The 144,179-nt window shown below is 36.8% G+C and overlaps 1 protein-coding gene across 4 annotated transcripts; it reads right to left on the bottom strand.

The window, feature by feature from the left end:
• Nucleotides 1-68,803: 68,803 nt before the first annotated feature.
• LOC146000112 (uncharacterized) lies at nt 68,804-130,084 on the bottom strand. 4 transcript variants are annotated; one of them, XM_083137456.1, is made up of 6 exons: nt 129,849-130,084; nt 115,418-115,642; nt 105,132-105,308; nt 82,436-83,624; nt 75,658-75,844; nt 68,804-68,993 (listed from the first exon to the last, which is right to left on the bottom strand). In XM_083137456.1, the coding sequence occupies exons 2-6, from the start codon at nt 115,631-115,633 to the stop codon at nt 68,927-68,929; spliced, it is 1,836 nt and encodes a 611-aa protein (XP_082993582.1). In that variant the 5' UTR covers nt 115,634-115,642; nt 129,849-130,084; the 3' UTR covers nt 68,804-68,926. The 4 variants fall into 4 exon arrangements, with proteins under 4 accessions (XP_082993582.1, XP_082993584.1, XP_082993583.1 ...); XM_083137458.1 differs by lacking the exon at nt 75,658-75,844 and adding an exon at nt 75,200-75,374; XM_083137457.1 differs by having other exon boundaries at nt 129,942-130,069.
• Nucleotides 130,085-144,179: the final 14,095 nt, after the last annotated feature.

Genomic DNA, 144,179 nt, shown 5'->3' with positions numbered 1-144,179 from the left:
GTTTAATTTTACATTTTGAATAAGCTGATTTATTGGGGGGTTTTGGGTTTGATAAACCAGCTCCAAGAATTCCTTCATTTAATTCAATAGCCCAAATATTACGAGCAATATCTAGAAATGCTTTTAAAGAGGTAGGTTTCTGTTGTCCTAGAAGGCGTGAGCGAGTATCTGCAGACAAATTATTTAATATTTCCTCAAGAAGGCGTTTTTCGCTCCAAGCCAATTCCAAAACTCTAGTAGCTTCAATAATCTCAAGAATATAAGAATATAAGCTTTCCGCTTGTTGTTGATTTCTCGAGACATAAGTTGTAATTAAGTCTTGCAAGGCATTGCGTGTGACCAGGCGCTGCCAAAGAGCGCATTTAAAAATTGGCCAAGGATACTTGTTTTGAAGGAATTCCAACCAACAGGATCGCAATATGCCCGAAGTATGAGGTAGACATTCTAAAAGGATGGATTCCGTATCAAAAATATTTAATTTAATTACTTTTTCAACAGTCAAAAGGAAATGAAACAATTGACGAAAATCCATACCATCAATGTACAGGGTGGGCCAAAAGTCAGGTGACAGCATTGTCATAGGAAAGGCTGGTGTGTTGGAGGTCCACTTTGGCTACATATGATGTTTGGGGGGAGGGGCAAACCCAAGGACACATGTGACCACCTCGGGCGCCATCTTGGAATCCGCCATTTTGAACGCAACTTAGGTTTCTTAAATGGAACCATAGGCATGTGGCATATCATTTCCAATTGTTTTTTCTTCAGGAGTTCAATGCCGCAAACCGTTTTGCCCTATTGTGAACCTTTTACTAATTATGGTCTGTTTTATCTTTGCTGGTATCACCGACTGAATGATGGTGCTGACGACCGAAGAACGTGTGGAGATCATCCTCATGTGTGGAAATCGGAGCTCGCGTGTGGTAGCTGCAGAGTTTAATGCATTACACCGTGACAGGGAGCCCATTTCCCACAATGGTGTGGCCAAACTCATCAGCAGATTCCGAGAGACCGGATCTGTGGCCGATAAAGCACGCAGTGGTCGCCCGAAAACGTCAACAGATGAGGCAACCACTGTCGCTGTCCTCGCATCCTTCTCCAAAAGCCCCCAACGTAGCACCAGACGTATCGCCCTTGAATCTGGAGTTAGCCGAACGTCCATACGGAGGATACTTGCCGTTAACAAGTGGCACCCATACAAAATTCAGATGCACCAGCATCTGACAGAGGACGATCCTGACCGTCGGGTACAGTTTGCCGAATGGGCGACGGAGGAACTGGAGACCAACCTGGATCTCCCCTTGCAGGTGTTGTTCTCCGATGACGCACTTTTTTACGTAAACGGAGAAGTGAACAAACAAAACCACCGTTACTGGAGTGACAACAACCCACACTGGATTGATGCATCGTGGATGGTTGGTTCCGAGACGGTTATGATGTGGTGTGGTATTTTTGGCACGAGGATTATTGGCCCATTTTTTATCTTACGCACGCTGAATGCCGACCATTACCAACGACTGTTGGATGAGGAGATTTTTCCGTCTGTTTTGTCGGAGGACGGTTCGTACCCAACGTTCTTCCAGCAGGATGGAGCCCCTCCCCACTACGGACGTTGTGTACGGGACTACCTGGACCAGCAGTACCCTGGAAAGTGGATCGGGCGTCGGGGACCGGTAGAATGGCCACCACGGTCACCGGACCTCACGCCTCTCGACTTCTACCTGTGGGGCCACCTCAAGGCCATGGTTTACGCCGTGAAAATCACGAATTTACAGCATCTGGTGCAACGGATTGTGAATGCCTGTGCTGCTGTGCGTCCGGAGACATTGCTGGCTGTGCATGAGGACTGGAAGAGGCGTGTGGCACAAACCATTGTGCACGAGGGTGGTCATTTCGAGCATGTGTTGTGAGGAGACACAAAGGGGGAAAGACAGGCCATAATTAGGAAAAGGTTCACGATAGGACAAAACTGTTTGCGGCATTTAACTCCTGACGAAAAAACAATTGGAAATGATATGCCACATGCCTATGGTTCCATTTAAGAAACCTAAGTTGCGTTCAAAATGGCGGATTCCAAGATGGCGCCCGAGGTGGTCACATGTGTCCTTGGGTTTGCCCCTCCCCCCAAACATCATATGTAGCCAAAGTGGACCTCCAACACACCAGCCTTTCCTATGACAATGCTGTCACCTGACTTTTGGCCCACCCTGTACTTTATATCCTGCAGTAAATACAAAACTGTATTGTAACGTAGTTGGTGTTGCACTTCCGAAAGGTCACCATACACAGGGAACAAAATACAATCAATTTATTTTATGTATCAGAAACGCATTCCCGTGGCGCATTGGCTAGCACATCGCTCCACGACACCAGGGGTCCCGGGATCGAATCCTGGCCTGGGCATGGATGTTTGTGAGTGTCCATTCGTTAATTTCATCACTCATCCCCATCTTCGCAAATTAGCCAAAAGTGGCACAGAAAGCGAAGTAAAGCCAATCAATCAGAAACGCATTCATTGATGCACTGAAGTTTTTCTTTTTGGCCCCAGCAAAGAATCACTGCTTACAGTTTGATTAATTTCTCTATATTGTTTGTAAAGGTAACGCCAAAGTGCATGATATGATGCAGGTGAGTTCGGCTTTCTATGTCGAGCTGTACATTGAAGTATCAATTGATGCATTATTTTATGCACCGTCCTGCATTTTTCTCCATGATGCACTAAACATATTGTCTGAGGTACATACTGCATGCATTTCGTGTTTCAACTGATGCATTTACTTTTATGTGTGTAGCTAACCAAAAGTGCACAGAATAAGATCACCAGATTTTTACAACAACAAAACAGGATATTTTTCAAACGGTACAAAACAGGACGAAAAAATGTATACATTTTAATTTAAAAATTTAATGTTTCGAAACTAATTAAATAAATAAATGCTGTGTATATATGTGTATATAACATATTTAATGTTTTATTATAATTATAATTATTAATAATATGGTGATATGTACTGCACTCCAACCAAGTAGTCCTTTAGAATTAGAAGTCATTCATGGATATTTTGCCCATGAATGGATTTTCTTCAGTACATCCTTATTTTAAAGTTCACACACGTGTGATTAAAGTTCACCTTATAAATCAACATAGCTTCGTCTGAAACAGGTTGAAACGTTACCTGTTAAGTATTTTTTATCTTAATAAACTGCCTTGGTCAGCAACATCCCTTTTATATATTAGATAAGAATGCTTTTCTCATTGATTACCTACAGTCATAATAAATATTCAAATTCATGGCTTTTAAGCCGACCTTCGTGGCGGAATGATTAGCACAGCATGCTATGATGCCAGAGGTCTCGGGTTCGAATTCTGGTCTGGGCATGGGTGTTCTTTGTGAGTGTCCCTTCATCAATGTCATCATATCATCACGCATCTTCATCTTCGCGATTAGCCAAAACCGGTACAAAAGCGAAGTAAAATGAACCAAATCAATCAATCAGTAAGTAAGTACATTGTGTGTGTGAAATTTAAAATGTAACCTGATTTGGTTGAAGTAAAAACGATTAAATAATAATAAAAAGCTAAAGAAGGAGTTTCCGGTACATCCATCATAAACACCTCAAGTCCCTCCATCCTTTCCCTTCTCGATACCTCCTAGAAGCTCTTTTTTTATTTCCTCTTCTTTCCAACTTCTTACCCTTCTTCCGACGCGAGGGGGCGTCTGATCAATGCAGGCTGGCAAAACGACTTCGGTCCGTCAATTTTCAATAGCCATTCGAGTCTGGGAAGGGAATCCCGAGGAGCAAGATACGACCGACCTTGACTCACTTCTGAGGTCAATTCCTTCAAACTTTGGCGTCTTTGAACTAGTTTTCGACCGTGGACAGGTTTTCTCGCCGTCTTCTCAGAGAAGCTTCCTTGATCTTCGCTCGCTCGTTTGCGAGGTTCTTAGCAAACCTTTGCCGCCTCAGTTTACGGGGGCAAAAGCCAGGCGGGAAGCTCTGCTTCAACTCAGTCATCCAGAGGTAACGAGTGTCTGCAATTACAACCGCAGAGGAGGGAAGGCTAAAGGTATATGCCACGATGAAGTGTTAAATGCGGTGGCGACGCCTTGCGGAATAATTTAACACTGAAAACAAAGCGTTCTCGCGCAAATAGAGACGAAATTAGTTTTGACTAGTTCTTAAGCGGCACCAAATGTGTCAAAAACTTGTTTTCTTTACTTTGTTTAACGCGGCACTTGTCGGATTCTCAGACTAAATTTACACTAACGAATTTCAATCTGAATTAAGTGTAAAAATTTCAAAAAACCTTAAAATAGTGTGGAGTTTCCCAGTATATGATCTTCATGCAATAAATTTATAAATATATTTCACAAAAATGAAATCTTTCAAATTCAATAGTGACGACTTTTCCATTTTATGGCCTTCATGCAATAAGTTTATTAATATATTATAAAATTATAAGCCAACAGTAACATATAATTAAAAGATTGTTAAGTTTATCATGATAATAATCTTGGTCCTTATAGTCTGTATCATAATGAGCAAAGTAAAAGTAAAGTGCTCCCCTGTGGTTAGCACCACGCCATGAAGGCGTATAGGGGGTGTGGGGGTAACGCCTCACACTCTCTTGATCCGGTCGTGAGTGGGGGTGATGTGATCAGCATCACGCCCCTGACCGCCTTTACTTGGTTTGCCCCAGGTACACATGTCATTCGACGCTGGGTGGGAACCGGCCGGGGATCGAACCTTTAGCGTGGTAGTCAGACGCGTTACCGACTTTTTTTTTTTAAAGGAATGCCTCTATGCGGAAGTATTTCCCATCATTCACACGACTTTCACTCATATCAATTAGACTATTTACTCGATTTTTCTCATGACAGACAAACACAAATACCAATGCCTTACCCGGTACTCGAAACCGGAACCCCCGAAGTTGTAGCGCGCTGTGCTAACCACTCTGCCACGGAGGTCGACTGACTAAGCCACCGTGGCCACTTGTATCATAATAAGAAGATAGAGAAATTCGGGTTAGTGCCTTCTTCTTTCTTCCACCATCATACTTAGGATAGGTGTAGTAGGGGACAAATCTCTAGCATTCTGTTCTCGCACCTTGTTTTAAAGGACCTATAATTTCAAAGAATTCTCGTAGAATTGTCCAGAATCGACATGTGGGCATATGCCTGATAATATAAATATCCGAACAAACAGATAAATATCTGCTTCATTTGCAGGAAATATATAAAAAAAAATATAAGGACATTTAGTTAATAACATTAACGTTTCAAGTTATATGTCAAAATTCAAATTATTTGTACAGTTGTGAATTCTACGGGAGTTTGACACGCTCTTACAGTCAAGAGAACAAAATTTAAACCAAACACAATAAAAATGATCACATGAAGACTCGTGGCATTTACGTGATGCCTCTCAGGGTTAAAACACATAGCGCGACAGCCCTTGAAGGGTCTTGGCTTACCTACCGACTGCTGGTCTCCCTCCCACACTGTTCCTCCGTCACCTGTTATAGCGTGGAGATCTTAGACCAGTATTGGGGTGACGGGTGATCAGCCCGACGAGCCCCCAGCCGTTGTTGTAGGTCTTCTCGACCGGATTACGCTCACTCACTCGGAGCTTCCCAATTTCCTCACGATGGTGGGTTGCCACCGGCCCTATACGTAGGCCGAATAAATTCCGACCAGAGCCGGATTCGAACCTACGCCGTCCCGCAGCGAACGATCTCAAGACGAGTGAACGCCTTAACCCGCTCGACTACGGAGGAGGACCTCTCAGGGTATTGGGTAATAATATCCTGTACGTTCGTTGGCCAAATGAAAATCAAAGTCAAGGTTAAAATAGGAGAAAAGAAGTATATTTTACTTCTTAGCAAAATAAATACTCTTGTGCATAAAATCCATTTCACTCAAAGAAATAACAGATTCTTACAATTGCCGGTCCCGTGGCGGAGTGGTTAACACATCACGCTACAACGCTAGGAGTCCCGTGTTCGAATCCCGGCCTGGGCGTGGATGTTTGTGAGTGTCAATTCATCATTTCATCTCCATCTTCGCAAATTAGCCAAAAGTGACACAAAAAGCGAAGTAACATAAAGCAAATCAGAAAAAAAACTTCTTACAATTTATCTTGACCACTCTTTAAAACTAAAAGCCCGAACTAAAAGTAAAGACAGAAAACAATCGTAATTTCCATGGCAACAGCTCTTAACATATACAGGTCGGTCACTATCCTGATATTATCGGTGATAGGTCTAAATATTAAAACACCACAAGAATCACAAAATAAATAATAGATATTAAGATTAATAACAATAAACATTTGTAGAGTAATAAAGGAAGTTAACAACAATAAATATCGGTCCAAGTGGAAAGGACGTGTCAAATTGTGAATGTATCCTCTAACAGAGCAAGATTCTCGTAATGGTGGCTGTAGAAAAATGTCCAAGGGGATAAATATCGGAAAGGGTTATCCTTATGTTAGGATACAATGACATCATAAGCAAGGATAAGGAAGATATAAAAGAAGATGAAAGAAGGGAGAGAAAGAGTGAGCAGTGAGAGACGGGTAAAGAAAGAGAAAAGAAGAAGCGACACACACACACACACACACACTACACAGCCAGAGAGAGATGGGGAGAAATAAATTAAATAGGATAAACAATGTGTAATCACGTACACAGAGATAGATGGAAGAATTCAGATACAGAGATTGGCGAGAGGGAGAAAGAAAGAAATAGAGAAGTGAGACAGAGAGAGAGAGAGAATGAGAGAAGAGAAATATAGAATGAGAGACAGAGAGAGAGAAAGGATACGAAAAATAGACAAACGAGAGAGAAGAGATAAAGAAAGGAAGAAATAGAGATGCTAGGTAGATACATAGATAGAGTAAGAAAGAAATGGAGAAACCAGAGAGAAAAGGTAAATAAATAGAGAAGAAGGAAAAGAAAATACAAAAGAAATAGAGAAAAAAGAGAAGAGATGCGACAGAGACAGAGAATAATAATGAAATAAAGAAGCAAAAGAGAGAGAGAGAGAAAGAAAAATAGAAAAGCTTAAGAAAGATATAGAGGTGCGAAAGATAGAGAGAAAGACAGAATACGAAATAAATAGAGAAGTGAGAGAATGAGAAAGAAATAGCCAAGTGAGAGACAAGAGAGAAAGAAAGAAAAATAGCAAGTTATACTAGAGAAGAAGGAAAGAAAGAAGGAAAGAGATAAGCGAGAGAGAGAGAGAGAAAGAAATAGAGATGTGTGAGAGAGAAGGGGAAGAAATAGGGAAGCGAGAGAGAGAGAAGCAAGGCAGGTGGAAAGAAGCAGAGAAGAAAGAAGAACATCAGATAAGAGAGAGAAAGAAGAAAGGGACCGAAAATAGTAGGGAAAACATAAAAAAAGAATGCTCAAGAAGACAGTAAGTAAACAAGAACGAAGAAGTACTAAAATAGAAAAGGTCGAGATTAGAAAGATTGATTGATTTGGTGTATTTTACTTTTGTCACTTTTGGCTAATCGCGAAGATGAGGATGAGTGATGATACGATGAAATTGATGAAAGGACACATTTCAAGTTTTCTGATGACAGCGTTACTCAATGTCTTTCGTATACTGATTTCATTGTGTCTTTAATGTTATTTTTTCAATGTACAAGATTGAATCCTGTTCTGAGGTAGTCATACCCGCCAAAGGAAAGAGATCTCTATAAATAAGTTGTGTTTGATGTAACGGAATGATAAATTGGATTACAAAATAAGAGGGTAGGAATGAGATGCCCAGAGGCTCGAATCGAAACGATGACACGGATGCCTCTGAATCTTTACAAGGCGAAGAACGGGACCATCCTTGATCAACATTTATAATATTTAAAGCAGTCTTGTTGATGCATCAGGCATCACTTCTAACAATGCGAGGTGCAAGTAACAATGTTTTCCACTGTTGTAACGTTGCGTGAAAGCGCAGAAAGCTTTCGATTGAGATCCAGAACAGTTAGATTTTTAACGATCGCAGTTTTCTAAATGGAAAAACACCAGTCAACGATGCAGTGCCCAGTGACAGCACGCAAGCAGACCCCAGGTCTCTTGCGAGCTATGATGAGAGGACGACTGCTAAGCCCTGTGATGCAGGAAGCTATGAGAACAACCCCTCGATCCCTCGTACGAAGATCAGTGCGTAGGATGATATTCATCGAGGAGTATGAATCTTCGTGCAGCCTTCAGTTGTACAGGATTAAGTTTTTAGATATAGTAGAATTAGCAGCAGAGTATTATCTCTCGCATGGTGGTGATATTACTCGTATCACCGAGAGCTAGGATCTTACTATGTGGACAGAGCAAGAAGCATGCAATAGACTTCTTCAAATTTCAAGTGATGAGTTTCACCAGCCAATACAAATTGTAGAGAAGCAGTTGATAGTTACACAGAGAACATTTGGACGAAACAAACTAGTGGTGAAACGTCTAAATCTTAGGGAGTTGGATAAAAGATTTCACAGTCCTAGTTTCTGCAAGTTGACACACTGGTACATGACAGAGATTTTCCCAGGATACGGTACTTATAAGTTAAAGTATGTTGGAGTACTGGTTATGTACTTTTTCAAGTGTCCCGAGCAAGGTATTAGTAAGCAAAGAGTACATTGCGTGCAGGATGAAACAACAGGAAAGATTCGTTATTTTCCTGCTAGGCAGACAGCTCAAAAGAACAAACGTCATTCGTATTCCCAGAAAGCCGACAAAATGCAATATGCGCGAGAGCAGAACTTGAGAGTTTCAACACAAAAACTCAGAGAAACGAGTTGCAATGTAGAACTGTATGCAATGTCGTTGAGCCCAATCGACCATTTCATTGGACAATTTACCTCTGCCTTGAAATATTTTGGAACGAATGCTATTGAGACTGTCCTATTCTCAAATTGTCATGTTCAAAGTTTATGTTATTGATGTTGTTTTAACTTATGCATGTTTGTTTTATATATATATATATTGTTATAATCATCTTATCACGCTGTATAAAATACAAGAAATCAAATTGCTTTAACCATAGTAACGAGAAATATTAAGTACTAAAAATGGTGATGGAAATAGTGAGATTTTCTGCGCCTGTATTGTATTTATTTTAATTATAACGGTTATCGTTAATTACGCAATTTTATTTGCATTGACAATCGTTCTGCAAGTTTAAGCGCAGCAACGGTTATCAAGAGTGGCGACCCAGAAGCCAGGATTGTTCAAAAAGTGTGCAATCTTCTGCCAGTGGTAAGAATGTCTGTTGTAATGGAACAGAATGTTTGTCATATGCTGAAGTAAGACTTACGTCACAATCTTCAGTGTGCTTGTATAACGTAACTTCTTAAGTGAATCGTCATATGTGTGAAGATCACAATGGCTGATAAGTTAAAGCAAAGTAAATCTAAATCGTCGCGTAAAGAAACAAACATTCAGGCTAATACAATGACTACTTACTTTGATGCTTGTAATCCCGTAGTCGCTTCCAGTAATGCGAATACTACAGAACATGATGTTTGTTCTACAAAACCTGATAAATTATCTTGTTGTAATGATCCTGACAATGATTTGAGGTATGTTCAGTGTACACAGTGCTCGTCATGGCATCATATATATCTTGTCTCAAACTTACAGTCACTCACTGGACAATTTATTCGACTACACTAGAAAATTATTATTGTAAAGGTTGCAAACCAGATTATGATCCTTTTAGTTTGCCAGCTTATCTAGAAACTCTTAACCCGAATTTTGGTGATTTGTTAAATACTGTTAAGAGTATTCAATTGCTAATGGTCGCTTCTAATGAAGACCTCAAGACGAAACTAGAACAGTCTAATGCTGAAATGAAATTGCAGTTAGAACAGTCTAATGAACTAAAAACCCGAATGGATCTTGCTAACCAAGATATGAAATTACAGTTACAGCAATCTTTTGGTTTGAGTTGGTGTTTTAAGTCCACTTTATGCACAGTAAGGCTAATCGAGACTGGACCTACAGTTTAAAGTGGGATCCGAACCACTTGTGCCTCCACCGGGTATCGAACCCGGGACCCCTTGATTACAAGGCAATGACGCTACCACTGCGCCATGGGGGAGGCCCAGTTACAGCAATCTAATCAAGAATTTGCAGAGTTTAATGAGAATATTAAGTCTCAGTTTGAACAATTGGAATTGGATATTTATAGTAACCTAACTTCAAAATTTGAATTGGTTCATCAAGAAATTAATACTGTTAATCAAAGATTAGACAACTTGACTTCCGATGTTAAAACACAACTTGATTCAATAGCTTCTGAATGTGTCAAGAAAAATGAACATTTGGGAAGTATTTTAAATAGCAATATTTCTCAAATCCGAACAGAACAAGACGTTCAAGGACAACAAATTTTAATAAATAAACATTTGATTAGTGAATACGATAAATCTATTACAGTATGTTCATCCAAAATAACTGATATTAATAATAGATTATCATCTTTGGAAGTTGCTGGTAAGGAAAATGTACATTTTGGAACGTATCTTATTGATTGTAATAACAGGTTTCAACATATAGAATCTGGTATTGATGATTTGCAAACTAATTATGCAAATTTTCAACGCAACACAAAGGGAAATTTGAAACCTCCCCTTGCACAAAATAGTTCTCAAACTAAGACATCAAGTGAAAGGGCTAGAAATGCAGTTGACTTGGGGGTGACTAGTTCATCTACTTATTCATCTGATGAATCTTTAACAACCCATGTGAAAACAACGTTCGATGAACCGCATGTTCGAAATCGTGTTCGCTGAAAGCGAAACAAAAGATTTATTCCAACTTGCAACGAGGAACATTATCGAAATAATATGTCACCTAATAGTGTACAGTTTAAGGATACAAGTAGTTATGCAATTAACAATATGCAGACAACTTCTAGATTGAATTCTACCGTTACAAATATTGATAAACATTCCAATGTTCAACAATGTTGTTCTGCTGATGGTGAAATTAGTTACATAAATCAAATGTTTACATACTCGCAAAAACCTAACCTCCCTGCCGTTCATCATAGTAATGTCCCTGGTGAAACATGTGGGTTTCGTCATATTTCTTCCTTGCAGAATGAAGCTTGCAGACCATGGTTTCAAGGTGAAAGGCGTAATGCAAATTTAATGACTGGCACAAGTTGTCCAAATGCTGAAATTGGTGTTAATGAGTCAAAAACAAATAACAATTACTGTGATAATCCACAAAGTCAGTTTGATCGTTGTATTTCTCCAACGTCTTTTCCTGTAATTACTGTTGGGGATAGAGGAAACAGATATGTTAAGATAAATGAACTGTCTCATTTACCCAAATTTTCTGGGAAAATAGAAGACCAATCGGCTCGAGAATATCTAGAACATCTTAATTCTATGCTTGATCTTATGGGCATCCCAATTAACAAAAGGCAACAGAGTATTCAGCAGTGTTTCACCAACAGAGCTGCGTACTGGTATAGAACTCACAAACGTATGTTTTCTTCATATGATCATTTTCAAAGGGAATTCATGAAACAATTTGCAAGTCCGGAAATAATACAGTCTCAGTTATCAGTATTAAGGAACAGGAAGTATGATCCTACAGTACATGGTGATTTAGAAAGCTTTGCGTTGAAAACATATTCAAATTATTGCAATTTAGTTGAGAACCCAAACGAATTGGATGTTATTCAATTAGTTATTAGCCAGTTACCAAATAATATAGATAATAACATAACTTGTCATGAGATACGTTCTATGGACCAGTTAACAACTATGTTAAGGAAATTAGATGTTGTCCGAACTAGTAGAAGAGGACTTATTTTCCTACCGGAAGAAACCGATAATAGTAGTAAGGTTAAACCCAACAAGAATGCTGACAGTATGAAATCAAAATTTAGTGTCAAGCAAATTAATGTTAAACACACCAAAAACACTTGCTCATCTTCTACTCAGACTTCGTCGATGGATGCTCAAGTACCTTTTACTAATGAAATTGGCAATGCTAATTTAAGATATGGACAGTTTAGAGGTAGCAATGGTAGTTTTAGAGGACGTAGAAATAATCGTGGCTATTCAGGATTTACATATTATAACAGAAATAATTTCAGATTCCAAAGAAATAATGCATACTCATGTATTTCCGGTGACATTACAAATAGGAATTATAATCAGGATGCTATAACTTCTCAGTTACCTAACAGTAGTCAGAATGGAAGGATTTTCTACAATAGGCAAGCGCAGTATTCAAGTGAGCCTGCTCTCGCTCCTACTTACAGTCAACCTGTTAATGTGACTTCATTACAACCACAAGATGCATCTACAACTTCTGGAACATCAAATTCTCCTTCTGGAAATGTATCAAGGACCTTTACACGACAATCTGGTATTGGAACATCTTACCAATCAACAACAAATTTAAATTAAAGGAGCGGATGGAAGTGCCTCGTTCACTCTGCTTTCTTTCAGAGAAGCCAAATTTGAACAAACGAAATTCATTTCAAACACAGGAAATTATGAATGTACGTGATGATAAAGACTTAATATCGGAACCACTACAAGTGATTTTTTTATTGGAATGGTTTGAAGAAGAACCTGAGTGGACTGTTAGTGATTATGATATTCCGGTTCCATTAACTGAAGTTCCAGTTATTCATGGAATTATTTGTCAAATACCTGTAGTTTGTATTATAGATTCTGGAAGTCAGGCAAATGTTCTAAATTTTGACGTTTGGTGTAAACTATCGTCTTTGATTGGCAACATTAAACTGGATAACGTGGAAGATGTAAAACTCACCGGTTTCGCTGGATCCAAGAAATGTAAAGTTGTTGGCAGTAAAATTATTAATCTGCAGATAAAGCACGAATACTTTTCTATGGAATTTTTTGTTCTTAAAGAGTTGAATGCCGATGTCATTTTAGGAGTTCCATTTTTGAGGAAATATAAAGCTGTAATTGATTTTAAAGAAGGGAATGTAAGTTTGCTAAATGATAAAGGAAAGGAAATTTCCTCTGTTTTAACTCGGCAATGTTCTTCTACAGAAGATTCGAAGTATTGTACAAAGTGTAACTGTTGTTCCGAAGATACATTAAATGATAATGAAAGTTATTCATGTAGATTGTTACGTGATGCGTCAACTTTGAATGATGATGTAGAATATATGCCAGCTAAGAAGTCCATTTATGAGTCTGTTTTTAGAAATGATAATTTAGACAATTTGCAGAAAGCTGATTTATTCAAACTTCTGTCGTATTATCACGTACAATTTTCAGATAAACCTAGAAAAGCAATTGTTGAACCTTACAAGATTCAATTAGATACTGTAACACCTATTACAAGCACACCTTATCCCATACCAATATCTAGGAGACTACCTTTAGAAGAAGAGCTTTCCAAGTGGGAGAAATGGGGAATTATTTACCAGGATTCTTCACCATATCTTAACCCTCTACATATAGTGCCAAAGCAAGGAGGTCTTTGGAGACCTGTGATCGATTTTAGGAAACTAAATCAACATGTTATCTCTCCACAAGTGAGAGTAGAAGCAATCAACGAACTGTTACAGAGGTTCCTAGGATGTGTTTATTTTTCTTCAATTGATTTATCATGCGGTTATTTTCAAATACCGTTGACTGAAGATTCATATCCTTACACAGCTTTTTCTTATAGAGGCAGACAATATCTTTTCCGCTATCTTCCGTTTGGGATTCGATCAGCAGTCTCAGTGTTCCAGGACAGGATCAATAAAATATTCTCCACCGATTGCAGAAATTTTGTTGTTTGTTATTTGGATGATATTCTAATTTTCAGCAAAAACTGGTCTCAACATATGCAACATGTAGAACTAGTTTTACAAAAGATAAAGGGTGTCAATATGTCTATTAAATTTTCCAAATGTAAGTTTGCTTACAAAGAAATCTGCTTCCTTGGACACATAGTGTCCGGTGATAAAATTATGGTTGATCCTGCAAAGAATTCAGCAATTATTAATTTTCCAATTTCAACAAACAAACGCTCCTTGAGAAGGTTCTTAGGATTAGCTAATTGGAGGCGAAAGTTTATTGAAGGATTTGCTGAAATGGCACAGCCTTTGTATGAACTGTTGAAAAAGGAATCAAAATGGCAATGGAATGATGTTCATGCTTCAGTTTTTGAAAACCTCCGCAAGTCACTGATATCTCCAAAGGCTTTGTATCAACCAGATTTCACGAAGCCTTTCAATGTCAACACAGACGGTTCGAAGAAAGGAATAGGAGCTGTTCTATGGCAAGACTCAACTGAAAATTCTGAAGAAGGACCACGTATAATTCAGTACGTTAGAAGATCTCTTAAAGGCAATGAGTTATCATACAATACTCACGAGATTGAATGCTTAGCGATATTATTTGCTTTTGAAAAATTCTACATTTACATAGCTGGAACTAAGGTGAAATTGTTTACCGATCACCAATCTTTATCTTGGCTAGAATCTACTAAAACTTTGAATCCACGATTAAATCGTTGGAGTTTGAAATTACAAATGTTTGATTATAATGTATATCACGTGCCGGGAAAATCTAATGAAGCTGCAGATGCTTTAAGCAGATATCCTGATTTAAGTACAGGTTTTCCAACTCTATCGGAACTATATGTAAATAACATAAGTCTTGATTTTCTTGACGAAGATAGTGTAACATTTTGGCAAGAAAGTCAAAATTCGGATTCTTATTGCAGTGCCATTGTACAAAAGTTACAAAATGGGAATTTGTCACAGAATATAAAAAGGCAATATTCGATTCAAGATAATATATTATTCCTGCAACATTTGAAAGAAGACAAGTGGAAACTTGTAGTACCTATTATTGTTGTACCCAAAATTCTTCATAAATTACATGACTTACAAGGTCATTTTGGATACTATAAACTATTTAATAAGTGCAGAAGTTTATATTATTGGCCTAAAATGAAAGTTAGTATCAAGCAGTATTTGAACGACTGTCTAACATGCGCAAAAACTAAACAAGCTCACACAAAAATTAGTAAGGATGAATTGCATGTATATTCTACTACTCCACATGATATGTTATCAATAGATCTTGTTGGACCGTTACCCAAATCACAAGGATATAGTTACATCTTAACAATAGTTGACACGATGTCCAAATTTTTAATGGCTTATCCGTTAAGGAAGGCAACGTCTCGTGAAATAATTAACAAATTCAAGCTCCAGTATTTTTACTACTATCCAGCATGTAAGGTAATATTATCAGATAACGGTTCCCAATTTAAATCACAAGAGTGGAAGTTATATATGGATGACTGTAACATAAAACATATCACCACGTCAGTTTATTCGCCTTTCGCAAATCCTGTGGAAAGGTACAACAAAGAGTTAATACAATTGTTACGATTATATACTTCGCAAAATCATCAGGACTGGGCAAAATATTTGAATCATGTAACAGGACTTCTGAATAATTCAGTTTCGGAAATAACAGGTTTCACACCTAGTGAACTTTTCCTTCATCACGAATTAAAAGATTCAATTCTCAATCAAATTAACTGACCAGATGATTTAAAGTTTGTGCCCTGGAAACACAAGTGTTTTATCGCCAAATCACGTATTAAGGAAAGATATAAGTCCAAACCTATTGAGTGTGATGCAAATATATTGAAGATAGTCCCAGGTGATATTGTTTTAGTGAAAAATCATGAACATAGTAGTGCAATTAACAAGAAAATTCATAAGTTTATGAAATTTTGGCTTGGACCCTATATAGTTGATGCTGTGAAAAACAATTATACAATTTTGATGTCTATGGACGGAAAGAAGATAACAACAAGGCAGAACTTGTCAAATATCAAGAAATTTAATTGTTCTGATGAGAAAAAGGAAGAATTGCTTAAACTAATGTAATTGTCATGAAGTGATGCATAAGTAGCTGTAAAATCGAACACTAAGATGACATTTTCAGAACTTTAGTGAAAAGAGTATTGTAAATTTGTGAATTGGTTCATTATGTCAAGTGAACTTTCTCATTATCCTGACGAGTGTATATTAAAAGCAGGACTCAAATCTTATATATTATGTAAAAAAAAAATGTTATGTTCATTTTTTTCCCCAGGAGAAGGGGAGAGATTGAGACTGTCCTATTCTCAAATTGTCATGTTCAAAGTTTATGTTATTGATGTTGTTTTAACTTATGCATGTTTGTTTTATATATATATTGTTATAATCATCTTATCACGCTGTATAAAATACAAGAAATCAAATTGCTGTAACCATAGTAACGAGAAATAATAAGTACTAAAAATGGTGATGGAAGTAGTGAGACTTTCTGCGCCTATATTGTATTTATTTTAATTATAACGGTTATCGTTAATTACGCAATTTTATTTGCATTGATAATCGTTCTGCAAGTTTAAGCGCAGCGACGGTTATCACTATCCACTCCAGAGAACGACAGCAGAGGAAGTTGAGTATAAATTCGAGAAAATGCGAGGCAAGCATTAAGAACAAATATCGTAAAAGATGAGAATTTGAAATATTGGATACTTTCATGCTAAAAGGCCTTGATAGAGAATCCGAGGACAAATGTCAGGCAGACGATGGACTAGACCGTACAGGAATGTGGGATGCAATGACGAAAGAAAGAAAAGCTGATTGCAGAAGTGAAGAAGACATCCCCATTCCAAACTACATAACTACCCAAACGGATTTCACAAAACGAGAGAAATTTTTCTTGGAATGTGACTACCTGAGCACAAACTTTAAAAGCATGAAAAAGACGGCACGTAACTTAAATGTTACGGAGGAATTAGGATCGAAGGAAAGGTGGGATCTGGTGCAGAAGTTGGACAGTGAACACCAGAGTAAGGCGGCGGAACTGATCGGGGAGTCTGAAAGCATCAAAGACACGGTGACAATTTTTGGGAAGATAGTCGAAGATCAGTTTCACATGATTGGGGCAAAGATCGAACAAAGCACCGAAGATGTCAGGTGGTCAGATCTTCCAGGCGATGAAGGGCTCAAGTGGAATTTCTCTAGACTCGAACACCAGAGAGACATTTCTGAACGCTCGCGAAGATTTGTAGAGATACGCAAAGATCTGCCATTATGTTACCATAGGAACGCTCAGAAATATGGAGGACAGCGTAAATAAAGTTGAGGCCCATGAGATAACGCCCGGCAAAAAATTAAGAATAATGTACGACGCACGAGACCAGTACGGCAACGTTATGAAGACTGTTGTGTTGAAATTCAAGAAGGCCGTGTCGGACAAAGTGAAAGAAAAGGAACTTCTTTGTCGAAAAGTCAGTAAGCTTCTTGATGAGGCAGAAGAGGATTATAATGAAATAAGAAGGCAAATAAACATCAGATACAAACAAAAACGGCTAGCAAAGAAGAAGGCTGAGGCTCGGAAACGTTCAAAGGTTAAGAGAGACTCATTTGAGAGGCAACATGATGAAGCTCAGGTGGATGAGGCCTTTTCCGATGCGAAGAGGTACTCTTTTGATAGGCAGCAGGAAGTAAAGAATGAAAATAGCCCGAAAGATCACAAGACATGGAATATAAGGGGAAACCCATTATACCGGATTCATGATGACGCTCAGGAAGAAGCGACATTTTCCAATGTGAAGAGAGACTCATTTGAGAGGCAACAAGAAGTTAAGGATGGAAATCGCCCGAAATATAACAAGTCTTGCAAAATAAGGGGAAAGCTATTAGACCGGAAGCATGATGAAACTCAGGTGGATGAGGACTTTTCCGATGCGAAGAGGTACTCTTTTGATAGGCAGCAGGAAGTAAAGGATGGAAAATGCCCGAAAGATCACAAGACATGGAATATAAGGAGAAACCCATTAGACCGGATGCATGATGACTCTCAGGTCGATGAGACATTTTTCATTGAATACAGTTATCTGAGCAAATACTTCCAAAGCATGACGGAAAATGCGCCCAACTTATATGGTACGGAGGAATTACAATTGGATATGTTGCGGAAGTTCCACATTGACCACCGTAGTAATGAGCCAAGAATGAAGAAGATGAAGGAAGCGGCCGCGAAACTGATCAAGGAGTCTGCCACCATCACAGACACGGTTTCGGACAAATTGAAAGAAAAGGAACTTCTTTGCCGAGAAGTCAAAAAGCTTCTTCACGAGGCAGAATTGGTTTATAATTTATTAAGAAGGCAAATAAACAAGGATACAAACAAAAACTGCTAGCAAAGAAAAAGCTTGAGGCTCGAAAACGTTCAAAGGTGAAGACAGACTTATTGGAAACACATCAGGACACTTGCCTAAACGCAAAACCTTGCCAAGAAGAAGAATCTTTCAAGGAGGACCAAGATCCAGTGAAAGACGACCAACCAAACATTATTAGCAGATTTCTAAGACTGTTTTACATAAGTTAATAAAAACTAGAAGCGTGTATCAATGTAGTTGATATAAAATAAATTACAGTACAAATGCAGTATTAAAATGTTAATTCTATCAGTAATGAGCAGAACTTTTAAATTCAGAAATACCTTTGTTAGCTGATGTGATGTAAATAGTTAAAAGTGTGTGGGTGGGTTTTTGTTCTTCAGGCAATTTCAGTTACCTTATGGTGATTTTATGCCCCTTGAGTTAATCGCCATAATGATGATGATTGATGAACTGATGTAATAAAGAGTGCAAGTGAGTGGTGCTTTTGCATACTACGAGGGCACAACATTGGCCAGTCACTTGTCATTTATACAAAAGCAAAACGCATTTTCAGAAGAGGTTATATTTCCTTACAACTTCGATTCATTTGCGCCACTAATGAGAACATTTAAAAAAGAAAAACAACTTAGTCTCCCAATTGTACCTCAAAAAGGAAAAAAACCTGTGTGAGAAAGACATAAACATTACTTTTAAATTTGGTTGGGTTAAATATTCTGCAACAATTATATTAAATTCCGTAGCAGTTTGCAAAACACTTCATTTTTAACAAAAGTCGTCTTAAATTCTCCTCTTTTGATTTTTAAATAAGATGGACAATGCCATGTCGAAGAATTGAAGAATATACTGTATAATATTTTAATGTCTAATTAATTTTGTATAAAAATTAATGGAAAATGAGTTGGAATTTCTAACAAATACTACTCCTTCTGTTTCTGTAAGATCCATAATTGAGCCATTTCACATGTCTTACCACACTTCCCTATCTTACCAATTTCAACCGGTGGGGATACATGGTGCTTTTCATTCCACTTTAAACTGTGCATAAAAGTGTACTTAAAACTCAATTCAAACTCAAAGTCTGTCTCTAAAAGGGGAGACTTAAAAAATTTACATAGCGGCAAAAACCAAAAATTCTAGTCATATCTCGCGACTTGCAAAATTGCTACTTTCAATAGTTGGTCCCCCTCTTTCTCCTAAGACGTTCATACTAGATTTGCACAGCACAGTTAAAGCAACAAATAAATACAAATTACAATTTTACACACATAATTAATAAATCCAACAGGTGCCTGGAATTAACAGCACTATTGTACTAATTTACACAACATTAATATGCAATACACATGTGTTGACAAACACAAAAAACGACAGTTGATAAAATCACATGAAATGGATACTGCGCCGGCGCGAGAGAGGAGACCATTTCATACAGTCAGTCGCAATGGAGGATTGGAGATTTCAACAACGTGCTACTTGTGTTTGCAGTTATTACGAAACGAAGTCTGTGACAGGAGAGCAGCAGAAGACCGTCAATTGGTCGACAGGGACACGGGATTCGAACCCTGGACCTCTGGCGTAGTAGTGTAGTGTGCTAGCCACTCCGCAACAGAGGCCGGTGAAAACTAGAAAGAAGATACAAGGAAAAGAAGTAGAGAAAAGGGGTTACAGGAAAAATAGAGAGAGAGAGAGAGAGAAGAGTAAAGTAGGTAATCTCTTGTTATTCTAGGGCGGCAAGTGTCCCCCCCACACTTGATTCTCCCTGTGGGCAGCATTTTCATCTTTGAATCTCAGAGATCCATGCAATCCCAGGGTAATTGGTAGATGATTTATTTAATTAATAGATGATTTACATGAAGTTCATTAGAAAATAAATAGAACAGAATAGACTATACCAGAACGTTCATTGCCTTCAGTAAACTACCACATTTAAGATTAAACACGCCGATATCTCTGTTCTATTACTCCTTGATTAAATGTTTGAATTAGAGATTACTGCAGCTAAAATCCACGTATTAAGAGCTGCGAGAGTTTATGAAAATTGAACTCGAATATCCTCAAAATGCATATTAAAGTTTGCATTCTAAAGTGCAAAAGGAAGCCAGTCAATATGAAAATTTCATGAATTATTGATGATGGTTATTTACGAGGAGGCATCGTAAAGTTTTAATTATCACCATGAACTAAATGAAACAGAAATTTTATTTTAAGTTGTAGTCCTACATGTGTGTCATATATTTAGAATGTGATGTAGTGTTTTTCAAAGTAGTAGTAACAGTACGTTTCAAAATATGTTCTTCAGAGCTTAGAAAAATTGTTTTAAATATGGTATAATTCTATTTTAAATCAGAAATGCAAACTATGAATCTTTAAATATAACCTATATTATTTTCTAATGAGTTTTTCTTGGTTTCCTCATTTCAAAATTTATAGGATATTAATAATACCAACCATGGAATAAGAAGAAAATATTGAAGAAAGCACACAAAAGGGTGTTTGGTATTGAGGAGGGAGTAAGGGAATTATATTATCTAGCCACGGGGCTTACACACACACACACACACACACACACACACACACACACACACACACACACACACAAATATTGCCTTTTATGGTCGGCAGCTAGAGCGGCGGGAAATATGATCGCGTCCACAGGCAAACTGTGAGAAGTAACTGGATCCGCTAGCTACGTAATGAAATAATCTTATACAATTACATTAACAGTTACAATTAAAATAAGCATGTACACCCAATGGAGAAAGAAACAGTAGGCGAATTGTCCACCACCATTTTCATTCGGTTTGAATTACACAATGTGATGACAATGAATTGAAATAAAGACGTCAAAAAGCATTCCTTAAAACAACACAGGATGTAGAATAATAAAGTAGTGAAAACAGCGGTGGACAATTTGCCTACCATTATCTTTGCCGTTGACTGTACCCTGTTAAAAGAGGTGTTGGAAATGATGCCCTCCTGCATCCACACATTTACGGCATTTTGAAAGGAAATTTTCACTATCACGTATCAGTTCCTCTTACGAAATCGCTTCAACTACTCTCCTGATATTTTCGTTCAATTATTTGTACTCTAATATCTGGCTTCAGGTTTAAAAGCTTGGTAACTTGCCACGCAGACATCATAAAAATGTATGTTTCTAATGCAAGGCGACGGAGGGATTTTTGATCATACTTCAACGTCGTCTAGATTCTCCTCATTAAGCACACGCCCGTTTTACCCTTCGCTTCTTATCAAGAACATACCCCGGTTACTTAAGTTTGATCACAAGTATCCGAGCACTGTCTCTGTGAGAAACAGGAACATTTTTGAATTCTAACTTCCCTACAATAATTCGTAATCACGTAAGAGTCCTACATAAAAATAGATTGTTTCAAATTGTACGCATAGCGTGGCATTATTAGACTGTAGAAAAGACCCAGTACGAGGGTGGTTCAGCATGCTCCGCCCCTGACATAGAAGGAACCCTCGTATTAAAACCAAATCACTGTCACTTTTCAACATAGTCCCCTGCAACATTAACACACTTTTCCAATCGGCCTTCCAGTGCTTCAATCCCAGTAGAAAAAAATTATTGTGGTTGGTCCTGCAACCAAGCATTCACAACATCCATAACGTCGGAAACACTGGCAAAATGTTTTCCACGAAGATGTTTCTTCATGTTCGGGAACAGGTGGAAGTCACTGGGGGCCAGATCTGGAGAATAAGGGGCATGAGGGACAATTTCGAACCCTGCTGCATGAATTGCAGCCACCGCAACTTGGGAGGTGTGGGCGGGAGCATTTTCACAATGGAACAACACACCACGGGCCATCATTCCGCGGCGTTTCTCCTTGATGGCAGTATGTAATTCTTCAATTAGGGTTGCAAAATAAACACCTGTGATTGTCTTTCGCTGTTGGAGATAATCTATCAAAAGGATTCCTTCTGCATCCCAGAACACAGATGCCATCATTTTGCCCTTTGATGGTTGAACCTTGAATTTCTTTGGGGGTGGAGAATGGGGGTGTTTCCATTGCATGCTTTGGCGTTTACTTTCGGGATCGAAGTGGTGAACCCACGTTTCATCCATTGTAACAAATCTCTTCAGAAACTTTGGCTTGTCAGCCTTTATTGTCCGCAACAGGTTCTGACTTGTCACACGACGTGTCCTCTTTTGGTTGACCGTCAGCATTCTTGGGACCCAATGTGCAGAGATTTTTTTCATTAACAAATGATGATGAATAATTGAATGCACACTGCCAGTTGAGATGCCACATGTGTCTGCTATATGGCGGACAGTCACTCGCCGGTCTGCCAAAATCATGTCATGCACTTTTGTAATCATTTCTGGTGTGGTCACCGTTGCAGATGAGCCACCACCATGCTCATCTTCACAGGTCTGCCGACCACATTTAAATTCACGGCACCATCTCTTCACTAGATCATATGAAAGGCTAGAGTCTCCAAGAGTTCCCACCATATCTGCATGGATGTCTTTCCGTGTTAGATTTTTCTTGACTAAATATTTTATCACTGCTCGGACCTCAGATTTTTCCATTGCTTCATATGTGGCTACTTCTTACTGATCATCAACGTGTAACAAAAAGAGAAATTGTTGTAAATTCTTGAAACTTTGTGGATATTAGTCTAAAGAATGAACAATGTTACATATAAAATTACAGGTCTCTACTATCACTGGAAATGGGTCAGGGGCGGAGCATGCTGAACCACCCTCGTAATACGCAAACTAACACAAAACAATCTAAAACACTTGTAAACACCTTAACACTTCACAAACACGTGCAAACTGGACATCAGTTATCTGGATACTGATGCACTGACGCGTACAGTGCCAAGGTCAGCGTACAGCTGTGGGTCTAAATGCCGGCAGATGTGATCTTACTACCCGCCACGCTAGCAACCGCTCCACGGACCCCTCGACCATAAAAGGCACTACTTATATAACACACATACACAAACACACACACACACACAATGCCATTGCATTTTCATGAACGTTAATTCCAGAGTAGGCGAGAAAGTCGATAAGAGATACAAACTTGTCTTACCCCAAACACACACGCCACTGTAGAACAGTTTGAAATATTTCACTTGCTGTTAGATAAAATTGAATTTGCGATCTCGTCATTATTTTTCTTCTTCACGTTCAGGAAGAGTAATTTATTCTTATTTTATCTCAGTTCATTTAACAAATTCGGCTATTTGTATTACTATCGCATTTGTGGGTTGACTATTCTGTGTCAGTTCTCTACTCTCTCTAGATCAATCGCGGCGATGTGGATAAATGAATGAAACAGATGAAGAAACAACACACGAAAATGTCCATGTGTTGTCCAGAATTTGAACCTTAAAACCCCTGATGCCACTCCGCCATGGTGGATGAAGCAAATTCTGTAGGTGGTAGGCAAAGTTCTCTGTGCACATTGCACCATGCCCTAATGGCGAATACAGGGGAAGTGGAGGTAGGGCCCCACACATTCTCGATCTTGTCCATTTGTGGAAGTGATGTGATCAGCACCACGCTTCCCTTTAAGTGCCCATTTATTTGAGGCTGACTGAACCCCAGAGCCGCTGTATGCATGAAAAAATCCGACATTAGATCAGCTACCTCGGGAATCGAACCCGCCAAATGTCTCTTCTTCCCTGATAGCGTAGTGGTATCGCTATTACCTTGTAGTCAGTAGGTCTGTTGTTCGATCCCGGTGGAGGCACATTGCACAATGGTTCTGATACTGCTGTAAGCTGTAGGCCCAGTCATGATTTGCTTATTTGAGCACAAAGTGGGAATTTTCCCTCTGGGAAGACGCAAGATCAGTTTTAGGAGCGTGTAAAGGGAAATTCCGGACAAAACGACCGCCAGAGGTTTGGAATATGTTGGAGAATATTTCTGGGGTTTCGCAGGGGTGTTCGGTGCGTGTGGATAAATCACTGGGTAGATGAGCTTAACGCGCTGCGAAGCCAGAGGTCTCAGGTTCGAAATCTTTTCAATGAGGCTAAAACACCTTGTCCAACAACACAGGGAAATTGTGAGTAATCAGAATGGAATAGGAACGACACTGGAAAGAGAACGGCTAGTAGTGCAAGTGGAGGGATCGTGCGTGAGCTGTGGTTCGAAGAATAAAACCAGTCTCATATACGATACTTATGTCAGTCTTCACTTCCGGATATGCCACGAGCTACCTTACTTCCGGATCATGTGAGATCTTTCTTGTCCTTAGTTCGCCACAGAATTAGAATTAGAAACAGTCTTTCGAAACATCCTCAAGTTAATTAATTCAACTACCAATCAGAATTCAAGAGCGCACTGCTGAAGAGAGAAGAAGAAGCGCAGTAGGTGTTCAACTGTTTATTTAAAGGTAGATTTTTTTTGTTTCTTTACATACGAATATATATATGACTAAGAAGAACATATTACTTATTGAATGAAGAATCTGCTAATTATTACTGTCCTGTGTTAATAAACCACGTGTCTAATGTTTCTAATATTGATATTTTATTTTACAGTATCAGTAATATTTCGAATTGAACAGTCACACATGTTTTCTGAAATTTATAAACTGTGACGACGTGGTTTAACACACAGAAAATAAACTTTGTGTATTTATGACATATGAGGATTGTTTTTAAACTATGAATTATAAATACTGCTTCATGGATTTCAAAGTAAATCTCACAATAAGTATTTTATGGTCAAAGAAATGTCAGTGTAGTGTAAATACTATGATAAGCTTAATGTGAGCACAAGAGTTTTGGTACTTTCAATATTGTGAAGTTTATGTACTTTTGTTGGTTAGTTTGTATGGGGAAATAAATTAGATGCGACCTCTATCGTAATATATGAGTAATACAACTTTATACTAGTGTGTTCTTAAAGTGCTTTATCAGTCTGAAATAAAATTTCATTCACTGTTACCCGCTACACATTCTGCATTTTTCAATAGTGCCGAAGTTATTATTATATTCTTTGCTGGGTACAACATTATTTGCCCTTCTTCTCAACAGTTCTTAGCATACTAAACGTGTGAAGTGGTATATGCTGTTCGTGTCGTCGCCATTTTTAAGACTGAGTGTGAAACCTCTGTCGCTGCCTTCCCGAACTGAGGACATCAAAACATCTTGGGTAGTTTGATGATGGAGGTCGATCCGGAAGTAAGGACGTGCATAGGAACGTGTGAAACTGGCTTAAACCTGCTTTGGACAACTTTTTAGGAATTCCAAAAAGTTTGAAAAATCAGGTTGGATTATGTCAAGGATTGGCTCTCTCAACATTGTCTACTCGCATAATTCTTGAATCTTTCCTGGTGGCGAATGATGAGCTTTTCTCTGGATTTCAAGCAGATGATTTCCGGATAGGCTTCCGAGCTTTCGAGGGCTAACGTCACTCCCATCTTCAGGGTTGAAGTTACTTCAATTCCTGACGATGAGAGTGACTTTAGCTCTCGAAAGCTCACTCGAAAGCCTATCCGGAAATCACCTGTTTGATATCCCGAGAAAAACTCTTCATTTGAATGCATATTCGTGTGTGAGTGTCCGGTTTTGGATTCTGAACTGTCGTTAATCCTACATGCCAGAAGTTTCGGCGGAAGGGGCTCGAACTCTACCCCCCCTTCCCCCGTTTAAATAGTACTATTAGTCTTTCATACATATGGTTTTCGCTACATTGTGCCGAATGAGAAAACTGCTAAGGTGCAAAATAACAATATCCAACAACTTCCTGGGCCTCCCCCATGGCGCAGTGGTAGCGTCATTGCCTTGTAATCAAGGGGTCCCGGGTTCGATTCCCGGTGGAGGCACAAGTGGTTCGGATCCCACTTTAAACTGTAGGTCCAGTCCCGATTAGCCTTACTGTGCATAAAGTGGACTTAAAACAATAAATCAATCAATCAATCAATCATTATCAATCCACACTGGCAAATTAGGTCGTCAGCTACGAGTCCACCTTCAACAATCCCGTTATATCAATTAATTTATAATAACTGTCAAATCGCGGCAAGCATCACGATTTTCTCCGCTTTGCAAAAATGGGAGCTTTGGGAAGTCACAGGTGACAAGAAAACAGAACGGAACCTTGTCCTTCGGATGACTTTCAAGTGGAGGAAATATTGTTGAGGACGTAGTTTTAACGCATTGAGGCACCATTAAGGCACTAAAAAATTCAGACACACCCAGACACATTACGATAATGCTAGTTACAGAAATTTATAAAATTACTATTAAATATAATTTTTCGATTTTGTTTATTTTGTTTGAGTGTTATCTTAAGTCCGATTTATGCACAAAAAGGCTAATCTGGACTGGACTTACTGTTTAAAGTGAGATCCGAGCCACTATGTGCCTCCAACGGTATCAAACCCGGAGAAGACACTATGATTGATACTACAAAATGCGAAACCAGAAAACACCATACAACCCCTCCCCATAATGAAAAAAAAACTAACACAGCAGGTGAAGTAAATTAGGGGTCGGATCGGAGGATGAGATTGTCTCCCCCCCTACCTTGCCCCCCGAGACATTCTTGCTTTTTCCTAAGCCGACCAATTGCGCTCGGTCACCAAGCGTATGTGTATGTATACGTGTGTGTCTATCTATCTACCGACCTCCGAGGTAGAATCGTTAGCACTGCGCACTACGACGTCAGGGATTCCGGGTTCGAATCCCGGCCTGAGCATGGGTGTTCTTCGTGAGTTTGAATTGAATTGAAATGATGTTGTTTTAAGTCCACTTATGCATATAGGCAAATCGGGACTGGACGTACAATTTAAAGTGGGATGAAAACCACCGAACAATACGTTGATATGATCCTCCGGAATCCTATCAAAGATTCGGCCATATTTGATGTTATTCTAAATTATTTTGCTTCTTATATTCACGATAAACGTTATGAAAGTTATGATATTTAATGATTGACATAATGTTGTCTTTGAAAAGTTTCGTGTTTGATATTTGTAAGCTTCATGAAAGCAAAATCTTTCATTGTTGACAATTAGTTAAAAATATGTTGTTCTCAGTTTTAGAATTAAACTATTATGAAAGCCATAAGAGCTAGATTTCAGTTGAAGTTATTAGTAACATAATCCTTATGGACATTGAAAAGCAGTTCTTTACAAATGTAACAAGTTTGTAATAGAGAATATTATAGAAACTTCAAGGGTCATTATTGTTATTTTAGACAGAAAAATGAACCTTACGGAACATATTGTTTAATCTTTAAAATATATCACAGCTGTATGTTTACCTTCTGTGTCACAAGAGGCGCTCTGCTTGACATGTGGGGGTGTATATACAGCCTCGAAACCTAATTCTGGGGCATTTTTATCACCGACTCTGATGGCTTAACATCTTAAATACTCAGCTCCCTTTATGGGAGGCTTCAAGAACTCAGTCCTCGTTCTCAAATTGACTTAGAGACATTGTTATTCCGTCGTATGGGTAGGTTCGCCCTGTGGATGTGCTAACATTCCACCATATGAAAGAATAAGTTTATTTAAACTTTATTTTGAAACTTTCTGAAATGTTAATTAAATCTTTGCATAATAATGTTAAATTTCGATACAAATCTCAGAACTTATTGTTATTCTGACGCATGGTTGGTTAGGTTCGCCCTGTGGAGACGCTAACATGTCACCATGCGTGAAAATACGTTAATTTAAGATGTCTTTCAACTTCGTGGTAATTTAGTTTGATTTCTTCGAAACTTATACGTAATATATTTTCAATTTGAGTAGGTTCACCCTGTAGGCATGCTAACAAGCCATCATACGGAAGAATAAGTTCAGATTATTTCGTCTCCATGATTATTATTTATTTATCAGGTTATTCATTATTGATATCTGGCATGGTTAGGTTTCGCCCTGTGAACATGCTAACATGTTGCCATACCCGATATCAAGTCGATGTCTCTAATATTTTACGAATTATCGCAGTTTTGTATCCCTTCACATATCTGGAAGCCAGACCCATAATGTCCAATTCATATTAAATCGGAGTCAATACCAAACGTTTTGCCAAACATATCAAAGTTATACTTCATTATGTCCGGGGAGTGTTCCAAGCAAGCGCCTGGCCGTCTTTATAACGAATTTGTCAACCTAATCCATGTTCAGTAAACGTAATGTGAACTGCAAGAATTGCATAGATGTAATAAGAAATAATTTGGCAAATTTGCGAAGAGGAGGATGAGTGATGATATGATGAAATTGATGAATGGACACTCACAAAAATCCATGCCCAGGCCGGGAATCGATCCCGGGACCCCTGGCGTCGGAGCGCGATGTGCTAATGCTAACCACTCCGCCACGGGGGCCGGCTAAAAGGAAATAAATAGGAACGAATATGTACTAAAACTGAGAAAAGCTCAAAATATAGAAAAAAGATACAAGGAAAGAAAGATAGTAAGAAAACCGGAGGGAGTCAGAAGTAGGCCATCTTTCTTTATTCCAAGGAAATGACCCCCTCCTGCGGACGTCAATGAGTTCTTATGACGAACACCATAACAAAAGTTGAAGGGTACTGCCGGAACCTTTCTTTCCAGAAAAAAAAAATGCTATAGTAATAACCTTGGTATCAGTTCGTTATAGCGGAGACACTTTAAAATCGGAGATATTTTGTGTTTCGTATGGTTCGTACTTACCAATTGTGTATTGCGGAACATTTTTACACTAAAATAAGCGGTTTGGTAACGGTAGTATAAGCCGGAGACGGCTTCCGTTAAACTAGCAACTAGTTAACAACACACGTGATTCAACACGTTTAAAAGACACTTTCACGGAGATAGTTAGTTTACACAAACCTTACAGAGGCCAATCTTTTAATTAAATTCTAGCTCTGCTATTTCCAACAGATTATAAGCAGTAAAATAATCACAATATTATCACAAAAAGGACTTGCAATAACACAAATTTAGACATACATTCATGTCATCTTTTCTATGTTTTTATAACCAAAACCAAAAGAAAAATCTCTATCTTTTCCCATCGTTACCAACTCGCTTTTTTTTGCGGAGTTGCCAACCTGGCACAGAAAATTATCATATACCTAAATGTGTGACAACACTAGATATCTTCAATGACCATACAGGCCCTCCTATACGAGTAATAACACTGATTCAAACGAACATGAACATAAATTAAACAAAATAGTAATATTTTGCTACGATGTAACTTGAGTCGTTCCACGTAAGTTCATATGAATCAACAACACAATGTAGTTTTACGTTTTCAGCGCTTCTCTCTGCCGATTGAAAGAAGATCCATAAGTATTGCTCACCAAAATGTGCATGACTATTTTCGTTTGTATTTATCCTCATCCTGCGTATTTTTAAGGGCTGTATTTCTACGCATTATCGTTCAGAGGTTGTAAGCAGATTGTTTGATGTTTTGTGTCAATTTGAAGCTCTGTATAAAACAAAGGGACAGTTAACTAGCTTGGTAATACTTATGGATCGCACTAAACATATGAAGAAGTAGTAGTGCTGCTTCCAGACGGCACAACATTGTTTCTGAATGCACTCAGTGTTCCTAACATCGTTCACATGCACGTACCCAAGGGGGGGCTTAGGGGGCTCGATCCCCCCGAAATTTTCCGTTTTAGACTAGATAAAATGAGGTTTTTTGTTTCTTTTGGCGTGAAATAAAATAATGTGACGATAATTTAAGGAGAGAAATAATTATGGAGGCAAGACGGAGAATGTTCTGCAACCCTCTTATTGATAATAGCACGTATCCAAGGTGGGGTACGAGGGGCTGGAGCCCCACCTCCTCCAAGAACATCTTCAGTTTACACTAGATAAAATTAGTTTTTTTGCTTCTTGAATAATGTGACAATACCTTATGGAGAGAAATAATTATCGAGCCAAGATGTAGAATCTGCTATAACCCTGTTATTGTTAATAGCACGTATCCAAGGTGAGGACCGTGGCGCTCGAACCCCCCTTTCAGGAAATTTGTCTGTTTACACTAGATACATAAAATTAGATTTTTGGCTTCTTAAATAATGTGACGATGATTTAAAGAGATAAACAATTATCGAGACAAAACGGAGAATGTTCTATAACCCTATTATTGTTAATAGCACGTATCCAAGGTGAGGATCAGGCCGCTCGAGCCCCTCCTTCAGTATTTTTTGTTTTGTTCACACTATATAAAATTAGGTTTTTGGCTTCTTGAATAATGTGACGATAATTTAAGGAGAAAATACTTATCAAGGCAAGACAGAATGTTATATGACCCTGCTATTGATAATATTGCGCTTAAACTTTTCTTGCGCTTTCGGTGTTATCGCAGCAAACTTGAGTACTATGTAGGGACTTGTCAGCATTTGGAAGCTGCACAACAAAAGTAGCACCAGACGTAGGGCGATTCGTTGTATTTTTTTAATCTCAGGAAAACGCGAGAGGGAACGTTCTTGAATAAGAGAAGGAGTGGAACTACTGGCAATATTTACGATTCATTTTATCTGCGGAACGTTCTAGAATATAATGAGCAAATAAATACACGGCTTCAATTTCCCGATTCATCTGTAAAACAGAATCGGTTCAGAGTCGATTAGTGATCACTGAACAGTCAACGTCCATGAGCCACCGAGCCACCCTTCACTTCGACTGATTTTTCGTTAAAATGTCTACATGGTACATGTCAAATCATAAAATGTTGCCTGTATAGTGAACAAGCACAGAAAATAAAGGAGCAAAAAGAAATCTGAGGGGCATTCCCACCGGTTGAGGAGAATTTTTTCTTCTGTGGTCAACAAGAGCTACCACTTCTAGGTGACGATGACAGTGGCCTACGAAGGGAAATTTCACACCGTGTCGCCTGAGGATTTCACAAGTCGAAAGTAGATTTGTGCGGCCATTTGTGTTGCTACGGTGTGGAACGATTCTGTTGATTGGTTCATTCCAAACGACATGTATCGCGTGTCCCTTCAGTCTAAAATCTTCCTAAGTCTTGAAGATTAGGGCTTTGTTAAGGTTAGGTGCGAAGGCAGGCGACAGCACCCTAAAGGATAATATCCAAACCTGCGGAAAGAACGCATTTTACTTCAGTCTCCAATACGAAATGATAAAAACTTCTGGTGAGTTGGTTTTAAAAAATGTGTCCGAAATAAAGAGAGGCGTGCCCAGGATTTTCGGAGGGGAGAGGGGTTACGCATACTATTTTTGGTGGTCAGTCTCCTCATTTTGCCATCTTTCCCTGTCTTTGACGTTCCCTTTTTAGGAATACTGGATCACGTGGGGTTATGACCCAACCAACCCTCCTTGGGCACATAATTGGATATAAATGAGTAAGCATGTGATCATATCGGGAGACAAGACATTAGATGTGTTGGGAATGGAAGGGTTTTCACTCTACATTAGTTTTGCAATCCAGCTGTATTCTATTAGAAGACTTCCTTTGTTTCATGCCGATATATGACAAGACTGCGGAAGCTATGACAGACAATTTTGAACACTTGGGAGTGCTTAGGCCTGAATATGAACAATTTGGTTGGTTTGGGCTTTTATAAGAGCTGCAAACATGGGAGGACAAGACACATTAGTGGTGTTCAGGCTCAAACCAGTGAGAAATATTCGAGAACTGTCTGCGTCCAGTTCGCAGCCCACAGTTTGAATCTCGCGTTGTCGTGTGGATTGTCCATCCCGTGCATATGTAACAGCTTCGTAATAACACTTCTAGTATATAGATGTTTTGATGCCTGATGAAAATAAATGGACATATACACGTACTGAGATGGTTCCGATACACAATGTTAGTGCATGGAAACAGGGGGGTCAATTGGTGCAAAATGTTCCGATTTCATCTTCCGATTAAAATGACAGCCTTAAGCCTCGGCTGGATGTTTCTCTCAATAGCTGAAAACTGCTTCTCCTTCTATTGACAAAATCTCCTAACATATGCTTCCAATTTCGATGATACTCTGCAAGGCTTTTCTAGAAGGATACACGGAGTGATGTAATGAATAAAAAATCAATTTGGGATTCTAGTTTGGCGTACAAAAAATTGGAAATTCAGCATTAATTGGATCTGAAAGCAGCATTAAATGGGGCGTTTGAGAGTTTTAAACCATTTTAGCATTTCAGTTCAATATTGTGCATGTTAGTGTCGTGAATTTATATAGATAATTCCAAGCGTTTGCACAATATCTTCAACAGATATTACATAATTTTATTAAAAGAGACAAATATTTAGTTCCCACGCCTTCTGCAAGTTCGAGGATTTTCCGCTTATGGCGCTGCTGTCGCTTCTGGGCAAGCAACCCTCTGAATGTGTATCCTCCAATCTGCGGCACCGGTCATGTGCCGCTCGGAGCGGAGGAGGGGGAGTGTTTCGCACCGCAATTTGTAATGCATTCATTCCTTCAGTAGGTGGCTACTTCCAAATACAAGACAGACAGTCTTGCAAGTCGAGGAAGTGAATCGCCATCACTTAGTTTACACAAATTACGTCGGTTTGTACAAGTCTGATCCGAAACAAGAAAGCCAGTTACTTCGATGAGTTACTCTGTGATGCTCTCTGATCTTTTTTTTACATATCTAGGTTATATGCATCATAATGGGAATTGAAGAAAATGTAGGATGGAAGAGGGTGGTTCAGAGATTCCCATTTTCGCATTTTGACTTTTGTTTTTACCTAATACAATAATTATACTTACACTAAATCTTTTGCGCCGCGGTGAGACCCAAGAACTGACTTATTTTAATTTATTGAGGCTCAAAGTAAATAATGAAATAAAAATTTAAATTAACGTTCATCATCATATTACTATTATAAAACGTAAAGCGCAAAAATTTAATAGGACGACAATGCTCTGTGTGAGTTTGGTGTGGAGTAACAAAATTTTAATAAATTTATTTCCAAACCATGAATTTCATCTGAAATTAATGATCTCCCCGATCGCATAGTGGTAACGTCATCACCTTGTAATCTAGGGTTCCCGGGTTAGGGTCCCACTTTAAACTGTAGATCCAATCCCAATTAGCCTATCTGTGCATAACATAGGACTTAATACAAAAATTAATGTAAGATTATGTATAAATTGACAATTTTGACTGACGTGTCGGCGTTAAATGAACCTAAAAATTAAAAGATAAATTATACAAAAATAACAGAAAATTTACGAAGGGGAAAATTTATGTTACTGGTTGGAAGATGTAGAGGCTGGGGAAAATGAGACAGGAGACACTTTCCTGGAATCCCCTTCAATTTGAACAGTGTCTTGACATTGGTAACATAACTAAGGAAGCATTCATTTATTAACTGACATTCGAGCCTATAGGACTTATGACCTTGCGGTGCATCACAGTCAGAAATCTGGTGAAATCTTAATATTTAGTTTCAAGTGGGATCCAAACCACTCCTTCGGGAGCGGCGTGCCTTCACCGGCTATTGAACCCGGGGCCCTCTGATTACAAGGTGTTACCATTGAGCCACCTGGTAGGCCCTCCTTAGTAATGCATTAGTAGTTTAGCGAGTAAAATTTTAAAATTTCGCTTACACTCGAAACTAGGGCGGCTTTTTTTTCGCCTCATTTGAGCTGGAATGAGACTTCGGAGAGTCTAGAACTTGTAATACAGAAAACTAACTTTTATTTATAACTCTTTTATCTCTGTGTGTGTGTAAAACCATAGTATCTTTTTCACGATTAGGTCTTGTTCCATTTTCCCTTCTGCGTTCTTTGCTCTCTCTCCCTGGCTCTTCAGATACAGAGCTTCCTTCATTTCTTGCCCTTCTCTTTCTCCCTCCACTTGCTCGTTCTCTATTTCGCTTTCTTCCTTTTGCTTCTGATTCTCATTCTCTCTTTCTATAGATTTCTCTGTATCCCTCTCTTTTTGTTTCTCTTCCTTCCTTTATCTCTTTATCGTTCTGTACTGTTTCTTTTCTTTGTTCCTTTTCTCACTCCATCGTGAGAAATGTTTATCTTCATTTCTCTCAATCCACCCCTCCCTCTGTTATTATAGTCTGTTTTGGTTGGTTTTCCTCTTCCTTTTCCTCTCTTTCAGTCTGTGATGCCTCTTTATTCCCACTGGAGGCACATGGCACAGTGGTTCGGATCCCACTTTAAACTGTAGGTCCACTCCCGATTAGCCTTTCTGTGCATAAAGTGGACTTAAAACTACAAATCAATCAATTAATCTTTATTTTCACTTTCATTCTCTATCCTTTGGTTTTTAAGCATAACGCGCCAGCCTCCTTTAGCCTCCCCCGCCCCTAGGGGTGTCGTCTTCCACTGGTACCTATTTATTTGAGAATGGGTGAACCCCAGAGCCGCTTTATGAAGAGAGAAGGCCGCAAAAATCCGACCTCACAAAACATGCCCAGGAACCTAATCTTAGTTTCCAGCAGGCCAGTGAGACGCCCAGCCGACTTTACAAAGGGAAAACTTCCCTGTTATTGTCCTTCAATACTTTTTTTTTTTTTTTAAATCAACTTTAATCTCTATTTTTTCATTCCAAAAACAATAGTTTCGGAGAATTAGAGATTATAAAAAGGAATTCACCTTGGCTTTTCTGTCACTTTTGAGCCGAGGACTATTTAGGGGAGGGAGATCCAGAGGGCACTGGCATACGCAGAGGGGGTGCTAAAGGAGCTACAGCCCCCCGAAATTTTTAGAAAATAAAAAATTCAAATGAAGGTAGTAATAAAGTCGAAAAAACTCAAAATTACCCCCAATAACCATTTTTGTGTTTGAATTACTTTTAAAACGAAGGTTTAAAATGGTAATTTGAGCTCATACCAAATGAAAATAAAACACCAACTGAAATTGATTTACGGCAATGTATTCTATGATTCAACCAAATATTTAATCTCCCTCTGTTCAGTAAAGGTTAAATTCATGACACGGAACCCGCATTCACATTCAGTTGTAGATATTGGTACAATTTCAATTGAATTCACATAATCCTTGAGTGAGGTGAAAATGTGTCTTGGCTGACATGATTCCATAAAACACACGTTCTTAACCCTTAAACGGGCAAACATTTATGACATGCTGAAAAAAAATAATTAATAGGATACATGCTATGTTTTCAGTATAATTATGACAAAAATATTTTATTTTTACATATTTATGTATTACATAATGAGATACATAATGTGTCCTGTGAGATACATTGCCCATTAGAGACATACATGTAATTATACATATGTAAACAGTGCTCCTACAATGATTAGAATCGTACCATATAAAATATAATCGTTCCACATTTGCTTGTTAGTATAATGAATATTCAAAAATATATTTACTAAGAAAATGAAGAAAAACGTAAAATTAAGTATTTTTGTGTTATAATAATGTGCTACAATCACCAATTACATAACGTTTTACAGACATATGCTTGTTATTTATCTTCTACCTACTTTTGATGAAATGCTGAAAAGCAGTTCCTTGTTTTTGAACCTGTCAACCATTCACACATAATATGCAAAGGCCTTTCTCTGTAATTTTTGACCAATGCCCAACACTGTCATATCTTATATCTTGAAGTGGACGTGGTGCTATTCGATGCTTTACTTATTTCTGTGGTAAGTCTGTTTGAGATGGTCTTCCCCGTTTTGGTGTATGTGAGTGAATGAGACCATTAGCTATGTCCATCCTGAAAGTTTTCAATGTTTTCAAACTTTTTTCTTCCTTTTGCTTCGACATCACGACGATCCTTGGATATACAAGAGCTAGCCAGAGTCACAGTTTATTCTGTCCACATGGGTGGCGTGGATCTGACAGATATGCTCATAGCATTGTACAGAAAACCTCTGAAAACGGCTTGAATCTGGAAACAAATTCTTGAGTCATCGTAGATAATGATTTTCTTCATTTCTAAGAAATGAAATTGAAATAAGAAATTATGTTATTGTTTGCATTTATGTTGGATAATTGTAATTTCTAATCCTTGAAAGAAATACAAGATGCACTAAAGTCATCCTGTGTCAAAATTATTGTATCTCTTCACATGATACATTTACTGGTTTTCAATTTTCAAATTTGAAAATAAAATGTGGCATTATCTGAAATTATCACAAATCTATGCTTTTACTTTGTTCTTCCCTCTTCCGATTTGGTCAGTTTTGTTGCTTTGTGGGGGTGATGTTAGTTCATCCTCACTGGAACTTTGTTCCTCACCAAGAGATGACAGTTCTGGTGGTGGAGCATGATCTGGATCAATGTCACTGCCATCGCAAGAAATATCACCCTCGTCGCTAGATGAGGATCCAATATCTGACACATTAGGATTTCCAGGAGGAACCAGTATTCCATGGTGACCATAAAACTTCCATGGTGGTATTGTAATATCCTGTGAAAGAAGAGGCAGTTGTATGAAAACAAATGTAAAATGCAGACAAAACATTTTCCATTTCATTCAAATGCACATAATCTATTGGAAATTATTATTTTAGAAATGATGTAACTATTCATGTTGTTCAAAGTGGAGTCAACGTAAGTGATGTCATAATATTCTAGTTCAAAAGAAAGAGAAAATATTGAGGAACTAAAGCGAGAAAAAAGAACGAGACACGATGCAATTTCTTTTACAATGATACTATATTTCTACATAACTTCATATGTAAAAAAAACATTTGTATATTAGAAAATAACCCTACAAATTACAACAACATAAAATACGACATTTATACTGAGCAAAAGCAATGGTAGAGTACACAGAATGTTCAAGAGAACATGCATTCTACATGTATTTCCTTCTGTATTTGCATAGAATGTGATAAGGTGAAATTGTCCTTTTTTGGGCAATGTATCCCTGTAGATACACACAAATAAAGAACTGGCTCACAACGTACTTGGTAACAATTTCAAGTATTATAAATATTAGAAGTTTTCTAATAACTTCGATACACATTTATTTCATGCTCACGTCTTACAAAACAAAATAAAAATAGGTCAACAAGAAATAAACTTACCACCCCATTGTTAGAGCTCCTACTGCAAGATGCCATGGTCCTCTCCATGCAACATTGCATGCAGTTCTACAAACATCCAACAGATGGCACACGAGTAGAATCGTCAAAACGCACGTATCTCACGATCCACACTGCCCGTTTGCTCAACTCAAGCGCAGAGATCGTTTAAGAACGCATCGAATGCAGTGTATCCCACAAGATACAACGGCCAATTAAGGGTTAATCGTCTAAATGCCATGTGTGTGCATTTAATAGGACCATAATAAAAAATAAACCTGTCTTCAAAGCGGCCATTCGTACTGTGCAATTAAGATTGAAAACAATGCTTTCAAACGTATGGTTTTCTTCGATCGGGGACCACCTCGACTTATTTTTATAAAACACAACAAAATACTACAGATCTCAACAAGCTCTCGAAGAAGATTAAATGACCAAGCGACTCAACATACGTCAGAAACGCCGCCCAGTTTTAGCGTTCGATACAAGAGTACTTGTGAATCACCAGAAGTCTGAAAAATACCAAACACATGGCATTTAAAAGAGACAGCCAATTTTTCAAAAACACTGGGTGGGCTCAAAAATTTGAATTCACAAATCACATTAATTATTGGGTGGGCTCGGGCCCCACAGACCCGTATAAATTGGTGTCACTGTACACAGTCACCATAAATTGCATAACGAGAATTTTTTGTATGTAGCTATGGTGTGGTAAACTTAATTGAATCCAAATGGAACACCATAAGTACGATATAGTTTACAAGTGGGTTGGAAATAATGATCCCCGGTTGAGATGTGTCACTCATAACGAGAGATTTGATGTTTCAAAACAAGATTGTCCTTTCAAATGACACCCTGCATTAAAATTAATAGATATTCGCTACTTTCAAATGACAAAATTCTGATTTTCAGTTTCATCCTCTTCCAAATGGGCACAAAACGAGCTTTATTTGTTTCGAAATTATCTGTTTTTAAAATAATCATAAATTCTAAAAAAAAAAAAAAAAGTATTTATTTAAAAAAAACAGGAAATCTGTGTGTGCTCTTCTAAGATGGAATTTTCAATGCCCCAACTTTATGTGCATGTGTGTATAACATATACACACACACACACACACACACACATATATATATATATATATAATATGGAGGACGAGTTTTGTACCTTACAGATGAAAGATGTTCCTGCGCTACTGTTTATGCACCATCCAAGTTCACAAGTTCAGCCCCCAAAATAAAATATATAGGAAAATATAATTATAATCTCTAATTCTTCGTACGCCAGTGCCAGAGGGTATCAAGTAGCCTACTGAAATTAAATAATAAAAATATACGTTTTTAGTATTTGTTGTATAATCGAAGGTTATTTATTTCTGCCGAACATATTGGAAGGCAACGATTATATTGGGAACATATGGTTCTGAAGGCCAGTGTCAAAGAAGATTTATGCACACTGGAACTAACCAAGAAATTTACTTTTCGTCTACTGGATGCAACCTTATTTTTTGTTATTCAATAAATATTAGATCCTTAATCTGTTTGACATTAATTTCCCATTTCATTTTTTTGCGATATTAGCTACACCTAAGCTAGATAAAGAATATGTGTTGTTATATCCCTGTTCTTACACCGTCTTTTTGCCTATTCAAGTAATAATAATAATACATTATTAATTAATTTACATATTTAATTAATGTCATTAATCTAATGTGATTTTTTTAATTTCATCATTTATATTATTATTATTTCTGAGACTTGGTTCGGACTCCCCCCCCCGAAATATATTTCTTGATACGTGCCTGCTTTTGACTAATCTTGATTGATTGATTGATTTGTTGTTTTAAGTCCATTTTATGCACAGGAAGTCTAATCGGGACTGGACCTACAGTTGAAAATGGGATCCGGCCTCCACCGGGTATCGAACAGACTAATATTGAGTAATAGAGGTCCCGAGTTTGGCGGTTATGTACAGAATGGTATTTGAAAGGGAAGGGGAAGTCCTCCATCTGCTTGCTAATATTTGGTTATTGTGGGGAGACTATATATGTACAATTTATAATATATCGATGCTTCAAAAGTAGTTGCCGGAAATTTTGCAAATACCTCACTCTTTACGTGCATCTATCCATTTTGGACACTTACCAATATCTCCAACTATTAGAGCACAGCCAATTATGATTGTGAACTGATAGCAAAACGTTTGTTTGTTAAACTTGTTTTAAGACCAATTTATGCACAGAAAGGCAAATCGGGACTGGACGTATAGTTTAAAGTGGAATCCGAGCCACTCAGTGGGGTAGCGCAGTTCTTTGGCCCCATCTTGCAAGTAAAATATTGAGGGGCCCCCTTAATGTAAAAAAAAAAAAAAAAAAAAAAAAAATATGATGCCAGAGTGGGACGGAGGTACAATAGTTAGCTAGTTATCTGCCCTCCCCCCTTTGTTGTACAATAAATTACGAGACAAAATTTCGTAATTTATTGTACAACAAAGGGGGGAAGGGCAGATAACTAGCTAACTATTGTACCTCCGTCATACTCCGGCATCATATATATTTCTTTGACACTAAGGGGGCCCCTCAATATTTTACTTGCAGGGGGGGCCTAAGATCTGCGCTACCCCACTGAGTGGCTCGGATTCCACTTTATTCTCCTCCAGTGTAAAAAAAAGGGGAGGCAAGACAAAAATATATCAGGGAAATAAATGAAGATAACATTGAGAATATAATGACAAGCGTTATTAGGAGGGAGAGACCGAGAGGGGGGGAGGCGCAAATAAGGAATCTGGGAACTTTCCTACATTACGCCTGGTAAAGAGAGCGAAGAAGCTCAGTGAGGATAGCGAACATGTGTGAAAGAGGGGGGGGGGGGGTACTAAATAAATAAATAAATGTGAAAAAAATTTAGGAATCACTCAGGTAGCAGTGCAAGTGTAGTGAAAGAGTTGAAATGAAATAGTGTTTGTGAACACCCAAGCAGTGTGAAGGTGGGAGCAGACTAAAAGGAGGAAAGGTGTAGGTAAAGTGCACGAAAATTTTTTCACTTGTATATTATGTATAGCTGTAAAGGTTCATACTGGAAATAAATTCTACAAGAAATTAACTTTTACCTCAAATATTATGCCTTCCCATTTTTTTTGTTATCGACTTATATCACTGTAGTACCTTCTTGAAACTAAATCAGGATGGTCTGAATCTCTGAAAAATAACTGGAAGAAGAATCTGGAAATATTTTCTCTACTTCAACGCATGGACACAACCAGGAATCACTTTTGGAGGAGAGGGAAGCTTCCCGCTGCCAAATATTTTGTTCCTGATGCTTTGTATTTTTGCTTGAAATATTTCTTTTAATGAAGTTACATATATTACACAGATATTAAAAAATACTGTTTTAGTGGAATTGTAAAAAGATAGTAAACACTCCTCTTTTGGACTTTGAGGCGGATGTGCCTTCAGCCCCTAAGCCATCTCCTGGTTCCTCCAGGCCAAGATTCAACGTAAGAGTCGCTCATATTATCCTTCTAATACTGAGTGAGTAATATGCTCGAGCAACAAACTTATCCTTCACTAAAGGGGTTGAACCGGATATCTAGATTGTTGGTAGTAACCTATCACAAGGTAAATTTCAATCTGCTACGAAGAAATAACTGCGGACTCTAGTCTTGAGTGATAGATAATAAAGCTGCGAAGGAACTCTATTCACTGAAAATTTGTCACTCCATGAAATGCAGCTTGGAAGGACTGACCCCTCCCCCCCACCCCACCCCAACAAAATAAAATAAGGTTGCCACAGGTTAGTAGACCTCAACATCATTATTCATAATTTTAATGCTGCCATTCTTTTTTCGATAGACCAGTGATCATACTTTCTTAAATACTTTTTCATGAAACAAGAACCTTTTTATTAATAGACCATCAGTGCTCGAATTTGTATAATCATTCTCCTTCACCTACTGCATTATCTTCAAGTTGTTCCACACAAGGATCCTTCCTTCTATTCCCAACGCGAACAAGGAAATTTGCAGGGAGGAATTTTCCCTTCGAACACTGCAGATCAAAAAATCGTAACACATTGGAAAATAAGAAGTAGTTCGACAGAAATGTCCACAAAAAGCCAAATTGTAAGAAAAATGAACTTACAAAATTACACAAAATAATGGTCACATTTAACTCTCATGTTGTATACCCTGCGCGGCAGAGGATGGGATAATGGTCTTTACATCAAAGGGATAATTTACTATAGGTCCCACCTTTAACTGAGGTTTTCGTCCCCTTTGAAGTAAAACGTAACAAGTGTAGACAATATGGGAAATTCATTTCAGCTCTTATTTCAATATGAAAAGAATTGAAAATATTAGGTGGGCAGTTACATTTTAAATATCACGCGTAAAACTAAAAGGTTACGAATTAACAATTTTGATGTTTATTGTAAAATAAGGATAGACTGGTTGAGCAACTGAATATTTCTACTGGATTCATAACTGTAGACAATTGAACGCTACACTACGTTTACGACAAACTGCGTAGATACAAAGGTATGAGATGAGGGATATTTTCCTATCGATGGACATCTGCGAGCAAGTAAGTTAATTCTGCATTTCGGAGGGGGAGCCATATGACAAGTGACTGGGGCCCCTCTGGCTGAGATAATACGGCACTGCTTGTTATCGCAGACGTCGTATATGATGTTACTGGGAACCAGATTTCTGTTTCGTAAATCGAATTTTTTATAAGCGACACTATATGTGGAATTTCTGCGATTATATACAAAATTCAAGAGTGCATTGTGGGGCTCCTACACCTCGCCCCCGCAATGCGGGGATGGCTGCTACGCCACTGGAGCCACTATGCCTCCACCGGGTATTGAATCCGGGGTCCCTTGATTACAAGGCGACGACGTCACCAGTACGCCATCGGGGAGGCCCTGATAACACAAAGTGTGTAGTTTCTTGCACGAGAACAGTAACAACAGAATCCTGATTCCAAAGCAGAGAATTTATATTTTAGGTATTTTACTACATAATCTATGTTAGTTGGCCATTTTACTGTAATGAAATGAATGTACTGATGGAAACAAAAAGAAACATGCAGCTTCACAGTGCATAGACTGGTGATCTCAAAGGACGATGTGTAAGCTTTTTTTTCAACTAAGGAATGGAAAACAGTTATTCTTCAGGGTTTCGGCATATCTGTCAATGGCCAGTGGGAACGACCATTCAATTCTCCTCCTCTCCCTGCCAGATCGTAAAAGCAGCAAGGTCGGGTTGCTGAAACTAAGTAACGATGGTAAGAATATGGGAGAATTTTGGCTGGGAAAAAGGAGAATTTCTTGAAAACTACGTCAGCGCCTCCCTCGTGTTCCCTTGGTACTGTTGTTAGAAGGGAACTAACGACACCCTCGAAATTTGGATTTCTTTCAACATCCAGCCGAGGCTTAAGGAGAGAAGTTCAAATTATCTTTTGATGTAGAAGTGAACAGAAGGTAGGTCCAGAGTGCGATTTGTAGGGGAGACCGCCACAGTCCTCACTTTCTGGTTACGAATGACATCCCAACCAGCAATATTCATTTCTCACTTACTGAGTATGTAAACCAACACTGCATGTTGTTGATGTAACAATATGTTTTGTAATTAGGGTTACCAGACGTCCAGATTTTTCCGGACATGTCCTACATTTTAGCCTTATGTCCAGCATCCGGGAGGAATTCGAAAAATATTATAAATGTACTACATTTAGAGCATCACATAATATTAATTAGGAAAATACGTAACAGAAAAAAATCATGCAAGTTACAAGTCTATGGACTGTGCTTCCAAACTCAATAGTAAAATTTATTTTGAATCAGTCATTGGCCAAAAAGAAAAAAACTTTGTCCTGCTATTAAACAAACGGGAAAACGGAAGCAATTAATGGACAAAGTTTTGGGACCACTTTCTGATAACGTCACTGTTCAATGCCTAAGCAGAATTTCTTGCCTTAGGGTTTATACTGATGGAACAAGATGTTGCCCATTCTTATTCATATTCAATATAATTTGATTGTAAAGCAGGGGTACATAGAGTGAAGTTATTCAGGGTGTCTGCCAGTCAAGAAGGTCGTGGAAGTCAACAAGAAGTCAATTAAAAGGAAATAAATTATTCTTGTGGTCAAGAATTTTTGTTATCATAATGACTGATTGGCTGATTTAAAAGCATTACGCCTTAGACTGCAAGGTCAGAGTGCGGCACTACGGAAATAGTACAACGCATAAATTGGTATAATATATGAAGTATGCATGCAAACCTTACAGACATAAAAACATAGTTGAATAAAGTGAAGAATTCCAGAGGACAATACATAAAATGTGTAAACTCTATTAGCAACGATATTCCCATTGGGTTAAAAACGACCCACCTGATGAAAACACATAATTGTTTGAGATAATGAACACATGTCACAAAACTGTAATTTAAAACAACTAGCATTCTTTAGGAATCATATTGTAAAATAAATTTGGTAAAGTATGAAAAATAAAATTGCACATAATTTTATTTTGACAACGGTACTTTAGCTTTCCCCACGATCAGTGTGCTCACAATTTCAAAGCCAACTGCAGACGTCATCATTTTGAAAAATGATCATCAACTTTAACAATTATGAAAATTATAGTATGCACATTAATTCCAACTCATAAATAAGAAAGATGAAGTAGTAACAAAATAAACAGTTAACAAAATAATTTTGAAGTGTGCAATGGGTCAAAAACAACCCAATGGGAATATATTGGTTTTAAATGTAGTTCGTCTGTGAACCAGGTGCCAAATGTAGGAACTATATGTGAGGAGGGGCCTTCTTCATGTTCATCTTCTGAGCCAGGTGACAGATTGCCTCTGCTTTTAGATCCAGTTCAGTGGCCCCCAGTTTTAAACAGTTCCAAATTTTATTAAATCATTCAAAAGGGCCCTATTCGCATCATAAATCATGATTACCCAATTAATGGTGATAATCAACACTTTTCACCTGGACATTATAAGCGTGTTATGCAAAATGGGGAAACGGTCGACAGAAGGTGGTTGGTGTATTCAAAGAAAGGTGGTTGGTGTATTCAAAGAGGAAATATAAGATTTTCTGTTTTTGTTGTAAGCTGTTTGGGTGGTGCCATGCTGGAAATGAAGGCTGCAATGATTGGAGGCATTTCAGCTATCAACTACAAAACCATGAAATATCAGAAAGTCAAATTCAATGCCTTAAAAATGGACAATGTGAATTTGCTGCAGAACTATTGATGAGCAACAGGGACTCTCGATTTCACAGGAAAAGCAGCAATGAATACTGTATGTCATTAAGTATTTGGCAGAGCATAATCTTGCATTACGGGGGCTGGGCCAAAATATTCGCGGAAATTTTAATTTCGTTTTCATTCTGATGTACGTCGTTACCAGGTGGAGGCACATGGATGGCACCAGGGACCCAAGTACTGACCTGTCCACACGGGATCCAAGAAAGACTTGTGTACTATACTGTTGTGTACTATACTTTATTTCAGATTAGGTATGACATAAACACGGTATTAGGTTTCTCTTAAATATAGAAAGAGGGGAAAATTTTTAAATAATAATTAGAGTTCGCTATAGTAAATGTCATTACTTAAAAAAAAAATAGTACAGTTATGTTGTTTGTGCGCTTTCTGTATTTTGGTGGAAAATCAAATTCACACAATAAGCCTATGCAATTTCGTAAGGATGACTTGTTGCTGACTAACCGCTATTTCAATAAGTGTGTCTAAAAAGTTAGTCTTAATCCTGTGTTGTACTGATAAATAAATATGGTGTAGGTGTTTTAAGGTCACAATCAAAATTCGTAATTATGTCTTAGTTGAGTTAGTTCTTTAAAATATGTCTGGATCCTGAATTATTTTTGTTATGTCTAATTTGAGTTAGATTATCCATTTGGGTTCAATGCTTTTTATTAAAATGGAAAAAAAATCCTTGAAACAATTTGTGGCATACAGTGGTTGTAAATCATTTCCCATATTTTTTCAGGTATTAGCAGCTCGTAGATTTTTGCCTCGGGATCTTACCAAATGGCAATAGCACAGAACAAGTGCATTGATATTTGCCAAAGATCCGTAAGCCGTTGCATGCAAGAAGTTTGTGATGCAATGCTGAGGCAATATGTGCATGACTGGATATGATTTCCAACCACCCAGGCAGAACAGCTGGAAGTCAAAAAGAGGTATGATAACTAGTTTCTGTAAATATTATTTGCTGCTTGTTGATTAGAAGTTGTAAAATCGACATGTTATGTATTTTTTATAATTGTTAATTTAATTAGAAATGTAGCATTATTTCTTGCTGTTATTTTTTTATGTTGATACCTAATAATATTAATAACACTTCACAAATAGAAAGAAAATCTCTGCATGACTATTCTGTTGAAATTTTTGAGGCTTACACTGTTTTCCCGAAAACATTATTTTGCTAGAAGACAGTTCATTGTTGTGTTGTGAAAAATATGTATAAGCACGTAATGTGCATATTTGAAAATCTTTTTGAATGTATATATTTGTTTTAGGTTTTATGAAGATTATAACTTTCCAGGTGTTGTTGGTGCAATTGACTGCACACACATGTTGCAATTGTACCACCACCTGTAAATGATCCCAACTATCCTGAGCATGCATACATCAACCACAAGAATTTTCATTCGATAAATGTCCAACTGGTAAGTTACAATATTTGTTCACCTTATGTCTTATGAAGTTCTTCAGTTCTGAGTACTGTTTGTACTTATGTACAACAAGTGCATTAATGCATCTTATCTTCAAAGTGAAGAATTTCAGAAATTAAATACTCCAATGCATAGGATTGGTGTAAAGCATAGCTCTTAATTGCTATTAAAAATGAATTATAACAATAGGTATGAGTGTCACATCAATAATAATAATAATAATAATAATAGAAACCAACATCCCACATAATCTACAATATTGCCATTATAAGCTGAGAACACATCCTGCAGTGTATATTTGAGAAACTGTGCCAAATGTGTGTGAGGTAGGTAGTTTCAACTTCAGAAAATCACAGGAGACCTCGATTAAATGTAAGAGAAAGCAAGGAGGCGTAAATTTTGGGAAGTGAATGGAGCTATTAAAAGTAAAATTAAGATAGGGCTTGGAATGTACAGTAGTGAACAGTGATGGTGTTACATAAGGTTACTCCATTTTTTAGTGTAGTAAACTTCTTCAACTTTTAAGTTTCTAGTAAATATATCTTTATTATTTTTATTATGCAATGATATCAACCACACGAACAGGTTTCATGACACAGATGAGGCATGTTTTTCCTGTAATGTTTAATATACAATATACAAGTATGGTATATTCCACCACCACCCATCTAAAATTTTCCTTTCCCTCACACTAGATAAATGACCTATTATTGGTTCCAAGTGATTCAATTATGACTAAATAATGTTTCCTTTTCACAATTGGTACATTGGTAATGTGTATTGAAATTTGTTGCTGTATATTTATTGCTAATGTTGACATCTTTTTCCCATTTTCTATGAGTGTCCGCACACTTCCATGAATTGAATTCACACAGAAATGATTGCTCCATAACTTTGCATTCTCTTCATCAGTTTCTAAATTTTCTCCAATTCTTCATCTATTTTGGTGGGGAAAGGGCAGGTGGTGAGAACAAGATCAGTGTCATTTTCATGTTTCACACATTAAATGTACCATAATACACTTACAGTGACGTTCTTGCTTTGAATGATTCTATCACCTGTGGTCACGAAGTATGGTGCCGGGTATTACAGCTCCCATAAAAAGTAGTGTGATTTTAGATATAAAGTGCGCAAAATGTTGTAAGATAGTTAGGAATGAAATTCTATGTGACATTTGTGACAAATGGAACAATTTCCATTGTGCAGAATTAGATGAATACAACTTACCAAGTGAAAATATACAGTGGAACTGTCAGCAGTGCCCGGCTCTTACCTTTACAGACAACGAAATGGCAGCCGATCGAATGAACAACAGTGCTGTAGAAACAATAGAACAACAGTCTCTGAAAAAGGTAATTGAAATCTTGGAAAATGATTTAAAAGCTCTAAAGTTAGAAAATGAGGATTTAAAGAAAGCTGCAATAAATAATTCTAAGAAAAGTGAGACTCTGAATGCAAAGGATGGGCCTGCAAAGTTTTATTCAAGAAGATGGGAAGTTGTCCGCAATAAACCAATTAAAAATTTTCATCTAACTGTAAATGATGACAATTTCCCTATATTAAAAAACAGATTTGACGTGTTGGCTGATCTAGCTTCTGAACGTAATGTGGGAAGAATGAATGAGCAGAAAATTAAGCCTACAACAAAAATTGAACAAGTTAAACCTACTACTAAATCTAGTCTACCAAACAAAATGAGACTGTCCTCTCCTATAACATGTAAAAGGAACACTGCAGAAATTTACATATATGCGGATAGCCATGGAAGAGGTGTAGCGGAAGAGATATACAGAAATAGCTGCCACAAAGCGACCAGCATTATAAAACATGGGGCTAATTTTGTGAATGTAACCTCTGAAAGCCACGAAGACCGGACTGAAGAATTCGTGGTTATCATCGCAGGAACCAATGATCTTGGAAGGAATGAGCCAGCTTATCTTTTGAAGTCACTGAAGAGGAAGCTCTGTGAACAGTGGAATGCAAACATTATAGTTTTTGGAATCCCTCACCGTCACGATTTATTGGACTGAAATTGAGAAATGAACAAATGTCAAATCTTTGTAAGAAATTTAAAAATGGCCTCCTTTTTAATAAACTAGGTAAAATTTACTTAGTAAATAAGATCATTGAGGTAGTTAAATTAACTAGCCGAAAAAGAAACTAATGAGTTGTCCCCCACTCCTCTTCAAAATTCTTCAGATTTTTTTTTTTAGAGATTTCGATATTTTAGGAGTAAGTCACAAAGGAAGTAAAAAAGTTAATCATTTGAAATTAGTTTACCTTAATATCCAAGGTTTAAAATCCAAAGAACTTGTTTTGAATAGTTTTGCAACTGAAAACAATTATGATGTGTTGTGTTTGAGTGAACACTGTTATAATGAGCTTGAAATACCATTCGTCAGTCTTGATGAATTCATCTTGGCTAATAATTATTGCAGAATATTACACGTAAGAGGGGAAGTGGCAATTTTTGTAAGTAAATCACTAAAATATTCTGTAAACAAACTAGACCTAAGTTTTCTTTGCAATGAACTACATTTTGAAGCTACAGCTATAATTATTAATAGTCTTACGTTAATAATAGTTTCATTGTACAGATCACCTGATGGTAGTTATACAGTGTTCTTAGAACACTTTGAAATACTTTTACTATTTTTGAACAAACCTTGCTGGAAAGATTATGATATAGCCTTAGGTGGTGACGCCAATTCAGATTTTGATATAACAAGAGAGAAGCGTAATGTGTATGAATTGAGGATTTTACTTAAGCAGTTCAATTTTAAATTTGTTAATAGAGAACCTACCAGAGACCTAGCCTGTTTGGACAATGTTTTTACTAATGCTGCTATTACACAAAACAAGTCAAATAGTAATGTTTCCATTTTCAGATCACAAGGCCTTATTATTTAACTACATTATTAGGTCAGATTTATTGAGCAATTTATCTGATTTCCCAAAATTAGTCATAACAAGACCCATTAGTTGTGAAAAAATTGAGAACTTTAGGAACTCTCTTCTCTATGTTGATTGGTGTAATGTTATGGGTCTGCTTAATATTTATGATACGAAAATACCAGCTAAGCTAGTTTTTAAAAGATTTTTTACATTATTTTTAAATAATTTTGAAAATTGTATTCCTGTAAGAAAATGTAAAGTAACTAATAAATGTAGGAAATGCAAAACCACAAGAAAAACAATTCTTGGTATACTCCTCAACTTGTAAAAAATGAAAAATCATGTAATGTTATTACTAGATGTATATGACAGGCTTAAAACTAATGGGGCAAGGTTAGCTTATGTTAGACAAAGAAATGAATATAAAAATACAATTTCAGAAGCGAAGAAAACTTACAACATACAGTCTATTGACTCCATAACTAAAGTCTCAAAGAATAGACATCACAATTCCACTATTTCTCCAGATGACTTTAATGATTATTTCATTGAATCTGTAAATGAAATAAGTTGTTCAATAGTTAGACCTAATACGGCTCCCTCAGACATGCTCGTACAAAATAGTATTACACCGCTACCATTGCCAGATATATTTACCTTCTCTGAAATTTCTCCTGGGGCTGTTATGGATGTAGTTAAGAACTTTAAACCATCAGATATATAATATTTCTTGTAACCTTGTTAAGAAAATAATTGACTCCATTTTCTACCCATTAACATACCTCCCAACTTTATGTTTATCTGAAGGGTACTTTCCTGATGAACTTAAACTGTCTAGAGTTATACCAGTTTATAAAATGGGTGATAAAAACTGTTCTTCAAGCTATAGGCCAATCTCTCTTGTGCCGGCATTTAGCAAAATTTTTGAAACTATTATACATTCCCAGATGTCTAGATGTTTTTTAAACGAATCACAGTTTGGTTTTAGGAAGAAGAAATCAACAATTGATGCTATAGTTTCTCTGGTTAAAATTATATTTAAGGTTTTTGAGAACAAGGGCTTTGCTCAGGCCACCTTCTGTGACCTGAGTAAGGCTTTTGATTGTGTAGATCATACATTATTACTAGATAAACTGTCTAAATATGGGATAGGTAGTATTGGTCTCAATCTAATGAAGTTTTATTTAGAGAACCGTAGGCAGATAGTTTGTGTGGGTAAGGAGAAATCTAATTTTAAACAGGTTAAGATTGGAGTCCCACAAGGATCTGTTCTTGGCCCCTTTTGTTCCTTATAATGATAAATGATCTGCCATCATATGCTAAAACACATACAACATTATATGCAGATGATACAACTTTTTTCAACACTAGCAAGGATCTTACCGAGCTTGGAACTATGGTAGAAGATACAATATCAGAAGCATCATATTGGTTTACAGCAAATGGCTTTTTATTAAATCAAAAGAAAACACAGCAATTAATCTTTAGTTTAAGAGATAAGCCACTTTTAGATGACAACATTAGTGTTAAGTTTTTAGGAATACAAATTGATAACAAATTAACGTGGGAACCGCATATTAAATATATTAGTAGTAAGTTGTCTAGAGTTATTTATTCGCTACGGCATCTAAAAAATTGTGTACCTGTTGACTATATTAGAACTTCTTATTTTTCAAAGCATTATACTTTATGGAATAATCCTTTGGGGGAATTCCTGTCAGGTCAATGACGTTTTGCTATTGCAAAAGAAAGCCATCTTCAGGTTCTTCTTATAAAGAACATTGTAGACCTTTGTTTATTCATTACAAAATAATTACTGTAATAAATTTATATATTTACTCTGTTTTGATTTATACTAAATATAGGTTGCCTGAATTAAAATATAAACAAAATGTACATAATTACAATACAAATTATAACAGAGAACTTTACTTACCTCATCATAGATTGACTAAGTCATTAAATAGTTATGAAGTAATTGGCCAAAAACTTTTCAACAAAATTCCATTCTACTTGCATAATGAATCGTTACATGGTTTTAAAAACAAATTGTACAACTGGTTAGTTTTACACCCATTTTATGATATTAATGAGTTTTTTGAATGTCTAGTAGATATACGATTTAGTTTTGGTACATAATTTAATTAGCTTTGCATAGCCTATAGGTTTCACACTATTATGTGCATATCTTAACTATTGACTTTGTCGATTGCTGTACTTGGCCTAATGACAAATTTTATTATTATTATTATTATTATTAGTGCATCGCACACCTTCTAATGGCAGAGAATATACCAGGGAGGGGAAACATGTTACAAAGTTGGAGGAGTAATGTAGAATAATTATGGAAGTGGTATTAATTGGAAACGATTCAAGTATGGCCAAAAGTATATTGATGAGAGTAGGGTTGCCATATTATCCGAGTATGATTTGAATAATTTATAAAGGTCAAAATTTCACATTATTCCCTACTCCCTCCATTTTCTGTTCCAAGACCAGTTTCTCATAAGTTACTTTCATTCTTAGTAGTAATGTTAAGTAATAAAATGGAATAACAATCAACTGTATTTTTTGGTAGCATTACTTTTATTAATGCATATTGAAATTTTCCAAATTGAATGTGTTTTTAACCTTATGTGCTCTTATATTGCAGATTGCGATAGGAAGATTGTTGCTGCATGTGCCTGGTATTCTGGCAGAACACACGATTCGTATGTGTGGAGAAATTTGGACATAAAGCACTTCCTAAGTGATGCATATAATGATGGTTCAAGAAATACATGGCTTTTGGGTAAGATCATTACTTTTTACATATATAATACACAGTGTGGCATGCATGAATTATTGGCTCCGGGAATTCTGCGTCAGTTTCTCTGTCGATGTGAAAAATTGCAAACTTTAATAATCCAAAATTCCATTGAATTTATACATATTTATAAATGCCCTAAGACAAGTTTTTCACAGATTAGCTTTTATTTGTATCTAGGAAGGAAAATTGATTTGCTTTATTTTACTTTGCTTTTTGTGTGACTTTTGGCTAATTTGGCGAAGATGGGGATGAGTGATGGTATGATGAAATTGATGAATGGACATTCTCAAACATCCACACCTGTACTTGGCCCGGGATATCTGACATCGTAGCACGGTGTGGTAACCACTCCACCATAAAATATTTCATGGAACTGAATCATTGAGTCCTCCTTCTTTCCCACATTGGAAATGGTGGGGAAAAGACTCCATGTCTGCATTTTCACAAATGTGTTTCAAATAAATGATAGTAGTACATGACAGTAGTTTTCTTGTTCCATAGATTTTCTTACTCTCTCTTCTGTAAAAAGGTACTCGTTTCTAAATTTGAAATATATCTTACAACATGGAATTCGTAGCTAGATGAACACAGTGGTACTGGTGCATCTACACCTTATTGTTTTGAGATGCATGGTATCCCATGTGAATTTTGTTATGGTATGCACTGGCATTGCCAAAAAAAAAAAAATGTTGGGATTACGGCATGGAAACACAGGTAAAAGAGCCTGCGCTGACCCGTAACTCTTGTGTATTGTACTCTCATGTAGAAGGGAGGGCAGAGGGCTTCCTAATGGCCAGAGTTGAACTGAGAAGGGAAGGTGGATGGACACCTTTGGCCCAAGGTTCTTTCATTTTGCGGAAATTCAGTTATTTTTACCATTTGTCAGTGATTGTTTGTTGCCTGCCTTTTTATGTAAAGAAAAAATCCATTGAAAAAGATACTGCTTTTTTTGCATTTCTATATGTGAATATTTATTTCTTTTTGGTAGGGTACATAAATATTATCACAACATTCATAAAATAAAATAATAAAATTGCTGAAAAATTCATTCAGTTAACGGTTGCACACAGAAATGCTGCAAATGGCAAAATTTTTCACAATGGCCCCAAATGAGGTGCTTCTTTGGAATATCTTTTTCCTTGTTCTATGAGCAGATATTAACACAATACAGAGCAGTGTGCCTCTTACCTATTATTCTGATAGGATTACTCTTATTTGGCTGAATTGGAACTGCGTGTCAACGCTTGTTAATCCTCATTTTGTTCCAAATTACAAATATATAACAGAGAAACATTTTGCCCACCATGTAAGCTGCCTGATGGAATCTCAAAGTGAAGTGGATTACTGTTTCTATTGTTTAATTTTTATATCACTGGAAAACATACATTGTATATTTGATAGGTTAGCATAAATAATCAACACTAATTATAGCTGTCATTTCAGGAGATAGTGGGTATCCCCAAGAGCCATGGTTAATGACGCCATATGGGAATGTTCAGGACAACTCACCAGAGGAATTATACAATAGAAAGCACATGGCAGCCAGGAGTATAGTGGAGTGTACAATAGGCACTCTAAAACAACAATGGTGGTGTCTTCTAAAACACAGAGTGCTGCATTACCGGCCACCAGTTCCCTCAAAAATTATAAATGTGTGCATACCATTGTACAATTTTTGCATGCATCACAACATGCCTGTTTTTGAGGAAGATGGCATCCAGTATGAAGATGATGAGCTACCAAACATTGAGCATGTGGCACAGAGAGGCAACAGGGTTGCCACATTAGGGTAATAAACACATGATGCTGTACTGCGGCATTATTTTGCCCGTTGAAATGACCTCACCAAAAGCCTAGGACACGAGGAAATAATGATGAAAGTACATTTCACCAGTTTCTCACTGGAATTGCCAAGCAAAATTGGAAGAATGCTAAAACATGGTAAGGTAAAAAAGGTAAAGTGCTCCCCTGTGCTTAGCACCATGCCATGAAGGCGTATAGGGGGTAACGCCCCACACTTCCTTGATCCCGTCGTGAGTGGGTCGGGGTGATGTGATCAGCATTATGCCCCTGACCGCCTTTACCCCCCCCCCCCCCAGGTACCCATGTTATTCGATGCTGGGTAGGTGCCGGGGCCGATTCCAACGTTAGAAAAGTTCCTGGATTTGAACCGGCCGGGGATCAAACCCAGGACCTTTAGCATGGCAGTCAGACGCATTACCGACTGAGCCACCGCGGCAGGTAAAGGACAGAATAATATCTGTTTGATTGCCTCCTATTCTCTACCAGTTTCTATACCTCCTCCAATTTTTCTTAGCGATGCCAGTGAGAAGCTGGTAAAATTTACTTTAATTATTATTTCCTGGTGTTCTGTGGATTTTAGTGTATGCGGAAACTTTTTGGCACTATTGGTGCATCTACACCTTATTGTTTTGAGATGTATGGTATTCCATGTGCATTTTTTATAGTATAGCAGAAACAGAAAAACAGGGCATCCATTCGCCATGGTGCAAGAAATTTTTCACCTAACATCTCAATTTCCCATAAACTTGTTCTTTTCTTTAAATGACAAGGATATTATAATCTCTTTGATGTTTGTGTTTTCTGTATCATGACATCAGAATAATACACATGCTATTACAAATTTTTGTACTGTTGGTAGCCAAATTTTAAGAGTTGTGGCAATATTGTTGGTCCAGATTTCAAGATCTTCAGCGATATTGTAGTCAGCCATATATTAGGATGTATTGCATATTCATGATGCTACCAGTCGAGCCTTTGTTGGGAAGATCACTCTGGTGCAAGAATTAATTACTTTTAATCCAGTCTTGTATTAATTAAGAAATGTTAAGATAATATTTCAAAACGTGTAGATTTATCTTATAGTGCACGTCAAATCTCCTGCATATGGCCTTGAACGGCTGAACAGCACCAGCGAATCAGAGACGTGCGGCGTTGTCGTGCTTTCCGTGACAAGCCGTTTTGTCAACCACGCTGTCTCTTTTCCGTGTGAGATTTCGACATGGCACCGCTGCAGTACGCTGCTATTGGCTATCGCCATATGCAGGAGACTTGACGCGCACTCTAGTTGCAATCATACCTTTCTTAGTTCATATTTGAAAAAAAAACAAAAAAAAACAGCTGTCACCTGAATTAGTTCCTTCTTTCTACCCCTGGGTATAAGTATTAGGCTTAAGTACAAGCTATCTGCACCTGACCTAATTTATATATTTTATCACTGTGTATGTGTTTGTTTAATGTAAATATCCCATCAACTTATCAGTATTCCCTTTGTCAAATGAAACATTTTTACAAATTTCTGGTCGGACATTTGCCAAACTGAGGATCCTAAGTTATAACGTAAAGGTCTTGCAAGTTGTTTTTCTCCATTTTCATCCGCCATGTGTAATGTATTTTGTAAAATTGTGTGTTATGTAAAAAGAAATTAATAAAATAATATTAATTTTCTGCAACAATTAGCTTTATATTGTGTTCCGAAAAACACATTTGTGTGTTTTTATTTGATTATTTTTCCAAATATAATAACTGAAGTTTAGTTTAGGCATGTACTTATTTCTTTGTTACACGACATTCGCCACATCCTGTGGTTTCCCTCAGGAGTTATGGCAAGAATAGTAAAAGTTTGAAACATGTAAAAGGTATGTTGGGTTAAAAATACTCTGTGAAAGTCAATCCAGAGCACCCTGTCACTGTTTCCTACACAATCTCAGGCTGACAACTGCAACTAAGTAGAAAACAATTGACAAGGAATTCTGGATTGACTTTTATCTTCCGTTTTAACCTTTTAAACAGGGGTTAAGCCAGTGGTTCCCAAACTTTGCACCGTTGCTGGCTTACAGGGGCACCTCAGAATGTTCCAATATATTCAATCAATGATTTGATTGTTCCAAATACGTGGTTATTTAGTACCTTTTACACATAAAATATTTCTCAGTTTGAAATGTGTTTATTTTTTAACTTAAGGGAAGCAACCTAACCACCAACTGAGCATTGCACGTGTTAGATAGGCCTACATTCCGACTTTGGTGAAAATCTTGAAAAACTAAGGGCACCGTCAAACAAAAAAGTTTGGGAACCCCTAAGTTAAGCTATTTAGTGAAGTGATGGCATGTGGTGCTAGTTATCCCTTATTTATTATTTTAAAATTTAATTTAGAACCTTTGTGCTTACCAAAAAAAGTTACCAAGGAGAATGCATCCAAGTATCTAGTTTTTCTAGAACTTATATGATTGGGGAACATTCCCCATCTTTCTCAAATCAAGAAACTTTGATTACTTATCTTGTTACAGTTTATATCTCTAATACAAAATATACTATTTTCTGAATTTTGAGTACATGCAATTCATACCTAAAAGCAGACAATTTTGTATTCTATGTAAAACATTATACTGTAATAGCTATCGAGAGAGGTAATGGCCCTTACTTACAATAACAGTAAAAAAATTGTGTCAAACTACAATTCTAAAAATACATAAAAAACCTGGGCTGGTGTACTATTGATAATTCTGGTTGTGCCTTCCATAACATTTGGAAGCACAACCACAGTTGCCACTGGGACCCCAGCTAAAGATTTGCAGGTGCCCATCTCAAGAATTCAGTACATTGTTAACACCAGTAGTTTTAAGGAAAGGCTGTCTATATTATAAAGAAGCAAGGTGCCAGCATAACTAAAATCAATCTGCAAAAGGCCTAATTTTTAATTGACACTTCTTTTTCGCGTGTTTTTATATATCCAAATATGTTAGTTTCATATTCACCAGTAGAAAAAAGATTGTCAATCTATTGGATGAATATGATACAGTCTTACATGTATTGTACACTAGAGTACTGCATGGGACCACTTTAGCTCGGTTGTACTCTCCACACTGGAGTACACTTTGCGGAAAATGTGTTTCAAGTTGTGAGGCATGGGGCACACTCAACAAAAAACTTTGGAAATCACGCAGGAAACTTTCCGATCTACTCTTGCCACGTTTTTGTGGAGTTCGCACTGTGCCTGACAACTTGAAACGCATTTCCCTCACAATGTACGTTTGTTGAGTTCGCCCTTCGTATCCGCAACGCCTCAATTTAATGTGACAATAATTATACACATACATGTGTGTAAATATACGTCCTAGCAGTTTCAGACCACAATCACCTATTTAATTTCACATATTACTGTATTGTGTATTGGTAAGGGGCAATTCCATTGTGACGGGTGTGACATTCAGACAAATTTACATTCATTCTTTAATTATTTTCTTAGCACCTTCAAGTATGCAACTCTATATATTCATGTCAGTTAATTTTCCTTGATGGAAGTTACTTAATTTCATAATATTTCTTCCCCATCTCAATTCTCAGCTACAGAAAATACATTTTTTGTACTTGTGATGGGTGAGACACTTCCGAGACATGACTTTCGGACCTTCCTCAGTCTTTCAGAAAACTGTCAATATAGGGGTTTACTGAAACAGTTGTATTTTAATTTCACAAAGCAAACTGTACTCGACATTTAGATGCTTTCAGTTTCAAAAAATATTACTACATACTTTTTTTATGAACATTTTTGCCTGTGATGGGTGCGACAGATTTTGTGACTAATGTGATACCATGCACATTATTTACTGTGGAGGAGTGAGTATGGATCAATGCAAAAAGGTAAAAAAAAAGTGCTCCCCTGTGCTTAGCACTACGCCATGAAGGCGTATAGGGGGTGTGGGGGTAACGCCCCACACTTTCTTGATCCGGTCGTGAGTGGGGATGATGTGATCAGCATCACGCCCCTGACCGCCTTTACCCCCCAGGGTTTCCCCCAGTTACCCATGTTATTCGATGCTGGGTGGGCGCCGGAGCCGCTTCCAACATTAGAAAAGTTCCCGGATTTGAACCGGCCAGGGATCGAACACGGGACCTTGAGCATGGTAGTCAGATGCGTTACCGACTGAGCCACCGTGGCCACATGGAATCAATGCAAAGGTTATGGAAATTATCATGAATAGATTCTTCAAACTACGGTTAGTTTCAGAAATGAAGTAGGATACTTAAGAGCTTAAGATATAGAAACAATAGATGAGAAAATTATTTAGCTTTCTTATGGTAATGAAACTAAATTAAGTGCAGAATCACAAATAAAATCCCACTTTTAACAAAAAAAGTAATTGGTTTGAAACCATGTGTTATTTATAAGCCATTAAACAAATGTTTCTATTTATTTATTTACCAGAGTAAATTAATTATTAATAATTCCAAAAACAGCATAGTTTTCCCTTCCATTTCATGCATAATAAGTTTAACTTTGACTGTCCACTTTCACATGGAATGGCTGCAAGATAGACTAAACTACATTTTAACATGGAGATGTACCTGGTGGAGGCCCATGGTGGTTCAGATTCCACTTTAACTAAGTCCAGCCCAGTAGCGTAACTAACATGCTCTGCGCCCCCCCTGCAACTTTCAGTTGTGCACCCCTACACTTGATGAAGAAAATAAAGTCCTAGATTTATAATAAGTCTATACAAATATGAAAATTCATAAATGAAAACACACTGTTGCTACAAATATTACAATATTGTTAAAATACCATTAACAGTCCTCTGCGATTTTTGATGGGAATAAATTCTTGTGCTAGTTTTGTGATGTGCAGTTTTCGAGCCCAAACCCCTTTCGATACTTAACTGCCAGTTCAACCAATCTCCCTCTTGTCATTGTTTTTCCCAAGATATTTCTAATCAATTTCAATTTCAGTGACTGAAAAAAGGGGGAGGGTTAAATGTTCTTTGATTTGTTTCATACTCTGAAAACTATTGTATACTTGATTTACTGGAATATGTAAAGCACGGTTATTTACTTTTAAAAACAGTCCAATGGGTCAAGAAAGCAAACATCTTCTGTCAGTAAGTTAGAAAAAGTATGTGTATGTATATACAGGGGGGTCCAAAGAAATGTACTCACTGTTTGATAGTCCATATCTTCTGACAAAATTGACTTGCGGGTACAATTTTTGGCACTGAGAGTTATGTTAGATGTTCAAAATGACCACCAGCAACTTGTAAACAACTCCGATGGCGCCGAACTGCAGACCGTACTACGGCTGTCAGTGTATCTGGCATAATGGCAGCACATGATGCTATTATTTTTTCACGTAGCTCGTTGAGTGTAGTTGGTTTTTGTCGATACACATTATCCTTGACGGTCCGCCACAGGTAGAAGTCCAGTGGTGTCAAATCAGGGGACCGAGGTGGGTACTCAATAGCACCGCGTCGACCTATCCACCGTCCGGGGAGAGTGTCATCCAGGTACGACCTGACATCGCAATGGTAGTGAGGTGGGGCTCCATCTTGCTGCAGGTAAAACATTTCATCGCCAAATAGGGTTCGGATGGCAGGCAAAATCCTTGACTGAAGCATTTCGAGATACACCTCACCGGTTACGGTACCCTCGAAGAAGAAGGGACCAATCAAACCACACGATGACAGACCACACCACACGTTAAGCACCGGTAGATTCACCGCCTTCTCCACATAAACGTGAGGATTGACGGGCGACCAGTAGATACAATTTTAGCAGTTCACAGTACCGTTAAGTTTGAATTGAGCCTCGTCAGACCACACAACTGTCCCTGCAAATTCCCCATCCTCGCGAACCATGTGCTCAAACCATTCGCAGTAGTATTCGACCCTACGATCCGGATCGTCCTCGTTGATCGCGTGTAGCAGTCTTGAAATGTACACTTTCCACTGTGCACCCTTCAGAATGCATCTTACGCTAGACCGGCTCACCCCACTTTCGCGCGCTCCCTGGTTCACTGATTTTTGCGGTGATCAGGTGAAATGTTGCAACACAGCAGCACTGGACTCTGCACTTGTAGCTGTTTGTGGTCGACCGGATCTTACCTTGTGCACATCATGAACAGTTCCGTCGGATTCGAACTTATCACGAATACGGGCTATTGTTTGTCGTGTTGGAGGCCGTGTTCCAAACTCATTCTGCCACTGCCGTTGAACCTCTTGAATGTTCTCGTACTTCCAGAACCATTTCAATACAGTCTTGCGTTCCACAAATGATAACCGTACTGCAGCAATTGTTGCTACTCGACTGTCTTCCGCTGTACTGGTGTGATCGCTCCAACACTTGCGCATGCACGGCGCAAATTGCCAGCTCCAGCTACCCGCGACAAATTAAACAGTTACACTACACGTCCACATGAGATTAGTACGTGTAAGTCTGTTTGTTTCGAAATTATTGCATTACAAACAGTGAGTATATCTTTTTTTGACCCCTCTGTATATATATATATATATATAATATACCGCGTGAGGCACCTAAAAGTACCACCTGAAATAGCGAAGAAACCAGAAACAGTAGCGATGTGAGGTTTGCGGGAAACAATCATATCAAATGGGGCTCGTAAATCGGAGGTATGGGGTGGGTCGAAAAATATCGACAAATGGGGCATCTGGAGCAAAGTCATATTTTTTTAAATGGAACGATATACAATAACATGCATAATATAAAAGAGAACACGCAGACAACGCCGTTGGTCTCATGCATCTACTGCACATAGGAACGAAGATATGGCCATGTGAAAATATGAGGCTTTGGACTACTTTGCAAAACCTTCTATGAAAAGATTATGAGTTATTAATTGAATAGCCTTTTGCCATCAAGATGGCTATAAGAAATTTTCAATGGAAAAGTTGATTCCTTTTCTGAAATAGAGACTATGCAGCTCAAACAGATGGAGGGGATCATTAATCTTGCTTCAAAGTACTTATATCCTTGGGTAGAAAATGCAAGTGACAAGGATCAATCTTATACGAGGGTCACTATTTATATTTGGAGCCTAACAATGAAAAAACAGGAATTTGGCATTGAAAACTGCTTTATTGTTTTTCGAAGTATTCTCCTTTATGGTCAATACACTTTTGCATTCGTTCGAACCATTTGTCAAAGCAGTTTTTCCAATCTTGTTGAGACACCTCCATAATATGGTTTTTGAACAAATCAACGGCATCTTCCGCCGAAGAAAATCGTTGTCCTCGCAATTTATTCTTCACATTCGGGAACAAGAAGAAGTCATTGGGTGCCAAATGAGGACTGTACGGCAGATGACCCATCAATTCGATTTTTTGACTGTTCATAAAGTCGGTTGTTAGACGAGATGGCATTGTCTTGATGAAGAATGATCCGACGGCGTTTGTTTGTTTTCCGTATTTGACCAAAGACCTCTGGCAAACAAATTGTTGTGTACCATTCAGAATTGACCGTTCTACGTTCCTCTAAAGGCACAGTTGCCACATGACCAGTTTTCCCAAAAAAACAGGCGACCATTTGTTTCGATGTGCTTCGAGCGCGAACAACTTTTGTTGGATTGGGTTCATCTTGAAACACCCATACAGTCGACTGCTGTTTACGTTCCGGCTCATATGCATATTATATCCATGATTCGTCACCTGTTACAATCTTATATACGTCTTTTGAAGCACCACGATTGTATTTATTGAGCATTTGTTTGCACCAATTGATGCGAGCGTCTTTTTTATTTTTTGTCAAATTGTGTGGGATCCAACGAGAACATACCTTTCTCACAGCTAAATGATCATGTAATATTTTATATATGCTGGTGGAACTAATGCCTATGGTTGCCTCAATCTCACAGTATGTCACATGACGATCTTGCAGTATTAGGTTTTGCACAGCATCAATGTTTTCTTGAACAACAACTGATTTTGGACGACCTTCGCGAATCTCGTCGATGAGCGAATGGTGGCCACGATTAAATTCGTTATACCAGCGTTTCACAGTGGCAAAGGATGGGGCTTCATCGCCAAATGTGGAAGTAAGTTGATTGATGCAATCTTGTCTTGATAATCCACGTCGAAAATCGTAAAAAATCATCGCACGAAAATGTTCACGAGTTAATTCCATTTTATTGTTGTCGCGCAATCTCCAAGGCAACATAAACAACACAAATGAAGCTATTGACAAAACTTTTGAAGTACGTTATGGTCAATAATGCCAGACGATTCCGTGCAAACGTCAAATTGCGCCTAACTTCAATCAGTGTTGCCAAGACTCAAAATATAAATAGTGACCCTCGTAGATTTTTTCAAGATATGGGAATGAAATATTACAGAAAGCACAAAGAAATACGTAGACAAAAATATGAAAAAAACAACAACATACAATTTTATTTTACATATGGAACTATACAATATTACTACACATAGAATCAGAAATTATATTCAATGCAGCTGCCTTTGTTCTTTCTGCTGAAGCCATCTCCTTCATTGCTGCCACTTCCTCCTCCTTCACTTCGGTGAAGGCAGAAATGGCTGCAGCAACCTTTTCCAGGGCTGCTGCCTGGATTAGTTGTGCAGCCTCAAACTTGAAGATGGCATTTGTATTCCTCTCTTGGGCAGTTACGTGCCTACGCTTGGGCTGTGGTGTACCTGCAGAATAGAGAATCTCCAATAAAATCTTCGAAAAACTTATTTCCTACTTTTTACAAAATAAAAGGAATTCAAAGTAGTGTTTACAGTACATATTCTACACAATATACCATATTATATTAAAACTGGTGCCACTTCAAAAAGTTGTCGTTGCCATCTTCAGATTAAATAAAGTAGAGGATCAAGTGAAATCTCTCACACCCTGTGCTGAACAAGATGCATGATCAAGGTATGGTACAATCCATTTATTCTTACACTTCGTTTGGTCTGAAGATAGCAATGACAAATTTGAGAAATAGCATAAATTGTATTATAATGTGGTATACTCAAGGCTTAAAGTGAGCCAGAATGCACTAGAATTCCATTCCGGTAAATCAGTTTCGTGCCGGAACTCAGTTCCTCCTGTGACATGGAACATCCATTTCATTTATTTAATGCACTAAACAAAAGTCCATCCTTTGTTACATTAATTCTTGTTAACAACTGATGAATAGAAAATGAGAAAAAATTCTCAACAGGAACACTTTCGCTACATGCTCAAATGAAAGCTACCTTTAACATGATACTTTCTTCCCTGCATGCACTCCTCTTTCCTCCTTACAATAGATGTAGGCATTTTCTAATTCTGCTACACGAAGGACAAGTTTGAAACAAGTGTTTGGTGACTTCCAAGCCAACATGGACTTTATTTTTTTGTTTGTTTGTTTCAAGCTGTATTGGAAATTTACGAGCTCATAATACATATTCTGTCAATTTAAAAATTACAATCACAAATTTAATAATTTTATTTTACATGTAAACTGATGATTGGATTTTTTTTTACTTGTACTGATCCAACACAAAACGAAACACCTTCTGTGAAGAACCTGAATAGTTAATTAATTTCCCTATTCGTATAAAAAAAAATGTTGCTGTTGGAACCTCTGTGCAAGGGTAGCAAAAAAAAACACATTTTTTTCATTTTTTTGGAATGTGTTATAAAAATTACTGCCAATTTTGATTCATGGCTTCAGGCAACTGTGGTCTTTGAAGCCAGTTGATATAAATTTGATAACTCAACTAAAAATGATTTTATGATCTGTACTACTTTCTTTTTACCATCTCTAATGCAAATGGATGATATTCTAGCCCAAAAACTGATACCAGAGGTATAATATTTTTAGAGGGAAGATATACATGCCAAGTTTTAGCAGAAAGTAATATTACAGCTCTTTTACTGCTATTCTCTTCTAGCTACAGCCCTTTGAAAATGCTAGGTTCTCCATTTCTTTTCCACAATCTGTGTCCCAATATCTCTGGTGAATGACCAAAAAAAATCATATTTGGCACACATAGTTACAATTCGGAGAAGTTAGTCAAAAAGGGAACATGTATGTTATTAGTTTAAAATAAATATTTAATTAATAAATATTTAAATACTAATAAACCACCATTTAATTTGAATTATCATATTCATTAATTACATCACGTGACTGGCATAGTAAGCACATTATTAACCATCATGAATGAAAAGCTGTGCAAGTGAGAGGTTTGTCTGAAGAGTTTAAGACATGCAAGCGGAGTACCATTACTGGGAAGCTGCAACTACTTGTGGCCAATCTTGACCCCCCGCTTCATGTGAATGGTTTCAAGTGCAATGAATTTCTGACTTCAAATGATAAGGTTTAGAGAAAATGTAAAATGGGATATCATGACTTCTCATAAGATATCACTGTGATTGTGTAAACAAACTTCCATATTAAGAAAATTCAAACTACATTGCTTCCCTGCTAAATATATTCAAGCGAGCACCACTCATGACCCTAAATTTCAGCAATTTGCATTATAGAAGGTAAAAAGAAAGCTATAGGACCTAAAATCTAGCGTGAAACATACTGAAAACAATATTTTGTACCCAAGAATTCCATAATTTTTATTAGGGTAGTTTTCAAATTTATGGATGGTGACTGTCTGCAAAAGCCCACATTGCAGGAAGGTAAAGTTCCCCCTATAAATTTCATCATGCAATTAAGGCATATTTAAGGGATGTGGGGGGGGGGGGGTACATTCGCAATCTACATATTTTTGAATTGAATATAATGTAATCAGCACCATGCTCCAGTCATGTTTACTTCCCAGGTAACTAACTCATTATCATCATATATATGGTTTCTTTGGAAAAACAAATGACAAGCAACTAAGAATGGAAATCATTTATTTCAGACTCTGTGCAAATTTCAATTCCCTACTAACTACACTATCAAGGCTCAAAAATGCAGGAAGTAATGACACAACAATGACCACCATCGTTAACAAAATCATTCAAAAAATGCCAATTTTGAAGTACTCATGCAAATGGTAAGAATAATAAAATTGACATGGATTGACCATTATTCATTTATATTAAAATAATACACCTACATACAGAACTTTTGGACCATTGAAAATACTTGAAATACTGATCAACCAATCTGCATGTACCAATTCATACTAATTGACTACTAATTTATCCGCATCCCTATTTTTTCAATGCAAATTCAAGGCAAAATGAAAAATGGATTGCTTAAAAATTGGTACACATGGATGAACCAAATTTAATTTATGTTATGTTGTATGGAAAGATAGACACATGACTTATGCTGTGGCCACATTTGTCAACCTACTCTGCGTTACCTACAAAAGGGATGCAACAGGAAGACAACAGTCAATTAGCAGAAAATAAATAAACATGATTATTTACGTAATTAGTGTGGTACATAGTATGAATAATTTTAACAAGTTCCTTGTCATTTGTGTTGCCAAAGAAAACAAATCTATTTTGTCAATTTCTCATATGGATGTGGATGGCATAGGATACGAATTTTCGACATCCAACCCCAGCACAGAAAAACTGGCCTGTGGTGGGGGATCCAACAGCTGAAAAAAAATTGTATTTTAATATATTGCAGAGCAATTTACTTAAATTTATACAAATACAGATGAGATTTCTTTCAAAAAATTTGGGGGAAAAAATTATTGTGGATTGGTTTTGCATAACAAATTTTCACTCAAAAATTTTAAAAAAATAAGTACTTGTGCGCCAAAAATTGAGAAGCAAGCATTAAAATGTAATCACACACATAAGTTAAAAACAAACATACTCTCTCTTTGGAACAACTGAGAAAATACCACGCAAGCTTTTATACACAGTGCACATGAAGTCTTGATATAAATCCCATACTTATGATATAATCCAAATGAAGAAGTTAACATTTAGTTCATCATAGCTCAACAGCATATTGTGTAACTTACCCCAAAAGAAGGCATCTCCTCATCTCCTACCACCAAGCACTTCCAAGTCAGTTGAACAATTCGTTCTTATAATTGTGATAACTTGAGGTCAGTGAGTGGTCCACTACCTGTCCTCCATTGGGAATTGATGATCTCACTTGCCCTTTCCTTTGCAGAACTCTTTAGAGCTGACCAACACTGCAATAAAAGAGATTGCTCAAATTAATACTCCTTCATAAATCTTTACAAAATGTCGCATACTAGCCAAATGATCTAGTATTTTGACATGCACCTATTACACATGATATACATTTGGTTTGTATCTACATGCACACACTACTGAAGTGTGAAAATTACTGAATTTTCCTTTTAGAACGTTTTTTATGTCCCATATGTTTAATCTGTACAAGTATCTCGGAGGGTGCCATTCATTTTCCAATTTCAAGGAAATGGACAAGCACTTTACCATACGATATTCCTATGTGGTTGCCACTCTATGTATGTGCATCTTGTTACTTGCACATGTAAACTGCTTCTTTAAACATAAAAAAAAAAAAAAACTTCACCGTGCTTAAATTTTAGCACAAAAGTTTGTGGATCCGTTGACCCACTATACATTCTCGAGAATTAAGTTGATTTTTTTAATAGACAGATTTTGATGATTTAGGTAGTATTAAATTGGTTCCAAAAAAGGTAAAAAAAAAAGGTAAAGTGTTCCCCTGTGCATAGCACCATGCCATGAAGGCGTATAGGGGGTGTGGGGGTAACGCACATACAAAAAACACAAATAACGGAGATATTTGCTCCAAAAGCATGGGAGCATGAAAATTGGTTGCGTACACACTCATATAGCTAAAGAACACGTGCAAAAGATCACACTATCAAATTTAGCACTGTTAACTGAAGGAAATAGCCAACGAACTTTACCTCACAATAACACATTTAGAAAAAGTTCATAACACAATTTTCACAAATCATGCCCAACATTTCATTTTCTGGAGGGTGTTAAAGAGGGCAAAGAGTACCATAATGGGCTTACAGACTTTAAACAATGTATAATACTTGTTTAGAAACTTAAACGTTTTCTTTGTCCTTCTGTATCCACTGTATTAAAGTCCAACAAGACACCATGGTAATGTATATTTATTGTAACAGGGTTTAAAGAGATAAATCGTAGGTTTTGATGTAATTTATGCATATATGTATGTGTGTGTGTGTGCAACTTCATGGTGGAGTAAACCATGTGTTTGCAGCTGACGGACTTAAAATTTTGCATGCCATGCATTTCGGTACGGTTTTGAGGTTACGTTACATTCCATAAGAGTGAAAAATCACAAATTAAATCGTACCAGTGAAAATTGCTGACACTTTGCATGTAACAACCTTTGTCCGAAAAATGTGACGGTAACATTTTTTCTGCGTAACTCACGGCCATGAGCATGGGACTATCGATGACCATAGTACACAAGAACTCTGCACTAAACACAATTATGAACTATGTTACAAATAAAGTGTTTACTTACCCGTCTCCATTGTTTTTCATTCTTCACCACTGGCATTCAAATTATCTACAAGCTCTCTCCACAAAATTTCCTCGTCTGTCTTCCTAAAGTTTTTGTAAATTCGGCCGGCAACCAGGCTTAGATTATTTTCCATAAACTCAATTAAAATCATCTTTTTCTTCAGTCACTTTCACCATGATGCTTCTACTATGCAACTTCAATCAAAGAAAGACAAAAACTATCACAGATCAGATTCAACAAGTTGTTACAATCGATTCTTGGTCAAACTCGAATTTTACAATATCATCCTCTGATTGCCTATTCGCATCTAGCCTCTACGACAAGTGTGTGCAGAGGCATTTTTCATGTCGTTAGTAGTAACTCATAATGACGCGACGTCACGTTCCGTTTTGGACTTGTCAAGTCTAGCCTTCCAGCATGATGACAAACTCGTGTCGTTAAGTCTCTTGTGACAAGTCGGTACTTCACTCCCAGGTCAGCATTCAAATGATACCAGACATAGTGAGCATTGATAGAGTTGGTGGACACTCGCTCGGTAATTTTTTTCATTTTCACCAGGAATTTGAGGCTAATGTGCTGCTCGAGTTTCATATTTGCCATTTTTATGAGGGTTGGCTGACAAGTTTCTGCACTGCCGAGAAGGAAGCATTTTGGGTTCATGAAATTTTATATATGTTAGAGAGTAGTCCTTATATGGATACCCTGCGAGGTTACATGTTCTAATGTTGAGTCATTCCTTTTCAGCAGGTGGAATTGTGAGCCAGGATGGAGCCATCTGTGACTGAGCAGCGGAAGTTTGGCGGAGATGTTTCCATTGACGCGACTGTTGTTTCGTCTCTGGGTAGAAATGATGACACCATGTTTCATCCTGAGGCACAATCCTGTTCAGAAAGTCCTCACAGTCTGCACGCATGCGTTGCAAATGTGCAGATGAGAGCTTCACTCGTGTGCGTTTTTGGTCAAATGTCAAGTCTTGTGGAACCCAATGCACATTTCCAAATGATCACAAAAAATGACATACACGCGATCCTTTGAAATGCCTACACATGTTGCAATAGTTTGTTGCATCAGTCTGCGATCCACCACGATCATGTATTGGACTTTCATGATGTTGTCGTCGGTGGAAGCACTCCACGGGCACCCGGTTCGAGGTTCATCACTGAGGGACTGTCGTCCACGTTTCAATTCATTCACCCACCACTTCACTGTTGTGTAGGATAGGGCATTGTCCTGTAAGGTGTTTTGCATGACCTCATGAATCTGTTTGGCTGTCCAACCCTTCAGGAAGAGATAACGAAACACTGCACGATCGGTGATGCGCTGCTCGGTCACAGATGGCTCCATCCTGGCTCACAATTCCACCTGCTGAAAAGGAACGGCTCAACATTAAAACACGTAACCTCGTACAGTATCCATATAAGGACTACTCTCTAACATACAAAAAATTCATAAACCAAAAATGCTTCCTTCTGGGTCAGGCCAGAAACTTTCCAGCCGACCCTCATACAGCAACATGATTGAGGACCTCCACTTTCAAGCACTGCTCACAGACTAACTGCGAGTGACAGTGATCCAAGGTTCTGTCATTAGTTTCTTCAAGCATCAAGGTTTACTTCCTGTGCATGTGCTACACAGTGCTGCACGTATACTTCCGACAAGTCTCATTATTTTGTAGCCAAGCTTGGTATATGGTGAAGCAAAAACAAAGTGAAAGGAAATAACCATTTTTGGATATGATGGAAAGGAAAATTGAATATTGAAGATGAAAGCCTTGAATATGTATCATCAAGTTAACCACAACAGGCAAGGTGAAACAACAATGAACAAAAGGAAAAATTAAATAGAAGGTGTCAGTGTGTTCCAAGTCACATTATAGATTTTGTCTGAAGCAACAAGAAAAAAACAAAGTTAAAATTGCCAATATGAAAAGCTATGTGATTTGAACTTGGAATCAACTGATTACATGCCTCGCTTGGACTACTAACTTTTGATACAAATTTTAAACAGGAAAAGAAATTGAGATTGTTCTACTCTTAAAAAATCAGGAAATAAAATGTTAACTAAATCTTTATTCACAAACAGGTATTAATTCATATTACTCGTTTGTTTAACAACCTTTGACTTTGTGGCAATATTCTTGTTTACATCAGGTAAAATAAAACTATTTACTCCTCAAAATTCCTTATCCTGGGCTGCAAAAGCTTCTGCTTTATTCATATATCTATGAAAATGTTTTTTCCTGAAAAAGAAGGGGAACTCTATTACTGAAGGTTCAGTACATAAAGATAACTTCTTATAATTTTAATTTCTATAATCTAGAAATGGACCAACATGAAATTTTAGTCGATATTGATAAAGTACCAATACAAAATTTCTCAATACCAATATTCTACAGATCCGATGTAAAATTCGAAATGGTTCATTGACCTCCTTAATAAATGTATGTCACCTGGTGAAACAAGCTTTCGTAATTCAAAACAAGCTACATATTTAGACATTTACTATTTTTAAAAATAAAAAGTATGGAATGGAGGTTAGATGTTTATATCCTTAAAAATTGTAACAAAATGGCACATTGAAAGATATTTGTAGATATATCGGATTGATAAAATTATCGCTAATTTTACCAATAAACCGATGTGTCTATGTCGGCAGATACTGATATCACTTAATCTGTCTCATCCCTACTATAATCAATTTTATTCACTACTATTATTATGAACAATCAACACATTTCTTCTTTTTACAGGAAGTGAAGTTCAACAAACTTCTTGTTTATATTATCAGACCAAGTGGAGGTGAGAGTAGTAGGGGAGTAAATATTGTGTTAAATCTGACATAAGATGACTGATTGTCTGTTTGGAGATAAAACATATGAGATTATACAGAGTTTGTTCGCTTTATATCCGACAATTTTCGATTCGGTGCTGCCACCTGGCATATCATGCTGGAACTATGGGTCTGCTGGTGGGAGTAGTGTTGTGTCTGACCTTGTAGGTGCGTGAGTGTTGGTAGTGAATGTTATCAAATGGCACCGAAAATCAACTGGTATTGGGAGGGTTACGTAATGGCCCTTTCCATGCTAAGTTTTCATACGTAGGCATTGTGAAACAGTGTCAGGAGACTGGGTTAACACTCAGGGTGACTACTGCGAAAGCTATTGTGGCCCGTTACACACAACAGGCTCTCCTTGCGAAACATTCACCCACGAAAACCACCAGGAGAAGGGCTGCAAGCCGTGTACACCACCTGCTACCATGTCACATTGCCGAACGTAAAACAAACTGCAGGAAACTGTATGAAAAGTACCTGGCAGGTTCCAAATGGAAGAAAGTTGTCACAATGGATGAATCGTATGTCCATCTCACTGCTGGTGGTCACATTCGGGCAATCACATACCGTGACATTGACGGCAAGGGGCGCAGCAACTTTGTTTGTCAGTGCAGGGAAAGTTTCCCTCGTGGCTTTATGGTTGTGACGGGATTCGGATATGAGGGTAAGTTGATGATATGCAAGGTGGACAAAAATGTGAAGGTGAATGCCAGATACTTCCAAGACTCCATTCTGACACCTATCTATCGGAGAGACATCTCACAATTGTATGGAATGGACACGAACCAGGTGATGATCCATATGGACAAGGCTTCGAGTCATACCGCCAGAACATCACTACGTTTTTATCAGGAAATGGCAGAGGAATTAGGAATTCATGTCATCCGTTTGAAGACATTCCTGTGAAAAGTCCAGATGCCAGTCCAATGGATATTTGCGCATTTGGACTGTTGAAACGAAGTCTTCAACATCGCCGCCCGCGCCCCCTTCATGGTCTATGGAAAGCTTGCAGGGAGGAGTGGGGCAGAATTCCCATTACTGTCCTGCGCCGGAGCTTGCTGCGATGGAAACTGTGATGCCGGGCGATAGTCCACAATGCTGGGGGTCCAATAGAACATGATTGGTTGTGGCGGCACGGTATCTCTTAAGGTGAGTACCCATCAAAAATGGTCGGATATAAAGAAACAACCTCTGTAGTAGCTATGTGTTCTGCTTGCAATCTGGTGATTCCATGTCAAATTAAGGTGAAACATTGTTATTTGAAACGTCAATTCTTGTTTTAATTGTATTAATAACTTGAGTACCTTATTTGACAAAAAAGTGGTAGATTGTGACGGAGTGTGGCTTACTTGGGTGTAGAAATAAAATCACCATTCATCCTTTTCTAACCTGTCAATCTCGATCACTGCACTGATAAGTGTCCATGAGAAGGACTAGAGGGTGACTGGCCCTGTTGTGGTGTACTATCTGTCCAGAAAGAAAATGCTCAGTTGATGGTGGCGTTGAAAGCAAAACTTCAAATATGAAAAATATTAATGTCAAATGTGTGACTGAACACACCATTCACACTTCAAGTTTTTGAAACTAACATATTCTCTTTTCTGGGAGTTACGTTTCAATAATGTATTCCATAAGGATCTCCGTGGGTGGCAAAAGGTAAAAAAATGTTTCGGTCTGGAAAAACAACTACATCTGAAAGAAAATAAGTGAGAAGAAATTTGCGTCGGCACAAGTGAAACAATTCTAAAACTTACATGATAATTTAATAAATACTTACCAATAGAAGGTGTAGGTGAGTGGTTAGTGTTATGGCTTCATGATCTGTAGGATGCATGTTCGAGCCCGGTTACAGAATTGTTTTTTTTTTTGTTTTTTTTAAGTTGCCAATGAGGCATCAACATGTGTGTGTTCGAATCCGCATTTATACAGTGATTTTTTTAATATCTGTGTCCACAGAATCTCAAATACATGGGATAATGGGATGTAGGAAGTGCATACATGCATTTTTAATCCATGATTTCACCTGCTATTTTCGAAAAGCACCTTAGATTTTTCCCACTTAAATAAATAAATACTCCCTCTGTTCCATAATTATTGTCCGGTACACCTTTGTTTGTTGTCTCATAATAATTGCCCGATATTCAAACTGTGACATTGGTGTATACAGAAGAAGAACATGAAACAAGGGAATGAGTCATACGAAACAAGGGAATGAGTCATACAAAACAAGGGAATGAGTCATACAACTTTACTACACAAGGATCAGTACAAATTGTGCTTTCCATCTGTCTCTTCGTCTGTCATCCTGTACTACCATTTTGGCATACCGGACTATAATTATGGGACAGAGGGAGTAATAAATAATCCATGCTGCGACAGACCTCGAAGGGCATTGGCCTATCCCTGACTGCCAGTCTCCCTCCCACAATCCTACATAGAGGTGTGGAGAACTTCAACCGCTATTGGGGTGACATGGGGTCAGCACGTCGAAACAACAGGTGTTGTAGAAGATTTCCGAGACTGGGTTACACTACTCACTCGTAGCTTGAAGGAGGTGATGATAGTCTTTCAATTTTTAACATTTACAGTGCTAATCATGTATATATACGGAGTTCCCGAACTTCTCTAGTGTGCAGATCACATATATATACGGAGTTGAATTCAAAATTTATTTCAACGGTCATTTGCCGTACATTTACAGAGTTAGCAATCCTGAGTAATGTTTGGCCATCGTACTTCCTCATACTGCCACCAGATGGTGGGAAAATGCTCATAACGGTTATGTTCGTGTTGTCTGATAGGGATATGCTTGCTTCACTTTTCTACAGTGCCGGCAAGGGGGACAGTTGCGCCCCTATTTACACCACTTTTGCCCCTGCACTATACTAAATCTTATCCAAGCCTTTGCCCCCCCTTGTTTTGGCACCTGCCCCCTCCCCCCAGTTTTGGGACCCAATCGCTGCCACAGCTTTTCTATGTCATATATCATGTCAACTTTTTATGTTTAGTACATTTCATATCATTTATGATGAAACATCCAAGGTAGCCATGTGGTTATAACTTGTTAACTCTAAATATTGAACAGGAGGGAATTTAGAATTTGGTCACAGACAGGATAGCCCATGTCGTGTATGATTCAACAGTCTTACTTACAGAAGCTTGCGAGCTGAGAATGCGCAGTTCAACGATTGGCAAGCATCGTACTCTCTGCCTGAAACCACAATTCACACAGTCAACGAGAATGTTCTCTCATCAGTATGACGTCATCCTTGGTTGATTTGCAGCGGAGTGCCCAGAAATTTGTAAATGAGATTTAGGGTTTTCATGACTTTTTTTTTAAAAAAAATAATCAACCTCTATTTTACCTCACAGTTGGGCCACGAATATTTCTCTGTTCACCTTATTGCCTCATGTAGGAAGTAATTGAGTATTGGAGAAGTTATGTGTAAAAACACATCCTAAGTGATATCGACAAGTAATTAGATTTATCAGAAGAAGAGTTTTCATATTCTCCCTCTTATAAATGTCCAAAAGCAACAATTCTACTAAATAAAAAAAGTCGATTCTACAAGAGATTTGAACCTGCAGCCTTCAGACAAGTGGGCCAGCACTTTACCACTTTCCCACTTCATCACTCGATCAAACCAAGTTGAAATTTTGTCTTATGAGTCATCAGCAATCTTGCAAACTTCGTTAACATACCTGCTGTTTCTCACTAGTTTATTTTTACAAGCTGGAATAGACTTGAGGTCTGCAACTCAGAACTAGACTTCTGTGGTAACTTATTCTCTCCAGTCTGATCTAATGTGACAAATCTCGTATATTGCAAATGCAAAGTGGCATTTTTACATGTTGCAAATAATTTCCCATACAGACGTTACTTCCAGATTTGGCCACATCCACGGAGCATTTACTTTCTGGACAGATAGTACATTGTTGGAAGCAAAACAAGAAAAACTATTTTATCTTTACTATAATTCATGTGTGAAGTGTATTTTATTTTTTTTAAGAAGTATTGTCATTTGCAAGTTTGAAAGAAGTGATAGCCACGTTGGATACTGAAGGATGTGAGGAGACAGTAATTTCTGTGACTAGGGCAAGAAGTTTATTTTCTGAAATGCACCACATTTGGGGAAGAAAGGTTCTTATCTTGTACTGCAAATTTGAGACAGAGCACACTCCATTTTATTTTAAAATATCATCTGTCAACAGTTAACTACATGCCCAAAAGGGGGAATTTCTGTATGAATTTGTGGTTATAAAATGCAGTGACAAAGAGTATTATCATAAAAGTGCGTAACTGGCAGTGACATTGGAGCCGAAAAACAAAAAAAACTTTCAACGATTTTCTACCTTGAAAATCCACGTGCAAGGCTTATTTGTGAAAATGACATAATCGAGTAAATATAGTAATTTGCTACAAAACTACGTAGTTGTCTTATGTTGGAATCTTTACTGAGTCCTTGAGATATTGTTTTCATATACTATTCATGCTTATCCCCATCAACAGCATGAACAATAAAACCGAAAAATGAAAATATCTGAACACACCACACACACAAAACACAGCAACAAATGGCCCAGTAAATATCTGACACAATTTGAATAGATACGAAACTTGAAGGCAACATGATTGCATAAATACACCTGTGTGTGTTGATGGTCTTGCCTAAAATACTTTGCTGATGGTCCTGCTTTGTTTTTACACAGCTCGAGTAATGTTCACAATTCACTATCACATCCTGAGGTGTAAGGGGTGATCCTTCCACATAGGACACCTCATTGTCAATCTCACTTCCATGTAGTACACCCTGGACTGCATTTTGCATACTAACGAGGCTCTGGCATCTGCATTTTCTCCTTATGTGTGCCGAGTGCCAGTTTACAGCCTCAGCTTCTAACTGAAGTCAGAATGTTTAATATTTTAGCTAACAACATTAGTTAATTTAGGTAAGGTAAGGAGCTGGACACTGTATAACATAACGGGTGTAAACTAGCCTTAAAGTGCGGATGCACCCAAAAATTCAAATTCAAAACTATTACATCCTCAAAGCAAGGAAATACTGTACACATCTCTAGTTTCATGATGCTATTACCAGTTTCTGCCATGTATTTAATTTTGTGTGTGTGTGTGTGCGTGTGTGCATGTTTGCAGATTGGCAAATATGGGGGAACTACATATCTTTACACATGTTTGTTGTGGGGAACCAAATAGTTTCTTGGGAACTGCAGATCCCAACGAAATAATAGCCCCCCCCCCTCAACATTGTACAATGGTATTATAATGAATGCTGTGCAAGAAGTTTTCTTTTGTAAATTTGGTACATGCCCTACTTACAGAAATTACTGTTTCCACCCGTCCTTCAATATCCAACATGGCTATCACTTCTTTCTAACTTGCAAACGACAATACTTCTTTAAAAAAAATTCTTATACTTCACATATGAATTATAGTGTAGATAATAACTATTTTCATGTTTTCCTTCCAACAATGTACACCACAACAGGGCCACTTCCCTGTGTGTGTCAGCATTTACTGTAGACAGCATATTGGTGGCAGCTTTCAAATAAAATTATAATTACGAAAAGCTTGAATATGAAAAAAATACTTACACATGATGTTTTATTTTTAGGTGGTATACCAAATTATCGGTTTTCTGCATTATGAATCCACAGATTATACATTTGTAAGGGCCAGTATGAGCCGATTTAAGATGTATTTGAAGAGTCCTCCTTTTGGCGTAACCTCTGTCACATTTCTCACATGGAAAGGTCTTTACTTGAGAACCTGCAAAATGAGGTTCCCCTGAAAATCAATCTTCAACAAATTGCATGTGTAGGTGTTAGTTTCTATTCAGTCATGCAGAGGTCTTTGCAAATGCTTTTCAAGTGTGTCCCTATGTCAGATGTGTTTCACAGAGATGGTGGATAGAGGGAATTTCCATCTATTTTGTTTCCTCACATGGTGGGTCGGTGTGTGTGTATGTGTATTTACTGTATGACAGTACATTGATGGAAGCTCTCAAATAAAATTATAATTACAAAAAACAAGAATAGGAAAAAATACTAACACATGATGTTTTATTTTTATGTGGTATACCAAATCAGTGGGTCTCTGCTTTATGAATCCACAGACTGTGCATTTGTACGGCCCAGAATGATACATTCTAATATGGAATTGAAGATTCCTCCTTTTGGTGTAAGCTTTGTCACATTTATCACACGGAAAGGTCTTTACATCACGATCAACTTGAGAACCTGCAAAATGAATAGATTTCCAGGAATTATATATATATTATGTTTAGGTGCTTTCTCTTTACATTTGACTTAGGGTGACCAGGCATCCTGATTTTAACAGGGCAGTTTTTTTTTTCATGTGGCACATCTTGAGGTTAGCTTTAAAATGCCAAATATGTTTCTTTCTTTAAAGTGTGTCTTGTGAAAAGCCCTGTAAAACATGATGTTAATAAAGACAAAATATATGACAGTGCTCATTTTGATGAGGCTAGACACATGTAACCATCCATTAAATTGATGAATGAAAGTTTACTTCCAAGATTAGATTAAAATGAGTGAAATTTTTAAATATTTTCAACAAAAAAAAAACACTTGTTGGAAAATGTATGTAGGGGAGACCAGGGAAAAATTATCCCTCTAAGATTTATTAAACCATATTTTGCACAATCGATAGATTGACTGATTTGGTTTATTTCATTTCAATTTTCTGCAACTTTTGGCTAATTGTGAAGATGAGAATGGATGTGATGAAATTGATGAAAAGAAACTCACAAATAACACCCATGCTCAGGCTGGGATTCAAACCAGGAACCCCCAGCATGGTAGCAAGCTGTGCTAACCACTCTGTATATTTCACATGAAAATCACAATACAAACAAAGACTATTACATATATACGTTTTGGTGCACATCTTTATTATTATTGGGAATTGGTTTGGAAATTAATGCAAATTATCATTTTGCCCAGGTTGTTCGGGAAATATGACCCCTTGTTTCTTAGGTATGTTACAACAATATAAATACCTCGTCAAAAAAAGTAGAACAGTAAAACGTAAATTTTGAAATGAAAAATAAAACAGATGTAGCATTTGACACAAGTAACTTCCTTGGACTTGGAGTGAATTTTCATGTATTACCTACAGAGATCACGAATCAAGTTAATGTTGCCACCATTCACTCAAGCACATTGTTCATGAATCCATTCCTTATACATCTGACACATAATTCAACCGTCATCTTGAATAGAGTGCAAGGCCCGCTTTAGATAGAAGTTTTTCCTTTTCAACATTTTTGCTTGCATAAATCCTATGGAAATACTTCCAAAAATCTTATAGCAGATAGTACTTTACATGATAGCATTTCATGGAACATTTCGGCTAGCTTTTGCGATTACAATGTACAATACATACAGAACAAAAGGCACGTCGAGTTACATCATCTATGGTGAGTGCAGTGTGTTTACAATTGTAAAAAACTAAAATATTCTTCCATATGTGTACAGTAAACGCTATAAAGTATGTATTTAAGGAGTGCCATCCGTTTGTATCTGAAACCATTTAATACGAAACGTTATTCCTCTTTGTTGGATAGTTATAGTCTTTTAAAAATGTGAAGTGTCACATTATTTACATTTCATGCAGCATCCATTACATCTGCACTCATGTCCTAGAGGTAGTTTCTGATTGGTTATATGAAAAATGCTACGGAAATAAGACTGGACCAATCTATCCTTGAGAATTGTCATGAAATATACCATGGTATCTGAAATGCTATAAAATTTCTCACTTTACATGGTAGCATTTTGGTCATGGCATAAATGTTAAGCAAAATGCTAAGGAAAATGGTTTCATCTAAAGCGGGCCTAAGAATAAAGTAAATACACTTGGGATTATCATTTGATTGATTTGTTGTTTTAAGTCCACTTTATGCACAGTAAGGCTAATCAGGACTGGACCTACAGTTTAAAGTGGGATCCGAACCACTATGTGCCTCCACCGGGTATTGAACCCGGGAACCCTTGTTCACAAGGTGACGACGCTACCACTGCATCTTCGGAGAGGCCTCACTCAGGATTATCATTATCACTACCAGAACTGTCATCCAAACGTGACTGTTTCCTCTTTTTACTATTCCATTCCAGCAGAGATCCATCAGTTTTCTTCCCACAATTTTTCTTGTCGGAGTGTTTTTGCTCTTTATCTTCCTGCTTGCATTTTCTTCCACTAAGCAATTTTATGGGGACTACCATTCACAACTGCAACAGAACTCTCTTTTTCGTTTCGTGATGGATCTTGGTATGTGAATTTTAGGAATTTGTCTCAAAGGTCAGCTGGTGACACTGCAGAAAATGATGTGTCATAAGATGAATATATTCCACTCAATCCTGATTGGGGGAAAAAGAAAGCATAATCTGGAAGATCATGTTCCACAACAGAAGTTGCAGTTGATGACTCATAGCCAGAGATTCCTCAAAGGGATCATTATGCCACAATTGCTGGTACCACAGAAAACACAATATCACGACACAATGCCATCTTGAATGGACAGGACAAAGCATGTCAAAGTATTCCTATTAAATGTTTTAAACTCCTAAATTTTTTTGAAAAACTGTCATTTTCCTTACATCAAGGATCAGCAACACTACCTTTCGCCAACATTTTTCACCTCAACGGAAGAGGAAATTGCCAACATAATTGTGCCACTAACCAAGAAGAAATTACACTCTCTTTTACAGCTCTTCATAAAAGCATAAAAAATACAATTTCCTTACTAATTGACAAATTAACATTTTTTTTGTACTTGTGTTATACATAGGTTGGGAGGAGGGGAAGGAAACAGCTTTTTAAAAGTAGAAAACTACTGCTCTTGTGTGTGGTGTACTTCTTTATGCTCTGGTCACCCTAATTTTACTCGTAATCAATTCTCTATCATACCTCAATCCAATCCTAAATTATTACATTAACGCAAGTTCACCAATTATTTTCATCATGCATTTCACAGTATCCTAGATGGTTATCATGAAGATTATGACGCTTTCAACCTACGCGAGACAGTGGCTTGGTAAATTCTTCATTTAAAAGTTCAGGCCAGGGGTGTGGTTGCACTAATGGCTAATGTGTGGGCTCTCTCCCATCTTTGCATACTGAGGTGTTGGTAGTAGATGAATGCTAGCTGGAAGCTGTCATTGAAAGGGGTGTTGTGATGGTTGGTGTGGATGGTGACAGTGAGGTCCAGGTTGTGGCTGGAGGGTGAATTTGATCATTGCAGTGTGAATCTGGAAGGTGTGAGAGATTGGTGTTGGTCCATGAATGTGGATAGAAATAATTCTCCATGTGTCCAGAGCAAGATGATATTGTCATCTTCATGAAATGAAGCCAGAAGAGGGGTTGGGTCTCCAGCAACCCTTGGTTTGTTTGCCCATGAAAAGGTTTTGATAGGATGGGACTCATGCCTGTACTTTGGATCTGTAGGAAATGTTAGCCTTCAAAGGTGAAATTGTTCCATGTGACGACAAGGCGAGCTAGGTGGGTCAGGTTGTGGTGTTTCAGTCTGCTGTTGAGGTAGAATTCCATGGAGCGAAGGTCGTAGGGGTGAGATATGTTGGTGTAAAGTGATGGTAGCAATGATGGTGATGGAAGGGTGTCGATTTTCTGGAAGAAGTGGTTGTCATAAAGGAAGGTTGCTTGATTGCTTGATTTGGTGTTTTAAGTCCACTTTATGCACAGTAAGGCTAATTGGGACTGGACCTACAGTTTAAAGTGGGATCTGAACCACTATGTGCCTAGACCGGGTATCGAACCCAGGACATCTTGATTACAAGGTGACGATGCTACCACTGCACATCACAAAAGAAGGAAAGCAGAGCTTTCACAAGAGGGTAAAGGTGGAAGTCAACGAAGGCTGAAATTCTTTTGGTAGGCGAGTTGTAGCTGGACAAGATGGGTCTGCCAGGGTTGCCAGAATTGTTAATTTTGGGAAGTAGGTAAAAAGTGAGGGGTGTAGGGGTTGTCTGGAATGAGCATGCTATAGTAGAGGCTGCCAGCCCCTCAGGTGGGCCCCAGGTGTGGATAAAGTTTTGGATTTTGTTGAGGTGTGTGGAGGATAGGTCAACTGTGGTAGTTTTGTCAGTGGATGAGACATTTGAGAGTAACATTTCTCTTATTCACATTAGCCTGTATTTTACAATCAATGGTGTCACCTTCATTGTGACTACTACACATTTGTACTGATTTAGTGTAGATGGAGTCCATGTCAAGTCACAGAGGCCTTGACATGCCACAAGAAAGGTTACAAATTAATGATCTCAAATTGAGGTACAACCTATTACTTTCACTTTTAAGGAGCTCACAATTGTCTTCAAAATGCTGAGTCAACACTGAAATTTCGGAGTTCACATCAGGGATTGAACCCAGGATGTTCACTCAGAAGACCAATGCAATGTATTTCACAAAATTTATTGTGTCATGTCAGACATATATTGACTTGGCATTGCCCTCACCCAGTCAGTGCTAGGGTAACCACCTTTCGGTATTGAATTTAGTTATGACAAATTGTGTGAATGTTTAGCAGCATGGCATCACTCCAGCAAAAGTTCATGGCATGGATAATATTGAACAAAAAAAAAAAATTCTATTTTATATAATATACAGATCATCACAACACAGAATAAAAATTTACAAATTTGCAAGTTTTTTAGTCCTCACCTATATGTATTTGTCCACTGCTGCTGCAGAACTAAGCATCCATCAATTACAGCAAGTTCCCGATGATGCAGTCATTGCCTTGTAATCAAGGGGTCTCAGGTTTGATACAAAGTGGTTCAGACCCCACTTTAAAATGTAGGTCCAATCCCAATTAGCCTTTCTGTGCATAAAGTGGACTTAAAAAACAACTCGATCAATTACTTCTGCCGCTGAAGGCTAAAAGTGAAAGATCTTGAAGTCAACGTGAAGTATTCTCTGGCATTCGCCAAACTCATATTATATTAGATTGAATTTAAATTTCGCAACCTTGATTGTTTGTGAAATATATACGAGAAATACACTGCTCTTCACTGTCATTACTTCTGTGAAGTGGCGGTTAACACGCCGGGTGGTGGGAGGGAGTCTCCCAACATTTATACCCACAGCTTTATGCTGACCTTGGTACTTGATGCATCAGTGATTCAGTATCCCGATAGCTGGTGTCCAGTTTCCAAGTGTTTGTGAAGTGTTAAGGTGTTAACAAATGTTTTAGATTGCATTGTTTTAGTTTATGTTTTCCTGGTGCTTTTCTGCTGTCTAATAATGCCACCCACAATTTAAAACAATGCATTTTTATGTACGATTCTTACATCATTATGAAGTCTTGTAGGGAAGTCAGAAGGCTTTTGGCAGGCAAATTCCCAGATGTTCCTGTTCCACAGAGAGACAATGTTCGAGAACTTAGGAGCAAATTTAGGGAAACAGGGTCTGCTCTTGATAAGAAGCGATGGGGATACAGTGTGTGCTTACTGGGGAGAAACTAGACTGTGTTGGAGCATGATTGGAACACACTTTTCAAAAATCTCTCCAGTGCCTTGCACAAGAAACAGGTATTTGCATGATGAGCTACCAAGCTTTTAAACTTGAAGCCATACATTAGAAGAATTGAAAGAAAATATTAGGAGAGAAATTTCAAGCAATTTCGGAAGAGGAACTGAAACGTGTTGTTAGTGAAAATTTCCTTAAAAATTGCCATAAATGTGTGGAAGCAAGAGGACATCATTTCCAACACCTCTTGTAACAAGGTACATGCGCATTTCAATTTCAACTGTCCGTGTAATTGTACCAGTTTATATCATTTCATAGCTAGCGGTTCCATTTATGCGGATGTAGCACCCAGTTTGATGGCAGACGCGCTCTCGCTGCCTGGTGTAATAGCCGCCACTCTGCAGAAGACTCTGTCGGAAGGCACTGTAGAATGTCAATACAGGAGCCGGGAGGATAAAAAAAAAATAGCTCTAACATGGGAGATCGTGGGATATATGGGAGAGTTGGTCATCTTAGTCAGTACAAACATGTCTGAAAATCCACACAATGATAAATTTCAAATTTCATCTTGGTATTGATTGAATAATGTAGCCAGATGTTGGGCACACCTGGTAGTACCCTCTGACACAACCACTGTCACCAATACACCTCGTAGTATAAAACAAAATACCTCTTATGAATATGTTATAATTCACCCCATAAATCAACTCGAATTATTAAAATGCATAAAAATGTATTGTTCTTTTCGCATTACGATAAATACCCACACAGACCATTGATACAAAAAAAAGTGCTCTCCTGTGCTATGCACCACGCCATAAGGCTTATAGGGAGTGTGGGGTTAGGGCCCCACACTTTCTTGATCATGGTACTCACTTTATATGATGCTGGGTGGCACCGGAGCTGAGACCATTGATACACATTGAAAATTATTGGAACTGACACCATAGCTGTCTTTTATTCATCTTTCATTTTACTTCGTAAAAAAATATTATTTTTTTTTTCACCTTAGTAACTTTTCCCCATACTAAACAATCATAAAAGGGGTTGCTTTCTTCTTTAAGCTTTAAAAAATACCTACATAGACAAAGTAAATACTCACTTGACTTTGTGTGTGACTTTCCAGACACCCTTTAAAAGGTGACAACGTTTATTGTAAATTGAATATCAAGATGAGCAAACGTGAACAACAGGATTGTTACTTTCAAAGAAATCCTTCACTAGTAAGAAATAGTAATTATAAACAGGACGACTTTGCAATTCCTGAGTTACATATATTACCTCTGCAAATAAGTATTCCATCATTCCTGTGATATACATACCTGGACGTCCTTTCCTTGGATATTTTTTACATTCCCTGTTTCTTAATGTATATGAAGCAAAACTATAAACAGATGAAGGCTGCTGCTGTGACACTGATGGTACATTTTCTGCATTTGGGATGTCTGCTTCTTCCATAACAGCATCTGATATGCAACTTGGCTCCGTTACCTCACTTCTATTCTGCAATGTTGGATCACTAGATACTAAAGAGTCCACTCCATTCTTCTCTGAAAAGCTTTCTGTTTTCCCAACAGTTGCTGAAGGTGATTGTGTATCTTCCCCATTAGCAATTATGGGTACATCACATGAAACACATGATTCCATGTGAACATCATTTTCTGCACTTAAAGCTTCATTGACAGACTTTGACGATTCCACATTATGCTCCATGCTGGAGGAGAGTGAGTGGGTACCAGATTTACATTGTTTAACCACACGTGATATTACAGGGATCCCAAGCTTTCGACCGGTTTCCAAAGCTGATACACTCAAAGAATTATTTTTAGCTGTAGAATTCTCAGCAGTGGTTACTGAATGGTGAACCAATGTAGCCACTTTTGGAATGGTTTGGGATTTGGATTGCAAAAGAGAAGTTTTGCTAGTTGCTGCCGTTGAAATGCCAACCATATCCTGTTCATCAGAATCTGGTAATCCACAAATGCTTAATGTTCCAGCAGCAGGAGGTTGTGGTGTATTAACTGAACCCAAATTTGGCAATTTTATGTGAACTGACGCTCTAGGAAGGTCTGGGTTCCCATCTGTATCTTCCACCGATAGATTGTTAGCAAAAGCAGATTCCATTACATCACTTCCTGGTTGGCATGGGAGAGGTGACGGTGATGATGATTGTGCTATATTAGCAGAAAGGGCAGCACCATGTGCGTGTCTAGGCATTTCAGAGATTTCTCTCGAAGAATACTTTACAAAAAATAATTTGTTTTCACCACTTAAGTTAGGATGATTTTCTACAGGTTCCACTGTCACAGGCATTGCAAATTTTCTTGTGATATTCTCATTGGTGAATTCCTTTCCATCCACTTCAGACTCCTGTAGGTTATCTGTGCGCATTTTCTTGCATGGCGTGACTGAAGGTGATGCTCGAGGTGTTTGTGGTGTCACAGATTTATCCTCATTAACTGTGCAACTGCTTTGGTCATGTTTTATAGGTGATGCTTGGATTTTTGAATCCTGAAAGAATAATTCAGCATTAACAACTTGCATAATTATTTGAACATAATTTACCATAAAGTTAATGAATAATAATTTGCCTTGTTTCTTGAAAACATTATATCAGTTCCTTAAAAATAGAATGTGTATTTATCAGTCATTTTGATAGACTAATGTGAAAAAGGCAATAAAAGAGAAACAATTTCCAAAGTTCTGACCCCACAGGAAAGAAGGAAAGAAATCACTTCCCACAAATGCATTCCCTCCAAGAGAGACATAATTAGCATGCTCGTTCTTTGACCCAGTCGCTGCTAGGTATGAGAATCTCAATGGTGGTTGCTGGTAGCACATAACCCTGCATGTTGCCAACTGGCATAAAATCTGGCATGTTGTAAGCCCATAGTGTACAAGAACTTATTTGTGACGTCATGTAGACGGAATATACATGTGACGAAGGTAAGGTCTGCCATTGGCTATGGCTTCTGAGTTGGCATGGCAGAACCTTGCTGACTGGGAGAGACCAATACATTCTGGACTCAGGCTGAGTATACTGTATCTCCATATATTACCCTTTTTGGGCCTGCATGGCCGGGTGTAATTTGCCTAATATACAGGGTGTCATTTTAATGACACCCACGGACCACAGATTCGTATAGAGGACATCAAAACAATCAACTTTTCTCAGTAACATTTTTCTCGATGCATCGATTCGACGCTACAGCCGTTCAAAAAAGAGTTTTGCCGCCTGGATGCTGGCAACCCAACACAACATTTGATCGTATCTGGGATGTCATTTCCTGCACATGTTGCAAGGAACACAAAAATTTTGTGAAAAATGACAAACTACCAACCACATTATTAGCTGTAAAACGAAGCGAGAAACACATCCAGTAGACCGAACATCATAGCCTACCAGCCAGAAGATCAGCAGTCATCTCAGGGGTAGGGGGAAGTGAACCAACAAAATGAGAAATAGTGAAAAATGTATTCAGAATGAAGAGTCAATATCAGATTTTGTCTTCTTCTTCTTCTTCTTCATGCCCCTCACCGCTTGTATGGTAGCAGTCTTGGGCAACGGTCTGAAAACATTGAGGGCTAGAAATTCGCGCACTAGTATAAACAGCACAATATTTTGTTCCACTTCAATTCACTGTCACTATAATACTGCAATGATGAGGGATGATATCAAAAGCGAAGTTCACACTGTCGAGCAAATCCATAGAGAATCCACATAGTAGAGGGGGAAGGTGATGAAAGTAAAGAGGGCAAGGAGAGAGGAAATGGAACCTTTTTTCGAAGGAGTCTGTGAAAGAGTGCCTGACGTTGTGTATTCCATAGCGGGCATTGAAAAAATAAATGGGTGGGGGTTTGTTTATGTTCTCCACAGGTACAATTGGGAGAGGGAGTTTGGTGAATTCTTGCCAGATGATCGTTTGTGGTCACGTGTCCCGTTCTAAGGCGTAGGATACAAGTGATCACTTCACGAGGCATTTTTAGGTGATGAAACCAGGGTCGAATAGGGAGTTTATCGTTGAACCATTTATAAGTAGTGGTCTTTGCCACTGCGGCATGAGCCCAATTTTCCCACTGGGAATGAATTTTTTTTTTGACCCGAGGTAAAAGATCAGTATAGGCAAGTCGGATAGGAGAGGGGGAAGGAACGTCCACAGCTGTTTTGGCTTAAAGATCCACTAGGTCTTGATAAGGATTAAGATTGCTATGCGCTTTGACATAAGTGAACTGTACGTGTTGGTCGTTGTGGTGGAGGTGAAAGTACTCCTGTAAAATTAAGATGGGAAAGAGTTGCAAACGATAAGCTGCCTTACCACAACGAGCGATCGTAAATAATACACTGAGGGCATCTGTGAGAATTAAAGTTTGCGTGTAGTGTGCTTCACGAGCGTGGAGCAAAGCCTGATAAATGGCATAGCACTCTGCCGAGTAAATAGACGCTTCTGACGATAAGGAAAATTGACGTACAACATTGTATCGAGGGACATAAAAGGCACATCCAACGCGGTCGGCATCTTTGGAACCGTCTGTGTAAATAAAAGTGTAGTCGGGCCATAATTCTTTGTAGTATTCGTGTCGACCGAAATCGGTATAATTAATATTAGGGAGAGGGGCGGTGAGTATCGGTAAAGTGTAAATCAAAGGAGATGTAAATGTGAAGCTGAGATGGTAGGCGTCTTGATCAATATTATAACAAGACAAAAAGAAAAGCCGAGGGCGAAAGCGATCGAGGGTTAAAGTTTCGTTCAGTTGTCGTTGAATAGTGAATACGGTATTGAAGGGGTGAGGGTGTCGTTCCCATGTTTTCAATATGTATTTCATGTATTTCAGATTTTGTCTCAGCCTACATGTCAAATATCAACAACAATCAATTTTATTGGACTTACAGCTTACATGTGGCTGTTTACGCCCAGCTACATGTCAATTATATTTGCAAATCAAATGCAAGTTTGATATCTACAGGTTTGTGACCAGATGCCTTGTGGTACTTTTTGTGCTGATAACGGAAGTATCCGAGGTTCACATTGTTACATTACGGCTAAAACACGTAGAACCACAGTAACAATCTAATGATGAATCAGTAGCGAATATACTGCCCTGTTCACAGTTGCAAACTATTATATGTGTATCCGGTGCGTAGATAAACACAGTCATCGGAGAGCTTGTATTACTACCAGGGTGCAAAATACTGGGGGAAGGGGGTATTTCCCCCACCAACAATCTTGACCTCAAAAATCCCCACCCACCAAAAATTTTCGGGGGGGGGGAGATAAAAAATTACTTTTAATTTCAAATATACTGTACTAAGAATAATATCGAAAACCTACACAAATGAGTGTACTTCTGAGTGTTCAATGCTTTTTCTCTCTCTCGAGATCATTATAAAATTTACATCAATATGCACAATAAAAGTAAAACAAGAATGCAAAACAATAGTAACTGTGAAATCTAATTGATTTATATTAACATAACGCAAAAACGTAATAAAAACTTACCCATAATAAAACCACTTCAACTATTTCATAATTTATTAACATCTTTAACCAGTTAGTAAAGGACGTAGTTTGCTACTTCATAATATCTGATATATAACAAATTTCTTTCTTTTTTGTAATTAATAATAATAATATATTATTAAATTAGTAATTTACTTTTACTATTAATAACATTATAAATATGTATCTTATAATACTTATATGCATGTTTGTGGAGAGGGAGGTTTGTAGATGAAGATCTTTCTCCCCCCACCAGTCTTAAATGATTTCGCACCCTGATTACTACTACTTATATCCCTGTATTTTCAACAATTTTTGCCACTTGCCTCATAATGCCCTGAATATACATTATATTATGTGTTGCTTAAATTTGGGATTTTGAGTTCTTTCATTTCTATTTTGTCAACTGTTCAGTGTGTCAGAGATAAGGTTACCAGGTAACTAACTAACTCTCTAGCCTTCTTAAACCCGAAGGTTCATGGCTGCAGCAACACAGGCCTTCCATCTGTCCCTATCTTGAGCAAGATCTACATACTCTTTTCCATCCCTACCAATTTCCTATAAATCCATCTCAACGTTGTCTCTCCATCTACGTCTTGGCCTTCCTACAGGTCTCTTACCATCAGGTTTCCCAACAAGAATCCTGTGAACTCCTTTTTCCTCTCCCATTCGTGCCACATGGCCTGCCCACCTAAGTCTTCTTGATTTAATTATTCTAATAATATCTGGACATGAATACAAATTATGTAGTTCTAAATTATGTAACCTTCTCCACTCACCTGTCTCCTCATCCCGTTTAGGTCTAAAGATTTTCCTAAGGATCATATTTTCAAATACTCTCAATTTATGTTCCTCTTTCAATGTAAGGGACCAAGTTTCACACCCATATAATACTACAGGCAAAATTACTGTTTTGTAAATTTTAACTTTTAGTTTCTTAGATATTAAACGAGAACACAAAAGTTTATGAAGAGAGAAGTAACATGCATTTCCTGAATTAAGCCTACTTTTTATTTCCTCTTTAATATAATTTTCATTTGTTAATATTACTCCTAAGTATTTGAATTTGGAAACTGGTTCAAACGGGTTTTTATCAATAATTAGATTTTGATTATTACCTAACACTTGGTTTCGGCCTGTAAGCATATATTTAGTTTTCTTTTTGTTAACTTCCAAACCTATCTCTTTAGCAGTTTTGAAAAATATTTTAACATTATTCTTAATTGTATTTATATCATCCCCTAATAAGTCTATATCATCTGCATATGCTAACAACTGAGTCATACCATTTAATTTTAGTCCTTCGTTAGTTTCTTTTACCTTCCTAACAGCATATTCTACGGCAAAATTAAAGAGCAATGGAGATAATGCATCTCCTTGTTTTAACCCATCATGAATTGAAAATTTGTCAGACATATTATTACCCACACAAATTTTACTTTCTGTTTCACTGGTGCATATTTTTATCATACTAACAAGCTTCTTAGCTATTCCAAACTCGACTAATATATTATATAATTTCTCTCTTTTGACCGAATCATATGCTTTTTTGAAATCAATGAATAGCTGATGGACATTTTGATTATATTCCCACTTTTTTTCAAGTGTCTGTCTGATGTGAAAAATTTGATCTGTAGTTGATCTGTTACGTTTAAATCCACATTGATAATCACCTATAATTTCATTAGCATATGGGGTTAGTCTTGTTAAAATAATGTTAGATAATATTTTATATGTTGTTGAGAGTAGAGAAATTCCACGGTAATTATTGCAGTTCATTTTATCACCTTTTTTAAACACAGGAACAATTATGGATTCTTTCCACTGTTGAGGGATTTCTTCTTTATTCCATATTAAACAAATTAATTTATGAATTTGACATATTAATGAATTTCCACCATATTTAATTAACTCAGCTGGTATTAAATCAATGCCAGGTGCTTTGTTATTCTTTAGCCTTTTAATAGCATCTTTAACTTCAGTCAAGTTAGGTTCTGGAACTAAAGGTTCTGCTGTGTGGACTTCATTTACTTCTGATTTATCTCCTACATTGACATTTAAAAGGTCATTAAAGTAGTTCTTCCATCTATTTAGAATATTGCTTGGGTCAGCTAGAAAATCACCGTCTTTATCTTTTATCAAGTTTACTTTAGGTTGCCACCCCTTTCTAAACTCATTTACACCTTTATATAAATCTCTGATATTTTTGTTTTTGCTGTGTGTTTCAATTTCGTTAATTTTGCTTTTCAAGTAATCTCTTTTTTTTACTTCTAAACGTGCGGTTAACTTCTTGCTTTATTCTATTATAATTGTTTAGATTTGTATAATCAGAGTTATTTAACCACCTAAGTCTAGCCTGATTTCTTATTTCTATTAGATTATGACATTCATTATCAAACCATGGCTTATTTTTTCTTGGTTTATGGTATCCTATACTTTCTTTAGCTGCTGATTCTATTGCATTACGTATGTGCTCCCAATTCTTATTTACGTCTGTTTCATTTATATTTTCATCATCATTTAAATCCTGCAAAACATCAAATCTATTTGACAGTTTAATTTGGTAATCTTTCTTAATTCTTTCATCAGCAAATTTTCCTGTATTAAATTTTAGAACTTTTAGATTTTGTTGCTTATGATTTATCACTGCGAGTCTTTCTCTTAATTTAGCAATTACTAAATAATGGTTGCTGGCACAGTCAGCACCTCTATGTGTACGAACGTCAATTATACTAGTATGCCCTCTCTTATCAATGAGAATATGATCTATCTGATTATAAGTTTTACCATCTGGAGAAGTCCAGGTATATTTATGAATATCTTTATGTTTAAAAGTGGTACTTTTCACAATTAAATTCTTTGAGGTTGCAAAAGTAATCAATCTTACACCATTATCATTACTTAATTCATGAAGACTTTCTTTACCAATCGTGGGTTTAAATGTCTCTTCTTTGCCAATCTGTGCATTACAGTCACCTAACAGAATTTTCATATCATATTGAGAAAATTTATCAAAGACCTGTTCTAACTCTGCATTAAAATCATCTTTAGTAGTATCATCTTTATCTTCCGTTGGTGCATGCATGTTTATTAAAATAATTTTACACCACCTACCCTGTAAAACTGCATATGATATCCTATCATTAATAAATTCTACTGTTTTACGAGCTGAGATAATTCTATTATTTATGAAAAAGCCTGTTCCAAAATTATGATTTTCAGTACCACCATAGAAAAAAGTATAATTTTTAGTTTTACAATTCCCTTCTGCTGGCCACCTAACTTCCTGGACAGCAACTACATCTAATTTATACTTCACTATCTCATTAACTGTACACTGAAATGCCCCAGGCCGGTAAAGGCTCAGAACATTCCAGGTGCCTAATTTAATATCCTTATTCCTATTGTAGATCTTATCCTTAGTCCAGGGACCTCCCAAAGTAGTCCCCACCCGGAGATCCGAATGGGGGACTATTTTACCTCCGGAATATTTTACCTTGGGAACATCCATGGCCTCATGTTGCTGTTTCTTGACATGTCTTTTTACAGTGCAGAGTTGTCAGCTCTACGCCTACCCCCCAATATGAATGGAGGACCGCACCTGTCGTTGGTCAGCGGATCCCTTGGATCTAGCTGGGAGGATCACATAGTAGTCCACCAACCATACCCCACTTCTGCCGATTGTGGGACACTCATAGAGCCATGACAGGACAGCTCTGTAAATCCCAATAGAGCAAAATGTTGACCATTTCACTCTGTTGGTTGACTAACTGCAGTGAACAAGTCACTGGGTGATGAGGTCGTCACATCCCTACGCCAGGTTACCAGACGTCCGGTTTTTCCCGGACATGTTCTACATTATAGCCTTATGTCCGGCGTCTGGGAGGAATTTGAAAAATATCATAAATGTCTTATATTTTGTGCCCCATATAATATTAATTAGGAAAATACGTAACAGAAAAAAATATGCAAGTTACAAGTCTATGGACTGCGCTTCCAAACTCAATAGTGAAATTTATTTTGATACATTCATTGCCCAAAAAGAAAAACGTTTGTCCTGCTATTAAACAAACGGGAGAATGGAAGCAATTAATGAACAAAGTTTTGGGACCACTTTCTGATAACGTCACTGTTCAATGCCTGAGTAGAATTTCTTGCCTTAGGATTTATACTGATGGAACAAGGTGTTGTCCATTCTTATTCAATATAATTTGATTGTAAAGCAGGGGTATAGAGAAAAAAGTTATTCAGTGTGTCTGCCAGTCAGGAAAGTCATAGAAGTCAAGAAAAAATAAAAACAAATCAACAAGTAGGTCAAGACGTCAATAAAAAGGCAAGAAATTATTCTTGTGGTCAAGAATTTTTGCTATCATAATGACTGATTGGTTGATTTAGTTTATTTTACTTCACATTTTTCTGTCCCTTTTGGCTAATCGCAAAGATGAGGATGAATCGTGGTAACATAAGATGGATGAAGGGACAGTCACAAACATATAGGGACAACCAAAACAAGCCACAAATAAGATTATACTGGCTGTGAGTCCAGATGCCAAAGCCTCGCTTGTCTGCCAAACAGTTCAGGATGCATTAATACGAGAAAGCAGATCTGATTCTCTTCTTAAATTCAGCTTCACTTTTCATCTTAACTGGCCCTTTGGTAGGGATTTTCATTAAATAAATATTTATTTCCTTAATTACTAATTTCCAACTTTACCTAAGTAGGGGTCGAATAAATAAACATTAAGAAAAATGGAAAATAGGTCTAGAAAAGTGCAGAAAAAGTCAAGAATTCTAGATGTGTTATTTTTGTAGACACACTGTTATTGAACTAAAAACTATCCAAGATGAAACTTCTGGAACCATTTTAAATTACAGCAATTGCTGAATATTTGTTTGCCATTACAGGTCATAATTCAAACGTTGAGAGTACTTTTCATTACCATCAGCACAACAGACTCACGAGAGAAATTATTCTTTCATAAAGTCTGTAAAATGTTTGGTACTGGTCATTATTATTTCAGATATTTTGATTGTCCACTCTAACATGAATATAGTTTGATTAAACCTGACATTTTGATAAAAAATTTCTCCTCTGAGAAGTACCACTTCAATCATGTAGTAAGAGGTGCACTGATTAGTATGATTGCATGTTTTGAAAATTTGCATTTCAAAATTCATTAAGAATTCATTTTTTTAAAACTGAAAAGTGTCATTTTTCAACTACTCTCTAACGTGTCCTATAGAAATATGTATTATTTATTGAGAATGTTTTGTGTCCTATATTTTGACTTAATGTCCTACATTTTGGGACAGCATATCCTACATTTTCCTTACAGCGATCTGGTAACCCTAGTCACAGACAACTAGTATCAGAAGGATGAAGTGGTGTAGATGCCAACTTTGTAACTAGATTTGCAAATATTTGACATGAAAGCTGAGACAAAATTCGATATGACCACTTCCACTTGAATTCTATTTTCTGTCTACCATTTTTTGCATCATTTGTTTGCTTCCTGTTAGGCTGAGAAATTCTAAAGGAGAAATTTTGAGTTTTAAGGGTAGATTGCTCCGGGCCGTGTTGATTCTGGGGGTTTTGGGCAGCTCTGTAGTGGACTTAATGTAGACTTATGGATGTATTGACGATTTAATTGAACTGACTGTCATAATTGAATGGGGAGAATATATATAGCTATTGTTGTTGTGTTAACAAAAATGAGGTTCTTAAGTATTTAAATTGGTTATGGCTAAACCATGTGATATATATATATATATATTTTGAAATTATATTTAATATCATGATTTGGACTTTATCAGCCTCTTCAAGCAGCTCCGGCACCCGCCCAGCATCGTATAAAGTGGGTACCTGGAGGAAACTATGGGGGGTTAAGGCAGCCAGGGACGTGGTGCTGATCACATCACTTCCAGCTGAGCAGTGCTCAAGAAAGTATTGGGCCCTAACCCCACATCCCCTATACGCCTTCATGGCATGGTACAAAGCACATGGGAGCACTAATTTTACTTTTTTATCATGATTTTGAGTTTGACTGTGCAGATAAAATAATACTTGTCTCACTTCTTAATTTAATCATTAAGGGGAAATAAGAGACGAATGTCAATTACAATGTCAAACATGAGCAAGATTTTATTGGCAACCATGCAGCAAACATGATCTTTTTATCTGACTGGGAAACTAAGCAGCTTCCATGCAAGAAAGGTAAATTTTGACTCTGGGATGTATTGGTGACAAGGTAATGGATGGTGGTGTTTCTTTGCAATGATTTAGTTGGTTGATTTCGTGTTTTAAGTTCACTTTATGCAGAGTAAGGCTAATCAGGACTGGACCTACAATTTAAAGTGGGATCTATGTTGTTATAGTTAAAATCATTTTGAAACATGCTGTACAATTTCTTTTTACTTTTTACATATTTTTTAGAAATAGTGTTTCTTAGTACCATCGATTAGTCATGGAACTCTTGCTCCTGTATTAAATGGTAATGTTGGTTCACTAACTTTTTCGATGCATTCTAAAGCAGATGTTCAATATGCAGTGTAACCTTCTGCTGTACACAGGATATCTATCGAAATAAGAAATCCAAAATTTATGACTTTTTCTTGATCTTTCTCCCCCACCTCCTTTATCTCGACATTTATTTAATCACCCCCTACTTATGTATATTTGGAAATTAAGAAAATATATATTTTATTTAAAGAAAAACTCATACCACAAGGCCAGTTAAGATGAAAACCAAAGCTGTACTTTAACAAGTTATTAAGACTTGCATTAATCATTAATGCTTCAGACTTCATTCTGGATGAGGAATGGCCACATTACTCTATTTAATATTTTTATAAAACTTCATGCACATAAGAATGTGATTCTTAAGAAACAAAGTGAACAAATTTTAACAACAACTCAATACAATTTTCAGTGCCTCCCGATGGCACAGTGGTCGCATCGTCGCATTGTAATCAAGGGTCTCAGGGTAGATACCCGGGCGAGGCACCTAGTGGTTTGGATTCCACTATAAACTGTATGTCCAGTACCGATTTAGCCTTACTGTGCTTAAAGTGGACGTAAAACACCAAATCAATCAATCAATACAATTTTCGATTTCCAAATATAAAATTTTATCAAATCCCAGTACAGGTATTGCTTTGCCTTCTTTTCCTCTGTTTAACGAACAGTAACCTGCATTGGCTCTACCTGTTACTTGTTCCGTTACTGCCACAGGTGAATAAGATGCAAAAACATAATAAACTAACAATACAATTCATTCGAAAAAACACATCTTAGAATAACTATCGTACAATTTATTGTTATTATTCTGTACCATGGATATAAGGGAAACTCTTTCTTTTCTCATGAATGAAAGCTTGGACGTTCAGATTAAAATATTTAAGAACACTATTTATTTCTTGTTTAAATATGTACAAATGAATTACAAATGAAACAACCCCCACATGATTCAAATTAGTAGAAAAGACATATTTTTGATGTATGTGTGTGTGTGTGCAGAATAGAGATTGCTAGCCTTCTAGACTAGTCACAGCCACTACTAAAAACATCGTTCTTTAATATAAAACCATAACTTGGGTGCAAAAAATCAAAAACGAAATTCATACGTTGGCCGAAACCATCAGTACTATCTCCAAGAAAATGGTTGACCCGTGACCGCTAGCCCTCTAGACTAGTCACAGCCACTACTACGAGCATCGAGAGAACCTTCCTAGGTCTCTCCTCTTGCCTAAGCAACGAAAAAATGCCAACCCCCGCAACTCAATAGAATCCCTTATATAGGTGATTCGAAAACAGCCTCCGGGTCTTGAAAGGACAAGTTTTTAAACTACCCACCTTCTGAATGACTGGCCTTCCCAGGCACGTAGGCCAGCTCCATAGCCGGTTACATTAGAAACTGGATAACAAATATTACCTTCACTAAACCAAAAACAAATAATATTAATGAACATATACCCACATTAAAAATAGAAAAGGATCATGTACTGGTTCTACCATTACAGTATATACAGGGCTCGAAAAATGCAAGTCGCCATGGCGACTAAAAATTTCAGCCTGGTGACTGATCTTTTGCTGTAATATGTACGGAATTTTGAAGATTCTAAGTTCAAATTGCAGTACAGCGTAACTTAGAAAATTATTTTTTTGATCTATGTTGTGAACATTCCATAGATTCAGTAATAATTTGTTACTCTTTGTCCCCATTTCCTGCTTTCTCAAATGATTTAGCGATGTTTTGAATACTGTGATGCTCAGCTTCTTATACAGAATGTTTCAAAAGTCGCACAACCCAAACTTTGAAAACGTATATCATGAAAACCGTAAGAGATCTTTACATTGGGTTTTCTGCATTATAAAAACACATCCATTGAGATATTTTTCATTGCAGAAAATTATCAGTTTATGCCATACAGAAAATTAGATAAATTAATAACTGGCGGAAGGCAGCGTTAATTTTTTTGCAGAAATGCAGTTTTGAGTCAGAAAAATATCTAAGAAATTATCGAAGGGTCATAATTAGATGTCTGTCATTTACGACCAATATTGATCATGTGCAACATATGATGGATTTTTGACTGACGATTTTATGGTTTGAGTGAAAAAGTGGCATTTTTGGGACATATCTCCATAGATGGCAACAAGCAGATCGAAATATTGTCAACAGACGCACACAACATGTGCCTAAGTATTGGCCATACACTTACATAAAAATCATAAATCATGATTTTGTATCGAAATTAGACTCTTGAGAGAATCCTAGACAGCCCCTGGTTATCCTGAATTCTCCTCGCTCACTTTCATCGCTACTGTGCCTGTTTTTTAAATTGATTCAGTATGGTGTATATATAGGAGAAGTGCGTGTGCTTTGCTGAAGAGTATTTTACAATAATTCTTACACTCATGTGCAAGAAGTTTTCAAAGAAAAATACCCTGCTTCCGCTGTACCTCACAAAGCAAATGTTTTACGAGAAGTCAAACACCAACAAATGATCCCACAAATTGTTAAGAATTGTTATTTATTGTTGAAAAACGATTCTCAGATGTTCTCAGCAAATTAGCAATGATTTTTCAAATAATGTAATTGCTTTTATTTGGATAAATGCTAACATAAATTTATTAACCCAGTCATAGCATACATGATCAATTTGGTACAGAAAACCAGGTGTAATATCTCTTACAGTTTTCATGATATAAATTTTCAAAGTTTGGGTTGCACTACTTTTGAAACACTCTGTAGTATGTACAATTGCTAATAGGTGGTTTATTGGCACCTAGCTTTTAAGAAAAATTTTCGAGCACTGGGCATATAACAATGTAAAATCACTACACTGTAAAAAATAGCAAAAATTCTTGAGCACAAGCATGATTTCCTGACTTTTTTCCACTTTATGACCCACCTGTTGATGTCTTGAGTTTCTTGACTGATAGACACCCTGTTGCCCTAAGCTCCATCACCAATAGTATTCGTTTGTGTGAAATATAGCCTGCAGACCAAATGTAACATGCTGGGGGCAGACAACTGCCCATTACTGCTGAAGTTGTTGTTTCCTGCATTTGTACATAAGCCTTGCCTGATAGTACCACATTCTTGTTTTAACTCAGAAGTTCCTTAAACAGTTCTTCCTATTCATTGCTGTGGACTTCCAGTTCCTAAGTTTTGGCATTAACAGATTATGTAAGATGATGTCATCCAAGGTGGATTGATTTAATCATGATAAATAAATAATTTATAGAATAATGTACATAAGGATTTTGTAGATATCAGAATCACTTATCATTAAAGTACATTAATCTTATATTCATTTAATGGTGTTTTCTAGACTCTAAGATAGAAAAAGAAAGGAATCAAAATGTATGTACCTGTGGGGTGAAGCTCATATGAGAAATGTAATATGTAAACTGTACACACACTTAAATTTCTCTTGATTTAAAATGTGTGACATGGCAATCTGAGGATTATGCTATGTCACATTATGAAAACACAAACTTGCTTTATGGTCTGAATCAAGTTCTCTTTTCCACCATCAGGTGTCACTGTATGCACCTGATCGCCTCTAGCTCGCTTGCCATCTGGCAACGCTTCCCCCAACTATTTGCATTGAGCTGCTTTCTCTAAACTCTCTACCACAGTCTTCACAGTAGAAGACGAGGAAAACGTCGTACATACGTTGGTATCTGCATCGCCCTGGCAGACGTGCCTACGTGCAGTCTTGCATTCTCTCGACATGATTCAACCGCCATTGTGACTTGGCCACAAATGACCATGTGGACTAAGGACTTTGTACATCTGAAAAAGGTGTAATATAAGTGCATTTTTGTTCATTGCTATAACCTTGGTGTGTTGCAAGACTCATAATCTCGAGTGCAGTTACAAGAACTTTTGGCTGCTTTTCCTCGTTTAAAAATTATAGAATTCTTGACTTACCCAATTCTCACAATACATGTGACCTTTTTATATAATATCGTGGTTAACATTAATGACCGTCGGCCACAATTAAAAATTGGCTCTTTCTATGAATAATCTGTGAACAATCATTTTGAAACTGAACCTTTAAATAAAACAATAGTGTAGGAAACCAATACTGTTTTATCAATTAACGTATGTACAAAAAGTTTGTGACTATATCTTTTTTTTTTTTTTACATTCTCTGCGTATGCACGTTCTTTAAGAAAGTCAAACATTGAACCCGTTTTGTCAGTGAAACACTTATGAAATTTGTCTTTGTTACTTGATTTGCGCTTGCTGCATGAGCATGAGTAAGTTAAGTATGAGAAAATTAGTCATTATTGATGTAAATGTTTAATGAAGATTGTTTGTTTGAGTTGATGTTTTAAGTCCACTTTATGCACAGTAAGGCTAATCGGGACAGGACCTACAGTTTAAAGTGGAATCCGAACCGCTTGTGCCTCCACCGCGTATTGAACTCGGGACCCCTTGATTACAAGGCGACGATGCTACCACTGTGCCATCGGGGAGGCCCTAATGAAGATTGTGCATTCTGAATAATTGAAATTTGTGCAACCCGTTGATCGAGTTTTTTGAAAGTGAATGTTGATTGTTTCACGTAAATACTTGCAATAAATAGGTTGCGTTATTAAAAATTAAAACAAACTTTTTTGCGTTATTGAGGAAACGACCTGGTAACTGTGAAAACCCCCAAAAAATATTAATAAATGCAAGGTTCCGTATTTGTAGAGCATAGTGTAGTGCATGTTAGGTATTAGGTTAATTGTTGCAGTACATATAAGGTTACCTTTGTTTAAGTAAATGAAATGCTTATTATGTACACTTAATGCAAGCATGGACAATTGACTCGCGCCCAATAATGAAATCATAAATAAGGAGAATAAGAACAACAAAGTGGGGTGTAATTGTATTTTTGAAAGGGGGATTCTTATTAATCGCAAAACCAATTGTAATATGTATACTTAACGGCGTCTTTCGGACATTCCCATTCGGTCACTTGCATAAGGGCTTTTTGCTTCTTTGTTGTTTGCATTAATAATACTAGTACACTTCTAGTTTATGCAACACGAGAACAAAGGGATTTTTTGATTTGTGCGTGCTTGCTTGGATTATTCATCACCTGTGTTGACACCATAACATCTTTCTCCGTGAACGCGCGTCTTCCAAAATACCTAACGGAGTGGTCAATGCTGTGTATCTAGGCGGACGTCACAAATGCAATAATTTGTATAGACAAAAATAGAAATCATTTTGTGTAGGAAAATATACAAAATATTAATCTTGTTAAACTATAAGTAGCATAATTATCATTAATCTGCACATAAACATGGCAGCTGATATTTTGCAAACTACCAATGAAAAAATTGCCAAAATTCAGTTACAAAGATTATAAAAATATTTTAAGTTACAATTATAGAGTACATCCAGAATATTATATTTTTACTGGAAGAAAAGTTACTGAAATTATTGTAGTTTCATTAACACACTCAAACATTTCCATAGTAGGTTCGTGTATGAAGTATCAAAAACAGAAAAATGTGTATTTACACATAACTTATTATTTGCTTTAATCAAACTGTTCAAATATATTAGAAGGCCAGGGGCACCGAAACCGGGGGTGCCCGAGCCCCCCAGCTCTCTGTTGCGTTCCCCCTATAAGGGACCCAATGTGTAACTTTCAAAACTATTTTATTTTGTAACAAAATATTATTTGCATGATAGAAATTTCATAAATTATTTGAGAACTTTGTGGGAAATAACACAGGATTCTGCTCTGAAATGGGCATTTTACTCGTGTTCTTGAGTGAGTCAGTCCATTGAAAAATAGGTAGGTTTTGCACACAAATGTAAGCTACTTTTAACTTCCATTGTTGGCGTCTGCTGATGTATCGGTTACCTCACCATATGATCTTCTGAGGTGCCAAAATTTGGAATGTTTTGGCTACATTTGCATTCAAAAGAGACTAAAGAAAGGAATGAGAAAACAAATTGATTGTCTATGTTCAGTATATAGCAGTGAATTGAGGTGAGTGGATGTTGTTGAGCTCAGAGTTGAGAAAGGAGAACGAAGAAAATAAAAACTGGAACACTGACTATTTAAAAAATAAATCCTAAAGTGCAAGTAGTAACATTATTATTACATGTAAAACACTTGGTTCGGATCCATCCCGAAATATAGTTCTATATATAGTACGTGCCTGTGATGGGGATAGAGAACTACAATTAAAAAGAGTCTGTCTTTGTTCTGGGTGACAAGAAGCATGATTTTGCACCAACAAACTGCATTAAAGTAACCTAATCCTGTCCTATCCAAGAGAACTTGCTACCTCTATTTGGTGCAAGGTGCATGAATCTTAATCTTAAACCTCAGCTAGAATATCTACAGGGTAGGGTTCTTTGTAGACAACGAAACCAGACAGGATGCATTCCAATGGAGACGTTTAAACGAATATATTATATAAACAAGGATACATGAAAATATAATATTTACATGATGAGCTACTTTTCTCTATAATTCTCATCTACAGTCAAGTTTTATCTCGATATGTTTTTTATTATTTCTTTTCTTCTATCTGGACTTCCTTCTTAATGGACAGATCTGGATCTGGACTTCCTTCTTAATGACAGGTCTGGACTTCCTTCTGAATTTCCTACGTGAGCTTCCTTGTTAATGGACAGATCTGGATCTGGACTTCCTTCTAGGTTTCTTTCTATTTCAGCTATTTGACGATTTATGAATTCATATATCCTTTTTCCAACTTTTTTCCTTAAGCTTTGGGAAATATACTAATCTCCTCCCTTGCGGCTGCGATTGGAACGCGCCAACACTAACTGGGTACAACAGAGTGTATACTTGGTGCCAAACGATTGATACGCGCATCCAAGTAGGTGCTACTGTTGAAACGAGCAACCAAAAGTGCTGTGGGGCGTCGATTGGAACGCACCGCCACTGATGTAAACAAAATTTCCGCTATGGGAATACTAAATCAATCAGACAGATGCAATATCTGTTCAAAGACACAAATTCATATCAGTGCTTTGACTTCTTTAGTTTTCTGATTAATTTACATATGATCACTGGTTTAATTTATCATGTATATACATTAATTTATTTATTAAATTAGGCACACACAGGAGATGTACTACGTAGATTTCACACAGGTAAAACAGCGCCAGCGAAAATGCAGGGGAAGCCAGTCCGGCTCGGTAGCTCAGTGGTAGAGCAATGGCACGGATTGCCAGAGACCCGGGTTCGAGTCCTGGTTGAGCCTGCATTTTTCGCTGAAAATCTATGTATTAATTTATTTATTTTATATTTATTCTTTATCTTCTTATAGTAGATTCTATTGTTTTTCATCTTTCCAATTTGCTTTGTTCTTATTTATAAGGTTATTCACATATATTATGCTAATTCTTAATCTTGCATGCCTGGTGCTGCCATCTCTATTCCTCTTTGGCAAACTATTTACATTACTTAGTCCTATTGGGTACATAACACAATAAAAGTATTTTGTGGAAATACCAATAAGATAACAATTTGGTGGAATATTAAGTATCTAAATTGAACTATTATCGAACTAGGATGGTAAAATGAATAACGAAAGGTGCATGTTTTTAACTTATTATGATATTATCCTCATTAAGTTCAGAAAAAATCTACAAACGATATGCTATAGATATTCCATGTTCCTATCAGTACCCCTGGTGCACACTTAGGGCAACTATTGAGGAGGGGATTTATAAAATTTAGGCCCCTAGGCTATCCTTCGTTTTCGGCCCTGCTGACATTATCATCATCATCATTACTTCCATTAATTGCATGCTCTGTATTAATAACAATTTTTAAACTTTAAAATATAGACACATCTGAGTAAAAATTTGATTTGAGATTAGACTTGTATGTGTAGAAATGCAGTACTAAAAAATGAAGTTATTTAAATGCTAGAAACCCGCCCCCCTCCTACCATTTTTCATGGAAAAGCAAGTAAAAGGACTTGGCATGTAGATTTATTTTGCTATTATTACAAATTTAAGAAATTTCAATAATCGATAGTCCTTGTCACTTCTGCCTCTTCAGCGTCTCATTTTTGTGCATCCTCCCTGGACTTGCAACCCCCAGGTTATAGCCTAGGATAGCCTCGTAGCAAATACCCACTCCTGCTATTTAAGAAACTCAGAAAGACTAGCATGCTTGCTTTTACACTATATTTTTCTTGCGAGACTGACAGTAGTAACTTTGTAGCACTGCAACAAGTATATGGATAATATTAATACTAAAGGGACCATGAAACATTTCAATGAATGTTGTTTTCTTTCGTAAAGGTCGCGTAGAAGTTGAAAATATTTTGTTTTCCAAAATGTGACTGTTTTGTATAATCAGGAATAGTAAATTTTTTACTCATACGTAGAGGCACATATTTTTGGTAAATAAAAAAGCAAAATTTCGATACAAAAACAAAGTCAATTTCAGGTTCAAAAGCAGTAAATAAAATAAAATTTTGCTGTTATAGCAGTGAAAAAGCGGTATATAAACTGGTTGTTGAATCTGCGTTGTGAGAATGGGAATTCGAAGCGCGCTGAAGGAAACCTTTGTTTGTGAGCACAAGTGTTCCACAAATGTTGAACAGAGGTCACCAAGCATTGTCTAAAAATAGAATGTCAAGCAGCTGCAAGAATCGGCGTTCATTTTTCAGTGCGTTCTAGCTTTTCGTCCGTGAAAGTTGTGCATAGGTGTGTGTCGTTTTGTGCCCAAGTGCGAGGATATTTTTTGACTGAAGTGACATACTTCCAAGGACTTTTTTGTCATCTACGGCAATGATGCAAATATTTTTCTGTTTCTTACATGAAAGCGATAATTTCTATGTGCATTTTGAACTTTTCATATCCTTTTTTTCAGGGGATGAGAAACCCCATTTAAAAAAAAAATTCAGAGGATTTCCCCCCTTTCCCCCCTCCATATGTGCGCCGAATGTGCATAAATTATATATCGTCTGAATCTGTGATTCATTCTGCATACAACGGTATATCGTTCATATCTCCAGGGCAAATAGTCTCTGAGCTAAAGTCATTTCAAGGTACCACTGCATTTTGAAGCTTGAATCAGTGGCGTGCCGACCATTCGTTTTGGGAGTATAACTCTAGTTACATTGGTCATATGATAATAATGCAAATATTTTTGTGTTCCTTACATGTTAGCGATCATTTCCATGTGCATGTCGACACTGTCATGTACTTTTTGCTTGAGGGGAGGGTAGGGGAACAAAATTTTTTTCCCCGAAATTTTGGAATTTTGAGAGTTAGCCCCCTCCCCCCGTCACATATACGCCGAATTTGCAAAAATTTCATATAGTCTGAATCTCTGGTTCATTCCGCGTACAACGGTATATCACTCATCTCTCTAGGGCAATTAGCCTCCGATCTACACTCATTTAATTGAAACTCTGCATTTTGCTCAAAATCGGCTCGGGCAATAGAGGCTTACTTGTGAAAAAGGCCTTGGGCGACAAAAGGTTAAACATATGTGTACTACTTCATACTGCATTACTGTGGCATTACTTATACAGAGGTTGTTCGCTTTATATCCAACCATTTTTGACGGGTACTCACCTTAAAGAGATACCGCGCCGCCACCACCGATCATGTTCTATTGGACCCCCAGCATTGTGGACTATCGCCCGGCATCGCAGTTTCCATTGCAGCAAGCTCCGGCGCAGGACAGTCATGGGAATTCTGTCCCACTCCTCCCTGCAAGCTTTCCATAGACCATCCAGGGTGCGAGGGCGGCGATGTTGAAGACGTCGTTTCAACAGTCCAAATGCGCAAAAAATCCATTGGACTGGCATTTGGGCTTTACACAGGAATGTCTTCAAACGGAATGGCACGAATTCCTAATTCCTCTGCCATTTCCTGATAAAAACCTAGTCATGTTCTGGCGGTATGACTCGAAGCCTTGTCCATATGGATCATCACCTGGTTCGCGTCCATTCCATACAATTGTGGGATGTCTCTCTGATAGATAGGTGTCAGAATGGAGTCTTGTAAGTATCTGGCATTCACCTTCACGTTTTTGTCCACCTTGCGTATCATCAGCTTACCCTCATATCCGAATCCCGTCACAACCATAAAGCCACGAGGGAAACTTTCCCTGCACTGACGAACAAAGTTGCTGCGCCCCTTGCCGTCAATGTCAATGACCAACAGTAGTGAGATGGACATATGATTCATCCACTGTGACAACTTTCTTCCATTTAGAACCCGCCAGGTACTTTTCATACAGTTGCCATAGACCATCCAGGCGTTGATGTTGAAGATGCCAATCGACGGATCCCCCTTAGCACTACAGGTTGCAGCCCTTCTCCTGGTGGTTTTCGTGGGTGAATGTTTCGCAAGGAGAGCCTGTTGTGGGTAACGGGCCACAATAGCTTTCGCAGTACTCACCCCGAGTGTTAACCCATTCTCCTGACACTGTTTCACAATGCGTACGTAGTAAAACTTAGCATGGATAAGGGCCATTACGTAACCCTCCCAATACCGGTTGATTTTTGGCACCATTTGAAAACATTCACTACCATCATTCACGCACCTACAAGGTCAGACACAACACTGCTCCCGCCAGCAGACCCATAGTTCCAGCATGATATGACAGGTGGCAGCACCGAATCGACAATGGTCGGATATAAAGCAAACAACCTTCTGTACAATACCTAACCAACGCTAAAAAATATGTTTGTGTGTATATGTGTGAGCATGTGCGAAGATATTAAACTCCCATAAAGGATTGTGGGGAAAAAGTACAGTATAAAAACAGTATTTGATAATCAAATTCTCAATCAAAAGTTGCAGATAAAATATTATGTTATATAATTATGTAATCACAATGTAGATTTTTCTTTGTCCAGCTCATAAAGTTCGACGTGCTTAAATAAAATGGTAACTGAACAAGGTGTGTTTTGGAAACTTTCAGTTATCTTCATATTGAAAAACCCTGTACCTTTATAGGTAGGTATATTATTGTTGTCAGAGCTAGTAATTGTAATTACAAATTATCAAAGGTTAATTCAAGTGTGTAAATTCTAAGGTCTCTACTTTTGATTCTTTTTTTAAAGAAAAAAAATAATAAATAAACTTGCTACCACCCCTAAAATGGAAAGAAATCGGTCTTTATGCTTTGCTTAGCTTTGGACCCCCCCAAATGTCTGAAGGAATCGGGACCTATGTAAAGTAGAAGGCCATTTACTACAAAAAGCCTTTCTATAAAAAACATATATGTGTATGTATAGTGCCATAAACCAAACAATCAATTTTAAGTGTGGGTTTTAAAAAAATACAAAAAAAAATCTATATAAATAAAAAACCATGATTATTTATCCACTCTGCTGTCTTTCACCTCAATTATGACAAAATTTTCTTGTTTTCTATTGTGTTCACTGCATGCACTTTCTTGAAAATTCTACAACTAACCCCACCGTTTCAGAGCTGTTTTAACCTCCTGTAGAACCTCGAATCTTGTGTCATGGAGCACAGACTTAACTACTTAAGTTCAAAGATGAAGAAACCAAAAGGGTGGGCAAGCCAAGAAGTGGCAGGCCATCAATGGCAACAGCCACAGGGTTGATGAGTTCATTCGAGCACATGCAGAGCATGTGTCCTATCGATCAACACAGGCAATGATTGAGAGTTTGGGATACCATAAAGTGCTTCATGGCACGAGATTCAAGCACCTACAGGAGGTCAAAACAGCTCTGAAATGGTGGGGCAGGGAGTGTTCTGTAGAATTTTTTCCAAACTGGTTTTGAATCCTGGGTAAAACGCTGGCTCAAATGCATCAAACGTGATGGGAACTATGTGGAAGGGTAAGTCTGAGTAGAGGGCACTACAGGCAAACTATATGTATGTTCATTGTTTCAATCTTTCCATTATTAAACAAATTATATCTCAACAGGCAAAACTGATTGATGCCCCCTTGTAGTTTTTGAAATTAGGTAGGAAAAACTACATACTGTTCAATGAAGTAGGTTAACATTAATAGCACTTACTTTGTTCGTATCTTGAGATAATCCAGCAATCTGCAGCATCTCTGCGGCTTCCAAAAATCCATGCAAGTCTTCTGGCTGCAGATTCACTTCACCTTGATACATGAATTGGAGGATAGCCATCAAGTCCTTGTAGCGAACATTCTTCAACATGATGATAGGATGCTGGCAAGGATTCACCTAAGAACAATAAATTGGAAAAGGTCATTATCCACAAATTAAGTAAAGCAAGTACAATAAATTTTGTTCCAAAGAACTTAAAATGGTTCAAAATTCCTGAAAAATACTGATTAGGTACAATCGTTAAAAAAATAGTAAAATAGGTATATATAACAACCAAATGTTAATTTTCGAACCAAATTTTTATTTGTATACATCATTTTCAAAAGCATCTACAAATTATTGTAATACTATACTTGTGCTGTTAGCAAAAGTTACTTGTTGATACATGAATTACGCATGTGGCATAGTCCATATCAATTCATGCAGGGGGGCTTACCTTCATGGTCTCAGATGTTATTGAAATATACATGTTAAAATTCAGAACAAAGTAAGAAACCCGTATTTTTTTGTTTTGTCCAAAAAAAAATCCTGGTTCGAGATACAGGCTGCCAAAGATGGTGCCTCGGGCATCTTTTCTCACATGTGATTTTCGGCAAAATATTAAAATGCTCTATCTCTGGAACGGTTCAAGATATTTTGTTGCTGTTTTTTTATTCTTATTATTTCTGATTAAAATGATAACATCCGTTTGGAAATATGTGTCCAAGTTCTCTTGCTGTAGCCTTCTGTTTTTTTTTTGTTTTTTTTTTTTTAAAGTCAGAAATATTTTTTTTTCAAAAATTCCAATCCCAAAGATTTTTATTTTCTTACTGTTGATCAGTACCATACAGTACTACATTGCCTGAAAAGGAGAACTTCCACTTTTGAGTTGAACAGTTTTATAAACAATGTTTGTGTTTTAACTTCCATGGCTAATTTCTTTATTGTATTTTTTAAACTTTTTTGTCTCAAAAACACCAATCTCAAAAATTCTGAGAATTTTACAGGAGTTGTATAGCATATATATATATATATAGGTACTACATATCCTGAAAAGAAGAACACACCACTTTGGTTCTGGAATTTTACATAATGTTTTCTTTTTTTAAATCCACTCTCGGACCAATGTGCTCAATGTGATGCAATGAAAACAATAAATTAAACAAAGTTGGAACTAGTGAAATGTTTCAATTCATCTGGATTTTCTTTACATAGAACCTTCCAATTCATTAAAGATCTTCTGGAACAATGTGGAAGCTTTCAGATAATTCCAGAATGTAACAGAACCTACTAGAACAATCAGGAACCATCCAGATTATTCCAGAATGTAACAGAACCATCTAGAACATTCTGGAATCATCCAGATAATTCTGGATGTTTCGCCCTGCATATAAAAGGGAGGACACATGAATTCACAGTTCAGTTGTCAACAGGCAAACAAAGAGAGCAGTTCACCAAATTTGTGGTCCAACAGTACCTGTAAGCTTTTGTGAGGATTTTGCTGATTGATAAAGGTGTAGGGTGTTTTGTGGAAAGGACTGAGTTTGAAATGTCTTCTGACTGGGGCCACAGGAGAGTGAAGTGTGCTGACTATTTGCATATCCATAAAAGAGTGATATATAAGACTAGCAAAAAAACAGACTCTCTTCAGGTTGGGAATAAGAGTGCTCATTTCAAGACTGTTTCAAAATCAATATGTTTCCAGTGATGACTTTGTGTGTTCTAGATGCTTGGACAGAATATCAACAATGACACTAACTGAACAAGAAGAAGACTTCCATGGTGTGGATGATGAAGAATTTGTAAACTGCAGAAGAAGAATTAGATTCCCTGAATAAGTCAGCTATAGAGGTTGGTGTTAGTCCTGTTAAGAAACCATGGTCAGTGAAGTCAAGCCGTAAGCTGAATGCATCAAGAAAGCGCAGAGAAATTACTGAAGCTGTGGGTGAGTACAACAAAACAAAACTGACCAAACTATTCAAAGTAGAAATTCCATCTGCAGAAGAAAATGAACCAAAAGAAGTTTGCGCAACTTGCCGAGAATTTATATCAAACATCAATTCAGCTGTTAAATTGTGTGAATCCTACAATGAAAAGGTGCAAGTTCTAATAATTATCCCAGTGTCCCTTTCTAAGGTACAAATTTTGCACCACATTCCATCTGCAACAAAATACATGGTGGACAAAACAAGAAATGTGAGGTCTGCAAAAGGAGTGTTTGGAAAACCGGATCCCTATTATGGTAATCTGTGAAGGAAGCACATGTTCACATTGCACAGTCATTTTATCTGGAAGATAAATGGGACTGTTCTCGCCAGAGCGTCAACAAAAAAGACACTATCACTATAACAGTTGCAGGAGAAAAAGTGGTGAAAGTGAAAAGATACATGACCCGCAGTATTAAGAAACTTTTGCCATATATAAGAAGGAACATTCAGTATTTCACATTGGAAGATCAAAATTTTATGCACTACGATATAAGTGGGTGACATCTAGGTGGGTGTGGAAACACCCACCTAGATATGTCTGTTTGTGTGTGTATTGTGCCAATTTTGAACTTTGCGTGGTAACTTTGAAGAACTTACTTGAAGGCGTGACATATGACACCTTGATTGGATGTGTGAAGTCGTTAGTAGTCTGTGATGTACAGGGAGAGACCTGTTTGTTTCAGGAATGTGGTGACTGTCCTGGAAAGGGAGGACTTGCCTTACAGACACTTGGTCTGGAAAACATAGCAGACGACTCTTCGGAAGTTACATATGCAACATAGGGAGGAAAATAAATTCCTTAAGAAAACTGTTGCCATTGATACCTTCATTGATGAACTTGGGGAAATGGACAGTGAAAGCAGTAACACGCCAACATCTGAAGAAATTGCAACAACACATTGCAGAAGTGAAAGGACGTGTACAGGCTGAACAACTATGTTTAGTGCTTCACTGTGATTTTGCTCAGAACTGGTCTGTGATTCTGCCACAAGAAGTACAAGGGTATCACTGGAGTAATGACCAAGCTTCAATTTTTACAGGAGTCATATATTTTCAAAACAAGGCCACAAGTGTTGCAGTTATAAGTGATGACAGAGAACATGACTCAGCACATGCATTGTTGGCAATACACAAAATTCAACAACAGCTGCAATCACAGGCAGAAAAGATCATTATTTCTGATGGTGCCCCTAGTCATTTCAAAAATCGTTACCAACTGTTTGAATTGACTAAGTCGCTTGTGCCAACGGATTGGGTATACATACAATGCTACTGGTCATGGGAAGGGGCCTTGCGATGGTGTAGGAGGGCTGCTGAAGCACCATGCTACAAAACATAATCTTTCCAGCCCAAGTACAGCTGCAATTCAGAACGCCGAGGATTTTACAAGAGTGGTGAAGTCATACACATCAGCCCTCATCCTGTTGCCCAAAGAGGAAGTTGAAGAATTCCGCCAGCAGAAAATAGAAGAATGGTCCAACCAAACTACCCCTGTGAAAGGAATTCGGAAGAGACATGTCTGGACTCACAGTGATGGGCAAACCTATATTGCATGAACTTTAAAGAGCAAGAAAGAAGAAATTTCATTGTCCAACCAAGATCTCAGAAACGGCAGGAGAATAATTCACAACCTACAAAGAGGGATGCTTGTGGCCTGTGTGTATGAGTGTAACTGGTGGATTGCAGAGGTTATAGATATCAATTGTGAGTTAAATGAAATCGTCGTGAACTTTATGCTACCACATGGACCGGCTGCTGGATATAGATTTCCAGCTGCAAGACAGCAACACCACCATCAGTGCTCACTTCCAATTTGCAATGTTCCTATTTGTTCAACAGGAAGGCCTCACTCAATATCAAAAGAAGATAATGATGCAGTTGAACAAAATTTTAGTTCATTGAATTCCTCATTTCAGTTCTAAGCAGAGTGCACTGAAGTGGTATGCTTTGGAACATGTAATATGTTTTGGAACTTGCACATATATTTTGGAAACTTTAATATGTTTTGAAAGCTGTGTCTGTTACTTATCATTATGAAGAATTAAAATGCCATGTCAAATAAGACTAGATTTTGATTTCATGAGACCAATAGGTGAGAATGTGGTAATGGCAACTGGTTTAATGTATGGCAAAATTTTCAATTGTTTATAAAACGTGTTAAACTCAAAAGTGGAAGTTCTCCTTTTCAGGGAATGTAGTACTATATGGTACTGATCAACAGTAAAAAAATCAAAATTATTGGGATTGGCATTTTTGAAAAAATATATATATTTTTGATTTTTCAAAAAAAAATCAGAAGGCTACAGCAAGAAAACTTGGACACATATCTCCAAATGGAGATTATCATTTTAATCAGAGCAACAAAATATCTTGAACCGTTCCAGAGATAGAGCATTTTAATATTTTGCTGAAAATCGCACGTGAGAAATGATGCCTGTATCTTGGGCCAGGAATTTTTTGGACAAAATAAAAAATACAGGTTTCTTACTTTGTCCTGATAACATATGTTTAATTCAATAATATCTGAGACTATGAAGGTAAGATTTTTTCTTTGCCTGCCTGAATTAATATGGACTATGCCATGTACAATTTGCTGCAAAATACAAAGATGGTTGGTTACTCACCAGGAAGATACCTCAAAACTAATAAGAGCCAGTTTTGCAATGTACAGTTAAGGTTCAAGTTAGCATGTAACTGAAAGTTTGCGAAAATTTTTGTTTTTCAATGTACAGTTAGCTAGTAACTGGAAGTGTAGTGCCGATTATCTCAACTACTACTTCGTCTTGCAGTTACCAGTCTAACCAGAAGTTAGGAAGCAACATGGCTGCCTCATGGAGCTATCCAAGTTGCATAGACAACTTCACTGTCAGAATAAACAAGATATGATTAATAAAAATGTTAAATTGGAATAGAAGAAGCTTGTTTTGTTTAGCACAGCTTACTAATGTCCATGCAAACAGGAAAATTAAGCAGTGTGGTTGTTAGAATATGTTTGGTGAGGTTGTTTTGGACAATATGTGACCATATCCGATCTACTAGGCACGCCAATGTTAGAGCAGTAATTTGGTCCGGTGGCTAGTGGCACCAGCTTCCTTCCATTTTATGTAATTCATGTCTGAGTCCTCGTCGTGGATCTTTCGTTTTACTTTTTTCTCAATTATTTGTTACATGTGTTGCTTGCAATTTGTGCCTTATTGTTGAATGATCTTCTCAGAAAAATATTGCAGTAAATTTTAAAATTATTTTTACTTGTACCTTCATATTTTTTAGAAGTTCCCCTACAAAGAATGCTTACAAAAATGTTTTTTTTTCTTTCTTTCAATAAACATGCACAGATGATACAAAGCTTGCAGTCAAAAGGCATTTACAATATCTACACATGAATAGTGTTTATATCAACAGACAGGAATTGTTAATGTTACGACTTTCGAGTTCTTCAAGCTTCTTCTACAAGAATCTACTCTTGAACCCCATAACAGCATTTGAACTATATGGGATTGGCCTTTATTAAAAGAAAGCCAAATCTGAAAGTGCTTGCTTTAGCTAAATTTATTTCATCATCATACAGAATGAACATGCAGCCCATTCAGAGTTTCAATTTCTTACACAATTAACAATTTTTCGTATATTAGTGCATAATGGGAAGGGGATCATGTGGCACATCATTTAAGATGTGTGTTTCCTCAGAAATAATAATATGCACTTATTTTTCCCCAAACTTTATTTGGTCAGGATATTTTGACAGTTGGAATTCACAATTGGTGTAATGTAGTGGGTTGATATTTATTCGTTCCAGGCGACTTAACATGGTCTTAACCCTCCATCATCCATCCTCATAGTAGTACAAATATTCTGCACATGGCACTCAATGCCACCCTTTCAAAACCAGCATTATTTACAGGAATTATCGATGCACATATTTTTGCAAAAAAAAAAAGCAAATTTCGATACAAAACTGAGTCAATTTCGGGTTCAGTAGTGGTAAATAAAATAAAAAGTGGTGAAAAAGCAGTATATAAAATGACATTTTGGTTTTAAAATTTTGAATATAATCCCAAATTTGATTTAAAAACTGCAGTTACTACACCAAATAAACATATCCCTTCTAATAACACATTTATGTTGTTACTAGAATATTAAGTTTATTCCTGTGTAAAGGGGTCCATTTTTGCTTCTCCTATATTTACAGCAGAATTAATCAATTTTCTGTGAATTGCATAACCCACAGGATAATTCTGACTTCAGAAAGTGTCGTGTCGGTAAATAAACTCTAAATTCCGTGTATAAAAGTCTATTTCGCATTTTGCAGTTCATTTCACAATATTTCATGACAAAACAGGGTAGGAAAATGTCTCATACCTTTCAGAAACATTACAATTTGTTATTTCATATTTCGTGTTTTGGTCAAAAATGAAATGTGCATGCCTCTACAAATTACACTATAACTTACTGGAAATCAGACGAAATATACAGGGCTAGCATAAATGATTCATTCGTTTTGAAAAGGCTATATTTTCAAAAGTATTACACGTACACACATGAAAGATATATGAAAAGAACCACACTCTCACCAAGTGTATACACACTCTACAAATTTATTATTTTTAGAATAAAATCTCGGTGCATTTACTTTGTTAGTCTGTGAGATACGTTATCTCATTTATTTAAGTAAGGTAATAATAAAGTTTCCTGGCATTTTTTAAAGTTTATTTCTTTAAGCATAAATGATTCATTTGTTTTGAAAAGGCTATATTTTCCAAAGTATTACACGTACACACATGAAAGATATATATGAAAAGAACCACAAACTCACCAAGTGTATACACCCTCTACAAATGTTCGATATGTGCCCCTTTGGTTACACGACACACGTCCAGACGATACTCGAGCTCATTCCATACATTTTGTAGCATAGTCCTGTCAATGGCCTGCACTGCACCACTGATGCGTTCTTTGAGCTCAACTAAGGATTGCGGTAGTGGGGGTATGTAAACAAGGTCCTTAATGTACCCCCACAGGAAGAAGTCGCAGGGCATTAAATCAGGAGATCTGGGAGGCCAGGGGAACAAAGCTAAGTCATTCTCACAAATACGCCCAATCCAGCAATGCGGAAGTTCATCGTTTAGGTAGTCACAAACTGGGATGTTTTGTCTATCCTCCATTGATGTTCCAATAAGGGGGTGAGAACTGACCAGCTGGAGCAAGGAGCAGAGTGTTGCCAAATTCGTGACTCCTTACCGGGAGTTGCGATTGTGTTGGCCTCCCAGATCTCCTGATTTAATGTCCTGCGACTTCTTCCTGTGGGGGTACATTAAGGACCCTGTTTATGTACCCCCACTACCGCAATTCTTAGTCGAGCTCAAAGAACGCATCAGTGGTGCAGTGCAGACCATTGACAGGACTATGCTACAAAATGTAAGGAATGAGCTCGAGTATCGTCTGGACGTGTGTCGTGTAACCAAAGGGGCACATATCGAACATTTGTAGAGGGTGTATACACTTGGTGAGTTTGTGGTTCTTTTCATATATCTTTCATGTGTGTACGTGTAATACTTTGGAAAATATAGCCTTTTCAAAACAAATGAATCATTTATGCTTAAAAAAATAAACTTTAAAAAATGCCTTCATGGCACAATGCTGTATAGACAGGAAACTTTATTTTTACCTTACTAAAAAAAATTTGAAATAACGTATCTCACAGACTAACAAAGTAAATGCACCGAGATTTTATTCTAAAAATAATAAAAACTTTGCCACAAACTAAAAAATGAATTCACCATTCAAAAACACTTCAAAGTAATTTTCAGAATGAAAAGAATCTGTACCACTAATAGGGCTCAGAAATGAACAATTTGTTCCAAAATTCTCAGTGAAAATCTTATTGACTCACAGAAAAAGCAATCAAATGTGTGAAACACAACTTGAAGAAACTTCAAAAATAGTTTTTCTTGTATGTACGTATTGCTTGCATTGTAGAATTATTTTCTTGTAGTTTACGGTTATTACAAGCATAAGAAAACAGTTTTTCGTTGTGACGTTTCAGGAGAACACATGCTCCCCTCATCAGACATTTATTTTTTGACTAAAGATACAGTTATAACAATGGTTAGCAATTTTTTAAACCAAAAGAATCCATTATATAATGGATGTTGTCAATGTTACATTGTTGTAATATAGCAACCTAACTGTGAAAAGAAGCAGTCTGTTTTATTTTTATGTCATTAATTTATTTTACTACTTTATAAAAAATTTTGATCACATTATTTTTTTATTTAAAATTATGAATCCCAAATATCATCAGGTAATCACTGTTTTCAAAAAGTTTCTTGACGTTTTCTTATGCTTGTAATAACCGTAAACTACAAGAAAATAAAACTTCAAAAATATTTTTAAAATGTTCAAATCTCAATATTTTTTCCTGCTTTTACAAGATCTACATAAAAAAAACATACTAACTTAAATAAAAGAAACTGAATGTTGTAAATTCTCAATATCGTTATTTTGACAACTGACATTTCATAAATTTTGACAAAAGCATCAGTTATACTTTCACATGTTTTATTGATCCAGGAAAATAAATAAATAAATAAAAAAGCAAAATTTTGGAATGTAAATTAGGTTTACCTGATTTGGTTTATTTTACTTTGCATTTCTACCACTTTTGGATAATCGCGAAGATGAGTATGATTTGGTGTTTTAAGTCCACTTTATGCACAGTATGGCTAATCGGGACTAGACCTACAGTTTAAAGTGGGATCCGAACCACTTGTGCCTCCACCGGGTATCGAACCCGGGACCCCTTGATTACAAGGCAACGACGCTACCACTGCACCATGGGGGAGGCCCTAAGATGAGTATGAGTGATGGTATTGTTGATTGCAGGTTACATTGAATGACTTATGTGGGCAGGCTGAATGGGAGAGAGAAGAGGAGATAACAAGATTCATATTGGGAAACCTGATGGTAAGAGACCTGTAGGAAAGCCAAGATGCTGATGGAGGGATAACGTTGAGATTGACATGAAGGAAATCGGTAAGGATTGAAAAGATTGGATTGGCCAGGATAGGGACAGATGAAAGGTTTGTGTTGCTCCAGCTATAAACCATTGGGTATAAAAAGGCTAGACAGTTAGTTAGTCAGGATTACATTGAAGTCGAAGAATTGGAAGGTAAGAATAGAACTAGAGAGATATCAGTAACAAAATGTGTATAATTCACAAACAAATCAGTGTAACAGTGAATTGAATTCTTGTTTTAGGCCCACTATATGCACAGAAAGGCTAATCGGGTCTGAACCTACAGTTTAAAGTGCGATCCGAACCACTATGTGCCTCCACTGGGTATCGAACCTGGACCCCTAGATTACAAGGTGAGGATGCTACCACTGTGCCATCGGGAAGGCCCTTATATCAGTGTAACAGAAATACACAAAACTTACCAAATATAATGGTTATACACGTCAATTTACCCTGGACAACATTAAGGATTATCAGTGAACACAACAAAAAAGGCAAGAGTAAAAAGTAAAAGTGAAGTGCTCCCTTGTGCTTTGCACAATGCCATGAAGGCATATAAAGGATGTGGAGTTAGGGCCCCACATTTTCTTGATCACAGTCGAAGGTGGGAGTGATGTGAACAGCACCACACCCCTGGCTGTGTTTATCCCCCAGAGTTTCCTCCAAGTACCCACTTTATACAAAGCAAGATGGGTGTCGGAGCCGCTTGAACATGTGGAAAAAAAATACCGGTTCTTCCCTGCCAAGGATCGAACCCGGGCCTCTCACTTTGACCACGGCTACAGAAAAGGCAAGAGATTAACAACAATAGATAATATACATTAATGAGGACTGGTGCACAGCGATGATATACTTCAGGTTTGGTCCACACCATTGGTCAGTATACTTGAGATATGAAGAAATTGATGAAGGTACACTACGAAGAACTCCAATGCTCAGACTGGGATTCAAACCTGGGACCCTTGGCATTGTAGCATGCTGTGCAAACCACTCCATTATGGAGGCTGGCGAATGTAAAGTGAGACTCATCTACACTGCTGATTAGATTAGTACCCTTCACGAAAATTATCAACTTGAATTTTCTGCAAAAAAGATGGCAAAACCATGCAACGTTACCACTTCTGTACAAGGTCATAGTTTTCAAAGCACCAACCTGTGTAGTGAGATGAAACAATGCAGTAATCAATAAGTAAGCATAAAATAGTATCAATTGGGTTCCACTTCATTGCAAAAACCTTACTCACCTTGAACAATGTCCTTAGATATGGACTGCACATAGAAAGAACCAGTTTGTGAGCCTTCATGTACTGGCCATCACAGGCCAATGTCACATCCTTCAAATCCTCCCCAGCCAAGGATTCCCGCAGGCTAGCAGAGAGGTTGGGGAGATGATCCTGCCACAGCATCAGGAACCCTTGTGGCTTATTAAAAAGAAGTTCAGACAAACTCTCAGAATCCATGACTCGTAACTGAAACAAAACAGGAATAAGGTTTTGTAAAAGTCTCTACAAATGTCAGAGCAAAGTGTAAAAAAACAGTAAACAACAATTACTTGAGCCATGAGTTACATTATTACCACCTTGGGTTATGTGCACAAATTGGTAAAGGTAAAATCTATTCTGTGAAAGATGGATCAAGTCTAATATAACACAGAAATCAGCAGATAAGAAATGTTTGACAACACTGACAAAGTTCTCATATGAAATGTACTGATGATACCAATATCCTACCAATCTGATGTTAGAATGTTCCATGGATACTCTGAATGGTTCATACACTTCTGTAATTAATATTTTTAGCAGTACTGCAATAGCTTTTGCCTAAGCAAAAGAAATTCTCTTTGTACTTTTATATTCTTTATAAAAAGGAATAAAACTGAAAAATACTATAAATTATTTAAAAAATAGGATCAGTGAAGCTATTTGTAATTTTACAAATATACTGGCATGCCTGTGTCAGTTGATACTGATAAACAGAGGCAGGTATTTATGGAGATAAATTTTACTACTTGTGTTTTTTAATGTTGCTGCTAATGCAGACAGTTGGAGATTGTTTTATACTCCTGGTGGAGATTAATGAAAATTGCTGAAAATAGAATTATCTCACAACTGATGTATTTACTCACAATCCACAAACACAATAATTAATATTCAAGATTCAATACATCCGGTGTGTTGTGTACAAGAATAAAATGATTGACCGCACTATTTAGAATTAGAGCTAAGCCGATACCACCATTTGCCGATACCGATACTCACCGATACTGATGCCGATACCGATACTTGTATAATTCCAGTCTAAAATAAAAAGGCAAGTTACCGAGTCATACCAACTCATCACATCACTACGCACATATTTAGAAATATATAATTTGGGTAGCCAGTCCGAGCCAAGTGTCTCAGAAATATAATAATAAAAGTGTTTCTATTTAATACGTTAATATAATTATTGGTCGATCCATAATAATACGTAAATTAATTCATTAGTACTTAATTTCTCCGATCCATATAAAGTATTGTTGTATGTAACCACAGACTAAGAAACGGAGGAAAGAAAACGTTAATGCCTATTTTGTTCTTTACTTCTTGACTAAAAAATATTGTTATAAATAGTAAAAGAGATGCTAAAAAATCAGAGATAAAACAGCAAATATTCATCATCTAGCTTACGTGTAGTTAAGACCACTAAAATTTGTGTAAAAACAACTGGCCTGGCAAGAAATTCATGTCAAAGAAGTAAAAAATTGAATATCTATTGAATAACAAAAGGAATGATGGTACATCCATTAGATGAAGAGTAAAGTTCCTGATAAATATTTTATGTACATTTTTCTAACTAAGACCCTCTTCAGAGGGTCCTTCCCGATGGTGTAGTGGTATTGATCAATAAATCCCTTGTAATCAATAGATCCCAGGTTCGATACTCAGTGGAGGCACATAGTGGTTCGGGTCTCACTTTAAAATGTAGGTCCAGTCCCGATTAGCTTATCTTACTTAGATACTGTCATTCAAAGCCGTATGTTCCCAATCTAATCTCGGCAGAAATAATGATTGATTGATTGATTTGCTTTATTCTACTTCACTTTTTGTGCCATGTTTGGCTAATTTGCGAAGATTGGGATGAGTGATGATGTGATGAATGGACACTCCCAAACATCCATGCCCAGGCTGGGATTCAAACTCTGACGTTGTAGCGCTATGTGCTAACCATTCTGCCACGGGGGATGGCTTTCAGTGGAAATAAAAAGCCATCATTGGCCGATACCGGCAGTCACACGAAAGACAGAAGTGAAGAGGATATGTATAAATTGCTGATTCCCCTTCCTGCTTGAACGTAGATAAAGCAAAGCTAATTTCAGTCACCTTCATCCCTCTTTTCTAAGAACTCTGACACTACCTGACCCGGTGGGGGTGGGGGGGTTAGAAACATCCACCTATCTTACCACCACGAGCTTCAAGCAAGAACTGGCAATGAATGGTTCATTTCCCACAGCCTTAACTAAGCAGTTACATTCCTTCATAGTCACATTTTGAGTTCAGCTCTCACTTGCCCATGCCTTTGATCTTGCCATCTGCTTCCCAGGAGGGTGGGGTTTTATCCAATGTTTCTAGGAAAACCTATGGAACTTCCTGTGCTGGTATCCCAATCTGCCACAAGGAAGGGTGAGCGAACTTTTATAAAGGACAAATGTTCAGACGAGTTGTTGCCTTTGCCCACTCTTCTAGCCACTGAAAATCTTTGGTATTGGTAAAAGGAAATCAACCGATGCCGATACTGCCAGTATCGGTATCGGCTCAGCTGTATTTAGAATATATTGTAATATCGCGACAGTGTGATAACACTACTGTAAATTAATCAATCATATTTCACCCTTGATGATAATGCCCTCCCCTGTCTTGTTTGGCAACAGTAGCTTGTAGGCCAAATATGTGCTAGCATCCTTACTTTCAACATTTTAATGAGTGTTCGAAGTGAGGGGGGATGGTATTCCTAAAGCTAGGAAAATATTTACCAAGCATTCCCCAAATCATCTCATTGTCAGCATGTTAAACCATACGAGCATCCCCCCCCTCCTCCCTCAGCTAGTCCTAAGGATCAACAAAACATCACCCCAGCTAAGAATTTCCACTTCAAGCGCTATACGTATTTTAATTCATCTGAATGTTTGGAGTGAAATATATTTTAGAATAAATTAAGAAAATATTTCTTTTTTAAGCACACATAAACAAAGTCTTCTACATGAAGCTATTTATCCTGATTATGTTAGAAAATAAACACTGATCTGCATGGTAATGGTTGGGTCATTCCATACCAAATCATTCAATGGTGGTTGCAGACAATTTTAGAAAAAAATAATTTTAGTACATACTTTTGTGCATGTTTCTAGATATCAGAGCCAATGTTGAAAAAAAATTCCTGTCCATAGTCCTCCTGCGGCAGCCATTTTTCCAACATGTTTTTGTTTTTCTCATGTAGCAGTTTACAGAAACCTTAATATCTCAAAAACCATTAGAGTTAGAGATTTGGATTAAAATTCATTTTGTAAATAATGAAGTATACATTCTAGGATATTTAAATATATCTTGCTCAAAATTGCATCCTAAGTACGAAAATTATGGTGGAAATTTGTATAACAATAGTTAGAAAATTGAATTTTTAAGCCCTTTTTTTTCTTAATGAAGGGCTTTAGTCTAAGGCTTGAATTTTTGTTTTATGTGTAGGCTTACCTGCAGGGTGTCTGCAAATAAAATATCATTGCTTAGAAATGCAACCCTTTTTTACAGCATGGGCTCAAGCATGGCAATTCATGGAATTTTTTACGTAAATAGAAGAAGGAAGAAAGAAGATAAAGAAACAGGAGAGGGGGAAGAGAAAGAAAAAGAGAGGTGGTTTGGAATAAGGAGTATGGGGAAAGCCACAGAGACGATAAGCAAAATAGGCTACTTAGAAAAGCAGGCATAGAAACATACAGAAAGGGAGGCCGCAGCATTATAAGGATAGCGAACAAGAAGAAGGAAGAGTTTGGTTTGAGTTGGTGTTTTAAGTTCACTTTATGCACATATGGCTAATCGGGACTGGACCAGTGGGATCCGAACCACTGTGCCATGTGCCTCCAATGGGTATTGAACCTGGGACCCTTTGATTACAAGGCGACGATGCTACCACTGCACCATCGGGGAGCCCCTAGGAAGAAGGAAGTAAACAGAGAAGAGGAAGGCATTATCTATGAGGTTCAGCGCAAGGAATGTGAAAGTGTGTACTTAGGGGAAACGAAAAAGAGACTGAAAGACAGGTTGAACCAACATAAGGATGACATAAGATTAAAGAGGGAGAAAAATGCTATATTCAAGCACACAACATAGAATGGAAGATGGCTATGAGGATAGGGAGGGAGAAGAGAGGACTAGTGAGGAAGTGGAAAGAGGACAAGAAATTAGAGAAAAAACGAGAAGAAAATGAACTGGAATGGGGGACTCAAAATCAAAGAATGGAAAGAAGTGATAGAAAGAGTGGAAAGGATGAGAGAAAGGAAGGAGGAAGAATAAGGAAGAAAGAAAAGAGGAGGGAAGGATTTCAGGAGATAAGGAATCTGTTCACATCCATAAGTGAAGCAATTGATAAGGCACAGACTCTCACCAGGTACCTGTCAGGTAGTGTCAATTACCTGTCAGGAGATTCCACTCAGGAAATCCTGACAGTAAATGTACTCAGATAGAACTGGCACCTTCATGTTGTTTTGTGTATGACCCTGTACTGGGAGTATATATATGATGATGGTTTCATCAAATATATTGTGATTCTTCATCTGAAGAGACCATGTTAGAGGGTGGAAAAGTTACGTTTTTAGTGTATATTTTTTATACAATATATTTTGCCTTGGTCAGCATTTTATTGTGTTATTAACATGGAAACAAGTCTTAACAGTGTTACCTTCTCATTTAATATACCCAAGTTAGTTAAAATATACAAAACAGTAATTTACCTGAAGTATTGTATGAATGCGGCACTTGGTCCCTTACATTGAAGGAGGAATATAAATTAAAAGTATTTGAAAATAAAAAAGTGTTTTATAGCCAAGAGAATATATTTAAATGCGGATCTATATTCTGCGAACTGCACACAATACAGAGAAAAATATATAGCAAAGCTTGTATATACATTGCAATATATATATGTTGATTCCAAATTTACGTCAGTTATATTCTTCCTATATATATATATATATATATATATATATATATATATATATATATATATATATATATAATTATATTTTTGTGTCATTGAAAGGAAATCATCTTCATCTTCTTCAAAGAGAAATAGATTATTCTTCCAATAAGAAAGGCTTCTTCTTTTCTTCTCCTAATTTTGGGAAAAGGCTTCTTTCTCCTTCCTATCTTTGATTTGGGAAAAGGCTTCTTCTTCCTTTCTATCGTTGATTAGTGAAAAGTCTTCTCCTTCTTTTCTTTCTTCTAATTTATTTTCTTTCCTTTTAAAGCGTAATCATAGATGTGGTCGCTTTCCCCGTTTTTTGCATTATACGGCAACACAAGCTATACTTAAAGAAAGATTAGGGGCGTCTAAACTGACAGTAGTGCCACCTCCTATGTAACGACCAAAAGGGGAATAGCCCAGGATCGCTAACAGCAAGCTCTACCTATGACTCAGTGCGTCTAATAAGGAGCGCAAACCGTAAGTGTTTCGTGGCATCTAATTTGGACACACCGCCACCGAAGGACGGGCAATCACAAAAGCTGATGATTTTCTCCTCGTCAGAGGTATTAAATCAAATTTTGGTCACTGGGACCAAGAAAATACATTTCTGAATTCATTTGCTCACTTATTAACTTTCCTAATTGGGTCATTCCATGTCAAATCAACAAAGTCCACAACCTGACCATCTCAGAATTTTCTGAAACGATACTATTTGGTAGTCTTCATGAAGATATGAAATCCTGAGAAATTGTAGCTTCCTGTGTGGCATAGTTATGGAGTTTTGGGGGCTTTAAAATACAAAAAATTGTCGATTTTTAGTCTGCACCTGAGACTATCATGGATAATTGCTCTTACCCTAATTGACATACAGAGCTGGTTGTAGTCTTGTTTGAAAGGACATGAAATAAGCTTTCCAATGGTAATTCATATCACTATATTTAGAATAAAATCTTTTCAAGGTCATCCACTTTGAGTTTGGACCTTGAACGTTTGAAGATGCATATCTGCGATTTCCTTAGAACTGAAATATATTGTTAACACAAGGTTACACTATAACATAACCAAATTTGAAGTTGGGATGATTATGGGATAATTAAAGAAAAACGATTTAATTAGTATCGGTGTATTTTTTCAGCCGGTCATTTCTAGTGGTAGTTTGCAACACTGTTGTTATTTACATTTAAGAATAATATGATTATCTACAGTAGTGAAAAATGGAGAAGAATGTTTGTTTCCTGAGAAATAACTTACATGCACCATAGTTCACAGGTTGCTCTTCAGTATCCATTCAATCAGTCCTTGCATGGCAAGCTGGCTTTCGTCCGTTGTTAAAGTGTACGTTCTTCTTGTAGCAGTGGAAGGGTCAACTTTTGTTAGAATGTTGCACATTGGGACCCAATAAATGTCCAGTTGGACAAAATGGGGACATAAAAATGATCCTGATGGTCCATGAGGTTGAAGAAAGTTAATTTGTAAATCACCGGTGTCGTCAGACACTTTCTGAACACACACTAGCCACCAGTTATTATATTCACAAGTAAAATATCCAGTAATATCTGTAAATTCTAAGGCATTTGAACATATAATGAAACTATGTGCTATAAATTCACCACATGCAGAATAACGTTTCATATGTATGACATCTTTTGTAAAAGGAAGTACTGCATGAACCTTTTGGAATCCTGGAATGGAAATTGGTCACACAACATAGAAAAATAATCCTCATGGTAGGCAACATTGATGAAATGTTTGCGATTTTTGTAGTGTGCTGCTGCTCCATCAGAGAAGTAAAATATCTTGGCCCAGTTGTCAGAACCAAATTTATCCTTCAAAAATGTAATAAGTACTTTCTGGAGTAAGTGAATTAATGCTGTATCATGCTATCTGATATGGTAACCAAATTTTCAGTTATGACTGTCAAAGAATTGGGATTTCCATAATAAAAATAAATAATAATAAATATTGAATGGGTGTATTGTTGTTGCTTGACCATTATTCCAGTGAAAACCTTGTGAGGCATCTTGCAACACACAGGAGTAATTTTCTACAGAATCACAAAGTACAATGTAGTGCCTATCAAGAACTGTTTCTTTTAAATGCTTTAGAAATTAAGCTTGTTGGCAAGAAAGAATTTCCGATCAGGTGCGCATCTTTTCGACTAGAATTTCTATGAATTCTGCAGACTTCATTGATGTTTCAAGTGTTGATCTGTCTGTGGATATCCACGGTCTGTTCCTGCTTTCGTGTTAATTTCCAGGTGATACTTATTAATTTCAAAATATGGACTGTCAAGGTTTCCACGGATCTCAAAATCTTCAAGGCTTTCTAATCTGGATAATGCCATGATGCTGGTGATCAAGGTATCTTATTTTTTTTTAAAAAAAGTCCTCTCAAATTAAAACTGTCACACCAAACACACTATCTATTCAACATTCTACCTCACTTGTTTCAAACAAGACTCCTGCACACATTCTTCACTTTCTGGTTGCAGAAGTCTTTCAAGTCTGCAATGCAATAGTGCAGTGTTGCAAACTACCACTAGAAATAACCGGCTGAAAAAATACACAGATACTAATTAAATTGTTTTTCTTTAATTATGCCATAATCGTCCCAACTTCAAATTCGGTTATGTTATAGTGTAACCTTGTGTTAACAATATATTTCAGTTCTAAGGAAATCGCAGATATGCATCTTCAAAGGTTCAAGGACCAAAGTCAAAGTGGATGACCTTGAAAAGATTTATTCTAAATAAAGTGATGTGAATTGCCATTGGAAAGCTTATTTCATGTCCTTTCAAACAAGACTACAACCAGCTCTCTACGTCAATTAGGGTAAGAGCAATTATCCATGAAATCTCAGGGGCAGACTAAAAATCGACAATTTTTTGTATTTTAAAGCCCCAAAAACTCCATAACTACGCCACACAGGAAGCTACAATTTCTCAGGATTTCATATCTTCATGAAGACTACCAAATAGTAGAGTTTCAGAAAAATTTGAGATGGTCGGGTGAGAAATGATTTTTTTTTGTTGATTTGGCATGGAATGACCCAATTGTTATATATAGAGCATATTCTTAATTACCTTAATTAATTGGCTATTTACAACATTTTATTCAGTCCTTCTATAATTCTTATACTCTTCCTTTATGTATTTTGCATTTACTATAATATATATAATCACTCCTCTCTGCTCCTGGTTTCTACAATTAACTCTGCTCCTCTTTATATGGCATGTTGCCATCTATCGCCACTCTCGTGAAATATTTCTTCCTTGCATTTCTCATTGTGTCGTCGGAACTGGCATGTGACACATTGTGGCTTCTAGCTCATCCAGGTGTATCAGGTTCAGTGTTCCAGACTGTACCCTCTATAGCTAAGAAATTTGTTTCATTGCTTCCATACTAGTGTTTGTTTCCTCAGAGTCTGATAAATCTTCAATTGTTTCATCACTAATCTCCGAAGCATCACTTTCATGATCACTCTCATCACTTAGGTCTAATTCAATATCTGCATCTACATCTAGGTCGTCATCGCTTCATCTTCCAACAGCTGTGAAACTGTTGCATCAGACAGACAAATTGAAGAAGAAAACCACGATAACAACAATCACCCCTACACACACAAGAGTTTTCCATGAAAAGAAACATGCACCTACTTGTTTCTATTTCATTGTTAGTACATTGCAAGAAAACAACAATGGAATCCAAATCCACACAACAATAAAGCATATTTGATAAACAAAAAAGAAAACAACAAATAAAAGTCAGGAAGACTTCTTTACATATCGATTGTACGCTGTGTCCAAGACACTGATTGCCTGTTTGCGTAAGTGAAATGGAAAATATTTTTTTATGCCTGACCTCCTTCATCAAAGTCAAATATTGTGAAATGAGAAAAAGAGAGAAACAAACAAAGTTAAAAATTATCATGTTCACAGGAACTATCGTTTGGAGTATGTGACAAAAATATAAGCAACAGTGTCTGATAGACACTGGTTGCCCAGATAAGGGTAAAAAGGCTCATTTATGTATTTTAAAAATTACAATGAAAATAATTTGGTAAAATTTAGTATCCGCGAAATGTATTTCTTCAATTTTACAGGAGAAAGTACTTACTGAAATGAGTTTCTGTATACTTTACGAAGATTTTGGAAGTGTTTTTTTCCCCTTGCTGAATTTCCTTTGCCTCTAAATCATGTATTATTGAAGATTAATGTCTCTCCGATGAACGAAAGCTGTTCCCTTGATGTCCTTCTACTACGTGAATCAAATGTTGCATGCGTTCGATGATGTAACCCCCGGTCAGTGTTTCCAATGTAGAGTTGCAAGAAAGCCAGCTTTTTTTTAATGCACGGGTTTTTTCCGATAAGAAGCCGGCTTTTTTGGGGAAAAAACAGATTTTTTTTTCCTTTTATGGCTTTTTACCAATTACAGCTAACCTATTTCACTTGAAGATATTGTTATGAGTTTACAGGTTTGTAGTGACATATCTTAGAACTAGCTAAAGAAAATTACATGATGTAGCAGCCAAGGGACAGATGCTGGCCAATCCCAGTCGACAGATATTGCGTAGTGGTTCAGATTGAGATACAATTTTAACTCTAGCTTACAGACGAGGCCGGGAAGGGAGGGGGGTTGCAGGCACACCACCTCCATTTTTTACATTTTCCACTGTTTGAAAATAAATAACATTGTTCCCTAGGATGATCCAAATATTTCTGTATTACTTTTGTTCATTAAAACATAAATGTAATGCAATGAGGAGGCAAAATGAACTTGGTAGGCTTATTAGGCACGATCATTGAATGTGTGTCATTCGAGACACTCATGCCAGTGACAGTGTACAAATGGTTGGTAATGATGGTAATTATTGTAAATATTATAATTAATAAACAACTGCACTTCTACAAACAAAAAAGCCTTCATAAAAAAATATTATGGATTTTTTAAAGTTTTTGTGAATGATAAAATATATGAGAGACTCATACAATAATTGGTTATTATTTTTTATTAATGGTAGTATTTTTGTAAATATCAAATTAATAAATAACTGCACATATATAAGCAGCCAAGGAAACAGTGATTCAATAAAAAAATATTTTCTTGAATTTTAGTGATAAGAAAAAAGTGTGGGCCTGTGAGCCGCTCCCCGGTATGGAAATTTCTTGTACGGCACGGGTAAGCTAGGGTTAAAACTAAACGTGTAGTCCAGATGAGCACATCTGACCATGAAATGGACTTAAAACAAACTTTTACATGTTTGTGTCTGAATTTAAATGTTGGTCATAAAATATTAAGCAAATGTTAATATCAAATATCTGATGCTTCAGGACAATTAAAAATATTTACTGTTCACAACACATATGCCGATGTATACGTATTACGTGAATAGGTGTATGTATCCTGTTTAATGGAGCTTTGAGAAGAAAGCGACATGTGGCTCTTGTAAACCAACCCTTACAAGTAAATGCAACATTTCGAACCGAAGCAACATAAGCAGCAAGTGTCACTTGTCAATTGGCCTGTACAGTTTTCTCAGTGAACTTTCAAACCGAAGTGACAAGTGACATGTGTCACTTGGAAGCAGACCCTCAGTTATCTATTCAACCTTTTGAACTGAAGTGTGACAACGAGCTAAACATGTCACTTGCACGACTCTACTGTTTTCTCAATGGCGTGCATCGTGCCGCTTCGGTCCGTTATTCTTGCATGCACAGTGAATGTTTTGCTTTATACTGAGGGAGACTGTGCCGCTTGTCATCTGTGACTTCAGTCTGAAAGCTCCTTCAATGGCGTGCATCATGTTGCCTCAGTCTTGTTTGTGCATGCGTCGTGGATGCTTGCTTACAGACTGAAGGGGCCCATGTCACTTGTCACTTGAATGCGACACCCCCACTGTCATGTGTTGCTTCAGTCTGAATGTTCTCTATACTTAGCAAGATTGTTTGCTACTTTATCAGAGATTAAGATTTAATTTAGCCTGTAAATCACAGAGAACAAATTGCAAGTACTGCTGTCGGAAAAAGATCGGTTGTTTGATAAATGAATGGGCCTCTGGAGTGGAATAAAGTAATGCTGTTGCCTTGTAAATAAGAAGGGGTCTGAGGTTCAATCCTCACTGGAGGCAGAGTGCATCGCATGTCATTTCAAACTGTAGGGCCAGTCCACATTTCTTAAATAGATTTTTTGCCATTTGCGGCTAATCTTATTTGCTTCTGCTTCAGTTTTAGTGAGTGTCTCAACTGCCGAGCTTCAAAAGGTCCATTGCACCCAGGAGTTCAAGATTAATTTAAATCTTATTTTGTATTTGACAGCAAATCTATATATAATTGAACTAAGGTTATGGCATAGTTGATATATTAATATTAATTGAGGGTGCTTATTAATTTCCATATAAACTTTAAAGATCATAAATGTATTTAGGAGTGAAATTGCTGGGATCAGGGCATCGACGTGTAAGAAATAAATTTACTGGGCTGTAGTCTCACAACAAGCAGCCAAAATACATTACTAGTTGCTCTGTGACCAGGTTTAGTGGCCATTGAACCAAATTATACATGATGTACTGGAAAGGCAGAATACAAATATATTTTACTGAACACAAAATTTAATGTAACGAGATTTGATACTAGATTTTCAAAAGATAGAGCAGTATTTTCTTTTTTTGCTTCATGTACGTGTTCGTATAACAAATAAATTCAAAACATCATACTATTAGGTTGTATTAAAAACACACACAAAACTACTTTAGTTATGTGAATATGTTTATAGAACATAGATATATTTAATAAGCCTACCGAAATATGAAGTTAACACTCGGAAAGAACCACCCATTCAAAAAAGCCATCTTTGTTGAAAACACTATATGTCTAGCTATTAATTTCATATTGTAAATTGTATTTTATATTTAGAAATGAGTGTATTTTACAGTAAGAAGATAAACAAAAACCATGGAACAGGAAAAATACTGCCAACTCCTGTATTTTCATTGATTTCAGACAATTTTGTGAAAAAAGCCCAACCAAAAAAGTGGCGGAAAAAAACTCAAGTTTGTTTATCCGACCACTTCCAACTCTAGGTAACAGTACGGTATAGTGAAAACACATTTCTTCAAATTTACAGGAGAAACTACTTACGGAACTGAGTTTCTGTAGACTTTTGGAAGCTCGTGGAAGTGTTTTCTCTCTTAGTTAAACTTATTTGGCCGGTAAATCATGTATTTTTTGACATTAATGTATCTCCGATGCACGATAGCATGTAACCCCCTGTTAGTGTAGCAACCACGCGGTAGTTTTACAAGATGACGTGTGAGCGTGGTTTTTTCTTTTTTGCCTAACCTAACCTTCCGTGAAAGGTTTGCGGATCAATTTTAGCTTAAAAACCTTCTGTGAATAGTTTGTGTGGCATTTTTCGGTTAATAAGTGTTACTGTAGGAACCACATGGTAGTTTTACAAGATGACGTGTGAGCTGTTTTTTTTCTTTCCTATTTAATTTTCTGTTTGCCTAACCTAACTGAACCTAACCTAACCTTCCATGAATGGTTTGTGGATCAATTTTCGCTTAAAAACCTTCTGTGAATAGTCTGTGTGGCATTTTTCGGTTATTAAGTTTGGAAACACTGTATATCAGCTGACGATAAACGTAGTGTCAAGATTTGCCCGCCATATTGTGTGTAACGAAAGCAAATTAGCAACAAACAATAAATACTTGTAATGTGAAATATTACGATTTTTTCTGTGAAAAAAGCAAAAGCCCACGTTCAAAAATGTTCCGCTATGCATAACAGGTAAGTACAAATGTAATTAATTAGGAAATAAACGAGTGAAACGTGTTTTCACTATACCATACTGTTACCAAACTCTATTCCAACGACGCAGTTTTTCTTGCAAGAACTTGACAATTTTGAAGATGACAATTTTAACTATGTTTGCCTAACCTAACCGAACCTAACCTTGCCGTGCATGGTTCGTGGGGCTATTTGTGGGGTTTTCGAGGATGTTAAAAAACAATTTAACTATGCCTTATCTAACCGAACCATGCTGTGCATGGTTCGTGGGGTTATTTTCGAACCTGCAAAAAAATACAAAATCAGTAACACGAAAGTAGGTATTTTTCGGTGAAGAAGGTTGTAACACTGCATAACCACTGATCATCGACAACGCCAGTCAAGATTTCGGTAAATATGCGATATCTCCCGGACAGATTTCTTCAAATTTACAGGAGAAAGTACTTACTGAAATGAGTTTCTTTAGCATTCTGGACGTTCTTCGAGGTATTTTCTTTCACGGGAAACTAAAAACTTCGTATTTGAATGCTGCCGAACAAGAATTAATCACTTTTTACGTAAGAAACTTGCATTGCCTGCCATATTATGCCGTTGTCTCCATTGTGTGCGTGCAGATGGCGAGAGCGTCGAAAGTCACACGGTCTCGTCAGTGTTTCCAAACGTGCATTTTTTTACGAGAATTTTGTATTCTTTTTTTTTATCTATGCTTACCTAACCTAACCTAACCTTGCCAGAAATGGTTTTTGGGGCTATCGTGAATGGGGTAAATGTCTGTTATATCGGAGACACTTTTTTTCAAATTTACAGGAGAAACTACTTACGGAAATGAGTTTCTGTTACATTTATCAAACTTCGTGGAGGTATTTTGTCACTATGGAATGCTGCACAACAGAAAATAAGCACTTTTGATGTAATAAAGTAGCCTTTTGTGCGAAGCGACAACATTATGCCGTTGTTTCCATTATGAACCTGCAGATGGCACGAGTGTCGAAAGTCACGAGGTCTCGCAAGATGAAAAAGTGTTTCCAAACGTGCCTTTCTTTTTACCAGAATTTTTTTTATTTTTTTAACTATGCTTACCTAACCTAACCCAACCTAACCTAACCTTGCCGGAAATAGTTCGTGGGGCTAACGTGAATGGTTTTTGGGGCGATCGTGAATGGTTTTTGGGGCTAACGTGAATGGTTTTTGGGGCTAACGTGAATGGTTTTTTAGGGCTATCAGTCAGTGGTTTGTGATGACATAATGAACACGAAAGTAGGTATTTTTCGGTTAAGAAGGTTGAAACACTGCATACCCACGACAAAACACAACACTTTTTTATGGAAAAAGGCATAACTTCACCTTAAAGAATGTTCCACAATCCAGAAAAGGTAAGTACCAGTGGTAAAATTAAGGAAATAAATGAGTTAAAGGTGTCCGGGCGTTATCGCATATTTACCAAGATTTCTCCGCCATATTCTATGTAACGCAAACGAACACGAACGAACAAGAATTACTTCATATTTTGAAAATTGAAGTTATTGTTGTGAAAAAAACTAAATGGCACGTTCAAAAATCCTTAGCAATGGAGAATACCTACATACCAATGTGAAAAAGAAGAAAATAAACTAATTTCAGACGTTTCGCGGATACTAAACATTTAATAATATATAAATTTAAGTAATACTTACTCCAGGTAGGCTCCAACAATGCGTATACCTGAATTAACAAACAATTAGAATAACAATACGAACGCTTTTTAGGAAGTTACAAAGCTTTCTCACCAAAAGTTTACGTTTGCGTAAATACAATATGAATACGGGTAAATTGAATTTTAGTGCAAGTGCAAGACAATACCGATGGAGGTCCAACAAAATATCCTCCTTCACCAATCAAAAGCAAAGGATTAAGACAAATGAAGGAACCATCTTACGATGAAGGACATCTTGTTGGACCTCGAAGGAAAGCATCTTGCTTTTTGTAGAGCGCCTTGTACGCAGGGACGGCGCTACGGGGGGGCTGAAATCCCCCAAAACTGGATTCAACCACCCTGTAGCCCCCCCAAGATTTCTGTAGTACAGTAGACGCATTTTGACCGAAAACTTAAAAGTTTAAGTTTAGATTTTCCATTATTAAAATTCCATTGAGGCAATTACAATGTTCAAGTACTGTACATTTTCTAGTTCAGTTAGATCGCAAAGTTACTTTTAATACGATGTGTTATAAAATCAAGGGGAGGGGGGTATATGCAGATATGCCTGAATTCAGTGGCTACCATTTGACACTACGTAATGAGCCAATCATGAGTGCCAGCCACAGTAGCGTACGCAGGATTTCATCAAGGGGGGTGTTATTTCTAAAACTTTTTTTCCAAATTCACATTACCATTGTTTTATTATACTTTAATTAAATAATAATCACAATTAATTAATAATACTTATAATTAATTAATTAGCTAAATTAATACTAATAATACTATTAATACCACTACTACTACTATTAAGTAGTAGAGATCTACATAAATATAGTATTTATGAAATCATTACAACGAAATTACTTTCTAGTCAATCGATTTTTATCAAATCCTGGGATCATTTTTTTTTTTTTGTTTCTTTGTTAGGAAATAATTGTCTGGTCAACGAGGTGAGACATTTCAAGGGTGAAGAAGATCCATAAATACAAGAAAATATATTAAAATAAATTGAAATAATCAAAGTATGGAACTCATCCAAGGAGCTGCGGTGATCTGGTCGGTAGGGCGTCTGACAAGTGACAATCACGCGGGAGATCCGGTTAAGATTCCCGAAATTGGTTGGAATTTTCCGGCTTCTTCCCCGCATAAATATCCCCGATAATTCACATCTGGATTGTCTCCCTGTTCTTACCAACAAAACATTTTACAATAGTTAAGCTTATTGTCGTTTGAATAATTGTCTAGTCAACAAGGTGACACATTTTAAAGAGACATTCAAAAGTGCTGCGGTAAACAATACAATGGGAAGGCGAATTTGTGACTGTATTTTTGTCCGCCTAGCCTTTGTCTATACATTAGCCTTTTACAACGTACCAAGAACATTATTTAGTTAATTCTCATTGTTCACACACAAAAAAAATACATGTTCGTTGAACACTGCCGTACGTATTGGGGTGGCCGATGGTGTTCCAGCCCCTACCGAAAGTTTGAGAAAATCAGAATTTTCAAATAAAAATATGTTAAGAACTTTAAAAAATCAAAATGTGTAAATGCGAAACCTCTTTTAAAGTGAATCCCGATTACCATTTTTGTCTTTGAATACAATTTTAATAGACTGAAAAGCTCCAAAAATACTAAATATTTTATTATGCATCCTGCCCTCCAAAACGAAGCCATGTGCTATCCACATTTACTATTCCAGCCCCTCCCGAAAAAAAAAATCCTGCGTATGCCAGTGTATTGAACATTGTTGCAACTGAGATACAAAACAACTTTTTTCTCTTTTAATCATAATTACCCTAACCTAAATAAACTCGTGTTTATTTTCAAGGCATCACTCTGAAAGACGCGTGTGTTTGGAATGATGTGTTTTCTCCATGCTGCATGGAAATAATAATTCAAATTATTATTATTAGTACTAGTAGTAGTAGAAGTAGTAATAGTAATATTATTGTCCCAGATCTTTGACTGTGAAAAATTGGCCATTTAATTTTTTTCCACAGAATTTTTCATAATATTTCACAAGCTCAAGGGGGGGGGTTAAACCCCGTAACCCCCCCTTGCGTACGCCACTGGCCAGCCAAACTTGCTACGAAATCTGTTACCTGCCAGGTACTAGGTGACAACGTATTCAGCGGCTGTGATGCAGCTAAACGTGCCCGACCCTGTGGCCGAGTGGTTAGCACATCTCGCTGCGACGCCAAGGGTCCCGGGTTCGAATCCCGGTCGGGCTTGGTTGTTTGTGAATGTCCATTCATCAATTTCATCATTTCATCACTCATCCCCATCTTCGCAAATTAGCCAAGAGGCACAAAACGCGAAGTAAAATAAACTAAATCAATCAATCAAATCAGCTAAACTTGTACATTATTTAGGCTCCATAAATCGTATTGGTATATTTATGAATAAATGTAGCAGATGTGTAAAATATATATATATATATATATATATATATATATATATATATATATATATATATATATATATATATATTCTTAAAGTAGGACTACGTTCAACATTTAAAAAGCCTTCAATGTTCTTTTCTGTTTGTTAGTTCCTCATTCGAGTACCGACAATGGTATGAGTGTTATGGATGTTCTCTCATTGTTTTCATTGTTGTATCTATCCTTATCGTTGCAAATATTCAAGAGGGAGAAATAGGACGTTAAGAAATCAAAGAGTACACAAAGTAACTAATTCTTAAATGTTAAGAATTGGAAATATTAAAATTGGACGTCCCTGCCCTGGTTATCTGATGCCTTGAAATTAAAAGGTCCTGGGTTCGATCCCCGGTGGAGGCAAAATAGTGTTGTTCCCTAAAAAGAATTGGCGAGGAGGGGCAATTTCCCCTAAGTCTTTCTCGCTGGGGAAGCTGCGGATCACTGTTGCCAAGTTCGCTCTTTTGGAGCCAGATCTGGCTCTTTCGTGCACTCGTTTTGACTGTGAACTGTGGCACCCGCCCTCTGCCCTACCATGATGCCGCCACTGGCTCCGGCCCATAAAGACCAATATTGCCATAAGTGTACATTTTGTACGTGATATTCTTATATAGGCTGCGTCACCCACCCCCTCTTTCCTCCCCAGGTATTTTTATATATAGCGCTGTGGCTAAGGTAAAGATGACAATATTATTATCCGGGAATCCTTTATTTTCGATTTCATATGAACATCATTGGATTATTGAGATGGGTGATGCCACCAAATCTAGGCGGTGAAAACTAAGAATAAATTGCCACCACTGTAAAGCTAACGGTAATAGCAGCGCCTCCACCCCTCTGACACCTAAAATTACCCTAGGAGGCACTTTGTGCAGCCTTCGTTAATCTAGCTCCTTGAAAGTCATCTTTAGCTATATTAATGATGAAATTTAGCTCTTTTAGCTCGTATGCACATCAGGTTTGGCAACACTGCCAGAATGGCCGCAGGAGGCAAGGAGAAATGCATTAGGTTTATGGGACCAATATTTTATTCGTTCTTTCGGGAATATCAAACACCCAATGACGTAGAAAGGTACATGGATGGAAAAGGACACGTTGAACTATGTCATAGTAGTAGGAAAAGTAGAAACTCCCATTTGATTAGCCGTAACTTGAATTGAGTTTGAGTTGCTGTTTTAAGCCCACTTTATGCACAGTAAGGCTAATCGGGACTGGGCCTACAGTTTAAAGTGGGATCCGAACCACTTGTGCCTCCACCGGGTATCGAACCCGGGACCCCTTGATTACAAGGCAAAGACGCAACACTGCGCCATGGGGGAGGCCCTCCGTAACTTGAAGTTGAAGTCAATTTGCCGTAAGGAATAGATGGTATTCTGTAAATACCTATTAATCATATTTTTCAAACATCGTGTCTAGCTTACTAATCAACTTGAAAAACAGTTTTCACTTGCAACATGGAGAGAAATTCATACTCTCTTGCATACTACACCCCTTTTTTAAATAGCAGTGCCCACAGTGACGTGCACTGAGGAGTAGCTAGTCTAGCAGAGATAGATCAATCAATCTCACATCTCTAATTATTTTCAAATCACAATATGTATTGTCTTGTTAAAGCCACAGTTCATATGCAACACTTTCTTTTTCTTTGTCCCTCGGTGTGATCCGCGGACAAACTGGCCTAGCTCGCTCTTCTTCCGCCTTAGCAGTTCCAGGTAGAAACGGGTTTCCGAAGGAAAAGGGAAGATTTCTGCCTCTCCCTCCCTTGCCCCCTCGCCCCCGCTGCAATGGTTGAAAGCCCTTGCTTTCAGGTCCCTCAGTCTATCTCCTATAGGACAGATAGGGGATTGGTTTCCATTTGATTCCTTTATAAATCCTCTAAAGAACTCAAGCGAAAATTTTCTGCGGTACTTATATTCTCTGTATTTACACAAAATTTTACACGTTGTACAATATGTATGTATAATACGGGATGTAGTTTTATTATTTATGAAATGGGAACGTGTTATGTGTAGACAATAATGTTATGCTTTCTTTATTTTTTTTATTTTTTTTTTCAAATATGGAATATATAATGATTAAATTAAAAATATTTGCTCAGGCTCTCTCTGGCTCTTGTGTTAGTAGTGTTGTTTTTTTTTAAATACTAATCTCTTGGCCTCCAACGGATGTATTTATTTGGGCAAGAGAACGCACATTCATATTGTTGTTGGTTTGGCTTATGTTTATGTTATGAAAAAACACTTTTCTGCCACATTTGGTTATCGCGAAAATGAGGATGATGTGATGAAATTGATGAAGGGACCTCGTATGAACAATCCAGGCCAGGATTCGAACCCGATGAGCGCGCATTCTTGTTCCTATGAGTTGTACTCTGCCGTGAATAATGAAATAATTTGAAATGAAAAATGTATCTCAGAACTCAAGAAGCCAAATTAATATTATTGATGAAACTACAAAAAAAAATGTGTTTCGTTACCTGTTTTGTTTCTGTGCATAAAGTGGACTTAAAACACCAAATCAACCAACCGTGGGGGAGTGGTTATCACAGCGCGCTACGATACCAGGAGTTTCGGGTTAAAACCCCGACCTGGGCATGGGTGTTCTTTGTGTTTGTCCCTTCATTAATTTATCGTATCATCTTCGCAATTAACCAAATGTGAGAAAAAAGCGACGCTAAGTAAGTAGTAGAGGTCTGCGATAACGGATGTTGCTGCGTGGGTGGTCTTTAATTTGCGCGTACTTATAACTAATTTGCACGGGTTTTAATTAATTTGCACGTACTTAGAATTCATTTGCATGTATTTAGAATACTTTACTTTTATGTATTTGCATGTTTATAACTTTTTATGAATATATAATTATTTATTTTATGAAAAATATGTATATAAAAGGTAATTAGAGGTACTAAATGCTATGCATATGGTTTTATATTCATTACTGCAAAGTATGTAATGTATAAATCGATAATAATTAATGTTTATAATATTGAAAATAAGAGTTTACGGTTTATGAACCGCTATGAACGATGGTAATGGGTGTAGGTACAGGTCCAATTACGATTGGGGACGGTCCCGGTACTCGAACCAGCGATATGTAATATTATTAATTAGTACTATGTAATAATGTTATATGGCATGTAATATATTGAGCGGAGACGAACTATGTATAACGTGTGAGCTGAGTCTGATGCCAGACAGACAAGGGTGAACTCCGCGCAGGTAGACGAGAAAGGAATTTGGGGAGTGTGCGTTCAAGGTCAAATGACGTCAGAACGTCACAACAAAGAAGGAACCTGATTGACCAATCAGAGAACGCGTCGGTAGATTTTCAGAACCGCTTTTTCCAAGGTTAACCAGTACGCAAGAACAGGGGAAAGGTATGCAATACTGTAGGGCAGGGGAGGGATTCAACCAGACAACAAAGGTTGTCTGGAAATGCGCAGCAAGGGTCAAATCTCTGAAGCTATGCGTCGCTTGTAGAACTGGTTTCCGCCGCCAATTAATATTCCGCTCAGGGTTGCCCCAAGGCACAGGACGCTTTAGCGCAGGTTTTTTTTTTATCTGTACTATGAAGAAGGGAGAGCTATCAGGGACGGGGCCTACAGTTTTCACCATTTGCTTTTATCACGGGGTAACGAACCTAGGACCCTTTGATTATTGATTTAGGTAGTAAATGTATGTTACTGTGTGCTATTTAACTTAATTTTGAGTTTATTTTCTACCAAACTTTGACTTTATGTCAAACATTTTCACAGCTTATCCTTATTTTTACAAAAATAACACTATTTGTACTATTCAGGCAACATTTTTTATTAAATTTTGGACTCGCAAAGACATTTTTTCAACTTTTAATTTATTATTTTACAATTTTATGTTAATTTTTTACCAAAATAACACTATTTATACTATTCACGCAACATTTTTTATTAAATTTTGGACTCACAAGGATATTTTTACAACTTTTTAACTTATTATTTTACAATTTTATACCTATTTTTAACCTAAATAACACTATTTGTACTATTCAGGCAACATTTTTTATTAAATTTTGGACTCACAAAGACATTTTTTCAACTTTTAACCTATTATTTTACAACTTGATATTAATTTTTTACAAAAATAACACTATTTGTACTATTCAGGAAAGACTTTTAGTTACATTTTCGACACACTAAGTGTGTGTTCTCAACTTCTATCTGTTTATTAGGCTTATTATTACTCAAATAACACTATTTATACTATTCAGGCAACATTTTTTATTAAATTTTGGACTCACAAAAAGACATTTTCTAAACTTTTAACTTATTATTTTACAATTTAATGTTAATTTTTTACCAAAATAACACTATTTATACTATTCAGGCAACATTTTTTATTAAATTTTTGACTCACAAAGATATTTTTACAACTTTTTAACTTATTATTTTACAATTTTATACCTATTTTTAACCTAAATAACACTATTTGTACTATTCAGGCAACATTTTTTAATTAAATTTTGGACTCACAAAGACATTTTTTCAACTTTTAACTTATTATTTTACAACTTTATGTAAATTTTTTACCAAAATAACACTATTTATACTATTCAGGCAACATTTTTTATTAAACTTTGTACACACGAAGTGTGTTTCGTCAATTCAAGAAAGTTTTCAATTATATTTTGGATGCAAAAGTATGTTTTGTCAAGTTCTACCCTTTTATTTTACAAGTTTAGGCTTATTATTACTCAAAAAACCAATTTCATCTATTCAGACAACATTTTGTTTGTTATATTTTACTCACAAAGTGTGTGTTCTCAACTTCTATCTGTTTATTTCACAAGTTTAGGCTTATTATTACCAAAATAATACAATTCAATCTGTTCAGGAAAGACTTTTAGTTACATTTTCGACACACAAAGTGTGTGTTCTCAACTTTTATTTGTTTATTTCACAAGTTTAGCCTAATATTTACTCAAATAACACGATTTGAACGTGTTTTTTTATTACATTTTGGACACACACACACACACATACACACATCCACACACACACACACACACACACACACACACACACACACACACACACACACACAGATATATTTTCCAAGTTTACAGGATTATTCTCCAAGTTTACTCAAATAACACAATTTAGATGTGTTTTGAATTAAATTTTGTACACATGAAGTGTGTTTTGTCAAGTTTTACCCTTTTATTTTACAAGTTTAGGCTTAATATTACTCAAATAACACAATTTAATCCAGTCAGGAAGGATTTGTTATTATATTTTGGATGCACAAAGAGATGTTTTCAACTTTTTTACTGATTTTTTGCAGGGTATGTATTAATTTGTATTTTTTTTGTATCATATATATATTTACAAATTTTTAACTTAGAGTTTAGTATTTATTTAAATCTTTTCAAAAACACTAAAGAAAAAGTACTTTTAGCTAAAATGTAAGTCACAGAATATATTATTATTATTATTATTATTATTATTAGGGTTTACTGATTTCCACTATGCTATTTTTGGTTCTGTATTTCTATATGTATTTATTTAGGTCAGGTTACGCCTGCTACGTAGGAAAGTTTGTTTATTTTAGAGTTTGCTGAGTATTTTGTTACTCTTATACTAGGTAAAGTTTTCTAAATATATCAGGTAGGGCTCCATCCATATACTTTTGTTTTTGCTGTTTGGAGATGATGCGATCAGCATCACTCTCCATCTGCTTTTTATTTTATGTACCCAATATTATTTTGAGGCTTAGTGAATTCTAGAGCCTATTTATGCAGGAGAGAGGGCTTGAAAATTTTGATCTCAGATAACCCACAACTATTTGTCAGAGTATTTTAAAGGATATTTTATATTTATTATGTGCCACTAGAATATCAAAGCTTGCTTAATTTTTATGTATGTAACGCTGTTATTGTATTTCTAGCTAAGGTTTACTGGATAAAGTACACGAAATGTTTATCATTTCGACTATTTACTTTTATACGAGGCCAAATTTTTAGTGTAACGAAAATTATTGTGTGTCTATAAAGACTGAAATCCCTTTACCGATGGGTCCATAACTGGACGCTTACCAACATTGTTCCTTTTTTAAAAAAAATATATATATATATAACCATTTATCAATATATTCTCAACTCACAGGACAAGACGAAGTTCACAGACGACTGACTATATGAACCATAGGTCCATTTGCTAAACTTTTTTCTATGCTAGAAGAATAATTTAGCCTTATAGCCTTTTTCAAGGTATTTTTGAAGTATTACTGGTTTTTGGGTGAATCAACACTTGGGTTATTTCCACTTGGTTTGTTATACGAGGCTACAATCACTATCTGAACACTGAAATTCTCTGATTGAAACTAAAAGCTTAGGCTGTAACTAGGGACTTAGTATGTATATCGACAATTTATAGGACAACACGAACCTTACAAAGAATTGTAGGTGATGTAGGCCCACACGCCAGAGCTTTGTTAACCTGCAAGAAGCATTTACAGCTAATGCTACGAGGAAATGATGTTGATTTTTTACTGTTTCACAAAAATGCTACCTTTTATACACCCAATATTTGCTTTTCAAGTAACTACATGTACCAGAAGTACTTACAGGCCAAATCTAACTAGACTTCGACTTATTCTATATCAGGTGCTAAATTTATAAAGAACTGTGATTGTGTATATTTCTGAGGAAGTACGCAAGAGCAGATTATCTGATTAAATTATCTGAAAAACAGATTTTTCTATGTAAGTATATTTTTATTGACTGGATTATTTAACAGATCAAACAGGAAGACTGCAAAATTCATTAAATGTAGTTCTATAGTATAGGTGGTTTTCAGAGATATAAAAAGAACAAATATAAGATTTCGCTTTTTTTTTTGCTTCTGAGGCTAATCGCGACGCTAAGGGTAAATGGCGAGGAAATGTAACGGAGGAGAAACAGTCCCAAAAGATATGGGCTGCATGTAAGTTAATACCACAGAGATATTACAGTAGGTGTAGGTTCTACCACCAGAATATTTCTATTATAATAATACTGGTTATGCTGTACTGTTAGCTAAAAATGCTGATATTTGAGAAACTTAAAAGCTTACTTACGACTTACTGTTGCACAAGATCCGATGACAAAATTTAAAAATTGTAATCGCCCAGACAGGGACTCGAACCCTGGACAGATATGTTAAAAGCCTAACGCTATAACAACTAAGCTATTTGGGCACAAGGTATTCTTTTCTTGAAAAGTTTGTTATGTTAAGAAATATATTGAAACAATTGAGAACACTCTTGATCTGGTTCGACAGAGAAGGAGACAACATTTCCAAATTTTTACAGACTGGGTGTATTTTTCCACTATAGGGGCCTTCACTATATGTAATTCGAAACGCTAAAGTTCACCTAGCTTCCAAAATTGAGGTAAAGATTGTGTTTGGCGAGATTAACAAGTTACAATTATATCCAGTTACGGACAAATAAAGCTAAAACTCTCAGATTTACTGTACTAGCCAAGTTTTAGTAACATTTTCTTCACTTTAGTACAAATACCAAAGAAATAGGTATATTTTATGTATAATTTGACAAAATGTACTAGTATTTAATTCACAAAGTTAGGTAAAAAACAGTATTTTTAAAAAATATTGTTACTGCCTTCAAATTTTATGTTATTTAGCCACTAACAACTGGTTTACACTGTTTGGCATCCTTTAAATAGGAAAAGAAGGAATTATTTGTTTAATATTTTTACTACTTTATATTTATTTAAGAAAACAATTCTACAGTTTAACTTAATTTTAACTAATTGTTACTAATTTATATATCAAAGTTATGTTATTTAGAGTGTATGAAGGCGTATAAAGTTAATATTTGTACTTATCAGTTCAACTAACAATTATATTTTACACACAAAAGATATAGTTAAATTACTTGAATCAGAGAATAATATTTTACAGTAATTGATTCATTCAGCACTAGTCAGTACTTTTATGCATCAGAAAGTTTTCTTAATTTTCTATTACGCATGCTATTTTGGGCTATTCTTAAAATGTATTTCTAGGGCAAACTGGTTTAATTTTCTGCTTATAATGCAAAGTTGACAGTTCTCGCACAATGCATTGTACATTTGTTATATTCTCTACTTACAATCCAAATATTATGCTTATTTAATGTATAACTAACTAACTCTCTAGCCTTCTTAAACCCGAATGTTCATGGCTGCAGCAACACATGCCTTTCATCTGTCCCTGTCCTGAGCAAGATCTATATACTCCTTTCCTTCCCTACCAATTTCCTTTAGGTCCATCTCTACATTATCCCTCCATCTTTGTTTTGGTCTTCCTATTGGTTTTTTACCATCAGGTCTCCCAACAAGAATCCTGTATACTCTTCTTTCCTCTCCCATTTGTACCACATGATCTACACACCTAAGTCTTCTTGATTTAATCATTCTAATAATATCTGGACATGAATACAAATTATGTACTTCTAAATTATGTAACCTTCTCCACTCATCTGTCTCCTCATCTGTTTTAGGCCCAAATATTTTCCTAAGGATCTTATTTTCAAATACTCTCAATTTATGTTCTTTTTTCAATGTAAGGGACCAGGTTTATTTACTGTGTTTAACTTTTATTTTTTGTAATTAACAAAAATTAAAAGCTTATACTGTAGTTATTATATCTTTTTCTATCAGCTTATTTTGAAATTAATATTATTAGGTATAGTCTTCGATTTATAACTATATTGCTTTTTTTATCAATTTATCTAAGAGTAAACGCAGACAAACACATGTGTACACACTTTTATGTAAATAGATATGCCTTTTTTCAATATTTTAGTATGAAGATTGCACTTTAGCTATTTAAGCAAGGGTAGGAAAGGTAGGATTTCTGAGAATTTGTTGCAGGATTTTGTTGTCCAAGTATAGATGAGAACTGAGCTGGGAGACTGTTTTGAACCTTTTCATGAGAGTTTGCATGTGAACTGTATGCTAATTGAGCACTATTGACTGTGCATGCTTCTAAGTTTTGCTGTTATTTTACATCAAGTCTGTGAGACTGTAGTCAGTTTTCCCTTTTCAAGTAGTTTTTATTGATTGTATTTGTATATGTTTTGGTGACTTAGCAGTTTTATGTTATGAGGCAGTTTGTTGTAGAATATTTTTACCGGATTGTTTTGAGATATTGGGTGTCTGCTGTTTTACTTGTAATTATTTTCCTTCTTGTGTTGTGTATTTGACTATATTTTGTCCAAGTTCGTAGTATTTAGAATAATTGTTATTGACTTGTAGATGTAGGGAGTAATAATCCTTTGCAAGATGCCCTATGCATTAGTCTGAACATTATTCTTAGTGTTCACTTTTGAAGCCTTAGTATTCTGGTAGTATTGTTAACGTAGAGGTAAATTAGGCTGAAATGTAGGCATTTTTCTGATAAATTATACTCACTTAGTTGTTTCAGCAGGTAGAAGTTGCATGATGGTTTACTGCTGATGATGTTAATTTGCTCTTCTTATGTACTACGTATGATGTAGCATACTTGAGTAATTGGAATTTTCTACTGAAAAAAGGATTGCTTGTCTATTTTATTCCTATGTTGTTGAGTTTTGTCCATAAGCAAGCCATGTTTTTACTCTATCCTATGCCTTGGAAGAATCTACCCATAGATATATTGTGTTTGCAGTTTTATGTTTCTCTAAGGTTTCAGCTATGTAGTTTTTTAAACTGTGCTATGGGTGTGACTTTTGATTTCTCTTTCTGGATGCCATGTTGGTTTCTGTGTATTCCTCTTGCTGCTTGAAATTTAATTATTTTAATTTTACATTAACTAACATATTTTACTTTAACAACAAAAGAATTTACTCTAGTATAAAAACTTCCACTAACAAAAATGTACTATTATAACTTTTAATTTTAGAAAATTGTATTTTTTAAATTTTAACTTTGAAAAATTGATTTTTAATTACTTTAATTTTACATTAACTAACAAATTTTACATTAACAACAAAATAATTTGCCCTAGTATAAAAACGTCCACTAACAAAAATATACTATTATAATTTTTAATTTTAGAAATTTGTATTTTTAAAACTTTAACTTCGAAAAATTGAATTTTAACACACTTTGACTTTAACAATGTACTTTGAATTTTTTTATGTAAAAGAAAAAAGAAAAAAAGCAAACAACCTAAGTCAAATTCAAGCTGCAAGAGGAATACACAGAAACCAACATGGCATCCAGAAAGAGAAATCAAAAGTCACACCCATAGCACAGTTTAAAAAACTACATAGCTGAAACCTTAGAGAAACATAAAACTGCAAACACAATATATCTATGGGTAGATTCTTCCAAGGCATAGGATAGAGTAAAAACATGGCTTGCTTATGGACAAACTCAACAACATAGGAATAAAATAGACAAGCAATCCTTTTTTCAGTAGAAAATTCCAATTACTCAAGTAAGCTACATCATACGTAGTACATAAGAAGAGCAAATTAACATCATCAGCAGTAAACCATCATGCAACTTCTACCTGCTGAAACAACTAAGTGAGTATAATTTATCAGAAAAATGCCTACATTTCAGCCTAATTTACCTCTACGTTAACAATACTACCAGAATACTAAGGCTTCAAAAGTGAACACTAAGAATAATGTTCAGACTAATGCATAGGGCATCTTGCAAAGGATTATTACTCCCTACATCTACAAGTCAATAAAAATTATTCTAAATACTACGAACTTGGACAAAATATAGTCAAATACACAACACAAGAAGGAAAATAATTACAAGTAAAACAGCAGACACCCAATATCTCAAAACAATCCGGTAAAAATATTCTACAACAAACTGCCTCATAACATAAAACTGCTAAGTCACCAAAACATATACAAATACAATCAATAAAAACTACTTGAAAAGGGAAAACTGACTACAGTCTCACAGACTTGATGTAAAATAACAGCAAAACTTAGAAGCATGCACAGTCAATAGTGCTCAATTAGCATACAGTTCACATGCAAACTCTCATGAAAAGGTTCAAAACAGTCTCCCAGCTCAGTTCTCATCTATACTTGGACAACAAAATCCTGCAACAAATTCTCAGAAATCCTACCTTTCCTACCCTTGCTTAAATAGCTAAAGTGCAATCTTCATACTAAAATATTGAAAAAAGGCATATCTATTTACATAAAAGTGTGTACACATGTGTTTGTCTGCGTTTACTCTTAGATAAATTGATAAAAAAAGCAATATAGTTATAAATCGAAGACTATACCTAATAATATTAATTTCAAAATAAGCTGATAGAAAAAGATATAATAACTACAGTATAAGCTTTTAATTTTTGTTAATTACAAAAAATAAAAGTTAAACACAGTAAATAAACCTGGTCCCTTACATGAAAAAAGAACATAAATTGAGAGTATTTGAAAATAAGATCCTTAGGAAAATATTTGGGCCTAAAACAGATGAGGAGACAGATGAGTGGAGAAGGTTACATAATTTAGAAGTACATAATTTGTATTCATGTCCAGATATTATTAGAATGATTAAATCAAGAAGACTTAGGTGTGTAGATCATGTGGTACAAATGGGAGAGGAAAGAAGAGTATACAGGATTCTTGTTGGGAGACCTGATGGTAAAAAACCAATAGGAAGACCAAAACAAAGATGGAGGGATAATGTAGAGATGGACCTAAAGGAAATTGGTAGGGAAGGAAAGGAGTATATAGATCTTGCTCAGGACAGGGACAGATGAAAGGCATGTGTTGCTGCAGCCATTGAACATTCGGGTTTAAGAAGGCTAGAGAGTTAGTTAGTTATACATTAAATAAGCATAATATTTGGATTGTAAGTAGAGAAATATAACAAATGTACAATGCATTGTGCGAGAACTGTCAACTTTG

Source organism: Lepisma saccharinum, chromosome 16 (assembly GCF_977018435.1).
Source record: "Lepisma saccharinum chromosome 16, izLepSacc3.1, whole genome shotgun sequence".
In the NCBI taxonomy this organism is placed as follows: Eukaryota; Metazoa; Arthropoda; class Insecta; order Zygentoma; family Lepismatidae; genus Lepisma; species Lepisma saccharinum.
Note: the sequence above shows the minus strand (reverse complement) of the source record. Positions and strands in the feature narration are given on the sequence as shown.

Coding starts and splice junctions, on each gene's coding strand:
- LOC146000112 (XM_083137456.1), bottom strand. CDS start 115,633: ATGGATTCTGAGAGTTTGTCTGAACTTCTTTTTAATAAGCCACAAGGG. Junction 83,625..105,131: donor TATCTCAAGATACGAACAAA/GTAAGTGCTATT, acceptor TTATTCTTTCAG/GATTCAAAAATCCAAGCATC. Junction 68,994..75,657: donor ATAAAAATAAAACATCATGT/GTTAGTATTTTT, acceptor CTTCTTTTTCAG/GAAAAAACATTTTCATAGAT.